The 144,179-nt window shown below is 34.3% G+C and overlaps 1 protein-coding gene across 1 annotated transcript; it reads left to right on the forward strand.

Annotated features, from left to right (window-relative positions):
• The first annotated feature begins 61,873 nt into the window (after positions 1-61,873).
• On the forward strand, positions 61,874-65,932 carry LOC128984219 (uncharacterized protein K02A2.6-like). Its single transcript, XM_054403519.1, has 2 exons — positions 61,874-64,402; positions 64,505-65,932. The coding sequence occupies exons 1-2, from the start codon at positions 61,874-61,876 to the stop codon at positions 65,930-65,932; spliced, it is 3,957 nt and encodes a 1,318-aa protein (XP_054259494.1).
• Positions 65,933-144,179: the final 78,247 nt, after the last annotated feature.

Below are 144,179 nucleotides of genomic sequence, written 5' to 3' on the forward strand. Positions count from 1 at the left end.
AGTGGGATTAATGTTATTGTGTATAGCTTGTTTAGTATAATTTGTGGTAACATTGGATTATTACCAAATTTTATATTAATATGCTATTACTTAAGCGGATATTGATTTTGTTATACGCAGTTTTTTTTTTTTACACTTTACTATTTAAAGTAAACTAAATAATTTTGTTTGTGGCATTTGTATTAACTCGCACGTTATATAACGTATATTTCCTAATGATGTTAATAATATTTTATGTTCATTTTATCTGAAAGTACAAACATACATAAAATAACACTTTTAATAATATATTTACACCTTTACTGTCTACTCACAAGACGGTAAAAACTGTACACATAAATGATGGTAAGTGGTGATCGATTTTGATTTGACACTAAAGTCGTCACCAGACAGAAATAGTCAAATTGCCTATTGGCGTTTAATTTACACATCCACATACAATAATGAACAAATTATCCAAATCCACAACAGTTAACATGGCATATCTTTGTTTAGAACATTTAGCAACTTCATTGACGGTTGCTGCATGCTAAGTAAAGAAGTGGAAGGAAACTTTCAGCTTTGACAAATGAACCCAATTTTCAACTCCATAAACCTGTGTTTGTGACCACAAAAGGGGGTGTCGGGAGTTGCTCTTTAAACTTGGGGAAGTTAGAAGGACATTTGTTTACTTTATTGTTCAATATTCTGTTCCCTTATTTATTTCCTTTTAAATTATGCTTAAACCATACTTTTTTTTATAACTTTTCCCCTTTTTTCTTAAGGTAACTGCTACGATTTTATTACGTCCTGAAAATGGCAATTAAATTACTAAGGACATAGAAGTATGCTAAAAACGATGGACTGTTTAATATAACGTAAATTTAATCCCTTCAAAAGTCCGTTAAGTATATAGAGTTTATTGCAATTGGAGATAATTGGTCACAAGTATTTTCAGTAGTATTCCGTCTCCTCGTTTATTTTCTTATGAAAATTACAAAAACCATACAGTTGGTCAAACATTTTACTTTGTGTTTCTTTTCGTAAGATAACTGCTACGATTTTATTTGGTCCTATACTATATGTAGTAATTAATCTACTGTTTATATGATAAGTAAAGTATGCTATGCTGTCAAGACCGTCCCATCGAGAGTCACATAAGATAACATTTTTCAAAAGTCGATCTTGTATAAAGAAATTTTTTTTGTTGCGATCAAAAATTTTTTTTTTTTCACAATAAGTTTTTGTGTTCAACTCGTAGAACTAGGTACCATAAAAAAGGATAACTAATAATTTGTGAGCTCTATTAAAGACAGTGAAATGTATTTATTTTCCAAAAAATGGTTATACTCGCTTAAACTGAAATTTCGGTAGATAAACATTTGAATAATCAATCTTAAATCATGAAGAATCTTGTTTTATTATTACACCAAAGTCGTACATATACATCCTTAGAATTGGGAGTACACAGTATGTCTATTTAGGTTAAATACAATACTTGAAGGAGGAAGATGAACACATTTGAGGTCTTAAGTAATGAATATTCAACAAGAATCTCGTTACAGAGGATTACACGGTGGCGCTCTTCAGGTTTTATTTCTTGGATGTTTCTATCCTAAGACGCCGTAATTTTAAATGAATAATAAAGTTAATCCTGTAGAGTTTGTCAACATTATTGTCTGTCTTTGCTGTCTTTACTCGCACATTTTTGAATTATCTTGTATAATTTTACAAAATAAATACTAAGCCGGGTTTAATCTATATCTGGAGGGTAATTCGTCGAAAAAAATTTACCGAAATGATTAATCACTGCAGCGGAAATAAGAAAGATCTCTTTAAAAAATTACAATAATTTCTATTCTAGTAATGGTGAAATAATTTACATGAACTGTCGTTTGACTTTAATTAATATAAAGATGCTAATACATCTGAATTTCCTTAAATCAATCAAAATACTCCTTTTTACAATTTTTTATGAAGCCTGAGTCTAAATGGCAAACAATATCCTAGTAAAAATGTTAAGGAATATAAATTTTGACTTACGATACACTAAACATGTAGATTCCTATTTTGCTCAGAGGTATTTATTGCTATTGTGGACAAAGATAAATAAAATACTAGCTGTTACCCACGGGCTTCACCCCGTTTGACTTCATAAGTATTAATAAAACTATTTGTTGGTTAAGTTAAGGTGAAATAACAAAACATAATAGAGTAATACAAACAAATAATCACACCTAATTTATATAAGGTAAGAAATTGTAAGAATAACATACATAATATATAAATAAAAATACTTTTTAAAAATTCCACGTTTTTAAACGCACTAAAAAGTATAAAATAATTTATACAATGTTGAGAGAATAAATACTTGTAAGATTTAAAACGAAAAACGTGGGGCGCATGCTGATTTACAATTAACTTCACCTATTGAACTACTGTATTATGATCTATTGCATGCGCCCCACGTTTTTCGTTTTAAATCTTACAAGTATTTATTCTCTCAACATTGTATAAATTATTTTATACTTTTTAGTGCGTTTAAAAACGTGGCATTTTTAAAAAGTATTTTTATTTATAAATTATTTTCTAGTTTTTATTTAGTCTTTAATGTGTAAATATGTTAAATCTGTTTTATATAGCCTCTTAATACACAACCAAAATCCAAAACCTCATTATCTGTAATCAGATGTTTTATCTTTCTTTGAAATGATTGTTTTATTACGACCTTAAAGGGCAATTATTGAAATAATGGATAGTTTTGCGCAATGTTTCTCGAATATGGTTTATGTGGGTGTGACTTGTAGTTTTCTCAAAAGTTCATGGATACTTTGGGATTTATATATGGATTTATATCAACATTACCAACATGATCTCGTAGATCAGAAGACAGTTGGCAAACCTACTTTACTGCTTGCATTGGGGCCAACATTGCCGGTCCAACACCTCATGAATATATAGTGCTTGTTTTAAATATATATGCTGAAACCTATTTTATTGCAAGATTTTCAATTTATATTGTTGATTATACAAAAATATGTTTAGAAATAATATTGAAAATTTAATAAAAGTTTGTATATCCATCAAACTTTATGGAACCGTTTTGTATATAAAATATTAAATTAAATTAAACTAAGGCTTATAGAGTTATTATATGTAAATTTCTTACATAACAGGATAAACACGGGTCAGAGCCGTGGCTTTTAAATGTTATTTGAATATACATTCTATGTTTGTGTTGAGACCTTAGTTTTTGTATCGACATCAATTTCCATTCAAACAATACTAAAACAGTGGAGTACCTTAAATTATATCTGGATCGGAGTATATAGATTTAAAGTTCCCTGTGATGTGTGTTAAGGGCTTATATGTGTAACGGACTTCCAATGGCATCAAGAGATTGAAATTCCTCAGCTAGCTGCCCAACACACTGTCAAAGTATGTAGGGTTCGCGGAAAGTTTTCCAATTACACCAAACTGCGTGCGTATTAATCTCATTTTTCATTATAATGTCAATGTTATTTATTTTTAAAAGCACATAGGTCCATTTGGATTGAAAGCAAAAATGTTTACAACAATTCAGTTTTAAAAGTCTTTAAACCTTAAACAAATCAAACTTTTTATTTTGATGTTATATATTATTTATACTTGGTTTTGGTTAAAAAAAATGTAAGGGTGTACGACATTTGATCATTAAAATCTTTAAGTAAATGTTTGACAATTGTTTTTTAAATGCATATTATATTGTTATTTTAAAATAAAGCTGGTATACTTTCAAACGATTTAAAAAATTAAGCACAATCTTGGAAAATTAAAAGGTGCCCGTGTAATTCCATTGTGTTCCTAATGGCTGATGTTTTATGCAGCTTCTTTTAACAAAGCCATTCTAGTTTGCCCTTGTCCATTAATTTATCAAGAATCCGAGTTGGTCGCCAGTCCTACTTTATTTATGACTAACATTTTTGGTAATATTCACGAGTCTAATCTTTTAAAATAAGGAAACAGTAAACAAAAATCTAAGAAATTATAGAAGGAAAAAGTTCTTAAAACATTTAATTCAAAAATTGGTTTATTTAAAATTACTACTATAGGCATATATACATATAATAGCATACTGTATATCCTTTAATAAATTTACAGTATAGATATTTTATGTATATAGTGATCATATAAATAGTTATGAAGGTGCTGCACTGGTCCAATTTATGCATAGGAGCTTTGGGATAACTCGTGCTACACCTTATCACGATAACTATACAAAAATACACACATAGTTTCTTTCCGCTAAGCAAAAATTGTGTAATAATAGCCACAATTCTTTATATGCTTATCACAGAAATACACAATACAGTGAACTTTCACATCGATGACCGCAAACCATTTACTGTAATGCAGATAAGTTTGGCTTTGTATGAGCAACTATTGTCCAGCTCAATAGCATTGCTGGAGATATGAAGAGAGTAGATCTCATGTGAGACGAGCCAGCTCAATATTGGACGGCCTGAGGCGCCTACGTGGCTGAGATACGCCATCTTCAACTACGTTTGGTACGCTTCGATATCATTGAAGTGTTTGATACCGTTAGAGAAATAACCTATTGATCACATATTGAGAAATTATGAACATTGATTTAAGTTTGGTAAATTCTATTGATAATTGCAACCTTTTGAGAGTGAAAAGAACTCTTTATAGTATAGATCTACAAAAATCACATTTAATCTTATGTTAATAAGTAGTTTTGTTAACCTAATAACTGTGTTAAACATACACAATCTTTTAAAGGTAAAAATCTATTGTATTATTGGTTTTGAGCGTAAACAAGTTTTAACCCCTAACTTAATGAGCAATATGTGTCCGGGTTTCATGGTATTCAAAATATCTAAGCTGTTATAATTCTAACTTTATAACGCAGGTGTTATGGGAGCAGCATACGCAAAAAATATATCTAACATCGACTTTAAATGTTTAAATACATGTTATAAATTATATAGTTTCATGTATCTTTGTTTTAATGTAAGATATTTTAAATGAATTATATAGGATTGTATTGTTAAAAGATGCGTTGGTAAAAATAATACACAAGCCTAAAAACCGATCTACAATTAATTTTTTAAATTTGATTTTAATTGGCACCAAAAACTCTTCAGAATTGTTCATATTGTATTTTACCTATACGAGAGTAGTTGCTTTATAGTGTACATAAATAATTAGTATTGACCCGTTCCGTTAGTAAGTGATTTTTATATATATTGACAAATTTAACTATTTTAATGTTATCTTACCGAGCAGTATTAATTTATTTTTTACAATTTTTAAATTGTAAAAAAAATCTTTATTTTCAGTATAAAGACAAACAAAATGTACATTTTGATTCATTAATATGTCAAACGATTTTCTTACAACGTTTAAAACAAAGAATATATTGTGCAGGAAGTAACTCAGACATGTTAGATCTGATTCATGAATCTTGTAAAGATTGACTAAGAGCCAATCTGATTAGTCCAATTCCACCAATCAGGTTAAGATGTCAGACTGGTATAAAAGACAATGTTTGCATGTTAGATCCGTCTTTTGTTCAAAATGTGTTGCACGGTGAAGTTGTTTAGCAAAGTTCAATTGTTCAATGTATTTTAGCGTAATTCGGTCCAGGAATTCTGGTATTTTAACTTATTTAATTTAAATTTTAGTTCATGTAATAGGTCTGTCCAAAAAGAACAAATTTTTACTTTGATTACAATTTAAAACTATTCAAAAAATTTGTTCGTTTTTAGGGCACATGATCGTTGGTAACAAAATCAAATTAAATTCAAGAATGATGATGAAAATGTTCAAGGAGATTATTTCCAATCATATAACATATTTAAAAAAATTAATTGTAATGAAGCTATATTTGAGAATATCAAGAAGAAATTAAATTAAAACTTAAGTTTCTATACATTTGAAATAATTCTTGTTTTTAAAATGTCGATCTCTTGAGGATTTTTTATACTTATTCCGGGTTTTATCCCTGATATCCAGCATTTTACATTTGATCGAAATAAAGATGCAAGCAGACGTGAGATAGAATGAGAATAGCCCGTCTCACTGAAACCTAATCCACTCCACTGATAATGGGATTTTATGATATCCCACTGCAACGTTGAGATCTTTACCAAATATGATGCTTTCTCTTTAAAAGTATGGTTACATTATTGTAATTGGTGCTTTACGGATTACAAGATATCTTTGAGCAATAGATTGTCAATGTGTTTATGATACGCACAATCAATATAGGTTTTTAATAAACATAACCTTTTTGTTGTATATTTACATTTACATACATCACTCCCCTCGGGCTATAAATACTTTAAAAATCCACAATGAGCATGACATTTTCTGAGAAATAAAAAAAATACAAAAAGATTTGAAAATTAAATTACTTTAGAACTACATTCAGACAAGAAAACGTCATTGATAACAATAGTGTTTAGCTATTTTTGTTAACTGTATTAATCATATGTTACGTAACATACTTTGATAAAAATAAACAAGGAACAGAGGGAAGTGTACTTTTAACGGTCATATGTTTGTGTGCTCCCAATGACGCTGTGTTTGTAGCATTCACGCTCCGACAACACCACGAGACGCAACCAATCATAACGTAACGCTATCTGTGCGTTCGTATGTTACCAGCTTCAGTAACCAAACACCACTAGGTATTTAGACTTTTTTCATACACACCTGTCGCATCCGAACCTGGATGCGAGCGAAGGAGGATCGGGTACTCGAAATAATTAACTAACACATTTTATGTTAAGAAAAACCGCATTGGTGTGCGGGAGCCGGTAAGGTAGGACGATGACTGTTGTACAGAGAGTGTCGGGTGATTGAGGTAGCAGTGGGAACGGAAGGTGGTGTGATGGAAACAACCAATGGGGTTAGTTTATTCGATCAGGCCATATGACGTCACATCGTACGATATCTAACGGTACATGGATCGAGCTAGCAAATTTAATACTTGTAATATTTGAATCTGAATTAGAAATATATAATTCATTTTATATATAATTCATTTTATAATTAAATTAATACACCACAACACCAAAACAAATTTGAGCATCTGTTTAAAATTAATCTTAACTCTTATATTTGATTACCAATTATAATTACTAACAATTATACTCGCAGTACTAAGTTAATTACTCGCAATTAGATGGTTACCCAATCTGATTGCGATTGGGATATGAGTAAAGTAATTATCAATTTTTTACTTTAACAGCCCAAAGAAATGCGAGTGAAATTAAGTATACGGATTCCGCTCATTACAAAACCTTTAGTATCGTCTCTGATCCCACTTGATGATAAGTTCACCCTGACAGCAGAGTAGCGCACAATGTCAATACAACCCTTGTCAAGTTTCAATTCAGATGTTTGGCTGAATCCAAACCATTCACAACCCGTCACTTTCAGTCGATCAGTTGATATCTTCATTCACATTCGTCTAGCTGCTTGAACATACATGTATTCACAAGTCTGAAGCCGTCGATCAAATATTGGTTCAATAAAATTGCATGTGGAATTAATTCCAGGAAATGAAAACAAACCTTTGTATCATGTTCGGTTTTCCCCTTAATAAAAGCAATTAAAAACATTTAATAACGACTATCTTCTTTACCCGTGCTTTGCAACGGGATCATGACATAGAAGATTATACCTTTTTGTGTTTTGTAAATCAACATTAAAAAATTGTAACATATCCACTTACTATTTAGGTATATGTTATATACTTCACTTAACGTATATGTTAAATAAAACAGCTCTCTAGAATGCGGGTCCTCTTAGCTGCGTGTCTACACACAAGGATTTCGCGAACGTTTTACTTGCGCAGGTAAAACGTTGCAGTCAAGTCGTTACGAGGAACTGCGTCCACACGGTACAGGCTTAGTGCCAATTTTAAGCAGAATTGCTGATAACTTTCAGTGTAGTGCACGTTTATAATAAAATGTAAAAAGGTAACAGCGGTCATTTTTTGCAATATGTATAACAAAAGTAACGTCTGTGTGACGAATAGCACCAATTCTTTGGTAGTCTAGGTAATAACTTTCAGTGTATTTGCACGTTTATATCACGGAAGAAGTTTTACTGTGGCCAATTTTTGCATTTTGAGTTGCAAGAAAGACAAGAACGTCTGAGAGATGACGACGGTCACTATCGTCAAGAAGTGGTTACTAAAAAGACAAACATTTTTCACATAAGATTAATTCGTGAATTGCTTGATGATCATAATATGATTGGCGGAATTACATGCGAATGGACATTGAAACATATAAGAATTTATTGAACCTTGTAACTCCACTTATCACAAAACAGAAATCTTGCACGAGAAAAGCAATTTCACCACACAAGATACTAGTTGCAACCTTGAGATTTCTAGAAACAGGCAGGAGCTATAAGGATTTGGAGTTTACAACTATTATGTCAAAACAGTCCCTGAGTCAAAAAATTCCTGAAACTTGTAAAGTTATCTACAAAGTCTTGAAAAATAATTATTTAAATGTGAGTTATTAAGTAGCGCTTAAAAATACAATTAACTTTATTTGAAATCATTACCACACATTTTTACATAGTTCTAATTTCCAATGTTCTCTGAAAACGATGTTAGGTTCGGATGCACGATTGGTATTTCCAGAAATGTCCTATAGGTGATGAACGCCTGGTAGAAAATTCCGTTGCTGGGGAACAACGGACACATTATATTGCTCGTGGACAGTTTGAGGTGGCATTAGTTGTTGCCACGGAGTTGGCTAACTGCAACTGCCTGCTCCAAAGTTAACTGTATTTTGGTTCCCCCAAATTGACAACTTTAAAATGTTTTTTGTTTTTTTTTTGTTTACATTTCAGCCTCATATAAAACATCATTGATAAGCTTCTGAGCAAAAATGTTGTGTTCTTTGTTTAACGGACGAAGTTTGTTTGTTTTTGGTCATTTAAAAAAGACATTAAATCAAAATACCAAAGCGTTGGTTTGTTTACGTCCTCTGCACCCACTCCAGAACGAAGCGACTTATTCACTTTCAATAACTCTTTGCGATACACTGAACGCATTGAATTAGTTTTCTTCTTGATTGTTTCTGTAGTCGCGTTTGCATCCAATGCCTAATATCTTTTGATAAGGACCTCGTAAGCCTGATTTTTTATCGCGGTGCCAATATTCTTTGCTTTTGACCTTCCACAAACAAGGATAACTTCTGTACAGTTCAACAAAGTCAACAATGAAAGTCACGAGAACATTAGCGAAGATCTGGCTTCGAAAAACACCATAAAACTCTGACAGAACAACCCACATTTCCATATTGACAAAACATCAACTAATCGACAAACAAAACAAGAAATAAACAAAATTAAGGCAGACACTAATTTACAACTACGGCATTTTCTTGATTGCCGACTCTGGGATATGACAATTATTAGGTGTCTCAAGCTTATTCGTTTGGATTAGAATCTTTTAATTTTACTTATAACTAAATAATTTTGTTCAACGTACATTCTTCCTATGGAGTTTAATGTTCACAGTTAATTTAAATAATCTGTTTAGATTAAATTATTATTTCTAATCCGAACTTTTTTGTGACCCGAGATCGACGTTGTAAGATATTTGAGCTTGAGAAGAAAGAGTTCGAATTTTGTGGCATAAATAAAAGCCTGTAATCAGTGAAACGACAAAGAGCTAATTACATTCAACGACCGCGACAAAAGGAGCAGAGGCATCAAAGAGCTTTTAACAATTACAACATTACAAGGATTACTGCCTCCGACGAGAAAGACATAACAGAAAATCGAGCAGACATTAGCGGCGTCTCGTGTAGTAATGAGGAAATGTAAGAGTATCTAGTATAACAGTGACTGAAAATTAGAACAGATTGTTCTGATACCCACGGTTAAAATGCTCAAGATTAGCCCCAAATGTATTGAAGTATAGAAAATAGAATATTTATGTGCGAACATACATTTTTATGAAGACTGTTCATTGTGATTCAATGGGAAGTTTCGACAACAATTGAAGATCTTAGTAATGGTGTACAAGCTAAGAATATACCTCGTACAAAAAAAGCGAATGTTGCGTACAGTTTTGTCATGTTCCTCATTAAGGATTTATGCATTTATTAGTAAAAAGATATCTGTTGCACAGTGTATAGGCCGCACCCAAACATGAGTTTGATGCCTTAAAAAGATACAGTTTTGATTTAATTTAAATATTTATCAAATTTATAAGTCCATAGGAGATTGTAATTTATAAATTATTTAGTTTATTTCTACTTACGAAAAAAATATTTAATCCAGTGTAAGAGAGAAGCCGGAAGAATCTTGTTTATTGCTTCTGAACAAGGAGCCCGAAACCATTGAATTCCTCTCATCTTATATATTAAAAAAATTTGGTTTTTCTTTTCCGAGTTCGTTTGGCTCTTCTACCCGACCGATTTTCATGATTGAGGTCTCAAATTGAAGGTATGCACGCTCAGATTTTCCATCAAGCGTCAGCATATATTTATCTATAATCCTACTCGGCTTATACGTAAAAGAAATTTGCTCCCCATGTTATTCTTATGGGAGTTAAATTTGGTTTATCTTTGCCGAGTTCGATTGGCTCTTCTACCCGACCGATTTTCATGATTGAGGTCTCAAATTGAAGGTATGCACGCACAGATTTGCCATCAAGCATTGGGATATATTTATCTATAATCCTACTCGGCTTATAAGTAAAAGAAATTTGCTCCCCATGTTATTCTTATGGGAGTTAAATTTGGTTTATCTTTGCCGAGTTCGATTGGCTCTTCTACCCGACCGATTTTCATGATTGAGGTCTCGAATTGAAGGTATGCACGTACAGATTTGCCATCAAGCATCGGCATCAATGTACCTATAATTCCACGCGATTTCTACGTAAACGAAATTTGCTCCCCATGTATTTCTTATGGGAGTTAAATTTTGTTTCTCTTTGCCGAGTTCGTTTGGCTCATCTACCCGACCGATTTTCATGATTGAGGTCTCGAATTGAAGGTATGCACGCACAGATTTTCCATCAAGCATCGGCAAATATTTATCTATAATCCTACTCGGCTTATACGTAAAAGAAATTTGCTCCCCATGTTATTCTTATGGGAGTTAAATTTGGTTTATCTTTGCCGAGTTCGATTGGCTCTTCTACCCGACCGATTTTCATGATTGAGGTCTCAAATTGAAGGTATGCACGCACAGATTTGCCATCAAGCATCGGAATATAGTTATCTATAATCCTACTCGGCTTATACGTAAAAGAAATTTGCTCCCCATGTTATTCCTATGGGAGTTAAATTTGGTTTATCTTTGCCGAGTTCGATTGGCTCTTCTACCCGACCGATTTTCATGATTGAGGTCTCAAATTGAAGGTATGCACGCACAAATTTGCCATCAAGCATCGGGATATATTTATCTATAATCCTACTCGGCTTATAAGTAAAAGAAATTTGCTCCCCATGTTATTCTTATGGGAGTTAAATTTGGTTTATCTTTGCCGAGTTCGATTGGCTCTTCTACCCGACCGATTTTCATGATTGAGGTCTCGAATTGAAGGTATGCACGTACAGATTTGCCATCAAGCATCGGCATCAATGTACCTATAATTCCACGCGATTTCTACGTAAACGAAATTTGCTCCCCATGTATTTCTTATGGGAGTTAAATTTTGTTTCTCTTTGCCGAGTTCGTTTGGCTCATCTACCCGACCGATTTTCATGATTGAGGTCTCGAATTGAAGGTATGCACGCACAGATTTTCCATCAAGCATCGGCTAATATTTATCTATAACCCCACTTGGTTTATACGTAAAAAAAATTTCCTCTCCATGTATTTCTTATAGAAGTTAAATTTTGTTTCTCTTTTCCAAGTTCGTTTGGCTCTTCTACACGACCGATTTACATGATTGAGGTCTCAAATTGAAGGTATGCACACAAAGATTTGCCAACAAGCATCGGCATATATTTACCTACTTTATTTCTCGACCAAAAAACATAATTTGATTCATTTTTGAATCTTACTTTAATTTAAGATGTATTTCACCAGTTATATAGTTATATAATACTATATATTTTGGTCTAAGAACCTCCAGTGAAATACCAGCTTTCATTTGAGCCATGTCACAAACAAATTCGTCTTATGGAGGTTTTTAACTTAATTACTACGTTGTATAGAGGTGTTTTTAGCATTGACCTATATGAAAGTGTCAAGGGGATTTAAAAAAATTCGTCTTATCGAGGAATTCGTTTTAACGAGGTTCGTACAAACGAGGTTCAACTGTATTAGTTTTTCAAATTCAAGGACGGGTTTCAAGCAAATGCAAGGTGAACAACAAACATTAAAATTATTTTTCATAAGGTATTTCTATGATTAAAAATCAATAGCTACAGTATTGTTAAGGTTTTTTACTCATACGTTTTAGACTCAAAATAATCAGTAAATTATAGGCTTTAATTTAAGCTATTGATCGTTTGAATCAATTAAGCTCAAGATACTGTTTTACTCAATGAAAAATCATGAATTTGATTATATCTCGGATATTTTATTTTATGGCTGCGGAGCAGCATGGGTCCTCTAGTTTTATTATTACTTTATTTTCTATTGTTAAGAATTCTTAAAAATTGGTACAAAATCTTAAAACTTTTAATTCAAAAATATATTGAAACCTAAAAAATTACTAACGTGTCAATTACTTCTAAATAAGACATTAAATTATTGTAAAATTCTTGAGGGTGGTTTATTTTTTATTCACAGTATCTACGTATATTAAAATAAACCTAAATAAGAACTGTTGGTCATGCAATAAAGTACCATAGTGATGACATCTTCGTTACAAGAAAATATATATTGGCGCCGCCGCCAATTTTATGTAAATAATAGCACACCACCATTAGTAGTTTTATCAAATATATTTTCGACCAGGCGATATGAATTAGACGAGTATTAGAACAATCTGTTAACGTATGGATGGACACAATTTTCAACCGCGCGCTTTATCTATATATGTCAGTTAGCAGAATTAATAAACAAGTTTTTTTTTTTTTTAATTCGTTGGTGTAAAAAATTGATGTACTGATCCGATTTGAAACGAACTTAAATCTTAAAATCACAAAATGCATTTATAATAACAGGATGACGTTAAAAATTATATGTCATCAATAAAACGACCACAAGAAATCAAGAGTTACATTATGCTTTCGCTCTTATGCGTATTCGTTGTAAGGATGATTCAAGTATTTCAAGAATTCCTCCGGTATATTCGTTTCTCTAAATACTTAACTCTCTTTGGGTAACTGAATATTAGAAAATGAGTAAAAGAAAAAAAATTTAAATTAGTATATTTAAGGAAATGAATGCAGCACCCAGCAACATATGGGCAAAGTTAAAATGTATTCCTGATGCACAACATATATCCTGCGGAATGAGTTATTGGGGACTGGGACCGCAACATTAAATTGCCTCATATCAGATCTCGTATATGACCACGGGGCTTTCATCTCTTCGGCTTATGATATTTGTTCTGTCTCATTGTTGTTTGCACGAGGGAGGGTTTATTCGTTGACATTTCCAATATTTACATTACATCCATCGATATAGTTTTAACAAAGGGTGTTTCGTAAAACTTAAATAACTATACAGTAATTCATTCCGGTATGTTATTTTCGTGATAGCTTTTTCAATGTTAATCTTAGTTTGTTGGCTACTCATCACTAAATTAAAATTATACACTATTTACCTAAAACTATACAGTATTATCCGTCTTACAAAATACAGTTTATTTTCATTAGGTATTTTAGATCGGCTTCTTACCGTGTCATGGTTAGGGTCATACTGGAGACCAAATCCAGCCACTAATATGTAAGCAATATATATATATATACACATCTACTAATGGATTGAAGCGTATTTGTACGTATAGGCTCATTCTTTAGGGAGAATTTTTTTTACGTGACCTGTACCTTTCAGAGAGAAAAGAATTTATCAATAAAAATAAAATACTTCCGCTTTGTAATAAGGTTGTCAATGTCACGGAAATTTATAAATATTGGATAATTATAAATTAGTTTTAAGACTGATTAATTTTTATGTTTGCCATTCACTTGTTGGTACAGCACCGACTGGTATGTGTATTCAACGAATCATTATTGTAATCGATTCAGTTAATTACCATGTGTTATGGCCCATAACATATAGGCTGGCTATTCTCCAGCCACAAAACAAAACAAGGGCTACAGCTCCAACCACCATGGAATAGTACAACCAAGTTATTCTCCCCTATCGTAATTAAACATTGACAAATAGAAAATGCTCATTAAACTTTTGTTTGTGGGATAGATATTTCATGCTGTTTGAGTGGATAGTTTTGTTAATGATCTATTTTACTTTTGTTCGTTTATATTTTTTCTGAAGTTTTTTCTTATTTATACCCAGCACTCTGTCATACTACCATTACTGTGAACACGGTTACCAATGTTTTACTTATGTATATTAGTATGGTAGGTTTATATTTGTGTACATTTGGGCAACTAAGTCTTTGATAGATTATGTATAACAAGAAAGCGGTTATTATATTATTATATATATCGGTAGCTCTTTGTCTTACGTATTTTTGTGAAGAACAAGTGGGTTGTTATGAATTTTAGCATTTAAAAACGTAATATTATTTCCAATTAAACTTAATCAATGAATGTATCGTTGACTGGATATTATGTGTAATGCGAAGTATTAGTAATTTGTTTTAATCAGATGATAATATTGAAATGATTAATCTTTGTTTGTTTTATTCACATATCCGGGATCTAATGTACGAAGCCTTACATACTTGTTTGATGGGTCCTTTTTTCTCAACGCAATATTTTTGCTCTGGTTGACCCTGATGGTAATCCTTTCAAAGAGTTATTCTGTTTTTCTCATTCTTATTAGAGTTCCACTGTAGACTTGAAATATATTAAATAAATTCTAAAAACTATAGTTACAATTAATTTGTTGCTTGTATATTTCTTACTGGTAATAGCTGTTGAACAGATCGTGTATTCATCGTTATTAGATCACATTTTGCACGAAAACTATCGGTGACATCGTGAAAGCCAAGGAATACGCAAAAATACTATTCGTGACGCAGGTTAGTAGAACCAAAATTGCAACGCTCTTGTCAAATGGTTAACTAAACTGACAAACTCAGATATTTAAAGTTTGTCGTAATATTCATCTAACTAACCTCAATAGACACATATCAGGAACTAGTTTTTAATCACAGTATAGTCCATTTTATGTTCATTGTTAAATCCAGGGTAATTGCATAAGTGTTGTATCGCTTCAAAGTTTACTTTATATTTTTTTAATTACGTACCGTAATTTTCTTATATGAATATTTTTGTCTCAAATGTTAAAACATAACTGAGCAGATTAAATTTCTCAGTTTAAATGGGATATTGTTTGTCTGGTGGTAGAAGGCAAACGGTTGTACTGTATGTGATACAATTGGCTCCATTATAACTTTGATGTTTGGCTTTGTAGGGACATTATTGGTCTGATTATCTCCAAAGTGGCTTCTATTACGTTCTACTATTATTACATTTTCATATTCCTAAACTAAAATATAGCTTCAATAATACATATTAAACTAATTATCTTTCTTTTTCAGGATCTCTGGAAATTTTGAAAAGTTACTTTAAAATACTTAAACGCCTTTGCATGAGAAACCTTTATATCATAAAAATACTTTTTGTATTATCATTATTCTGAGAATAAAGGGCATATTAGAATTTTTTCATGGGGATGAGGTAAAGATGCATTTACGCACACTGAGATGCTCAATGGCTCCCCAGTAGTGCCGGACTCCCGGCTAAAAATCCCTCATCTCCTAGGACACTAGCCTGGAACTGTTTAGCACATTACTTACTGTTCAGCACGTTACTTCGGGCTAGTGCTTTATTTCTAGTTTCCTCAGAAAACAAAGGCCGACCTTGTTTTCCCGAAGTATGGCCTCGATGAATTGCTTTACACATTTTCAGGTTCCCTCCCCCTGGAGCATAGCTCCAACGATGTAGTCGGGAGTATTGGTGTTTTGGTACAAAACCATATAAAATCCTATTTCTGTAAATAAATGCACTTTTTACGTCCAGCAACCCTAAAAGATGTTCCATGTTACTAATAGCTCATGTAGACAAACAGAGATAAAACATGTAAATATCCACAGTAACAAACATGATCTCGTAGATCAGAAGACAGTTGGCAAACCTACATCACTGCTTGCATTGGTGCCAACATTGCCGGTTCAACACCTCATGAATATATAGTGCTTGTTTTAAATATATATGGCGGAACTATTTTATTGCAATGCATAGCATTCATATGGTTAAATTATACGGTCAAATTAAGTTGAAAGGAATTATGACAATAATTTATAAACATATTTTATGTTTGTTAAACATTACGGAAGTTTTTGATACAGTAATTTCCAATTAATTTTGTTAAATGGCATATTTGCTTTTATTTACATTCGATATTTCAATGTTTAACTGGACTGGAAAATCACGGGTCAAAGCTATCCACTTTTATTTGTCAATTTGTTTCAAACTCTATACTTTCTTGTCTTAGTATCTGAGTTTTGGTCCAAGCTACAACATTAATGGTCAAGTCACGTATATCACTGAAGTATTTAGCTGAGCTGTGTAGCGTGACCAGATACATAGACTAAAGCGTATTCACGGCTAGACAGCTGAGGTATTCTAAGCTACAACATTAATGGTCAAGTCACGTATGTCAGTGAAGTATTTAGCTGAGCTGTGTAGCGTGACCGGATACATATACTTAAGCGTATTCACGGCTAGACAGCTGAGTTATTCTAAGCTACAACATTAATGGTCAAGTCACGTATGTCAGTGAAGTATTTAGCTGAGCTGTGTAGCGTGACCAGATACATAAACTAAAGCGTATTCACGGCTAGACAGCTGAGCTATTCTAAGCTACAACATTAATGGTAAAGTCACGTATGTCAGTGAAGTATTTAGCTGAGCTGTGTAGCGTGACCGGATACATATACTTAAGCGTATTCACGGCTAGACAGCTGAGTTATTCTAAGCTACAACATTAATGGCAAAGTCACGTATGTCAGTGAAGTACTTAGCTGAGCTGTGTAGCGTGACCGGATACATGGACTTAAAAGTGTTTGATAACGAAGTAGAAGAGTTTACTGCAATCTACGTTGACGATATATGCGTTATATCTCCTGATTTCCAATCACATCTCAGGCATTTAGAGTATATTTTTCAAAAGTTTTCAAGCGTATTCACGGCTAGACAGCTGATATATCTCAGCACGCTATTCTGCTAAACTGACATACACCCCTTATTATTGATATTAATTATTTTAATGTTTGATAACATTTGTTTAACTATATACGCTTATGGTTAGCCAATGTTTTGCCTAAGTAATATATAAATTTTAACTGATTACAACTATTTCAATATAATGGACTCGAGAAATAATTCTACAATAGTCAAAGTTAGATTCCTTGATAATAAACGTTCATTGCATAATGAATCAATTCTATACTAAATATGTTACACACGTATTTAGTAATGAATTCTTTATATAATTTATGTTTCAATATAAAATGTCACACTTATTTAACAGGTCGCAGTTTGCAAAGCACGTAAGGAAGTGTGAAATATTCCGAGCAACAACTCAGAACTGATGGAACTTGTACTTTTATGGCTTCTCAACCTCCAAACTATCCTCTATTGCAGTACCACTTGTACGGCTAACACAGTTAAAACTACTCTGTATTTTATTTTAGGTCAATCGTGAATACAAATATATAATTACCCACATAACACATCGATTACATGGAAATTTATAAGCTAAATTTATTAGTAAAGCCGGAATGATTAAGAAAATTAATTAAGAAATTCAATAGGGGTCACTTACAAAAAGTAAATGTCAGTGTGTAAATATCTAATGTAAGGAACTTTTGGCATTTAGTTTTAAATATTACAAAGCCTTACAACTTCCTCAATGTTAGCTTTTAATTGAATAATCAATAAAAGTATGTGTGAATATAAATGTATACGGATGAAAGTCATAGAGGCATAATAAGTTTGCAAGTGTTACAATATAGTCACTCATCTCCATTCATACTAAGCTTAAAATACCTACATTCGTACGGTCGACATTTCAAAATGATGTATTAAATTAAATTATTAAAGTATTTACAAAATCTGACAACATTTCCAAAACTTAAAATAAAAACTAACCGGTGGCAACCATTGAATGAGAAGAAATTAAATTTTGTATCGTAATTTTATATTAATTTAGGATGTTTTTCACAACTAAAACGAAATAGATAATCAAACTCATAATCTACATGATTGTGGAAGATTTGGTGAAATGGTACAGTTTTAATACAAGTTTAAACCGTGATATGAGTATTTACTGAAATAAACAGACAGAGGTAAAATGAGATAAGGTTTGACATCCCTTAATCACATATAGTCCCTTTACATGTCAACTTATCTCCCACTGTGTTGGCTTGCTTTTATCTAGTCTTCTTCAAAGAAATATTATATGGCTTTGACTAACAAGTAATTTGTTAATCTGCAGTTTATATTACAATAATAGAAACTATTTGAAAAGCGGTGTTAATTACTTTGTAACACACTTAAGTTAGAAGTTCTGAAAAGATGATATCTTGTTATTAATGTACCTTTTTTAAGAAGAAAAACTACAAAATATACTTCTTTTCAATACCTATAAGAACAAGCATTTTAACGAACAAATCTTAAACCATTTTAAAAGATGATGTAGTCTAGATGAATGTAACTAATATTTACATCAAAGCAATTTGGTTGCTACACACTATCAAATAATATTGCTAAACAGTAAGATTTTTCACTTAACTGTAAAATCCGTAAAATAAACATTTTAATAGAGAAAGCGTAAATTCGGATGATATTACTGAGAGCTTCGTATTTTGTAAAGATATCAACGTTCTAATGGGATATCATACAATCCTATTATCAGTGGATAAGGTTTCAGTGAGACTGGATATCCTCATTCTACCTTACTTCATTCTGGAACTTTTAGATTACATTTTTAATATATAATATCGGATATCTAGATCAAAATATGATTAACTAAGTAACATTATAATCTCACAAGATCGCTTCCTTGAACACAATAATGAATTATTCCATCGAAGGTAACAGAATAACATGATCTTCCTTTTGAAGATCTGAGTTGCATTATAGACAGGATAAATTTGAGCATATCAACTAGAACGAGATCTAGGATAACATTTATTTCTAGTCTATATTATCATTGAGTATAAACCTAACCTATGTCTATACTCAATGATATTATTCATTTCGTCTGCTTGCTGATACAGTGTATTTTTTTTGTTTTTCGCTGTAGAATTGAGAGGCTCTTTGCTGTAAATATATAACATATGTTTGCATCTAACCTCGCTTATTTTCTGTATCTGTTACTTTATGAATGTAGGCTACTAGTATTATTGTTCTCTTGAGATTTTTATATTTGCAAAACTGTGCTGAGTTGTTAACGTATTTTTATTTTAATATTTTTTTTTATTAAATCGTTTTATTGTCATGTTTAGCTATCGCAATTTTTTTTTGTCACAAATTATTAACTTTATTTAGGATGAAATGAGATAAAAATAAAATTTTGGATAAAATTAGTAAATGACAGTTTTAATGTAAGTATTTTTCAAGCCAAACCCTTAAAAAGAGTTGAAATGTCTGATGATACGAAAACGTGTAATCAGTGAGACGACAAGGAGCTAATTATACCAAACGACCGCAACAAAAGGAGCAAAGACATCAAAGAGCTTTTAACAATACAATTACAACAGAGCAAGGATTACTGCCTCCGACGAGAAAGACATAACAGGAAATCGAGCAGACATTAGCGGCGTCTCGTGTAGTAATGAGAGTACAGCTGAGAAACCAGAAGAGGCTAAAGTAAAACGCAGATTTTTTAACACTAACAACTTAAATGATCAATTATTTAAGATCTGTTTACAAAAAATATAAATGCTTTCTTTACACGTTTACATTTTTACAAAACGTAATTTTTTTGTTACATGATATTTTTTATATGTTGAAAATACGTGAATAATATAACCTAAATTTACGTTAGATCTTTTTGGTCAAACAGATTTAAGGAAATGACATGTCTACAAGTATTGCAAGTATAATTTAATATTTTATCAAATATAAGGTTCCTAAAATTGTTTATCGTACTCACAAATGTTTTTATTTTCAATTATTGTAAAACATCTTTGCAAAATGAAATAAATAATTTAAAATCCTTTTAAAAATCATGTGAATTTTACACATGAGGCTACTTGCCAAGTTATCAATTGTATTGAAATATCTTTCTACCTTGAGGTTTCTTTTGACCCCATCACATTCCTAAATAATTAAAATATGTTTCAACTCACTCGCCTTCTCACTTAGGCTTCTAATAAGGACTTACTTATAACAAAATGATTGCAATTTATTATTAGCTCGCTGATGATTTAACTGATACATTAGTAGTGGGAAACTAAGACCGCTGGGGAGTGACGTCACAAGAGCCATGTGGTGCTTAATTGACGGTTAAGCATATGGTGGTAATGGTGCGTGACCTAGCACGTGGTGTGGTGGGTTACGGCATGGTGACGTCATGATGACGACATGCTGACGTGTGAGAGCTAGGTGGATCGATATTTTCAAGGTCGTTGTTTGGTTTTAAAAAAAATCAGCATATCGGTAGTGGGATGAATACCGATATGCTGATTTTTTAAATTCTTTATTGAAAATTTAAAATACACACAATTGTAATTTGTAAACCCTTCACACCAATCGATACAATGGAAGTATCTCATAGTCCATTTATTGGTTCTTTTCGTTTTGCTGTTAAAGTCATTAAATTCGAAAGGAGGTTCAAATAGAAATGGAAAGACAATTCCTGTATTTAAATCCAGGAATACTAGTTCCTTTATGATATATTCATTTTTGTTTCCTAGAAAAGCTTGATATTCTACTACACAAGGTCTTTCTTGAATCTCTTCAACTTTGTCAGCGAAGGAAATCTTCCTCTCCATATCGGTTTAAGATAACAACTGGTTTCCACACCACGGTAGATCCCTTTTTATAGATCAGGCCGTACAGTTGTCAGCGCGTTGGTGTATATTTAACGTGGGCACCTTCCCCCAGTAGGCCTACCCCACGTGATGTTCACATATTTGCTGTCCTGTTTACATCAGCCATCAGCTACAACTTATCTGTTGTTTCTTTTTTATTCCTTCTATTTTTCTCCGTCTTGTAAATTCATTACACCTTGAACATCACTCGTCTGTTCTGCTTCTGTTGAAATTGTTTCGTGGTTTTCCTTTGTCACTTGTTCCTCCGTTACACTGACAGAACTAGAACCATCTATCTTTTCTTCGTCGATGTTTTCCCTCTGTTCCAATGCGTTAACTTGTCTCCACATTTCCACCTCCTCAGGTATCCGGTTGAAAATCGATGTATCTACAGGTCCATGCAATATCTGAACGTCTGGTTGTTTTTCCATCGTTTCTACTAAGTAATCTTTTACGACAGGGGAAGAAAAAACTAGCTGCCTCATGTATCTAGTTATCAATGATGTAGCACAACTCAATAAATAAAATTCAGAATTGGTAAGTAAAATTTTTACATCATGTTTGGTTAGCTCTCTAAATCTAACTTGCTGCTCGCCTCGTTGTTTAACAACATCTATCTCTATGTCGCAGTCTGAGAGCCTGATTGCAGTTTTTCTTCCAAACAGATTATTCTCCAAATAACATTCTATCAAATGCAAATGTCTAATAAACGATTCCCAAGCATTTTCTGAAAACAACAAAGTTTTATTTCCATGATTTAATAGGACAGTAGGAGAATAATCCAACGGTTTGTACATACCGATAGATATAATTTTTGTCATACATCTTGAAACTGGATATGATATACGAAGAAATACTTCTATCAACTTGTGTAGTGGCATTTCCTCTTCTTGTTTCCTCTTCCTTTTTCCGATTACCTTAGTTACGATGTTGGTGTTTTCATCATTTTCTGTACGTGATTCTTCTTCGTTAAAAGATAAAAATTCAGATACTGCTTCTTTACATTGGTTTTTGTTTTCTTTATCTTTTAATAACATTGCTGTTGTTGTTTCCGTTGCACACTGCGATGATCCCATCTGGGAAAGCGATGTTTCCTAGACTGAGAGTATGGATAAACTGAAGTTTTCCGTTTACTCTGAGTTCTATTTATACCCTCCCACAACGAGTGTTTACATCTACAACACTACTTTTACAATTCCTGTCAGAGGGGTGTATGTTACAATCTTATCATGCAGAATCAAACAATAAGCGGATGTTCCTTCGGGTATATTTTCATCAAATTCCAATTCCAACTTTATATCCACGCTTGAAGATTTTACAGATTCATTTTGTTTAGAACAATCTATAACCACAATTGGAGCTTTCGAGGCGAATTGTTCCGGTGATATTAGAGGAGTGTTTATTTTTCCATAATATGATGTTTGAAATCGAGCATACTTATCATAAAGTACGCTGTATCTTTTCATACCAAACGAAATATTCAAATTATCGTAAGGGAAAAACTGGGAGTTTAAAAATAATTTGCAATTTGTTAGTTTACAATGATCAAATGTGGCGGCGTTTCCAGTTATCACGTTTCTTTTTTTAGTCTGCAACCCGAATATCACGTACCTTGGTTTTTCTAAATGAGTTGAAGTCTTTACAGTCCAGGTGTGTCGATTTGTAACAGGAAACTCTGGATATTCATGTAGTTCCCAGCTTCTAAATGGTATGACTATGTCTCGATCAGATTTCAATTGTTTTAACAATGTTATTCTATGTTGATCGGCCAACCTTAAATGCGGTACTCTCCAAACAATCTTGTTTAAAGTCAACCGCCAATCTAAATTTGCTTCAGTCGTTCCGGCAGCAGCTTTAATGACATCTTTGTCAGTTGAAGATCGTAACAACACCAATTCTTGTTTTACATTGATTATGATTCTTCTATAATCTTCGGCGAATCCTAAAAACATTTTTAAAGGTATGTAAAAGTCAAAATTTCCCTTTGAGTCAGGCGTTATCGTATCACTTTCGGGTGCGACCCATCCAGCAGTTAGTAGAATATTCTTCTCGTTTGGAGTAAAAGACACTAACCCCTTCATTGTAGTAGCGATTCCCAGTTTTTTTGTAGAGTCCACTGTAACACCTGAAATTTCATATCTTATTTCCTCAAAGAGAAATGCTATTGCATTATTGATAAAAGGTACTGTCGTTCCTTCGGATCCATCCTTTTTTGTAACCTTTCCTTCTATATACAAATAGCTTTCGTTCGGCAGCGTGTAAACGTCTTGCTGTTGTATAGGAATCCGGATTTCATCATTATTATTTAATTTCGATGAAGCGTAAGGGTTGTGGGTGTGATATTCCTTTTCCCATAAGGTCTCGTCGAATGTCGGACTGTGAGTTATATCCAGTATGTCCATGGTTGACAACTTTAAATCCAAGCTTCTGCAGAAAGCGTAGGTTATCACTTGTTAACTCTTCTACTGCTCTTGAACTACTGATGTGTTCCTGGCGATGCGGATTCTTTTTAAAAGACAACCCCATTTTTAAGATGTAGATCTTATGTGTAACCTTACAGTTATAGGTTCCCCTCTAAAGTCTACGATATTTCCGTCTTGATCCAATATGTTCAGAACGATGTCTGATATATAACTGGTGTTTAACGGTAGGTACACCAGATTATTAGGCCTTTCAATTAACTTGAACCCTGGAGGAACAGACGGGTAGAACGTATGTAATATATGACTATTTTCTCCGTTTCTGTATGATCCCTGTATAATATTACAAGTAATATCTATTGTGGTCACTTTTAAGATATTTACAGTTGAATCTCCAGTATGTGGCTTGTTAGCTTCTAATATACCTCTTGATTTAGTAAACCCTAATAATTCACCTATTGTCTGCTCCTTACTGAAATCTAAAAAATATTTTGAAGTAATGTCCGTTTTCATTGTGTTGTTGTTTCCTAATATCTCAATATTATCTTTCCCCAAATTCTTCTGTATTAAGTCGTTTATATCATCGATTTCGTAGGATCCTGTAGGGAGGGAATACTCTTCAAGGTCGTAATATTCATTTTTACTGTCCTTCGTTTTGTAGTAATGCAATTTGTTGTTTATCCCCTCAACAATGTTAGGAATAGAGTTATACGTAGTAAGATCTAACAAAGCTGCTTCCCATATTTTATCCTTCTGCAATCGTAACGCAGGAAAAAGTATACTACGCATTGTAGATGAGTTACTCGTTATCGAGACGGTATAGGACGACATCTTAAGTGTTACTAACACTTTTTGCTAAAAACTCCAAACATAAATGCCCACAAATCGATGTATCATCAGGTTGTTCTCTTTCATAATTGTAAAATACATTCGTTGCCGTTCGAAAATATCGCTGCAATTCATTTGGTGGAGGTAAATTTCCAAAACTATCGAAATAATAGACGGATTTATTGAGTTTCTTGTAACAAACCCAATGTGTACCGGGTCCATCGCTATTATCCAAATTTACTATTCCGGTTTCATTTTTCCACATTCTATTAGGTAGCCCGTCCTTCATAAAAACTCCTCTGAAGAAAGGAATCTTTAAACAAGATGCATATTGAAATAAGTCTTTATTAGTCAACGCTTTATTAGGAATGATTAATTGGTTTTTTTTATTTAATACGCACGATACGGTCTTAGATACAGTCCTTGACCTTTTTTTAACATTGACCATAGTGATTGCTTAGATTTTCTCTTGCCAGTGTTAGATCTTCGCTTCCTTCTTATATTACCTCCACGTTTTTTTGTAGATGTTTTTCTTCTTCTTCTTCTTCTTCCACCTCCAATTGCTGTTTTTCCCCTCATTGCTGCTGCGACCGCTAACGCTGTTGCTCTTTCACCAACACTGGCATCACTCGATTTTACTCTTTGCCAAGCTTTTTCAGCAAGTACTCTATCAGCTATCGATCTGTTTGTGGAATCCGTAAACTTCGAATACGATATATCGTGCTGTTTACACGCTTGATCTAACTTGTTTATTCCAGGATCACCTCTTGCCAAGCGTTTCTTCAGTTTAGTACCCGGGCCGCAATATTGATAACCAGGAATGTGCAATTCAACAGGCAGTAAATCAATTGATTTATTAACTATTGATCCGAAAGGGATATGTCGTAAAGGCTTCGTCAGTAGAGATAGTGCTGAAGACACAACTCCTCCTCCTTCCTTATATAGCTCTGGATGATGACTGGTACGAGTAACCTCTATCATCGGTATTTATAGCACAATAGCGATATATCAAGTACAGTGTACTATACGGGTTCTTTGTAAGGAATGTTTAACTCTTGGTGATCTCTGGTTGTTTTATATTTAAAGAGAGGTTCGGAATTTCATCGTTTTATGATCAATAAAGTACTTTTGCACAATATACGTGTTGATCCACTCTTCTTTTTTGTTTTTTTCAATCTTCGGTTTGTTTACTACCAAAAGGTTATAAAAATCAAAGAATATTTCAGTTAAGACTCTTACAATATAGTTTACGTTAACAGCGTCATCAAAATGTTCCGGAGGACCGACTTCTGTTAATTTTCTACTTCCACAGTTGTAATCCTTACCATCGTTAAGTTTAAGACTGTTTGAGGTTTCCAGTAGTAATGTTTGTAGATTGACAGCATCTTTACTCTCAATAGGGTCGTTTACAAATTGTAAACGTTTATTACCGATATCGTAGTCACCATTCGGTGTTACAGGTAACCTGTCTCCTTTAGCATTAGACCTCGATCTTATGCCTTGATCGGAATATCGTCCAAACTTATCCACACTCATAATTAAACTGCTAATTATTTGCTTGACCAAATGTGTTTATACATTCCTTCTATACTATTATTTGTCTGTTTCGTAGTTCATCAATTAAAGCCACCCATTCGTTTTCTAGACCTGTGTGGCCTGCTTCTATTGCTTCATGTATTAATCTCATACGATCTACTAATTTATTTGCATCATTGTAATAGATTATGTTTGTGCTGTAAGTGTTTTTTAACAGTCCTTCGCCTGAAGGTGTTGGACTATTCACTTTTATTTTCTTGTGTTGTATGTTTAGTTCAGCTGAAGAAATAGCTCTTCTTTTTAATGGATTTTTTTTAGACGGAAACAGGTCAGATATTACGTTTCTATACTTTTCCGATCGATTTCTATATATCGGGTTGTCTGGTAAATATCCTTTTCTATGAGTGTTTGTATCGTGACAAATAGTTTTGAAATGTTTCAAGTCTCTTGCACTGTATCTACTCGGTTTGCTTCTAAATATTAATTCAAACAATCCCAGAGTACCTTTATACTTCTTATCACCAATTTAAATGTTATCATCCTCATCCACATCGAGTAGACTGTTACCGATCATCATTCCTTTTCTTTCTAGCCTCGCTCCGTAAACATGATAATTCCTGTTAGCTGGTGTTGAGTGTAACATTTTCAATACATACTTCCTTCCAAGTTCACCTTTGGAGGCTATTTCTGTGCCCAACTTGCTTATGTTTGATGGATTGGTTATTTCCTCCTCTTTTCTTTCGACCTCTGAGACTTCTTCGTCCTCTTCCGTTAAGTCTTTATCCCTAACATCTTCCATCGGTTCAGATGCGTCGGACTCTTCGGATAATTCAGTATCCTCATAACGATCTATTTCATGTTGTTCCTCTTCATATTTAGATAACGGAAGAATAATTTCTCCTTCTGTAGAAGGTCCAAGTTTTCTCAGCTTTTGCGTCATCTCTTTTATGGGTTCGATAACAGGTTTAAATGTTGATTCTAAAAATGCATCCCTTTCATTTATACCCAACCTCAATGCTCTATTTTTTCGCCTAATAGCATCACTGAGAGATTTAATCTCTTTTAACAAATTTTCTTGCTTAACCATGTTCGCACCTTGAACACAAGTATAATAATGTCCATCTCAATTTTTTTCAGTGTATTAAAACAAATTTATCAAATCCGAATCGATATCGACCGTTTTTCACAGGTTCGTCTTTGTCAATAACTAAAAACCCATATTTATCTGCCCAAGCCTTCCCACAAAGCTCTTTGAATTGTTCAAACCTCATATCTGCACCAACATGATCGTTATAAATGTGTTTTAGGTTTGTATCATCTTGCTTGAATATAACTATAAAGTTAGCGTTATCTCTGATCAATTGCTTTGGAATTTTACTATACGTCTGACCTATATATATACAGTCTATATTATTATGTCTACCCATAGCAAAGTAATTTCTAACTGCGTCCTGATTTTCGCAGGATACGTCATCAAATATAAAGATAGAGTATGGTTTAGCTTCGTTCGGGTGCATTATATTCTCGCTTGCATTAAATTTGAAAAATTTGACATCTGGTACTTCGGATAGGATTTTATCTAAAAGTTGATACTTTGGTTGTTGTAAAGACTTTGAAAATATATATATGTTATTGAACCTTAATCCTTTTGGATTGGTAATCATGTTAAACACCACATTTGTTTTTCCACAGTTTGATGGACCTGTCACAATGCAACGAACCGTATTAGGAAACAACAGGCCATGTCTACCCTCGTTGATATTAACATTATCAACAGTCAATCGGTCTACATTGTCTATGTCGAAATGCTCCTTATGATGTATTATCTCCATGTTCCTCTTTGATGGTTCAAGATTGACTGGTTGATTGGTCTAGATCAAGTCCTTTTTGGGTATCCATGAGTCTTCACATTTTTTTTAAAACCCAACCAACGCTTTAAGACTCTGTCTTTACTTCGTTTTAACACCTTCTCAACGAGATAAACATCCCCGACTGTGGACTTTAACATTTCATGACCGTAGAACCCACCTTGCAGTAATTGTCCTCTATTATCTTTCAAAATATATGTTTCGGGTAGAGTTGGCTGCACTTTATAGACAGTAAATACTTCATTCGTCCTATTCGGTAAGTATTTTTTGCTAAACACTCCTTTGTATTTACTTATTCGGACTTTGTCACCGACATAAAACTTTGCAGGCTTTCTTTTTTCTATCTTCGGTCTAGTATTGTGAGTAATGTTTTGTAAAACGAGTTTTTCATTGTCCTCGTTTACCTCATTCGGTGTCATACCAATCGTTCTATGATAATTGTTATTATAATCATTTATTAGCTTTGTTAAAACATCATACCAAATATGCGAACCTCTGTTTGAAAACATCTTGTACATCGCTCCTTTAAGGGTTCTATTAAATCTTTCAATATTCCCTTAACCACAGTATTTCTTCTTGGAAAGTTTATTCTTGCGGGTTTATGCAGCTCATTTACAATCTTGCTTTTTAGATCCATGTTCTATGTTTACTCCCTTAGGTCCAAAGTGCAACTGAAGATTACCTGTCGTCAAACTATTTATGTCATGTCTGCTTGATATTAATTATTAGGAAAACATTATCTGGTAATAGGCATAAGGGAATAGTGACCATATGGTAAAGTGTGAATACCGTCAGCGAGAATCACTCTTTTGTCGTCATTTGCAGACAATGCTCTCTTCACTTCTGTGACACTGTACAGATTATGGTTTAAGCTTCTGGTGGTGTTGAAGGTTGTAGTGACGCTTTTATTTTCAAACAAACATTTCTTGTACTGTTCAAAGCTCAATTTCTTCTTTAAATAAAGCTTATTGATTCCCTTTGCTTTCTTGACAATCCTATCGTCCTCAACAATGTTAGGATTAAATAGTTTAAATGCGTATAATTTTGACATGAGAGAAATATGTTCTTCCATAGGTATACCATTCGTTTCATCCTTAAACTTGCCTAATACTTTCTTATTTTTCTCGTCGTAGTTGGAATGATTCTTTGGGTAATCGGAAAAATCAAAGTCATTCTTGTGTGGAAAGGTTCTTAAATCTTCATACATATCCAGGGTTTTTATCCAATAGTTGAATGCGTCAGTATCCATGTATGTAATACCAATGTTGTCCCTTCCGTAGTAAGCAACCATTTTGTTGTAATGGAAGTCATACATATGCGTTTTAGAAATGTCAAGTATAGACATACCTACATACAGAGGACGATCCATCTTTACAGTTGTTTTATTCATACACACCGCAACAAGGCTTTCGTTTATAATAATTGACGTTTTAAAATTAGGTTGTTGAACTAGTTTTTGTAATTTCCGTGCATTTGTAACTAGTTTTACATTTTTATGTTTTCTTTTGTTTTCCAAGGTTTTGCCAAAAATTGCATTATTCATTAGTTTAAAAAAATCCTTTTGAAAGGTCGACGTGGCTGCTGTTCTTCGTGTTGTATTGGAATCAATATATGGTTTTAACCAACAGGATTGAGAAAACTGAATGGCTCGATGGACTTTTGTAAGATGAAGACCGAGTTCGATAGCTTGTTGAACCACCCAGAAGTGAGCAACATAACGTTGTTTGTTAAAAAGTGTCATCATTAATTTAGGAAATTTTCCATTTGAAGGTACCTCGGTCCTTGCTAGGAGCGGAAGGTCGTAATGAAGATCGTGCAGGACTTCTGGATATTCAAAGTCACAGTCCAAAATATATCCGGTATCGCCATACTTTGAAATGAGGGATATATTGCCGATGGAGTCTGGATCCACCCACTTGAAATCGCCATATGGTAACGGTTTGGACATAGCCCATCCATAAAGATTATTCGCGTCAAAGTACCCTAAGTATACTGAGTCTTTTTTTTTTCATCATAGTTAGGAAGATGTTTGTTGTTAGCTTTAACGTGTCTGGTTACGCTTTGAGTTAAACCACCTCTAACGCCGGATTCAATCATTAACAACATGTCAATGTCTGTAAGCAGTTCTAGATTGCATTGTGTCTCTTTTAACATGGCTTGCCAAGCTAAACCTGGAGACGTGTAAGAATGGAGTGGGTCTAACCCATATGCATTCAAACAAGTGTTTCGAAATTCTTCCATTACGTCGCATAGAAGGGTTACATCTAGTTTTACGTAGAAATCAGAGTACTCTCCAAGGGTCCTCATATTCAGTTCGTTCCATACCCTACAAGCGTGCTCATAATCCTCCGATGTAACTTCACATTCGTTGAGCTTATTGTAGAAATGATGACGAGCAGGAAGTGAAGTCTCATTGAATCTATGTAACCCATCAACATAATCGTACGGGAACACTCCTTTACGCAGCACTAAATTAATCTTCTCAGGAGGAACAATCTTAAGTGTTTCTACTAGATTATCTCTTTTTAGGTTTTCCGATAATTTCATAAGACTTGATGGCATAAACCTTGAAAGAATCAATAAAGCGAAGTTTTATTTTTCCAATCTTTTTAGAGAAACTAATGAATTTTTCCGTGCTGGTAGCTAAAACATCGATAGGCCCATCATCTCTTCCTAGTTCTGGAACTATGAAATGTGCATCGTACCCACTAAGATTGTGTAAAACTACAGGGATGAACCGTGGTATCTTATAGTTTAGATTGCAACTATTGCAAGCAGGTCCTCTATACTCGCCACTGAGATGATCGTGGTCATGGACTCTCACATTATCCTCAGTAAATTCTATCTTACAAAGGTAACATAATGCTGCTGATTCGTGTTGTACAAGCTGTTCTTCTTCAAGTACCTTCATTGGTATTATACCATTATACAACTTTTCGACTTTTTTAGCGATATCGTAGAGGGTATCCATAAACAACTTAGCGGCGTCTTCACCTCGATACAATTGCGGCTGCGATGTCAAACCAAAGCGTTGTAGATGTTCTTCATTCAATGTTGATTTTATAAGTAAGCAAAAACTATTTGGTTTATGTGCTTGGTACTTGGTTCGTCTATTAGCTTCACAATCTGAAAGCTCGATGGGAATCAATGTCGATTCAAAATCTGCGTAGATTACTAAAGGTATGCGATATTGTTGAACAGTATTGTTAAAGACAATGTTTGATTTACTAGGAGCTGGTAATTTGATTTTTACAGTATCTTTTTGAGTGCATAGAAGTTGATGTTCCAATAGCCATCGTGAACCTCCTCTTTCCAAAGATTTATTTACATAACAAAAACACCTTTTACATATTGTTTTTCTTCCTCTATATTTTGACAACTGATTAGATACAAGAGCTGCAAAGTCTTTGATGTATACATAATGGGTTATATCTCCTTTATTTATGAGGAGCAAGTCCGTGTGATCTACACGTTCAGACGCTGTAATTCGCAAAGGATACACGTTGTTAGACGAATCTAAAGCAAAAACATTTACAGATGCATTAGGGTTTTGTTTTTCAAACTGGGATATAGATGGTAAAGAAACGGGGTAGGTTACCCCTTGGAAGTTGTATTTATGCTGAACATTGTGATAGTGTCGGCTAGGATTTTTTGGAGTATTCTTAACATATTTTGCAAGCATCGCATATTTAAAACATTCGTTATCTTCGTTTTGCACGTTGATACAAGATTTGGTTGAGCTTATTTTCTTCGGTAGAGGGATGTAGCTGCTTCCTCGAATTCCATACCCATGTTTGTGTACTCTGATGTCTAGTCCTGTTATATCTAACAAACCCCATCCAGAACCTCTTCCTTCATGTTCTTGTAATTTAGTCAAGAGTTCCTCAAAACATTCAGATACAACTTGTTCAATGTCTGTTGAAAACATTGCGGTTCTATTTTTTGTAAGGAAGCCTCTTGGAGAGATTTCATTTTGCGTGTTTGTAAACGTAGCATCTAGTAACAGCCCAAACTTTATAAAATTTAATCTTTTTAATTCACTCTGCAAAGTATTTACTACCAACCTTTTTGCACTTTTCATAAATTCTTCAAGTTTCAATTTCGCATTATCAATCTTAAAGTGTGTTACAACACTACCAGGTAGTGCGTGGGCGTGTAATTCTACCTCAACTGGTGGAGCTGGTGCATAATGAATTACACTTGGTCTTGAAACTTGGTGGTGAGCTAACATTTGATCTATTGCTTCCAGTTGTTCTTCTTCATTTTGATCTATTTCAATTCCAACTCTATTATGTTCAATTTCTTCATGAATGTCCAAAAGCAACGCATCTTTAAATAATGCTGCACAAGTATTGCATCGAAACATGTTGTAGGTAGGATCTTCACCAATAGTTCTTGAAAATTCGTGTTGAGCTAATATATGATCTATTGCTTCCAGTTGTTCTTCATTCCTATCAATTTCTATTACGTCTATATTATGTTCGATTTCTTCATGAATGTTTAAAACAGCAGTTCATCTTTAAATAATGCTTCACAAGCATTGCAACGGAACATGGTATGGGTATTAACTCGACAATAGTTCATCCGTTAATAATGACACCCTACGAAATCGTCTCTCTTTTATACCAAATAAGGTGGAGGGAGGTAGGGGAGGGGGTATAATATCTCTAAGTGGAAGGGGATAAACTAGGATATTTTATGTTTTAAAGTGTGACTTTCAAAATCAAACCAATTATCTTCAATAGCTTGTAAGTAGGTCAAGGTCAAATGATAATTTTTTTTTTTTAACAAGAATACATCATTAAATGATTCACTATAATAACCATAAAATGAACTATTCTAATTTTTTTTGTATTTTTTAAGTCTAGTCTTTAATACAATTTATCAGTGGCGGCTCTAGGACCTGGTCAAGGGGGGGACTCCGGGGGGTTTGGGGGGTGTGGAACACCCCCCAAGAGAAGAGGGGGGTCCGGGGGTCCTCCCCCGGAGAAAATTTGACATTTTTAAAGCCGTTTGGTGACTTTCTAAAGCAATTTTTAACGCCTAAAACTGTGTCCAATAATAGCCCAAAAACTCCCATTTCACCTGTTGTTTGTCATGAGCAAGTATAGCCTACATAAGTAGGCCTAGAGTAGAGTAAAGTATATTTTTTAAATAGTTTTTACCAATTTATTTAATAGATCAGATTTATTATCCTAACAGAACTAGGCCTATATTAAATATGAATAGATATTGCAAAACATAACAATTAATCCTCTATTGTGGTTTCTATTTCATAATTTAACTTGCAATTTTTAAACCTAGTTTTAATTTTTACTGGTCAATTTCGGAATTTTGGTGGAGGATTTTGACCCTCTAAACTCTAAAATCAATTGGCATGTATAAACAAGAGAAATTGGCTCCCTCTTGTTTTGAATGGTTTTTGCCGCTGCGCGTGCGCAAGTCTGCAGTTGCGTCATTAGTAGTGGTGTGTTTACGTTGTTCTCAGAATGGCGCGCATTTTACCCCGCACTACACGTATATCTGTAGCTCTGGCGCTACCCGCCCGTCCATACAACCTTCAACCTTCTCCCCCCATACCCTCCAAAACGTAACTACCCTGCGGGCTGTGAACAATCTTAATAATTGGCGACTCATATTATTAAAACTAACACTAACTACTAACATTCTAAATACATAGGCCTACCTTAATTTAATTGTTTGAAACAGAAGTTCATCCGTCGGTCCTTCTGCTCCGAGAAATGTTGGATGACAAGCTCGTTGAAATTGTGTGTTTTTAAAAGTCCCTTCTCAATTGAGCACATTGCTAGTGCATTCAGCCGGTCTTCTCTCATGGTGTTTCTTGTAAATGTTTTTATGCGTTTAAGCGTTGAAAAACATCTCTCACTTTCAGCATTGGACATGGGAATTGTGCAAATAATTTTTAGAAGCTTAACAGACTCAGCAAGGACGCCAGTTAAATTGTTTTCATAAATGAAGTTTAATAACATCAGCGATCCTTTGGCACTTTTAAAGTCATCCCTGCTATAAATTACAGATAGCTCTTGTCTTAGCTCCAATTTATTAAGACCAAATATATTTACAGCAGCTTCCAGCTCATTTTCGGGAAATGTATCTTTATATTTGGAAAATAATGTAGGCTCAAAAAGAACACCGACTGACAGATGGTCTAGGAAGCTAAAACGGTCGTTAATTCCGGTAGTTATGACATCGCACACTTCCTTAGCAACAATGTCTTTTCTATCACTAAAGCGAGCGCGCTTTGTTTTGGGTTCGAGTTCGGTTTGTGATGACTCATCATGTAGTGATTCATTGTCTCGACTACATCCAGCTGCACTTGCAGTGTGTGTATCAGGATTGGGGGAATTCCTTATCTCTGAGATAGCCTTTTTAAAATCGTCTACGTATTTCCGTGCTTTTATGCAATCAATACTGCGATGCTGGATTTCATTGTAGAGAATATCTACATGAGGCATAATTTTGTTAAAAAATCTAAGCCAGTAAATAAAGTCCTCACTTTGGAGGATGTGTTGTAGGCCAATAGCTTGGTTTATGGTTTTGTAGTCATTACTGTTGTCGTCAACAATTTTCCCAAGACATTCATCAATTTCGTGGTTGTAATTTTGTATTGTAGAAACGATCCTTGATTTGTAGTTCCATCTAGTTGCTGGATTTTTCGGCATGCGTTTTTTAACGATGTCGTCAAGAACTTTGGTTCGTTTTGTTGACTGAGAAAAAAAAGCTGAAAATCCTTCAATATTGCTGAAAAATATCTTAATCTGTTTGTTTTGAGTAGAACACCTCTCTACAATTAAATTTAATTGATGTGCATAACAATGAACGTAGTGGGCGTTTTTATAAACTTTTTTCACCCTAGCCTGTACGCCAGTATGTTGCCCACTCATCGTAGCCGTGCCGTCATAGCTCTGGGCTATTACTTTGTCGGGGGTTTTATCCAGTCCTAGCTTCTGCAATTCACAAAATATAGCCTCACTAATTCCCTCAGCATTCAAACTCTTGGGGTTGACATAAGTGATAAATCTCTCTTTAATTTGACCACTCAATTCATACCTAACAATAAAAACCAATTGAGATAGTGTAGCTACGTCTGTGGTTTCATCTGCTTGAATTGCTACATAACTGCTTTGGCGAATTTCCTCGGAAATCAGTCGATGGCAAACTGAATAAATCGAGTCAAGCAAATCGTTTTGAATTGTTTTAGAAAGGCCAACAAATACTCGATTGTTTGTCTTTTCAATGTGCTGTTTCAGTGTAACATCTATGTCAGCCATTAGATTAATCAAACCTCGAAAAATTCCAGGATTGTCTGATGAATCACGTTCATCGTGACCCCTTAGAGCTAATTCAAATATACCACAAAATTTAACTGCATCGATAAGTTTGTTTAAAATATATCTGTTATTAGCAACTTCTTCATTGTGTTTTTGAATATTTAACCTGTAGGCATTGTCCAGCTGGCTTGCTATATTAACTTTACCTAAAACTGCATATTCGATACTAGCATTTATGTGTTTCTCACTAATTTTATGTTTTTTTACTTTTTCCGCCAAGTGTTTTAAATCTGTCACACCATTAACAGTCCAAACAGAGTCACTAGCATTCATAACCAAACAGTAATAACAGAAGAAAGCATTCTTTTCGTTACAGCCACACAACCACTCAGCATTGTTGTACATAGATTTGTTAAAATTTCTAGAAAATCCTTTTCTACTCTTGCAAGATTTTTGAGATTGCGTTATAACTAAATCAGGTTTTGGCGGGCCTAGCAGCTTTAACTCAACTCTCTGTTCAAAACTTACCACCTCGCAACTGGCATACTTCGTTGAAATGTTTTTCACCGAATTCATTGTTCATTAATTCGCACTACACACTACTACACTACACTTAAAACGAAAAGAAACAGAGGTACAGGTACAACTGTATATTAATTAATTAATTAACTACTATAGTATACCGGCGGCACGGCACGATAACATAACCTCACAAAACTAAAATTTGACTGATCTTTACATAATTGCGTTTGACAGATCGAGATCGCTCGCTGCACCCAGCGCTTGTTGTGGCAATAGTTTGAACTACTGTTTGGACGGAGTCCCAAACGCCCTATATCTGTTGCATTAGAGCCTGATGCAGCGCTGTGATTGGTCGAATATTTCCATGCAGTTTATATGGGAGTTTGGACTCATACCTACTGCGTCCCGGCGTACTACCTGTTGCAATAACATGTGGCGTCCTCTACTACCCGTCCCAAGAACATTGACCCTACTGACGTTTATGTACATTGAATGTAGGATTGTAAATTATTTTTAAGTATGTTATTATTTTTTTTTTTTTACTATTTTGTTGAAAAAGGGAGGACTCCGTCCCAGAGTCCTTATGGACCAGCCGCCACTGCAATTTATTCAGATTCATCATCAGAATCTGAAGGAAATAATCTACGGCAAACAGGATAAACCCCTCTCGCAGCATTCGAAATTAGTTCTTCTATATTGCTACATCTTGGAGTTTCTTGGTGGTTAAAACTTTCCATTTCTTCTAAGCATACATTTTTGGAAATGTCCAAAGAGTCTGGATTTCCATTCATTAGTTTAGAATTACTCAACTCAATTTCTTCCTCAAATGTGTTTTCTGCATTATTTTGTTCATTAGCATCTTCTTCATATGAAACATCCAATTCAAATTCGTCTTCAATTTCTTCATCTTCTTCACTATCGTTTTCTTGAGAAATATTATATAACATATTCAGTACGTTAGGAAAGATATTCTCTTTGGGTGCCATGGTCGAAGGTTAATAGTGACTGATGGTAAGAATGTGAATGACTTATAGTGTGACGGACCTCCTTATATATCCATTAAAAAGGGTGGGAGAAGGAAGGTTGGAGTAAGGGGCGAAAGTATAAAAGATTGATCATTTTGCTATGAGATATATTTATATACTACATTATTGTTCTCATTACAACTGTTTCACTCGGTTTTTAGTGTGGTAAGAAGTTAAAACACATTTTTTTATATTCCCATTATTGTAAGTGGAGTTTCAGACAATCCAAGTGATACAGCTTGCTCCAATTGCAATTCTAGGATTCTAATGTATTTTATGGTTAGTTGTAGAGTTTTAAATTTGGAATCACTTCTTTTTACAAAAGGTAGTTTACTTCGCAATTGTTCATATGCAATATTAAGTATTTCATTTCTTTTCCTCTCTCTAGCATTCCTTGCCTCTTTCCTCATCTTGGAACACTCGTTTCGAGTTGAAATGGAAGTGCGATTGACATACGTTGAAGAATCTCTCTCTTATATAGCCACTCTCCACTACTTTTTACTATTTATCATATAAAAAAAGTATGTTCAATGTAAGTAACTTCCCCCTCCCTTCCCCATCTCTCTTGGAGCTGGGATGTACGACAGGGTTAAACCAATAATAATAAAAATAAAAACTTAGAATGAGGAGGGTCTCTAATACGAATGAGAGTTTCCTCATCCAGGGTTGCATGTGTACTTACTCCTGATATCACTAAAGTAATAATGAACTATAGTTCGGCCGCTTAGAAAACGACCTGTGCGCTAATGATAAACCAATGCTAAAGGAGGTCGCTTTCTAAGCGGCCGAACGTGTACATGTTGCTCGAAATCGAACAATTGCAAAGAAGTAAAGTAGTTATTTAAAAACAAATAACTTATTTAAAAACGATTAAAAGTCATAATTTCCCATGAGTTTAAAAGACTCAACTCATAGATTACGTACCTAACAGTTACATATCATAAATATTTCTTGTAAATAGTTTATCATATTTCAAAGCTGATCTGGTTTTAAGTGTATTCTACAAATGTTTCCCACTTATGGCCACAGCTGTCTTATATATGATTCCCTCACTTCCCCCACCGACAACACAAAGTGTTTTTTATACAATGTAAGGATTAAAACTCACATTTTTCTGAAATCATTGTTTATCAAAACATTAGAGTTAACTTAACTTATTAACTTATGTAATAGTTTAGTTTAACATTATGTGTTTCTTTTGTCTATAAAACGAATCTAGGTCAAGGTCATAAGTAAATTAAAAAAAACCCCAAAGCCTAGTGCATAACTATTTTGTTTTACCATGCATGAAAAAACACGGAGTAAAGAAACAAACTACTAAAGCCAAGTACTAAAAAGCCAAGTGCACAACTGTATTCTTTTAACATGCGTGAAAGTAATAAAGGAAAAACAAACTATGATAGCCTACTACAAAAATCAATTGCTCTATCATGCAAAGAATAAGACAGGATGAGAGGTTGGTATGGTTGGTATATGGAATTTTAATTTATTTTAAATTGTCTTGCAACAATCCACTGGCCATTGAAAACGCTAAGGTTTCTAATCCTCTGAGATATATGTAAGAATGATCAAACATTATGATTTTTTAAAACAGAATTTGAAATTTTACTTATACCGGTAAATTAGTTTGAAACATTGCAAGAATTTTAATTTCAAAGATATGTTAGTATTTCTCCATGTTGATAAACCACTGGTCACTTAAAATCGCTAAGGATTTTTTTTAGATCCGCTGGGTTTTAGACAAGGATTAACACTGTTTTACTTTTTAATTTTGTTAAACAATTTCAAAGATATGTTAGTGTTTCTCAATGTTGACAAACCACTGGTCACTTAAAATCGCTAAGGATTTTTTTTTAGATCCGCTGGGTTTTAGACAAGGATTAACACTGTTTTACTTTTTAATTTTGTTAAACAATTTCAAAGATATGTTAGTATTTCTCCATGTTGATAAACCACTGGTCACTTAAAATCGCTAAGGATTTTTTTAGATCCGCTGGGTTTTAGACAAGGATTAACACTGTTTTACTTTCTAATTTTGTTAAACAATTTCAAAGATATGTTAGTGTTTCTCCATGTTGATAAACCACTGGTCACTTAAAATCGCTAAGGATTTTTTTAGATCCGCTGGGTTTTAGACAAGGATTAACACTGTTTTACTTTTAAATTTTGTTAAATAATTTCAAAGATATGTTAGTGTTTCTCCATGTTGATAAACCACTGGTCACTTAAAATCGCTAAAGATTTTTTTAGATCCGCTGGGTTTTAGACAAGGATTAACACTGTTTTACTTTTTAATTTTGTTAAACAATTTCAAAGATATGTTAGTATTTCTCCATGTTGATAAACCACTTGTCACTTAAAATCGCTAAGGATTTTTTTAGATCCGCTGGGTTTTAAACAAGGATTAACACTGTTTTACTTTTAAATTTTGTTAAATAATTATAAAGATATGTTAGTGTTTCTCCATGTTGATAAACCACTGGTCACTTAAAATCGCTAAAGATTTTTTTAGATCCGCTGGGTTTTAGACAAGGATTAACACTGTTTTACTTTTTAATTTTGTTAAACAATTTCAAAGATATGTTAGTGTTTCTCCATGTTGATAAACCACTGGTCACTTAAAATCGCTAAGGATTTTTTTAGATCCGCTGGGTTTTAGACAAGGATTAACACTGTTTTACTTTTAAATTTTGTTAAATAATTTCAAAGATATGTTAGTGTTTCTCCATGTTGATAAACCACTGGTCACTTAAAATCGCTAAAGATTTTTTTAGATCCGCTGGGTTTTAGACAAGGATTAACACTGTTTTACTTTTTAATTTTGTTAAACAATTTCAAAGATATGTTAGTATTTCTCCATGTTGATAAACCACTGGTCACTTAAGATCGTGAAGGATTTTTTTAGATCCGCTGGGTTTTAAACAAGGATTAACACTGTTTTACTTTTAAATTTTGTTAAACAATTTCAAAAATATGTTAGTGTTTCTCCATGTTGATAAACCACTGGTCACTTAAAATCGCTAAAAGGATTTTTTTAGATCCGCTGGGTTTTAGACAAAGATTAACACTGTTTTACTTTTTAATTTTGTTAAACAATTTCAAATATGTTAGTGTTTCTCCATGTTGATAAACCACTGGTCACTTAAAATCGTTAAGGATTTTTTAGATCCGCTGGGTTTTAGACAAGGATTAACACTGTTTCGTTCAAAAATAATTTAACTATTGATGTAAGTTGGAACTATTCATGTTTCAAAGATCGTAGGTCATGTACAAGCTGCTAGAGCTACGTTTCCGCAAAATCTTTTCCACATGAATTATAACAACCCTATGCTTCGAATTCTAAAGTTTACGTAAACTTTTAAGATAGAATGGTTGGTGTACAATTCCATTATTTAAATTTAGAACCTAGCCATAAATATTTTACGATTAAACTTAACAGTAAAATAGTAAGTAAGTATTACAATGTTGGTCAGACATTGCAATAATTCTTACATTTTACACAGTTCACCTTTTGATGTTCGACCTCAACTATCAAACGATGAAGTGTGTAAGGATGATGGCGTGCGCAGTCTCTTTTATAGACAGTAGGCGTGGTTTTACTAATTAATGCGAGGGGCACTTCAGTGCGCAGACGACACCCCATTGGTGTGGGCGTGGTCTACTCAACCAATGAAATGCGGGGGCAATACACATGGTAAAGCGAAATAGCGTGCATAACAAACCTACAGATTGCATAGAATAAATTATACCGGTCCAAAGATAACCCACCTTAATCTTACAGTGAAATTTAACTTTACTTGTGAGTTACCATGATAGCAACGATAAAATATATGATATGTTTGCATTTGAACCAGGAGGTTTAAATAATGACGGTCAAATGTTAAGTATATTATATAATACTAGTGTACCTATTGCTAGAATTCAAGAAATTGCAATGTATTCCAAACCTTAATTTAAAACGAATAACAGTCGTAGTTTCCAATTACTTAAAAGAACCAACTCAAAAATGATGTAATCAATCACTCGGATACAGTTGTTATCAAAAACTGAAAACTCACGTTTTTGTGTGTATCATGTGTTTACTACGAACAGCTGTAATTATTATATAATTAATACGCTACATGAAACTTTTGTCGGTTGAACTCCTCCACCATTTATAAACCGATTTTTATCCATTGACGTCTCATTGGAAAGAGCGTGTCGCGTAGATTTGCAAACTGGCCTTACATTTTTTGAAATATTCCCCCTTGGGCTCGGCCCCAGTAGCTTTTTTGAAAGTTCACATGTTATCCTTATGAAGAACATAATTGTTTAAATTTTTTGATCAGCTGTATAATTTAATTGCTGTTATTTATTTTCAATTCCACGAAACGCATTGGGTACATTAAAGAAATGATTGAATTAAAATATTTTACTACTTTGTAAAAAATGTTATCGCTATAAAAATTGACTGAAATTTGTAAACGTACTGACGACAACGGGTAGTACCACGGTAGGACTATTCAGACTACATTATTATTGACGAAGATCAACATGGACAACCTAATGTGGCTATAAGTGGGAAAGATTTGTAGAATACACTAAAAACCCTGATCAGCTTTTGAAAAATGATTAAATATTTACAAGAAATGTTGATTGTGTGGAACTGTTAGGTACGTAATCTATGAGTTGAGTCTTTTTAAACTCATCGGAAATTATGACTATTATTCGTTTTTAAATAAGTTATTTGTTTTTAAATACTGTAACTACTTTACTTTTTTGCAATTGCTCGATTTCGAGCAACATTTGCGCTAGTTATTACAAATTATTCGTCTGTTTAAGTAAACCTAATATTTTCTTCATAAGAAATACATTGAGATTTTGATAACCTGTGGGGGTTAAGCCTGAGAACTTTTATTACAGGAATTGGTGAAAGAGGGCGTCTACACAAAAAAATGCTTAATTTTGACACATCGTTTGTAAAAAAATCTTTCATTATTAACGGAGGAGTAGTGTTTCGTAGAAATCACCTTCACGCAGTAGGAGGGAATAGAGCTACAAAAAATAAACATGTGAAAAGCTTGTTACTCAAACATAAATTTGCATTGCAATAATAATAACATCTAGATTGTATAGAATAAATAATAACCAACCTTAATATTAAAGCTTCTAGCAAACAAAAATCGAACTATTAAGTTATTAAGTTTAAATACTTTTAACCATTGTGGGAAGTAACTTTCAACTGTAGGCTTACCTTAGGGCAATGCCTCATAGATCTAGGCCTATAAAGCTTTTTTAGTTTAATCATTGGATTTAACATATAGACCACGTATTTCCATGTTTTCACTATTTAACAATTAACTAATGAATGTTTGCAATGGTCAAATAGTTTTACCTTATAATGTTCCAGATAGAAACGTTGTGAATACAAAACTTTAAAGATCTAGCTTGCTGCGATGTTTGTTACTTCGACGTAAAAGAATCAAGTGAAGAGTGTTTTCTCAATGACAGTGGGGGGCCACCGGTTATTGAACGTTTCAGTTCTCTGGATTGGAACATCACAAAGAACGAACCGAAAAAACACATGCGGGCGTTACAAGGGTCTTCACTAACTGGAGGAGCTACCGTTGAAACAATGAAATTACCAGTACCCGCATTAGTTTTGGTCTACACGCTTTGTCAATTCATTTTGTTTTCATTTGAATTAAAAGGATATTTTTCCGGATTGGTTTTAAAATAACAAACAATTTGCAAGTCAACAATTTTGTTAGGGATTGTACATAACCACTTGATGACACGTTTTAGCTTACGTGATAGTGTTAATGTAAATATCTCGCAGTAAGTTTGTATAATGTAACAGATTGTTTGCTAAAAAACGCTAATTTGCTTTAAAATTAATTGTAGATAACAGTGTTGAAGGAAGGGATTTTATTTTTTTTCACCTTGGTTGTTTATACATGTAACAATACATCTATATTGTTTGATTGGTAAACTCGCATAGAGTGGTTACACTAGAAACAGACAAATGGAATCCAACAATTCAGAGTACAATAATAACAACATACAAGATAACACTATTTTATCAACTACAGATAATATTCCTCATCTGATCTACAACAGACCATTACATCAAGACACTCATATATTCAACAGATATATATACATATATATAATATCATCCAGTTTAAATGGATCCGACTTTAGCATGGAAGTGTTAGATGTATTAGAGATACTGGTTGTCGGTAAAAGAAACCGTTACATGTGAACATAGTTAATAGTGAAAATAGTTAAATTAAATAGCTTTCTGTACCACAGGTAGCAATACAAAAACACAACCACTTTCCACTAATTTTTATCGCATAAAGGACAAACATAGAACAAACAATAAACAGAACTGTACATTGAATTTTATAAATACAAACAAGGGTATTTGATAAGTGTTGGCATTTGTTTTATTAAATAGTAAATAACTGTGTAGATAGTGGGAAATTTGGTTTTTTATATAGCTTGATCGTTTTGTACATCTACCATTACATGTTTTACGATTTGATTGGTAAACTTGAATACCAATTGTGTCACAAACTGTTATAAGAATTATTCACAATTTTACTGGAACATTCGTTGCTATATATTACTGTTGATTTTGTATTGAAGCGATTTTTTTTTATGTATAAGAGTGGTTATTTGTTGTAGATTAAACAATGTGTAGTATACCAAGTGTTTGTTATTTGAAAAAACCATTCGAAACATATAGATTTGAATGAATGGGTGAGTCTTGTTGTAATAGAAATATCAAGGTACTATGTTTAAACTGCGGCACGTAGTTGTAATTAGTAGAGCAATGCTCTGCCCGCATACCGTCAACTGTTCATGGAGAACTTATAAACTATGTACGTCACTTTTGCATACAAGTTAAACAGCTGATACACCTTGCAGGATTAAAGTGTTGTTTTAGTTTGGATCTGAATTTTATGTTTGTAATGGTAACATAATAAAATAGTGGTTATATTAAGTTTTCTGTACGGAACATTGCAAACCAAAAATCAAAAACACTTTTTCGTAATATGTACATAAAAAACAAACTTTTCACTTAACGATCTTATAAAATGTAAAGGCAGAAGTGGTAATAGTTCAATTGCGACTGTTTGTTGTATATAAACAATGATTCTAGGTAGCCATTAGAAAAAGCATAAAAGAAGGTTTAAGATCGGTCTCTCACCAGTCTGTTGTGAAACTAGCTAAAGACAACATCTTATTAAAAAAGATTGTTTGCTAAAATCAGTAATTTGTATTAAAATTAATTGAAGATATCAGTATTGAGGAGGGTATTTTTAGCTTATACACCTTGATTATTTATACATGTACCAGTACATCTATATTATCTGATTGGTAAACTCGCATAAAGTGGTTTCACTAGAGACAGACAAATGGAATCCAACAGTTCAAAGTTAAATAATAACAACATACAAGATAACACTATTTCATCCACTACAGATAATATTCCTTATCTGAGCTACAATAGAGCATTACATCAAGACATTCCAGAACAAATAAATATAATATCATCCAGTGTAAAAAGATCCATATTTAGCAAGGAAGTGATGGATATATTAGAAAGACTGGTTGACGGTGAAAGAAACCGTACCTAACATGTGAACATATTTAACAGTGAAATTAGTTAAATTGAATAGTTTTCTGTACTACAACTAGCAATAAAAAACATTCAAACAGTTTTACAAAAGGACAAACGATAAACAGAAATACGTTGGATTACAATACAACCAAGAGTATTTAATGAGAGTTAACATTTGCTTTAAATAAATAGTAAATTATAGGGTAAAGAGTGGGAAATTTGTTTTTATATAGCTTGATCGTTTGTACGTCTAACATTAAGCAATGTGTAATATACCAAGTGTTTGTTATTTTAAAAATCATTCAAAAACATAACGATTTGAATGAATAAACAAGTCTTAGAAATATCAAGGTACTATGTTGCAAATGTGGCACATGGTTGTAATTAGTGGAACAATGCTCTGCCCGCATGTACCGCCAACTGTTCACGAAGAAGTAGAAACTCTGAACATTACTTTTCCATACCAGTTAAATAGCTGATACACCTTGCTGGATTAAAGTGATATTTTAGTTTAGATCTGAATTTATGTTTATAATGGCGACATAATAAAATAATGGTTTTTAATCAGTTTTCTGTACGAAACATTGCAAACCAAAATCCAAACACTTTTCGTAATATGTACATAATAACAAACTTTTCACTTAACGATCTTATAAAATGCAAAGACAAAAGTGGAAATATTTTAATTGCGACTGTTTGCTGTATGCCAGATAGCAATCATAAACAGCATAAAAAGAATGTGTAAGATCGGTCTCTCATCAGTCTGTAGTGGAACTAGCTAAAGACAACATCTCATTAACAACAAATTATATCGCAATCATTGCAAAGGTAACATGTACAAATAGTTATCTCGCACAGTTTTATATCATATATATAGCTAATTTATCAAATTTAACAAAATTCCTACTATGTTTCCAATAAAAGAAACAAACTTTGAGTGTATAATATGCATGGACAAAAAAATCTTAATTTACTCTTCTTACCAATGCAAACACTGTTTCGCTTGCGACATGTGTGGATGACAATTTGACAACTGTTGTTACTGTAGTAGACCTCCTATAACTTCTATGATCCAAATGTTTAGTTTAGCTTAGATCTGTATTAGGTTTAAGTTTTCAAAACAATTATATTCCTTGTATGTAAATTTTTGATTTTTCAATAAAGAATTAAAAATCAGCATATCGTCACCTATCCCTTTACCGATATGCTGTTTTTTTTTAACCACAACAATAACCTTGAAAATATCGATCCACCTAGCTCTCACACGTCAGCATGTCGTCATCATGACGTCACCATGCCGTAACCCACCACACCACGTGCTAGGTCACGCACCATTACCACCATATGCTTAACCGTCAATTAAGCACCACATGGCTCTTGTGACGTCACTCCCCAGCGGTCTTAGTTTCCCACTACTTACATTATATAAAACTTTCCTCTAACCGGAAAAAGCTTGTAACTTAATAGTGTATTGATTATAAATATTATTTTTTACTGTAATCTAGATAAAACAAATATTTTTATGGTGATGATAGTTTACCTATTCATTTTGAGATTAAAATTACAAATTATTAAATTAATAAAATATAAGACACGAGGAAGCAGAAGAATCTTGGTTATTGCTTTTGAACGAATATTAACTAACTCCTCCTATCCACTGGATGTATCTCAGTTTATTATTAGATTTTTTACTCTTGAGAAGCATTATTTAAATATCCTGCTTAAAAGTGTAGTTACAATTGATCTTGCTAATTTCAACCCATTAAACTGCACAACATGTGGTTTCGAATCACAAGCTTACCGTATCATGCTTTTGAACGTTGTGTTTGTTTTACAACAAAATAATATTTTATAACGCTGTAAAAATAATTGTAACGGCAGAAATGCATAATTAAGTAATTAAATGCAGCAACAAATGTCCAAAGTTAAAATGAATTCCTGATGCACACGTATATCCTGCGGAATGAGTTATTGGGGACTGGGACCGCAACAATAAATTGTCACATATCAGATCTCGTATATGACCACGGGGCTTTCATCTCTTCGGCTTATGATATTTGTTCTATCTCATTGTTGTTTGCACTAGGGGGGTTTTATTGGATGGAGTTTCTTGAGAATTTCCGTATAATCCTTACTAAAAAAACCTTTATTAAATTTCTGGTTGTTCGTTCTTCAAATACTAGCTAAAAATCTAAAAACAGTAAACAAATTTAAAATTGCGTTTAGCAAAATTGTTCTCTTAAACGAGCGGATCTCTCAACTATTAACAGTTTTACATCTACTGCGAAACATACTTTGTAGTTATCCAAGCAAAATTAAAAGTTGAGATTGCCATGTGCCGTTAGTTTAACACAATTACATTGGTATTTAATCGGAATTACTAGAATTTCCTTACTACACAAATTGATATGGATATTTTAGGATTGCATCGAAAAGTTAGTTGAATGAAGTTGTGTTTGGGGTCAATGGCATTAAATCTGGCCATTTTCCAGCCACCAACGCCAAAACAAGTGATACGGTCAATTGCTCTAGAACAGTAGTAATACTTTTTGTGATGCTATATTAATGACACATTTAAATTTTTTTTAGGTCAAAAGATTAATCAACATGTCTTTAATTGATTGGTATAATGTGTGTGAGTGATGCTGAGTAAGTAAACTAGTCACTTTGTTGGCATGTAATCTCGTAGTCTTGTAGATGTAATAATAAGGAATTCCTATTAAAGTGTCTAAATTGACACACTTGGATACTCGGTGTTCGAAAAAGTACCATTTTGACCTCTAGTTTCATGGATGATAATAGTCTTTAATTGATTTCACCCCCCTAACAATTTTTATAGCGAGTTCCTATTTTTGTAGTCGATAACGATTTGAGTAAAGTAGATCCTCCCGACAACTATGAATCGTGTATATGGATTGTATTTCTATATTTTAAAGATAAACCCATTTAAGGTGCATTGCCTATCGACAGAAATGAATAAAAATTGATTTAGATATGCAGCACGTGCGTAAAATGTGAAGGAAATTTGGAGATTGTCTGTAAAAAATCTATATTTAAAACAACAACACTATATTACAAGTTTGCAACTCCCATTTTAAATTAAATAGGATTCTACCCTGTACATTCAATATGGCGGCTAAACATGCTAATGTTTCAAGCTCTAGACACTTTTAGACAAATATTTTTCCAAAGATTGTATGCTTTTTGTGCTGTTAACGTATCAGAGTTTGCAATGGATGGGGATAAATTAATGTTTTCTACTATTATTTCGAAGCTAAATCATATGTGAAAAAGGCTAATTCAAGGATTTTTAAATAATTTAAACTTCAGTTCATCTAGGGCATAGTTGGGATATTTGTGAATATTTTACAGTTAATTTAAACTTGATAAACACTTTAATAATGTCATGAGGTTCTTTTTAGTAGGACCATGTTTACGTGGTAACCAGCCGGCGGGTGGAACCCTCTTAACTCAACGATGCATTAACTACATTTTTTACCGAAGTTAATCTATGTTTACGTAGCTAATGTTTAGAAATCCCAAGGTGGATGTTACTTGTTTCAACATTACAACCCCCTTGTCACTCGGGTAACTAAGCTATTCAAAGTTTGTCGTAACATTCATCTAAGTAACCTCAACCGACACATAGCTTGACCTAATTCCTAATCATGGTCCAGTTCATTTGTAGTACGTTGTTGAATTCAGCTTAATTTGGCGTCACGTTTCTTCCATTTCATATTTTATTTTTTGTTACAAACCTAATAATCGTGTAATATTTGAGCGGTTGGATGAAATCAGCACGACGGATCATTATAATTCTTATATAAGTGCAACAGAGCTTTTCATGCAGTTTTTTAAAATTATGACGATGTACTAATAAAAATTAAGGTTAACTTAAACTGTCAATGCATGCTCTGATATCGGGTTGGTTAATTAGCCTTTACTATTTTTTCACTGGTTCAATAAGCAATTATTCATTAGTTTAGATTTTTCCAAGATAACATGCAAAATTCTTTTGAAGGTTACGGTTACTTAGGTTAGGTTTCGTTGCAACCTAATTAATTTCCCTTTACGTATCATACAGAGGTCGACATTTGATAGCATGTGTTGCCACATCACATATCTTGTGTTTGTACTGACAGTGAAGTGCTTGAGGTATTAATTTGTAGCAAGTGCAGTGATCAAAGCCAGTAGAGAGCTTCTTCATGAAAGGGTTCTATTGACTTTGACATCAGAAATGCTAAACACACTCAAATGCCATATGTACAAATGTGACGAGGGTTGCTTTGACGTCACATTCTGACAACTTAATAAGCTTATATTCGTAAGTCGAGTTGCTTCAGAGGCTATATAAACAAGAAGGTTGCTTTACGTGTTGAAGTTTATTGGATACGTAATTTTATACTTATATAAGTTTACTGGAGAGAAATATGAGATTTTATAAGACATTTAACCTCTTAGAGAGTTTATAAAATAAATGCTCTTTACCTGAATTTATTAAAACTATCTATAGCTTATAAAATTATAATTTCAATTAACTATTTAATTACTTAAGGGTTTTAGTAAAATAAATGCACTCCATCGTAAACTTACTTTGCACATAAAAGAAGAATGAAAAATGAGATGGAATGAACACAGAAACTTGCAAGAAATTTCTATTATAATAGGTATAAATAGAGAACACACTTTATTGTACAGCAATATTCATAAGAATTATATCCTGCATGTACTATGTACAATTTAGTAGATTTTGTGTGTAGTTTACTCGCTATTTTTTTGTTTCAAGTGCAAAGACAAAGGAATGAACTAATTCTCAAACCTGATAAATTACTCGAGCAAAATGTTTCGTAGGGGACACCATTAAGGTGATAAACTGCATTTACTCCTTTCTCCCGTAGAGGAAACGTTTGACCCACAACGTGTTTTATAGGCTTCATTATTATTAAAAAAATAAGTATACAAATTATTTTCCAAAGCTCAATTTATAACGTATTCAACATTAAAGTATGTTATTATATTTTAGTTCTTACTATACGTTATGGCGGACTTTGATGACATTTGAAATCTTTGATTTGGAAATAAATTATAAACTGTAGGAAGGACACATTTGAAGTCTTTAGTAATAAATGTTTAACAAGAATCTCGTTACAGAATATTACACGATAGCGCACCTCAAGGTTTTTACTTCTCGGATATTTCAATAATAAAAACACGTAATTTTAAATTAATAATGAAACTAATCTTCTCGAGTTTGTTAACATTTTTATCCGTCTGTACTTGACCATTTTTGGTACGTCGTGTTTCATTATAACATTAAAGAGGATTTCATCTTAAGTCCGAAGGGAAATTCCTGGATAAAATGTCCTGTAAAAGATTGTAATCCCTGTTGTGGAAATAAGAAATCACTATTTAACGTTTAAGTCATATTCTAAAAACAAAAGTTTACTGCTTATGTTTTTTGCCCCTTGTAAGAAATATCAATGTAGTCGTGTACAGTTTTAATATGGTTTTGACTAAAATATATTGTTAGCTTGTTGAGCGAAGACCCTGTATGGTTATGTTGTAAAAATAAACACTATAAAGTATTCTCCACTAGTGAACCTGTGTGAACTTAAGCTTAACTTAGACGAAATAAAAATTTTGATATTCAACAATAAGAGTGACATTATATATTCCTCTAAAAATTGTACTTTTGCTAATCAAAGCATAATAAAAAATATAGCCTTTGTCCTAGATAAAAGAATGGATTGCGACCACAAAATTGGGTTAGTACTAAAATTGCATAGGTATCTAAAGAATTCTTGATCTGAATATTAAAATAACTATAACCAACCGAATGGTATTCAGGTACACGAAACTATATAAAACTCTTCTTTGTAAAATCAATAAAATTAAAACGTCGAGTATTTACCAACATTTTCCTATCGCACTAATTGTATCAATAGCTCTTATCGACAAACAGTAATGAAAATGCAAATATCTACCTTAACCAACATATCATCGTAGATTAGAAGACAGTTGGCAAACCTACATCACTGCATGCATTGGTGCCAACATTGCCGGTTTAACACCTCATGAATATAATCCTGGTTTTATTGTTTTACTGCAAGACGTGACATTACAATTTTTTAGTTATACAAAACAGTTTGTAGACATTTTGTCGATCACAAAATTAGTCTAGACTGTGTTTACATGCAATACTTATTTTGCATTATCGATGTTAAATAATTTTATATTTCTAAAATCATGGGGAAATATAAGCTTTAGAATTGCAGAAATAATGTTTAAAGTCTCGGCTAAGTCAAATTAAAGTTATTCACGTTAATATGCTTTGAATGTTTAAGGGTTACCGCAACAACTTTAGGAGTAATGTTAACTTTTAAGGGTAAACACGAAATTAAACCAAATCACACTAGTATCTCTGGCCACTAATAATTCTTATCAACAATGTGAGTTGGTCCCGAGTTATTCTTTATTTATATCTACCTTTTATAATTGTGATAGTAATCTTTGATTGATCAATAACAGCTAAGGATAAATATACATTACAATAGTTGAAATTAAAACTCTCTCAAAAATATATTAATAACTGTTAATTGAACTACGACCTTTAAAACTTTGTACTCGTCATTTTTCTTATATAGTTCTGTACATTTCTAAACATTTCAACATATGTGGGGGTCCTATTAATATGAATGAAGGTGCTGCGATAGCCAGTTTCATGCACACTTGCTTTGGGTTGGCTTGTCGAATAAATATGCAAACATTTAAATATCTGGTTTATGCAAATAACGCACTAATGGAACCAACAAGCCGGAAATATATTTTAACCCCTCAGTTGGTTTATTATTATCTTGATAAATATCAACGGTTCTTTAAAAAGCTACGCGTCTTTTCGTAATAATCTAAATAGTATTCAGAATTTGTTGCTAGCTATTGCAGCACAATTTCACTTGTATTGTATAGTAACGTCCTATATACTTAGAAAATATATTTTAATATTTATAATTAAAAGTGTGGTAATGATAAATCTTAATAATTACAACCGATTTTGCACGTGACAGACATAGTTGCATGCTTGCTTCGTAAGCTTCCCGTGATTAATTAATGACGGATCAGTCAATGACGAACTCATAACCCATCTATAATCCTTTAGTTATTTAATGTAGCTTGTTGAGATTTATATTTTGTAAAAGGGTGTCAAATTATTATATTTGATTACATTATACATTTTATTACAATTGCTACTTGTTGCAGTCATATTACGAGACAATAATAACACATTAGCTGGATACAATCAGTCAGTTTTAGTACATATAATGTACAGACATAAAGACGTGAGATGGAATGAGGCTAGCCTGTCTCGTCAAAGTCTAATCCACTGATAATGTGATTGTATGGTATCCCACTTAAACGTTGCGATCCCTACAAAATACGAAGCTCTCTGTAATATCATCATTTGTACAGAGATATGCTTTTACTATTGTAATACATACTTTACAGATTATTGCATACATCTTTTACAAAAACTTACTATTTGCTAATAAATAAATCGGTTTTAAAGCGTGTAATATTCAAAGCGATTTGATGTTAAATATCTTTAATTCCGCCCAACCAAGATGAACTGCTTAAATTTTTCAAGTTAACATTTTGTTAATCTGAAAGCCCTATCTTTAGTACTTGAAAAAAAGAAATTGTGCTATATAAAAATATTCTAAATAAGTCGCTTTTATCTTCTTAATATCTACAGGCACGAATGCACGGGATAAGTAGTAGATATACAATGAAAACAAGGAATACGTGTATTTTATCAGTTTTATCAACATGAATTACTACAAGAATTTATTAATTATTTTAAAAATTGCTTATTTTATTAGTAAAAATAGAAACATTTAATAAACTGTATGAAATCCTATCTTTGTGACTAGTTTTCTATCGTTCCTTATCCCGTTCAATGATAAGTTCACCGTGACAGTAGAGTGGCGCACAACGTCAATACAACCCTTGTCAAGTTTCAATTCAGATGTTTGGCTGAAAAGCCATTCACATGACGTCACTTGCAGTCGATCAGCTGATAGCTTCCCTCGCATTATAATACAGATGCATTCAAAATACTAGATATTCAAGATGTGTATGTTATAACCAAGAAATATTTCTATAAATCGACTTGTAAGTAAAATAATAAAAAATAAATTACACTATCTTTTGAATCAATACTTTTTATTCAATACTTTATCTTAGTAATTAAATGTGTATTTATATTTAAATCCAAACATTCATATAGGTACCCATGGCAACTATGGCAATAAAGCTTGTTTGGTGGTACAATCCAAAGACTCTAGCTTATGTTAGTACATTAAACGTTCTATAGTTATATGTGTAACTAGTGGGCGAAGTGGCACTTTGCTTCACACGAGAGAAATGTTTACGCGCAAGCCATAGGCGAGTGTGGAAAGTTTCTCCAGTGCAGCAAAGGCAGTTTGCACACGTGTTACACATTATATTTTTCGTACAGTTACTATACATCATATAAATAATTAGTCTTTCAAACACTGTTTTAAGTTAGGTTAAATCAAAACATATAATGTAATGAGATTCGCTGCACCAGATGATCGTAGTCGTAATATCTTTAAGTGTTGCCAACTTATTTTCAAGTGTACATGGATTACGTGCATAATGAAAGCACGCTTTTTTGTGTTGTTTGGTTGGAATACTAACTGGTGTGCGCCAATTTTAAAGCTGTGTGCCAAAGTAAGGCTTTCTGTACTATAATCTGCAAGGAAGCCCAATTTGTCGGGTGACTGTAGGAAAATAACATTTGATAGTCACAATTTTCCCGTAGGCCTACTAGTAACATTTGTCTTGTAAATAAATTGTCGTTTTAGTTTTTAAAAATATTACTTTTTATACAAGACATTTAATTTAAATCAAATGAAAAAAAAACTACATTCCTTGTTTTTATAGTAATTCCACTTTTAAACCCCAGCGTAAATTGGAATGTGTGATGGTACGAAAGACTGTAATCAGTGAGACGACAAGGAGCTAATTATACCAAACGACCGCGACAAAAGGAGCAGAGGCATAAGAGAGCTTTTAACAAGACAATTACAACATCACAATTATTACTGCCTCCGTCGTGATAGACATAACGGAAAATTGAGCAGACATTGGCGGTGTCTCATGTGCTTATAAGAAAATAGCACAGCATTCAGTGAAATAGCGGTTGAAAAAGTGTTCTTGACCACTTACAATTAAAATTATTAGATTAAGTTCCATTAACACTACATAAGATGTTTTACCAACTTTTTAACAAAGTTGATTATTATGACTTTCAATAACTTTTAATTATTTTGTATATACAATTTAAAGGAATGTAATATAATTAATATGTGATTATAATTTTATATTGTAAAAATGTGCCATTGGTTAAATTTGATAATAACATTCAAACATGGAACAAATAATTGTAAATCGTTTTAAAATAATTTAAGTTTTCACATGAGGCAACTTGCTACGCCATTAATAGTAGTAAAAAGCTCTTGTTCGTTGTTCTCCATTGCGCAAAATTGAATTATAACAAAAATCCTCGGCTTTGGTACAGTAACCTTTTAATTTGTTAAACTTTTTTTTACTTACTGACAATTATTCAATTATTTAAAGTGTGAGATATTTCAAAGTGTCTATGGTGAGTCGGGGCTACAGAATACAGGGGCTCACGTCGACTAGCAAAGTGGTCCCAGTGCCGTGTGGCTGTGACGTCACCGGGCTGACTCCACGGGTGTAGCTAGCGCGCGGCACATATACAAGCCACTCATTTCAACGCTTCCTTAAATTTATACAACTCAATTGTTCGTATGAAACTTATATCGTTGTAATCTGCATTAACTACCGAATCTGATGGTCCAAAAATATTTTAGTTGTGATCAATAATATGTTTTTTTAAAGGGGAAATATATAAGGATTAAAAATTTTTTAACTTCAAAAAGTCACTAAGCGGGGATTTTTTTTATTTTTGGGATAGGAAAAAACTTTGAGCGAGAAAAATATTCATTAATAGTTCTACTTCAGTAATTAGTCTGAAAATTCACGATAAAACCAACGGGTCGTTTATTGTTATCAGGAAGTAAGGCTTCATAAACTTGGCGATCACATTCCTTTGTTCCGCACATGTCTGCATCTTGCTGTTTATAACATGATATTAAAAAAATGTTATGATCGTGATAAAACAATTATTGCACTGTTTTTATTAGTGAAACAAGTAATTAGTGCTAAAACTGTATTTTAAAATTGTGTAGATTTAAGGCTTAGAAAATTATTTACCTTCTTTGATATTCCAGTACTCCTTGTGATATCTTCTTGTACACTTGGTTGGGTATCTTTTAGGAATGTGTAATGGTTTAGGTAATTTATTCGTACAAAATAAGTAAAAGAGCGTTTTAATGTGATAATATTTTCATTATAATAGTTTTATCCTATTTTGCTGATTTCAGCCACTTAGTCATCTTCTGATCACTTTTTCTTCTGTCTTCTTTGATTGTTCTGTTTAAATGCCGAATTCGGATGATTGTTCTTAGTTTTGAAAAGAGCCTATACGCTAGGCATATTAGGAATATAAGTGGCAGTTAGCGGAAAGTTTAGGTACAGTCTTAATCATCACTTTTCTTTATGTTTTTTGGGTCGCTGAACACGAATATGAGGTTTGCTGACAGATATTTTGCCCGGAACATTGGTTATTTTGTGAAAAACCTTAAAATTTGGGCACTTTTTTTGGTTTTCCGGGCAAATCTCGGTAAGTGTGGGTTTTTGAGAAAATCCTGCTTTGTAAAACTAAAGATGACAAAATTTACTACAAATTTCCTATATAATGTTTGTTTCTACGATGAACCGTTTCGCCACTAGAGCACACTAAAAAAGGCCAGAAGTACAACAAATTAAAAACATTGCTAAATGCTGCCGTTTTACATTAGGTTTCCATGGAAACAACCCATGTTACGATAATTTTAACTATTTATTCATGATAACAACCTGAAACACACTTAACAATACCCCCGCCACAGCAAACCTGCAGACTAAGCGAATTTCTATTTCCCTGATTGGATTTACACTAAAATGCCTCCTTAGAAATATCACATTAATTTATTCCCTATTTAAATAAAAGTTTAACGAGTACTTAGGTTTGCTGCAACAGGGAGGGTAAAAAGGTGTTTTTTTGTAAAATGTAATAATTTGGTATGAAATGAATACATTTTCCAAATTTGATCAAAATATGTTCATAAACAAGCAAACTACAACAGTTTACTTAGTCTCCATAAGAATAACATAAACATTTTAAATTTATAGATTTTTGGAATTTTCACCGTAACCATTAGGCGCATAACAATGCTTTAATATACTAAATTATTTGTTTTTTTTAAGCTCTACAAAATGGTATGGAAAGAAATCGCTAAATTTTAAGTTTATAGGGTCAAAAATTGGAAAACCCAATTTTTACCCCATAAATCCCTGTTCCCATAGTCCGATCATGCCGTGCAAAACCAAAAATGAAAATAAACCCTAACCGTTTTACAAAGGTTTTACATTGGGTTTTCATGGAAACTACCCATGTTACGATAATTAGAACTATTTATTCATGATAATGAACTGAAACACACTTGATAAATCTATGCCAAGATGTATGACTGACTGCTGGAACATTTCCCGTTCCCACAAAACCCCCATTTATTTTCTCAGCACAGAGATGTGTCTGGCCACAGGGTTGACTGCTATAGTGGTTGAGAAAAAAGGATGAAATACATTTAAAGAGTTGTAGATAACTTTTATCTTTGGTAACGTCAAATTCAGACGAGTAGACCGTGTCCAGCGCCTTGCCAATGCCATAGTGAATAACGCGATGAAAGTAGAGAATTCTTACCCGTATACCCCAACACATTGTTTCAACGTATCAGCATCGCTAAGAATTCTGATGAAGAACTAAAACACTTCTTGTCCTACGAACTGGGTCCATACTCTTTCTCGTTGTTTGATAATAACGGTTTGCACAAATAACCAAATCAAATCTTTAAAGGCCTAAAGCCCCTGTCCCCATTGAAAATAAGCACTTCCATGGTCAAGTGCAGTATGTTATTGATGGTGGGTTCATACTACACAAAAGTTATGGCCAGAGCATCAACCTTTCAACCATAAAAAAACCAAGCATCAACCAAGAAAAACTTAATCGACAACATACTCACCACTCCTTGCCTTGCTATAAAGAAGAAAACTGTAGGCAGCTAAGAATATTCAAAGATAAACTTGGTCCTCAGTTTCTTACCCTTGAGGAAGCCTTAGAAGCAAATGAGGATGTGAAAGATGTTTTTTCTCTCATCTTGGGCCCATAAAAAAAAATGGATGGAATGCCAACCTTTGACCCGAAGAGAGTGAGTTATATGATCCTACCAACCAACCTATTCATGAGGTTATTAACATTATAAAAAGAAAGATTGTCTCCATTTTTCACAATTTAATCCTAAAAGACGGGTATTTATTTCAGGTTGAGTTTTGTGGTCAGAAGACACACTAGTTAGTTTATTAGTGAATTTCCCCTATAGGGAATAAGCTATTACCGTATTACTTTTTCGTTTTGAGGTCCCTAGAGACCAAAAACACCATCCGTTCAAATTCATATATGTGTCCGTTAGGGCGAGAACTCGACAAAAATCATCCGATTTTGATGAAAATTGGGACAAACGTCTATTCGAACGAGTTCGGGAACCAGCATGATCAAACTATGGGAACAGGGATTTATGTGGGGTTTTATGGGGTAAAAATTGGGTTTTCCTATATTTGACCCTATAAACTTAAATTTAGCGATTTCTTTCCATACCATTTTGTAGAGCTTAAAAAAACAAATAAATTAGTATATTAAAGCGTTGTTATGCGCCTTTTGGTTACGGAGAAAATTCCAAAAATCTATAAATTTGAAATGCCCAAGTTATTCTTATCAAATTTGGAAAAAGCATTCATTTCATACCAAATTATTACATTTTACAAAAAACACCTTTTTACCCTCCCTGTGACAGCAAACCTAAGTACAAAAAAAATTTATTTTTTATTTAAATAGGGAATAAATGTGATATTTCTAAGGAGACATTTTATTGTAAATCCAATCAGGGAAATGAAAATTCGCTTAGTCTGCAGGTTTGCTGCGGCGGGGGTATTTTTAAGTGTGTTTCAGTTTGTTATCATGAATAAATAGTTAAAATTATCGTAACATGGGTTGTTTCCATGGAAACCTAATGTAAAACGGCAGCATTTAGCAATGTTTTTAATTTTTTATACTTCTGACATTTTTTAGTGTGCTCTAGTGGCGAAACGGTTCGTCGTAGAAACAAACATTATAAGGAAATTTGTAGTAATTTTTTTCATCTTTAATTTTACAAAGCAGGATTTTCTCAAAAACCCATACTTACCGATATTTGCCCGGAAAACCAAAAAAAGTGCCCAAATTTTAAGGTTTTTCACAAAATAACCAATGTTCCGGGCAAAATATCGGTCAGCAAACCTCATATTCGTGTTCAGCGACCCAAAAAACATAAAGAAAAGTGATGATTAGGACTGTACCTAAACTTTCTGCTAACTTTCCTAATATGCCTAGACTACTAATAGATTGTGGACATACACTGGGGAATTTGTGTTTTAAAATGTTTTCAAAACGTTTGACAACATTAATTTGTCTATCAAGGGAGTCGCCGTGAAGAATGTGAAATTCTCTGTCAAACATTTTAATAAGTAGTTTCCACTTGTCAGATGGCGTTGTTAGTTCTGGAAAATGTTTACTTTAGTCATTTAACAGCTATAACTATACAAATATCATCTAATCATTTAAATATTTTACAGAGTGGTTACAAAATTCAGTTTAATTTCATGTTCTGATCATTCTGTATGTATTGGTGATAAGTAGGTTGTTTTAACTTATTATATTACTTACTTACTTTTTTAACATTATAATGTTGTTAGTAATATTTATTATGATTATAAGTCAAATTATTGTAAAAAGGTCATTAAGCTATAATTTTTATTTTATGCACAATGACTTAAAAACGGAAGGGATATACAGACTATCGTCAACATGTTTAATTACATGTAATTTAAAAAGGATTTCGAGCATACTATTTTGCCATCCAGACAGTTAAAGATACGATTTTACGTTAACAACTATCATATAAAAAAATTAATTCGGCAAGCTGATTATGGGTGGAACGAAGTTAGTGTTAAAAAATTGTATGTGTTAAACTACTTAGTATTGGTGACAAAATGGCACCAATTTAAGTTTCCATAACCTCACAGGTAGGGAATAACGGACAATTTAAGATTTATTCAAAATATTTGTATTTGCTTACATAAAATGGCCATAAGTGCACTAAACATTGTTTTTAATCCGAATTCATTGTCATTTTTAGAATCCTCGTTAAATTTCCAATATTAATAGTACGAATTCACTGAGATGAAACATCTGCATAAGCCCTTATTTGGCATTAGAAGTTTGAATTTGTGATTTTTTAGAAAAAAGTAATAACTTTTTCCAAAGTTTTTCTATACTACACTGGACTCTAGAGAGTGTCAATTATCACTAAAAACTTCTGCAGTTAATAACCTTTAAAATGATGTACAAACATCTACTGTTCGTTTGATTTGTCGTTCTCAAATTTAAGAGTTTCTCTTGAAAAACACGGAACGGCTAATGTTTAATTTCCTGTAAGAAAACATGTATTGGCTTCAATGATATGGCAGCAGCTGCTTTAAAAATCATGTTTAAATGGGTATTATTGTAATTTTCAGAATCCTTGTAAAATGCCTAATATATTGAGGAATTGTTAGGATTAACATTTCATGAACCTATGTTTTGTGATGTATCTTCATTTAGGGTTTTTTTCTTATTTATTGGCATAGCTTAAATATCGTTTACGGTGTTAGTTCTACGTACATTCAACCGATGTGCGAGATTTACTTAATGCAAAATACACAACTTAAATGATAACAATGATAAAGATGAGTCATGTGGTGTGGTTTGCTGGCATGCTAGGTCGCCAGACCTTAAGTCCACTGGACTTGTTTTGTGTGGCTATGTGGAGTACTTGGTCTCCTCATCTTTAGTGGAAGATAATAAGGAAATTTACAACTAGATAATGAATGAAGATGTGCTAGTCAGAGGAACGTTGTATTTTAATGTTACTGTTGGTGCCACTTGTCAAAAAACTTGGCTGTATATCAGGGAAAATTAAGGAGATTTTGAAAAAAAAACTCAAGTAGGTGGCATCAAATAGAAGGCAACTATTAAAACGTTAAGGAAGTAAGGAACCGTTTTTCAAGTTTCGAATATTGTGTGTTTTAGAATTAACTTTAATTGTTTGTGTAAATAAGTTAAACTACGTATTTCTGAGGTTTTAACAATTATTTTAGTAAAGAAATATATCACTTGGCTGAGTTATTTCCATTAGCATGTGTCTAAGAACTACAATCAATTAATTGCTATACTTTACTTAGGCTAATTTTGGGGTTTCGGTGAACATATTGACAACATTGTAAAAAGTAGTATCTACATAATTTTAGAGGTTACTCCATTGTTTATTGAGGAAGTATTTGTTTATGCTTAGAAAAAAATCTTAAGTTAAATGTACCATGTGTAACTTTAAACAATATTAAATGTATTCAAAAAATAAAAATTAAACAAGTTTAACATGTTTTTACAAAACATACGTTTATATGGATGTTAATCCTAATAGATCTTTAATATTCTTATAATAAATCTCACAAGGATTTTAAAAATTACAATAAACCCTATTCAAATATAATTGTTATTGCAGCTATTGCCATATTATTTAAGCAAATACATGTTATTTTAAAGGGAGGCGATTTTGGCCATTCTGTGTTTTTCAAGAGAAACCCTTAAATTTGAGAACGACAAATCAAACGAACAGTAGATGTTTATACATCATTTTAAAGGTTATTAGCTGCTGAAGTTTTTAGTAATAATTGACACTCTCTAGAGTCTAGTGTAGTATAGAAAAACTTTGGAAAAAGTTATTACTTTTTTCTAAAAAATCACAAATTCAAACTTCTAATGCCAAATAAGGGCTTATGCAGATGTTTCATCTCAATGAATTTGTACTATTAATATTGCAAATTTAACGGGGATTCTAAAAATGACAATGAATTCGGAATAAAAACAATGTTTAGTGCACTTATGGCCATTTTATGTAACAAATACAAATATTAAAAAAAAAATCTTAAATTGTCCGTTATTCCCTACCTGTGAGGGTATGGAAACTTAAATTGGTGCCATTTTGTCACCAATACTTAGTAGTTTAACACATAAAATTTTTTAACACTAACTTCGTTCCACCCTGTATTACCTTAAATACTTTTAAATACTTTTGCAGCGCAATTGGCATTTGTTTCCAAGAAACGTTTTCACATTTTGAAACGTCATATCTTTTGTCTTACGGAATATTTACAAAAAAAGTTTAAACAACTTAATAATACCATTTACCTCCTCGTGATATAGTTGATATCCAGCTTGTGCCTTCCTCCTCAACGGATTTTGTCAGTATCCCAAGGCTTGGATCTACATTTCTGACTTTAAAAGCGATGAAACCAGCAATATACTTAATTGCTTCCTCTTCGGCCCAATGTTGCTCGGGGACCTCATTCACAAGCTGCTCTTCTTCAGTACAGGTAGTGAGGATCTCGGTGTCAAGGTTACCAGGAATGTCAATACTGAGAGGCTGATTTAAATCATTATGCTCAGGTTCTGTTGGATCCTCGTTGTTTTCTTTGTGATTAAATATAGAATCTAATAGATTGGCTGTTAAATATGTGTTCACTGACACTTCCTCACTTTCTTCTTGGGTATTTGATTTTGCAGATGGCTTTGGAAGTTTGTTAGAGAGCAACAGATGTCTTATCCTGTAAATGATTTCTGTTGGAGACGGGTGGTCATTGAATCTCCCTATACCTCGTAACTGACCAAATAGGTTTTCAAGAACATCTTGAGTCAGCCTTGCTGTTAGTATGTATTTTAGCCCAATCTTTTTAAGGTCTTCAAACATCATGTTTAGCGATGCTATTGACATTAAAATACTTTTTTGAAAAGGCAACAATGTATTTTTTAACAACTCTCATTGAAGAAACAACGTTTTGTACTTCTTCCAAAATATGTTGTTGTTCTTTGAGTATTTGGTCATCTATTCCAAAAGCGCAATTATAACGTTTGCTAACATAGGGGCACTTGCTATTCATGATGTCAAAAAAATTGTCCATCAGTTCAAAAAAGTCAGCAGCTTTCTTATTGTCTAATAACACCAGTATGGCTTTGGCAACCGTATTAGAAAATATGGCTTTTGCAGGTCCAACCTTCTGTCTCGCATTTCCAGTTAACGTTAGTGTTGTATTAAGTCTGTTCTTTTTATCATGTGTTTAAATATGTTTGTTGTCAGATGTTTTTGTAAACATTGGTTTAGTTTTGAAAATAGAGTTTGTTCAAGCAAGATGTGTGAATAATATTCTTGTATAAGAAATAGAACATGGTGGCAGCTTAGTGGATTTTTTATCGAACAAAGTCTAAAACCACGCATGATGTCAAGTAAGGGCAGAAAAAAACGAAATACTCGTAGGCAAAGGTATGAGGACAATGAGGAGGATGCCCAAAGTGAATTCAACTACATGTCAGAAAGGGATTCTAGAAAGACTGAAGGTGAGTCACTAGGTTTTGCATTGGGACAGACAAACCGAGAAAATAATGCAGTAATGTGTACTCCTACTCCTATGATAAATCTGACGTTACCAACTCCAGAAACCTTCTCTTTTACTCCGAATGAGTGGCATTCCTGGAGGAATCGCTTTCAAAGGTACAGACGGGGGTGCGGTCTAGATAGCACTTCCGACGCTCGGCAAATCGATGTACTTTTGTTTACAATGGGTAGTAGGAGTGAAGATATTTTCGATTCGTTTTCACCAAAGCCGAATACTTATGACGAGGCTCTTCGGGCCTTTGATGCATACTTTGTGCCAAGACGAAATATCATTTATGAGAGAACAAAATTTCTGAGACACAAGCAAGGGAGTGATCCATCTGAAAAATTCATAACAGATTTGCATGGTCTTGCAAAAACGTGTGCATGGGGTGAACTGAACGATGAGATGGTGCTTCTGGTCCTCATTATTGGTATGAAAGATGAGGCTCTAAGTGATAGACTCCAGCTGGACTCTCAATTGACTCTGGAGAAGGCGATTAATACCTTGCGCCAACACGAGGAGCTAGAACGCCAAAAACGTGAGCTCGGCAATACTAATGTTTTTATGGTGAATAAAACGTCAATACAAGTCGGTAAAACATATCTGTCTGAAAGAGCTGGTGAACAGAAATTCACCGAGGATGCTATGAGAAAAAAGTGCAGGAAATGTGGTTATAACTGGCACGGATCACTGGCCGAATGCCCTGCTAGGAAAGCCAAATGTGACAAATGTTCCGAGATTGGACATTTTTTTCGATGTTGTCCCTCCCGCGAAAAGTGGATGAGAAAAAACAAAAACGTTGTTAAGGAAATCGAACAGCAAGATTCAGACAGTGGTTATCAACAGGTTCCTGAGATTTTCATAGGGAATATAGACAGCAGTGACAAAGCCTGGGTCCAGGAGGTAAAAGCAAGCTGTGGAAACCAAGATTTAGGTCTTATAAAATTTAAACTTGACACAGCAGCTGATGTAACCATGATTCCAGTAGGAGTTCTTGGTGATTTTATTAAGACTCTGCCTCTAGGAAAGTGCAAATCCCCTGTGTTTAGCGCAAAGAAGAAAGAACGAATCAATATTTTGGGAACTTTAAGGCTAAAGCTTGAACATAAGGGTGTATCAGTTTATGATCTTGCGTATATTTCTGAGGAGATCACTGTTCCACTTCTTAGCAGACGTTCCTGTGAAGAGCTGAACCTGGTGAGGAGAATTTTTTCTGTAGATTCACATGATATTGACTGGGCTACTAAGTATCCTAATTTATTTCAAGGGTTGGGAAATATGAAAGGAGAGTACAAGATTGAAATGAAGGAGAATGCAGTTCCTTACGCTATATCCACCCCCAGGGTTGTACCAATACCTTTAAAAACCAAGGTGAAAGAGCAGTTAGACGATATGCTTGAGAAAGGAGTGATTGTTCCAGTTGAACACGCGACTGATTGGTGCGCACCAATGGTAGTTTGTGCAAAAAAGGGAGGTGGGGTTAGGATCTGCGTAGACCTATCCAAACTCAACAACAGTGTGAAACGTCGGTTTTATCCTATCCCAAAGATCGAACTTTCATTGGCCGAGATCGCGGGAGCCAAGTTCTTCAGCAAGATCGATGCGAATTCCGGGTTCTGGCAACTGAACCTTGCAGAGGAGTCACAAGATTACACAACATTTATCACCCCTTTTGGGAGGTATAAATTCCGTAAGTTACCTTTTGGAATTACGTCCGCTCCTGAAGAGTTTCAGCGCCGCATGTCAAAAGCTTTAGAAGGGGCAAAGAACTGTTTAGTGCACATTGACGACTGTCTGATATGGGGAAGAACGAAAGAAGAACACGACGTGTGTCTTAGGGCCGTTCTAGAGAGAGTGCAAGCTAATGGAATCACCTTGAATAAGCAGAAGTCGGAGTTCTGCAAGAAGACTGTGACATTTCTGGGGTTTGTGCTGTCTAAGGACGGAATCAAGCCTGATCCAAGCAAGGTACAAGCGATTGTGGACTTACCAGCTCCAAGAAACGCTAATGAAGTACAAAGATTCATGGGCATGATCACTTTTCTGGCAAAATTTATTCCGAACCGCAGTGAGATTTTGGAGCCAATTACGAGCTTGTTAAAGACTAAAAACGATTTCTTTTGGGGACCAGCTCAAGAAAACGCTTTTGTCACAGTAAAACAGATTTTATCATCAGAGCCATGTTTGACTGTTTACGATCCGCAAAAACCCTCGATTCTTTCTTGCGATGCTTCAAAAAAAGGTCTTGGAGCGGTTTTACTTCAAGTTGAAGGAGAAAACAAGAAACCTGTGGCATATATATCTCGGACTCTAACGCCTGCTGAAGAAAACTACAGTAACATTGAGAGAGAAGCGCTTGCGTGCACATGGGCAAGTGACCGTTTGAAATGTTTCCTGATGGGTAAAATGTACACAATTGAGACCGACCACAAACCGCTTGTCTCAATTTTCAAAACACAAAATTTGGACGAGCTCTCACCGAGGCTACAGCGGTTCCGAATGCGTATGATGAGATACGATTATCGCATGACCTGGACCCCAGGAAAAGACCTTGCCATAGCAGATCTACTATCAAGAAGTCCTATTCCGGCTGACGAAGATGGCGAATTGACCGAAGAAGTGGAAGCCTTCGTCCACGAAATCAGTCTGATTAGTATAAACACTACAGATGAAAATGTGACAAAGGTACTTCACTCACAAATGAGAGATCCAATCTGTGCACAACTTAAGTTACAAATTTTAGACGAATGGCCTGTAAAATCAAGTTTACCTAATGAGATTCAAGAGTACTTTAATGTGAAAGACGAGTTAAGTTGTATTGATGGGCTATTGCTTCGAGGAACTCGGATGATAATACCTCAAGAACTACGAGCGGAAATGCTCGAGAGGCTTCACAGTGGGCACTTGGGAATCACAAAAACAAGGAAACGTGCTTTGGGAACCATGTGGTGGCCTGGAATTTCTCAAGAAATAGAAAGGAAAATCAAATCGTGTCCAGTGTGTATTCAGAACTCAACTAATCACAGTGAACCATTGATTCCGAGAACTGTCCCGGATTACCCGTGGCAAAATGTGTCTGTTGACTTGTTCAAACACGAAGACAAGTGGTATATGGTTATCGTGGATCACTACTCAAGATACTTTGAAGTCGAGGAAATGCATCGAATGAGGGCTTCAGATGTGATTCGGGTTTGCAAAACCACATTTTCACGTTTTGGAATTCCTCAACGTGTTTATTCAAATAGTGGGACACAATTTCACCATATTGACTCAAGTGAATTTAAATTGTTTGCAAAGGAGTGGGGGTTCTCCACATTCAGAAGTAGTCCCCACCACCATCAGGGAAATGGGGCAGCTGAAGCAGCTGTGAAAGTAGCAAAAGGGCTAATGAAGAAAAACAAGGATAAATTTGAACTTGCCCTACTTTCTTACCGGACCTCACCTCTTGAAACCGGCTTTTCCCCATCTGAACTTATGTTTGGAAGGAAATTAAGAGACAATCTTCCATCTACTTTGGTTGGAAATCCTGTGGAAAATAAGAATTTTCTTGAGAGGGAGAATAAGTACCAGAATAAGTACAAGATACAATTTGATAAACGACATGGAGCGAGTGGTTTAAGTGAATTAGAAGTTGGAAGCATGGTATGGATCACAGATCTACGTCGACACGGTAAGGTAGTCAGGAAATTGAACGAACCACGTTCCTACCTTGTGGAAACTGACAAGAGAACTATTCGCCGAAACAGGAAGTTCTTAGTTCCTGCACCGTACTACGGAGGAGATGGAATTCTTTCAAACTGTTCATCCATGGTCCTTAATCGTCCATGCAACTCACGTGATCGTCCAGGAGCTGGCACAGTAACCCGTTACGGAAGGTCCATTAAGAAACCGAGGCGGTAGTGAGGTTCATAAAGATGTGGACATCTTGAAGCGGGATGTTGTATTAAGTCTGTTCTTTTTATCATGTGTTTAAATATGTTTGTTGTCAGATGTTTTTGTAAACATTGGTTTAGTTTTGAAAATAGAGTTTGTTCAAGCAAGATGTGTGAATAATATTCTTGTATAAGAAATAGAACAGTTAGAAACTCTGGTTTCAGTTTATGGCATAGTCTTACTTCACCATTGTCTTTTTGTATCAAGTCTACTAATATGTCACCGGTCAATTTCGTGCCGTCTTTGAGCAATAAACCACTATCTAAAAAGTGATTTCTCAAAAGTTTCAAATAGTGTGGTAAATCTGCAAATACATAAATATTTCTTTCATCACAATAGGGGTTGGTAAAAAAGTGTTTTTCACCTTTAATACCCAGTCCCTTGTACAATGTATTGCAACCTCCTAAATCAGACACAATTGCTACTATTCTTATTTGACAACGCTCAAGATGGTTGATTATATCAAACAAAATATCTTTTGTCATAGTTGTATCAAATGCATAGTAAACAGGTTGTTTCCAGGGTAACATCAAACCTCTGGCCAAAACCACTTGTACTCTATAAAATGGGCCTAAAGCTTGGTCGAGACCAGTATGATAGCTTATTTTACTGTCAAGGTGCATCTCGTCAAAACTCAAAACACAAGTCCTCTCGAGGTCACTCATGGTTTCTGCACTTTTTGCAATTAATTCCAAAACATTCGTTAAGATGCCAGGATAACACTGAAACTTTGCACACCACCTTTTAAGAGTAGCTGGGGAGGGAAGAGGGAAATGCATTTTGAGCCTGAGGAATTCATAGGATTTCTGGTTTAGCGCTCTTAATATTATAGCCCTTGAAATATCATCTGATTCCCACTGTTTAGTCTTTTTGTTGTTCAAGATGGCTTTTATTTGATTTTGGGTAAGTATTTTTTTAGAATTTTCAAAAAACAAATGGCATGAATGTTTGCAACTTTTTTTTAAGGAATCTTTTTGATGTTTCTTTAAGCGCACTTTTAAACTAGTTTTAGTGTTCAAATTCCTTTGAATTTTTTTTAAGTTTGATTTAACTTTCGCTTTAGCCAATTGAAGTTTCTTTTTTAAAGAGAGTAACTCAGTTTTAAGACATGATATTTGTTGTTCTTTATCAATGCAATTTTGACACACAATCTCCTTTTGAGGGCAGTTTTGGGGCACGTTATTTACATTAACATTGTTTACTGTTGCTTCTAAGTTCAGTTCTATTCTACGTTTTTTAGGGCTTAGTGCTTTTAAATGTTCAACAGCCTGATTCCTAATTTCTCTTTTAACATGTCTCTCATTTCTTACATCTATTTTAGGTTAACCTCGGCAGGTAATAGTTTAAGTGATGGCACTGCATCTTCCTTTAAAATCTTCTTCTGCGGCAAACCAAGAAGTCTATTTTTCATGTCATCTACATAGTCACACTCGTTAAAATGGTCACTACAAATTCTGGCGTAGTCCGAATTAAATGCGTCAGCTCGCTTACACTTGGCTACCCATATTGCACAAACAGATTTATCCCTCGGAAATTTATGATAAACAACACCTGTAGTTTTTTTGGAATGATTCTTACACACGGCAACAGAGCAAACACTCATAACTTATATTACTAAAAACTAACTTCAGAATGTAATACTGAACACATAGACAGAGCCAAACAGAAGACGCGAATAACAATGAAAGAGCGAAGTTGGTTTCCCGCGTATTTGATGCAGTGTTGCCATAACAACAACCTAAAAATTGCGAGGCGAGCGGGAAAATTACCCACCAGCGCTCAGTTGTGACAATCGTCTTTTGAGACGATTTATTAATGTACTGTTAGGGGTATATAAGAATTGTTAAGTAATTACTGTGGAAGAACTGATTGACTATAGTTTTCTCGCTGAAAGTGTGTGCCTAACTCAAAAATAAAAATATTCCTCACTCAGTGACTTTTTCAAGTTTCATTATTGTAGTTCCTCTACGTTTGTTGTTATAAAACCAATTTACTCGCAGTAAACTAAAATCTGTTTGGATATTTGGATTCTACAGTTAATGCAGAATAAAACGATATAAGTTTCATGTGAGAAATATGTTCGTACAACGGTAGGGGAGCGTGTAAAAGAGTGAGAATTTAGCTGGCCACGTAATGGAAACGGGCCCGACTGTCAGCCCGGTGACGTCACAGGAGGTGGGGGAGCGGGGCCGTGTCGGCAAGTGCTACTTCAAAGACGTGAGCTAGCCCCTGTATTCTGTAGCCCCGATGGTGAGTACTGTATAAATTTGTGCATCTATATATAAAGCTAATATAAGGATCACGAACTTTTGAGAAGCCGTAAGCCACACACCATATCCGCATGCTTGAATAAAAGGTGTTGATGTGAAACTTCCCTGGAAAATATTAGTTTTTCGATAAACCCTCTCCTAAGGTCTAAACCTGAATTAAAGTAATATATTCAAACCACTTTTAAAATATTAAAGATACATCAGTTATTCGATTTGTTTTATTTATAGTTTGTTTGTTTACATTTTCCCTGGGTTAATTCTCATTATAGAAGTTAACATTACGATACAGTTTTTAATTTTGACTCTGATCACACAGTTTATTTAACTGAAATGAGCAATACGAGTAAGTGCAATTAATTGTTACAAATTGTGTGCAACTGTTTTTTCTCTTTTTTATAGTAGATTAGAATATACATATTATTCACTTCAAGTATTTTTCCTTTGCGAATCACGGACCCAGAAACTAGTTTATCAATAAAATCAATACATTTTCATAACAAGCAATGTTTATAGAATATTTTTTTAAGATTAAAATAAGAGATTCCTTATTTAATTCATTATGAGAGAAAAGAAGCCGGGAGAATCTTGTTTGTTGCTTTTGAACGAAGAACCCCAAGAAGTTGAGCGCTACTTAGTAAATTATTAGATTATGTTCTGTTAAGCGTTCTATAAATGTCTTACCTAACGGGAAGGATATCGTAACTAACTTATTGTAACTCGTTAAATTTAACGTCAAACGTTACACCACACTTATATAGTGACAAATAAATGGATTTTAAAATAATTCTTAGCTTAAAAAAAAAATAACATTTGATAATTAATATTTGTTTATTTTATACAGCTGATATAAATTATAAAAATTGTACTAATAACGAAACATATAAAACATTTGTGTAGCTAAGTTGCAAGTATTGTGTGTCAGTTTCTGTCGCGTTGTTGTGGTGTAGTGATGATTGTGATCGTAGATAGTCTTCAACAAAATTTATATTCATATATACTGTTCATAGTTACGAGTTTGAAACACCAATGAATATAAATGATACTTTGCAACACCCTAGAAGAAACTCAATTCCCAACAGTGCATACTTATTTTACTTTATGAACAAAAAATCAATGTACACGTAGAAGTGTATTTTTATTACATAGTGGTTGTTATTTGCTACAACATAACAACACTATTTTCACTCGAGTAACTGAGCTGACAACCTCAACTACGCAAAGTTTGTCGTAGCATTCATCTAACTAACCATAAAGCTGGGTTTTCCTAGACGCGGAGTCGGCCAGCGGAGAGCGGACAACGGAGAGCGGACTCAGCTTGTCTTAGGTAATTTAATGTTACTGTTTTCCTAGCAGCGGAGCGGAATGCCATGTTAATTTCAATTCCGCTCTCCGTTGTCCGCTCTCCGCTGGCCGACTCCGCGTCTAGGAAAACCCAGCTTAACCGGCCAATTGCCCGACCTAGTTCCTAATCATGGTCCAGTCCACTCTAAATATGACGCTCGATTTAGTCTAATTAGGCGTTAAAAAATTTCTAACTATATTCATAAAAAAACTTTCCTGTCTCATATAATTATAATTTGTAATCTATTTTGTTTTGGATTAACCCGCCTACCATAGAAGGAACAACAATTCATTTAAATCTATTATTTTAAACGGGTAATCGGTTTGCTGGCAGCGGATGACGATTAAGTGTATGCGTTACAATTGGGTCTCTCTTATCTTTGATGTAACATCGGTTATCTTCTCAATGCAGCTTTATTTGTTTTCAGGTAAATATAAACGGATATTAAAACATACCACTCTTATCTTTCTGCTTCAGGATTTTCATTCCTCATAAAATAATAATTATGAATCAATAAATTAACTGTCTCCCTATCTCCTGTCTTTTAATTTTAAAATAAATACTTATTTTAAACTATATTTAAAATAATTTACATGTTCACTCAATTAATTCTTTTGTGATTTGAGATTTGTATCCTAATTTGTTAGGGAAGTTTAATACTTTTCTCGACTTGGTTGCCATTTTAAATACTAAACTCTCCTAGGTTTGTGATCGAAAGAAAGAACATTAATTATATTACTGGTGATATACTTAAGTGTTAATAATGAAGTCGGTCACATATTCTTTTTATGATACAATCTGTTTATGATCTTACTGAACATGAACTGCTGCATTTTTTTACTATAAGTCCTTTTCTGTTACATCTTACTGCTCCTATTAACACATTGTTGGTACCATATACAATTCTTATAGTATTATAAACGATATTCATAATGGAAAAGATAAAAAACAACCAATGTATGGTACAAAAAGTCTTAAAAATCAAATAGTTGGGACGTTGAGTCTAACAGAAAAAATAATGAACGATTGAGAAGGGAATAAAAGGCAGACGAAAAATGGTTACTAACTAAACTCCGATGACAGTGACATTGTGAAAAGTCGTTGCATTAAACATCAACCATTAGAATAACAATGAAGCAACTGAGTATTTAATATTCGCTTTGTTATACTTTATCGTCTTCTGCATGGATTTTTTTTCATACTTAAATAAATGTTATTAAAGTAATGAGATCACATGATACATGAGTGCAATTTATGTTTGTTAACCTAATAGAAAATATACCCACAATTAAGTTGCTATAGTTTTTCTATAAAGATGTAATATAAGTTAACCAACTGTAATCCATACAGGTAATACAGTTTTATTTATTACGTAAATTGCGGTTTCATAATTTCCCTATACATATCACACAGAGGTCGACATTTGACAGCCTCTGTTACTACATCACATATCTTGTGTTTGTACTGACAGTGAAGTGCTTGAGGTATTAATTTGTAGCAAGTGCAGTCATCAAAGCCAGTAGAGAGCTTCTTCATGAAAGGGTTGTATTGACTTTGACATCAGAAATGCTAAACACACTCAAATGCCATATGTACAAATATGACGAGGGTTGCTTTGACGTCACATTCTGACAACTTAATAAGCTTATATTAACAAGTCATGTTGTTTCTGAGGCCTTGATGTTGGGTACTTTACGTGAAATTTACTTAGAATATAATTAATTACCTTGAGAACAAATTGATTCGACTTTTGCATTGATTTATGAACTATTAACTATCGGCCTTTTGTTCAGTTCACACCTATAAAATCTAAGAATAGAGAGCAACTCAAAATACTAAAACCTAAGCTAAAATACCTTACAGTACGTAGGATTCAAATGTATTATGGATTAAGTTTTTTGTTTAGATAAATCACCTTTTAAGGGGAAAGGGAGGATGACTATTCTTCGTTGGAATTAACATAAATTATAATTGATCAGTTACTATACTATAATACGAGCTCTATAAATGTGAAAATTGCATTTTGTAATTACGGTAATTGATTTGAATTTGTAAAAAGTCTCTTGTGTTTTTGTCTCATTGTACCTTAAGTACCTATACACAAGAATGTGATTACGAGTGGGCTTGATAAATTACTCGAGCAAAATGTTTCGTAGTGGACACCATTAAGGTGATAAACTGCATTTATCCCCTTCTCCCGTATAAATGTCCGACCCGCAACGTGATTTATAGGCGTCCTTTAAATTGAAAACATTAAAGTATAAATCATTGTCTAAAGTTTATTTAACAAAGCTAACTAAGTTCAATGTATATTTTTACTTTTTGGATATTAAAAATAGTAACAGTGTACATTAATAATATTTGTAGTATTTATAAAAATTATAGTATTTTAAAAATGGGAGGATGAAAAATTTGAGGTCCTTAGTGTAATTGATTTCTAACAAGAATCTCGTTTTAGAGGATTACACGGTCTCACTCGAGGTTTTATTTCTTGTTACTATCTTACGATGCCGTTATTGCGACAAATGAATAATACAACTAATCATTTCGCTTTTGTCAACATTGTTATCTGTTTTACCAACCCGTCTTTGGAACAACGTTTTTAAGTTAAGGAGATAAATAAAAAAAATTAAAAGGCATTATCGAAATCTGAAGGCAAATCCTTGGAGAAAATGTCCTGTAACAGATTGTAATCACTGCGGCGGAAATAAGAAACACCCCTTTAACGTTTACGTCATTTTGCAGCAACAATGATTTACTGTCTTTTTTTCTGTCATATTGTTATTAAATTAAATGTTTATTTTGTTGCATATTAGGTTGTACCATTTTTTGATAGGTAAAAGGACTATAACATTGTCAAAAAAACCGTTTGGCAGTTTTTAGTAAAAATTATATTTATTTTTTATATTTTATATGATATTTATCATTAAAAATCAAAATTTCGAACATTCGTAATCGTAATTAGGCCTACAGATACCATGAATAAGTACACGCATGCCAAATTGCATCAAGCTCCGTACACGTACAGACACAAGTTTTATGGTTTCAGTCAGATGACAAAACACGTTAAACACGGGCGAATGCCACATACTATTAACTGTTAATGGGTTTTAAATATTAAGCTTGTGTAAAGGCGTATGTAGTTTTATTGACAATAAGTTCCTTTCAAACTTTAGAAACCACAATATAGTGGTTAAAACTTGTGGCTAGGACCTTAGCTTATAAATTTAATGTTTTCCAATTCCACGTAGTAAAGGTTAATAAATTTTGTAATATACCTACAAACACAACAAGAAATTTAGATTCCTCAGTTAGCAGCTCAAAACCGCGTAGAAGTATGTTTGGTTCGAGGAAAGTTTTGCAATTAAGCTCAACTCTATTTACATGTTTAGTCCAGGCAAATTAGATCAAATATTGGGTGTGCTCCCCAAAAAATCGTCTAAAGCTGGAAAGTGTTTTAATACCTTTTGGGGGTCCCAAATAAGACTCCTGTGAGTTTGCGACGGATTCTGACGTCTGCTTAAGTTTTGGGAGTCGAAAAACTATGAAAATTTTGCACTTTTTTCAGTTTTTCGCTTATAAGTTTAACTCCTAAATAACGAATCCTAAGGAAAATATTGTTCAAAGGTGTCTTTTAGTGCATTTAATTTCGCGTCGGTTGGTGTTAAATACGTCAAAACCGGCCGAGCCGTTTAGCCGCTGTAGCTTTTCAAAGTTGGGATATTTTCATCAACATGGCCAAAAGGTTGATTATTTGACCAGTTTTCGGCTTACAACTCCTAAACGACGCATGCTATACAAAAATGCACCTGTAGTTAGTTTGGAAAACACAAAATTCTGCATATAATGTTTTTTTTATTAATCAATAACGGTAATTGATTGTTACCTACTTTGTATAGTCGCCATTACATTAAAAAAAGTATTAAAGTTAATGTTGGGAAATTGTACTAAAATTGGTCACAACGTAGATCCTGTCCTTAAATGGATTGTGAATTATTAGATAGTGGTTTATTCCATGATGGTCATCCAGAGGCTTATCTAATAAGGTGTGAAGAGAGTAAGACCCCCTATGTAATTTTAAGTCTAATATTGATCTATCCCTGTATTCATCTTTCAGTTTTTGGCTTACATCTTCTAACGCATGCTATAGAAAAACTGTACCTGTAGTTAGTTTGAAGAGCATAAACGAATTTTTTCCAATTCATTAAGATCGGCTGTACCGTTTAACCGCTATTGATTGTTAACACTAGATCGGATGCTTGTCAAGTTCCGAAGCTTAAAATCTTACCTTTGAAATCTGGCAAACAACCAGCCTAATTACCAAAAACATAGGAGATATGGCAGTGAATCTATCAATGAATCTATCCACTAGTGTGACGTCATGGATCCTGCAGCATGGCCTATTTTTCTAGTGGGGCCTTGTCTGAACACTTCCTTAACTAATAGCATTGACTACTGGATTCAGAAGAAGACATCCCATCTATATGGATCAGCTGTCGCCAATTTTTTACTAAAAACTAATGTAGTTGTCTGAGCCATTTACAGATTGCTCTAGTGTCTAAAACTCTATTTTGTACCTTGTTTTTTGTTTCCGACATAGTTACTGGGTCATAACAGTTGCTATAGCTCATAATAAGTCATTCCATCAGTTTGACTTGGTAAAAACCAACGTGTAATCGGCAGAAATCAGTAATTTATATCAGAGCAATCTGTATGTGGCTCACATCAACTAAGACAATTTTGATTAAAACCCTGACGACAACTTTAACATGGGGATAGAATGTCTAAAATCCACAATCACAAAATAAATTTACTATTCATTTTTATTTTCAGAGCAACACAGGTTTAAATATCAAATTATAAAACTAAAATTTTTGACAATAGTAAACAATGAAATTTATTTTCTTGGAGCTGAATGGCAAACTGGCTAATGTTAAATATCCACGTATTATTGAACAAGGATATTTCACAATTAAAGCAAGACAAAAAGCATAGTTCCGGATTATGGTGTAATATGACCATTGAACAAGTAAGTGCTCATGAGAGCAACATCTTACTGTGGAGAGCTTTCCCGAGATAGAGGAATCAATGATGGGGATCTAGCCCGATGGTTCGCTGGCAGGCCCATCGCAGTGAATGCTACCATGCTACCCATCAAACTCAGGGATATTGTGGGATCACCTCTTCAACATATTATCAGCAAGTTGACAATATAAACTCCAGGGATACGGTGGGATCAATAAGAAATTCATCAAATGGTTCCAGTGTCACGACCCATTTACTGAAAATAGTTCACTCATGTCAATCAGCTCAGAAGTTATCCCATATGATAGCATCGACATAATAGCATATCGTGTACATGTAAAAAAAGGTTCACATTAACTTGCTACTTTTGAAATGCAGGGATATAATACACTACTGTCTGGAAGACTTGCAAGGGGTACGATTATCTCAATTCGATATCTGACGAAAAAGATGGTAGCGTAAACCGAATGTCACCATTTGTGGCAAGACAAAAGAGCAAGGAATGAATCCTTATTCTTAAGATTCCAATGATGAGAAGTAGAGAAGTTATATGGTGAAATCTACGAAAACTCACAATCGGTTTTTTATAGGCTAAATACATAATAAGACTATATAAATATGTCCCATTATCATATTTCGTTTATTAAGATAAAAAAAAAAACTTGACCTTGCAGGCAGCGGTTCTCCTCTGATTTAGACAGCGTTGGAGTTGGAGCTGTTGTCTGCGTAGTTCTATCGTCTGCCACTCAGGCGCACTGCATGCAAGATGCAAATGGTGGTATTTTCTGCTACTGTAGTAACCACTGAGCTATAATTCTAACTGGAGGTAGCACTGAATGTCAAAGATGCGTGTCACCAGCCGCCATGTTTGCGTGAGGTGTGAGTTATAAAGAAGCCATGTTATTGGATGAAAAAACTCACTGCTATACAGACCTAGTTATAGAAGCCATGTCATTGGTTAAAAAAACTCACTGCTATACCAACCTAACAAAATCAGCGACACGCTCTTGACAGACTTCTGCCATGGCAGTGCTACCTCCAGTTATAATTTTAGCTCAGTGGTAGTAACTCACTGAAGTTAGTTGAGGTTATGTTATTGGTATTGTTTATGTTGGCGAGGAATTGAATAACTTTCAGTCAGTTATTCCGATTTTTCCCGTACAAAAAGATTACCTAATACTGAAAAGGTATCAGTGAAATAAAATAATCAAATCTATTCACTTATTTGCGTTTTTGGCAAAACATACGATACATAAGTAATTTCTAGAACCAATTTAGGCTTAGGCCTTGCTAACTTGGTATTAACAAAACGATTAATTTTCTATAGTTAAAATATTTATTATATATTTGTTACATAAAACATTGGGTACAGTTTCTTAACTTTACTGGACTAGGCTAATATGGATTGAAACTATCAATTTGATTAGTAAACAAATCGAGTTTGGTTAGTTAGGTTAGATTATGACAGTTTCATTTTAAAATTGATACTTTATAGGTAGTTAAAAATTTGTATTACTAAGAGGTATTCTCAATCGATATTAAGTTAGCGTAGCCCAGTTAAGAAACTGTACCCATATTATTAAATAGCCTATATTTATATTTAGGGGTGTTTTGTTTAACTTACACGTTGTTTTCCTATTGATTTTAATAGGCAAAGGTTTCTTAACTGGGCTGGCTATGCTAATATTGATTGAAACTATCGAATTGGAAATATTGATTAATAATCAATATTTTTAAATATATCTATTATAAAATAAAACTATCATAACCTAACCGAACCAACCAAACTTGCTGATGGTTAAAAATCGCATGAAGGTTTACTAATCGAATCGATAGTTTCAATCAATATTAGCATAGCCCAGTTAAGAAACTGTACCCGGTACAGGGATGTATTTAATTGAAATATGTTAAGTTAAAAAAAATACCCCCGCCGCAGCAAACCTGCAGACTAAGCGAATTTCCATTTGCCTGATTGGATTTAGACTAAAATGTCTCCTTAAAAATATCACATTTATTCCCTATTTAAATAGAATCAGTTTAACACATACTTAGGTTTGCTGCAACAGGGAGGGTAAAAGTGTTTTTTTATGTAAAATGTTAATAGTTAGTAAGAAATAAAAACATTTTCCAAATTTGGGCAAAATATGTTAATAAACAAGCACACTACAACGGTTTACTTATTCTCCATAAGAATAACATGGGAATTTTAAATTAACAATTTTTTGGAATTTTCTCCGTAACCATTAGGCGCATTATAACGCTTCAATATACTAAATTATTTGTTTTTTTAAGCTCTACAAAATAGTTTGGAAAGAAATTTCAAAATTTTATGTTTTTTGTGTCAAAAATAGGAAAAACCCATTTTTACCCCATAAAAGCCCCCATAAACCCCTGTTCCCATGGTCCGATCATGCTGGTTCGCAAACTCGTTCGAATAAACGTAGGTTTACACGTTTGTAGCAAATTTCATCAAAATCGGATCATTTTTGCTCGAGTTATCGCGCTAACGGACACATATATATATATATATATATATATAAATATATATATAAATATATATATAAATATATATATATATATATGAATTTGAACGGATGGTGTTTTTGGCCTCTAGGGACCTCAAAACGAAAAAAAAATCGGTCCCGGGTCCAGGTCTTACCATGAGTACTACGGTAATAGCTTATTCCCTATATGGGAAATTCGCTAAAAACAGGAAAAATAATTAATCTTAGGTACACCAAGTTATTTAATTAGGTAGCCAAGTGAAACTGAAGTGTTTTACTAACTAAGTTAGTCTGTCCTATTCAAACGCAAGCTTTGGCTTGAAATATGATTGTGGATGAATGACCAATGGATAGGCCGCAACATTTTTGAACAACTATGATATACAAAATACACATAGAACACAGTACATAAGTTAAATATTAATCCGATAGTGATGAATTTAATTTTTAATTTCGAAAACTTACTTAATTTAAGGTCCTAATTTCTTTAACAAACAGGGCATGCAATATAGGGTTTTAAGTTAAGGTAACTTAGTTGTGTCTCTAAAACGTTAGTTATGTTAGGAGCAACTTAATGACTTTAAAAACTGTAGGCCTAACTTTCTTTTTACAACTAAACAATGGTTAGTTATAGAAATGCCGGTAATTTTCTGTTGAAGTGAACAGTAATTTTATCAATTGATATCTTTTTGAATATCGATATTTTACTTTTCTATCCGATATATTGATTAAATAACAAATCGAAACATATCAGCTGATGAGGATAAATAAATATTGTTTAGTATCAATAAACACCACTACCTACAAAACATCATACAACATAACAATAAAAAAAAAAAATTATACCGGTATTAAAATTAAACTGTTTTAAACCAACCTAACCAACCAAACTTGCTGTAACGTTTTAAAATTCCGTTTTATAAGCTTATCCTATTCCCCATATCCTTTTCTGATATCAAACAAAATTTTGAAATGGTAATTAAGCCTACTGCAAGTTTGGTTAGATATGGTAGGTTAGTTTAGAACAGTTTCATCTCAATATAATATTTTTTAATTTGTAATTTCAATGCGTTTGAAGATAGTAAAACAGAAGGAATACAGATCGTGAAGTAAAACAAAAGTCTCGATATATCGAAAATAAAACATTGATAATAATGAATGTTCCCTTTAACAGGAAAGTACCGAAATGAAGCTGCTCAAATGAACTGATTTTGTTAATGATATGTGAAAACTGACAACTGATTTCTTGTTTTGCACTTTCTAAATCTAAGGTTGTTTTTTACTTTTGCTGACAGCTGACACAATTACAGTCTTTTCATCATCGTTTACATGTGGATCAAGAGCAGGACCACTTCCTAAACGATTCTTTAGTGTTTGACAAACTAGATGAATGTGTTTGCACATGTTCCACTGTATACATGCATCTGAACATGTGCAACTGAACTTATGAATGCATACTTTGCAGTACACACATTTTAGAGAACAACTACATGATTTTACATTTTTTGTAACGGTGTACATATTAACAGAAGAAAATACTGCCCAGGAATCATTTGATGATTGCAGCACACATTCAGAACTTAAACTAAGACATTTCTTATGCCTGTCCCGGATGTTTCTCAACTTGCTAGTCAGTTTTCCTTTGTGGAGAACAACAATTCGGTCAAAAAGTGTTTGATTAATGAATCTCATCAATGCATGAACAGTTAAGTCGAGCCTTTTTGCCAATTTACCCCGTAAGTAAAAGTGTTTGAAAATCCCGTGGAGCCTTTCCAAATGCATGTTCGTATTGATCCCAGCATTCTTACGGTAACAATATGCCCATGACATATACGATTTCCTACATAATTGTCTGCAACATATTTTCCAAAGACAGCAGTGTCAGTATTTGCACCAAGATCATCTAGAAAAACAGGTAAAACACTTTCAAATGCCCTCTCATCAATCTCATACAAAAGAGTAAACATCATTTTGTTGACTTTCTTTCTTTTTTCTTCATTTTTGATCTGATTAACTTTTTTTGCCAAGCTCGTTGAACGTGCCATGTGCAAAAAATTCGTTTTTCAACTTCACCCATTACTGATTTCCATGAATTATAGAAGACAGCTGCCATATCTGTCATCAATGTCTTAGTGTTGATGTAGCCTATTCTATTTTTAATCGATTGCAGAAAAATTTCAATACCAACATGATCATTTCTAGGGGCACATGGGAATCCTTGCCGCATGTCATCTAAAACTAACAATGTGGTCATTTCATAATTGTAGGCATTAGTTCCGTGTGTTGAGTCCATACAAATTACATCACAACCGTACTTTTTTAGCATCTCTTCCTGTGCTTTCGTCATAATGCCTAGAATAAAATCCTCTGACTGTGATTGGGGGTATTCTATTGCTCTAGAAAAATGAAATCAAGTTAAAATAGGCCTAGCCTAACTTACTATGTTTGTATCAGAAAGAAGTGTCCCAAAAATGGAATGAAACAGTGAAAGTTGAACACACTGTAACACACAATTTTTATACAATTAGGCCTACATAGGCATAGGTAATTTTTTTTAAATGCAGTATCCAAAAATGAAATTAAGATAAAATAGGCCTAGTAGACATTCTACGTTTTTATCATAAAGGAGTTTCCCAAAAATGGAATGAAAAATTAAAGTAAGTTAACTTGAAATACCCTAGCCTCACTTAACAACTAAGTTAAGTCCGCACAAAATTAACAGTCCCTACCAGAACTTACCAATATTCACAACAACTACAATACTTACAACTTACAAAAATACTTGTATTTTTAATAAATAACGCTTGTTTATATGTTTTAACTTAACCTCAAAAAGAAATCAACCGGCTTCGGCGACTCCCGCTTGAGGTGAGGAGGAGCAGACAGACAGACACAGATGAGCGCGGCAACAAACGGCAGACAACGGTACTAACTAGCTTGTCTGTCATCCAGTGAAAAAAAACAGAGGAGAACTGCAAGGTCAAGTGATAAAAAATAACATTTTTGCTACATTTAATAAAATCTTTCTCGTTGTAATATCTTTTTATATATTAGAATCGCTTAACATCATTTTGGAGTGTCCAGAGGTGGGATCGTATAAATGGGAGCTTAGGACGAATCCTGGAATTTTTGTAACCTCAGATAACAATAGATTTAAAATTACATAGGGGACATAGGGGATTAAAACTTCTAAGGGGGTCTTGCTACACATTCCCTTCACACATTCTTGGATAAACCTCTGGATGATGATAACCATGAAATAAACTATCTAGTAATTCATAATCATAATTCTAAACCGAATTTTGTGTTTTCCAAACTAACTACAGGTGCATTTTTGTATAGCATGCGTCGTTTAGTTGTAAGCCGAAAGCTGGTCAAATAATCAACCTTTTGGCCATGTTGATGAAAATATCCCAACTTTGAAAAGCTACAGCGGCTAAACGGCTAGGCCGATTTTAACGTATTTAACACCAATCGACGCAAAATTAAATGCACTAAAAGACACAATTGAACGACATTTTCCTTAGGATTCGTTATTTAGGAGTTAAACTTATAAGCGAAAAACTGAAAAAAGTGCAAAATTTTCATAGTTTTTCGACTCCCAAAACTTAAGCAGACGTCAGAATCCGTCGCAAACTCACAGGAGTCTTATTTGGGACCCCCAAAATGTATTAAAACACTGTCCAGCTTTAGACGATTTTTTGGGGAGCATATGTCTAATTTGCCTGTGCTATTACCCTCATATTGAATTATTAATAATGTCGAAAAGTTGTTCATCTATAAAAGAATATAGAACTATTTGCATTTAAAGTTTAAACGTTCAATCACAATTTTAAAGCTCAAAATACTTTATAAGGCAAAACAAAAAATGCTTTATGATATACTTTTGTTATGTTTTGGCGTTAGCGAACAATGTTTGGGCAAAAGTGTAACAATTTAAATTGCCAAGTGATTTTTGCGGCCTTAATAAAATAATAGCCACTTTTTCTCAAATTAGCTTCAATTACGTTTGACTACATATACACGGTATTGCAGTCAAACGTAAATAGAGGTTTCTTTGAAAAACAAATTACATCGAAACTGCAACTAGAAGGCCAAAGAGACAACGAAGTTGTATTATGGCATATTGTATCACATTCAACCAAGGTCAATTTATGTGTAGGTTGAGGTTATTTTAAAGCATGTTAATACAAACTTTGAATAACCAAGAGTATCAGCTTGGTTAAAAGTTTGACTAGAGGAGTTGTTAGTTGCACTGAATCACGAACATTTTAAACTATTTGTTTAACATAAATATAGAGAATTAAAAAAAAAACATAAAGATGACAATTGTATTTATATTTCTGAAATACATGGTTTTAAAACAGCCTCAAACAATTTATTAGATACATATATAATTATATGCATTTATATATATTCTAGGTACGATTGTCAACAAAGGGTTGATAATTTTATATAAATAATGAAAGGTGTAGACTATGTCAGTTTAGCAGAATAGCGTGCCGAGATATCTCAGCTGTCTAGCCGTGAATACGCTTTAGTCTATGTATCCGGTCACGCTTCACAGCTCAGCTAAATACTTCACTGACATACGTAACTTGACCATTAATGTTGTAGCTTAGAATAACTCAGCTGTCTAGCCGTGAATACGATTTAGTCTATGTATCCGGTCACGCTACACAGCTCAGCTAAATACTTCACTGACATACGTGACTTGATCATTACTAATTGTAGTTTAGAATAACTCAGGTGTCTAGCCGTGAATACGCTTTAGTCTATGTATCCGGTCACGCTACACAGCTCAGCTAAATACTTCACTGACATACGTGACTTGACCATTAATGTTGTAGTTTAGAATAACTCAGCTGTCTAGCCGTGAATACGTGTTAGTCTTTGTATCCGGTCACGCGACACAGCTCAGCTAAATACTTCACTGACATACGTGGCTTGACCATTAATGTTGTAGTTTAGAATAACTCAGCTGTCTAGCCGTGAATACGCTTTAGTCTTTGTATCCGGTCACGCGACACAGCTCAGCTAAATACTTCACTGATATACGTGACTTGACCATTAATGTTGTAGCTTAGTTTAACTCAGCTGTCTAGCCGTGAATACGATTTAGTCTATGTATCCGGTCACGCGGCACAGCTCAGCTAAATACTTCACTGACATACGTGACTTGACCATTAATATTGTAGCTTAGTTTAACTCAGCTGTCTAGCCGTGAATACGATTTAGTCTAAGTATCCGGTCACGCGACACAGCTCAGCTAAATACTTCACTGACATACGTGACTTGACCATTAATGTTGTAGTTTAGAATAACTCAGCTGTCTAGCCGTGAATACGCTTTAGTCCATGTATCCGGTCACACGACACAGCTCAGCTAAATACTTCACTGACATACGTGACTTGACCATTACTAATTGTAGTTTACAATAACTCAGCTGTGTAGCCATCAATACGCTTTAGTCTATGTATCCGGTCACGCGACACAGCTCAGCTAAATACTTCACTGACATACGTGACTTGACCATTAATGTTGTAGCTTAGAATAACTCAGCTGTGTAGCCGCGAATACGATTTAGTCTAAGTATCCGGTCACGCTACACAGCTCAGCTAAATACTTCACTGACATACGTGACTTGACCATTACTAATTGTAGTTTACAATAACTCAGCTGTGTAGCCATCAATACGCTTTAGTCTATGTATCCGGTCACGCGACACAGCTCAGCTAAATACTTCACTGACATACGTGACTTGACCATTACTAATTGTAGTTTACAATAACTCAGCTGTGTAGCCATCAATACGCTTTAGTCTATGTATCCGGTCACGCGACACAGCTCAGCTAAATACTTCACTGACATACGTGACTTGACCATTACTAATTGTAGTTTACAATAACTCAGCTGTGTAGCCATCAATACGCTTTAGTCTATGTATCCGGTCACGCGACACAGCTCAGCTAAATACTTCACTGACATACGTGACTTGACCATTAATGTTGTAGCTTAGAATAACTCAGCTGTCTAGCCGTGAATACGATTTAGTCTAAGTATCCGGTCACGCTACACAGCTCAGCTAAATACTTCACTGACATACGTGACTTGACCATTACTAATTGTAGTTTACAATAACTCAGCTGTGTAGCCATCAATACGCTTTAGTCTATGTATCCGGTCACGCGACACAGCTCAGCTAAATACTTCACTGACATACGTGACTTGACCATTAATGTTGTAGCTTAGAATAACTCAGATGTATAGTTACAACAACTCTTTACATTCACATTATAGTTAGGAACTTTTGAAGTGGTCATTTGTATACTAAATAGCTATAAAATAATAAGCAAAAGGTTACACAATTAGTCACTTTAATGCTTTAATTTAATTTCCTCAACCTGTTTAAATTTGTTCAACATAACAGTTTATGAAAAACAAAAGGATTAAAAGTTTTAATAATCACATATGTAGTACGAAATAAAGTCATGGCCTAAACCATCTACTGTACTAACAAATTACAGAAAGAGATTAAAATATAATTTAATTTTTATTTACAAGCTTTTCATGGTTTAAGATCGAATACTGTAAACGAAAGCGTGTTTCTTGGTTGAGTTGTGAGCAAATTCCAATTAGGAACATATAATTTAAAATCTTTAAGAAATAATAATATATTTACAGATGAACAAACTTAACATGTAACCTCATTCGTAATCAACAAAATCTACTACTTAGTGGTTTCCATCGTCTTTATGAACATCTAAAATAACCCAAAGTACTCGAAAAAGTGCTGATAGTTACTTATTAGGACTAACTAAGTAAATTATGTGGTTTGATTTGTAAAGCTTATTTATGATTTATTTTACAATTAATGCTATGCAGTTTTCGTAAATCTATATGCAAGCTTACAAAGTTACTTGCATATGGTGTATTAAAATCTGTTACGTTCCACAAAAATTATAAAAATCTCGATTTTTGCAGCACGTGATTTTGTACGGTATTCATATTAAATTCAAATAAGGGATTATTCACTTTATCCAATGTAAGAAATAAGAAACCGGAAGAATCTTGTTTATTGCTTCTGAACGAGGAACTCTACGCCCGCCGTTTAACTCCGCTCAGATTATTATTAGCTTATTTTCTCTTAGCAAGCGTTATTTCTATTTCTTACCTAAAATTGTAGATTTAAGCTAACTTACTTATCATAGCCCTTTCAGATATCATTTTACAATTTGGAACAAATAGCTCACATCTTGTTTCTAAAAGCTGAGTTTGTTTTACTACAAAATGATCTTTGTATATGGTGTATAATGTATCATAAGGGTCAAAATGTAAAATTAAAATACATTTAAGAAAATAAATGCAGCAACATATGGGCAAAGTTAAAATGTATTCCTGATGCACACATATATCCTGTGGAATGAGTTATTGGGGACTGGGACCGCAACAATAAATTGCCACATATCAGATCTCGTATATGACCACGGGGCTTTCATCTCTTCGGCTTATGATATTTGTTCTGTCTCATTTTTGTTTGCACGAGGGAGGTTTATTGGATATTATTTCCGGGGAATCTTTGCCATATAAATGTACCTCAATTGGCTAAGGTAGGTGCCTAAAACAAGATTTATAATTAGAATGAGATTTTTTTCTCTTTGTAAGTAGGTCTAGTACTTTCATCCGGAAAATCACTGAACAAAATGTAAGTTATTCACAAGATTTAACATTGTCATGTGTCGACATCTTAACAAAATTACATTTAAATTTATTTGATATTAATCAAATGTTTGTAATATAGGTAGTCAGTGTATTTGATTGACAAGTTTGTTTCATAACGTGATTAGGGTCAATTGCATTGAATCTGGCTATTATTAGCCACCGACGCACAAAGACTATGATTCAACTACTTATATTATACTTATTTTAACTACTTAATTGAACTTATAATCTATTTAACGTTTAACTAAGTGAACCAGGTCAACCAATATCCTCAACAAATCTTCTTCCGTCCATTAACTACAGATGTGTTGTATATTACAAATTGTACAGTTTATTTCCTTATTATATTACTTGAAGGAACTATAATTTAACATCTATTATATAGACTGTCCCAAAAGTCCCGGACCGGTTTAATATTTTCTAAACGACAACAGATAAATCAACAAGATTTGGTACATCAACATCACACCTAAAAATATACTTTTTTATGGAAATATAAATTTTCTGTCACATCATGGGGACGTCCCGCAAGGAGTCAGAAGGAAATCTTAAATAGAAGCATAGGTTGACATGTACATCAGATTAAAGGTCTTTACTAGCAGAATATAATGCTGCAAATTTAAACTCAAACGGACAACCAAGTCAAGAGTAACAGTGGTTCAAAGATTCATTTAATTTGCATTTGGGGGCAGAGCCCTAGGAGTCAGAACATTTTTGTTAGCGTAAGCATAGGTCGATATGCACATCAAATTAAAGGTCTTCACTAGTAGATTACAATGCCGTAAATTCAAGCTCAAAAGAACGCCTGAGTAAAAAATGGCAGTCGTTCAAAGATTCAAAATGGCAGGTTCAAGAAATCTTTGAACGGCCGCCATTTTGTAACGGGTGATCCTTTCGAGGCGCGGTTTCCGGCAATTGAACTCTGCTAGCTAAGCCCTTTAAACTGATGTGCATATTGACCTATGCTCCTATTTAAGATTTCCTTCTGACTCCTTGTGGGACGTCCCCATGATATGACAGAAAACTGATAGTTCCTTAAAAAAGTAGATTTTTTAGTGTGGTGTTAATGTGCAAAATTTTATTGATTTATCTGTTGTCGTTTAGGAAATATTAAACCGGTCCGGGACTTTTGGGACAGTCTGTATATGGTATTTATTAAATATTTGTATTTATCCACTTAAGTATACAACAAGAATAGAAGCAATAGAACAGATAACGATGTTTAGTTTAGATGAGCTATCGTTTAGCTGGTAGTAGGAAGCGATTGGGTGTTTGTTCAGCAATTGGCTTATCGAAGCTTTGATGTTTTCTCGCTTTGTCGTCGTATTATTGGCCTGATAAGCTCATGAACGTTGCTCCTGCTTTACATTAACTATTGGTGAATGTCTTTCGGAGTAAATATGCATGCTTAAAAAAACGTATAACTTTATTTATCTTTCTTCTTCAGGTTCACTATTCCTTATATTGGTATATATAAGATACTTATTAGTGTCAATATATCAATTATCTATTTAGCTCCTGTCTTAACATTTTACATAAAAAACTTGTTTCAAATTATGTAGAAATCTTAAAGAAAGTAATTGATTTGTGATTTAAAGATTTATATCGTAATATTTTTACTATTTGTGGAAAGTCAAAGGATTTGGTAATAACATCTGTAATGAAGTCGAGTAATCTTCACCACTATTGTAACGACTTAATTGTATAGTTTATTTTGTATTGATCATTAAATGTAGGGTTTTAGCCACACCACACTGTTTATTCTCAAGATATTTTCCATAAACAATCTTGTATTTTACACACGTGTCAAATAATTAAATTTATTTATAATAAATTAACTAAACAATTACATTTGCATTTCGAATAAGTAAAAAAACTAATCTTCTATACGAAAAAAATAATTGAAAAAAAATTAAGCTCAGACAATATTCTGTGCGTATTTTCTCTCTTTTATGCACAAAAGAGGCCGTATTTTCCAAACGGACGGCAATATTTTTAATGGATTGTGAAAGATAAATAATTAATTACTGAAGTCTGATGACAGTGACGTTGTGAAAATTAATTGCATTAAACATCAGTCATTAGAACAACAATGGATCAACCGAGTATGCTGTATCCGTCTTCTACATAATTTCTCATGGTGACTTCCAAATGAATAAAATAAAAAAATAAAAACACTTACGAAAGAAATTAGCCGACATGACTCATGATTGATTACTTTCTATATTGGTTGCTTTATGCTAACTTATATAGAAAATACGAGTTGTGAATTAGTTATGAAATGCTCGTGTACCTAAAAAGTTCTTACACGGTTTTAGGTAATGCTTAATATATTCGGCAGATTGATTATTCCTACACTGGGTTTAAACCAACACTTTTCCTAAAATTCAAACAACTCATTGTTTACAACGAACCCCCTAAGTTCAAAACAAAACCCAAACGACCGTATAGTATTTTAATGGTTAGATAAAAGCAGGATACCCGGTCAGTTTAGTCGGTTGATAAGATATGAAATATTGCATTCCCTGTACGGGAAACTCTAGTTGACCTGCAATGAACCTTGGGGTATAAAATCATTGTTGGTCATCATATCCTTCTTGGTAATCAGTTTAATGTGTTGCCCAATGATAGTTTCAATAGAAAATTCATTTTTTTAGGTCTAAACAAGGTTTCACACTTTGTCCTCTTTGTTATTTTATTATTTACATTATATTTTGTTTCAGTTTTAAGTGGGACGGATTTTATGTAGAACTGATGTACCCGTGCTTTGCAACGGGAAGATGTACTACACCACCTAATCCAAACACTTGTTATGTGGTTTGGATTTATAAACAAAAAGCCACTGAACTTGTACAAATAAATATAGCCAACATTGTAATTTCCCTACTGTTTACATGAAAATATATCAATAGCATTATTTTCATAACTTTAACACTTGTTGATACGGCAACGGTTATAGAATCTTTTTTCAATAATCAATGACATAGTTTTAGAATAGTGACTTTTAGATTGTGGCATGAGCTCTCTCATCATTTTGCTACCCAGCTGTCTAAGTGACCTCCAGATTGTGGTGTGAGCTCTCTAATCATTTTGCTACCCAGCTGTTTAAGTGACTTCTAGATTGTGGCGTGAGCTCTCTAATCATTTTGCTACCCAGCTGTCTAAGTGACTTCTAGATTGTGGCGTGAGCTCTCTTATCATTTTGCTACCCAGCTGTCTAAGTGACTTCTAGATTGTGGCGTGAGCTCTCTAATCATTTTGCTACCCAGCTGTTTAAGTGACTTCTAGATTGTGGCGTGAGCTCTCTAATCATTTTGCTACCCAGCTGTTTAAGTGACTTCTAGATTGTGGCGTGAGCTCTCTAATCATTTTGCTACCCAGCTGTCTAAGTGACTTCTAGATTGTGGCGTGAGCTCTCTTATCATTTTGCTACCCAGCTGTCTAAGTGACTTCTAGATTGTGGCGTGAGCTCTCTAATCATTTTGCTACCCAGCTGTTTAAGTGACTTCTAGATTGTGGCGTGAGCTCTCTAATCATTTTGCTACCCAGCTGTTTAAGTGACTTCTAGATTGTGGCGTAAGCTCTCTAATAATTTTGCTACCCAGCTGTCTAAGTGACTTCTAGATTGTGGCGTGAGCTCTCTAATCATTTTGCTACCCAGCTGTCTAAGTGACTTCTAGATTGTGGCGTGAGCTCTCTAATCATTTTGCTACCCAGCTGTTTAAGTGACTTCTAGATTGTGGCGTAAGCTCTCTAATCATTTTGCTACCCAGCTGTCTAAGTGACTTCTAGATTGTGGCGTGAGCTCTCTAATCATTTTGCTACCCAGCTGTCTAAGTGACTTTTAGATTGTGGCGTGAGCTCTCCAATAATTTTGCTACCCAGCTGTCTAAGTGACTTACTTTTAACACTTTAATCATAATATTGTTCTAGGACATACCTATAAATACTCATATGGAATGCTAGTAAACGTAATATTGATATAGAGATTGTGTATAATATGATCAAAGTAAGTAATGAAAAAATGTTGAATAATAATGAATATTTTAAGGTAAAAAGAAATGTTGCTTTATTACCGTTAAGAGATAAGTATACTCTCTACTTGATGTATTTTTAGAACTATTTAACATCCTGAGGATGAATATTACTCACGATATATATCTATTCTAGGTACTATAACTTCGCAAGAATACAAACTCAGTGAGTATAAATTACAAAAAAGTATTATATTTAGACACTAATCTTAGAGATAACCTCTGTATTTTGCCAGAATCAGCAATGTTTGCATTTGCCCTACATTACGTAAAACATGCTGTACATGTGTACGTTACCCCACAACGTAGAATATTTATGCCATGTTCTATCACTTCAACCGACTATAATATTTATATTTTGACAAAAATAATGGATTAAAACAAAAAATAATTAAGTTAATTAACTCATTAAATCTTGTATAAAGTACTCGTAAAAAGGTTTATCTTTCAAGTACAGTAATTTCTTTTCCATTTTCAAACGTCTACTTTGCTCGCTTTAGTTTGGGCTTGAAGTACCTAGACACCAGAGTGTGCTTACGCGTGGACTTAGATAAATGACTCGAGCAAAATGTTTCGTAGTGGACACCATTGAGGTGATAAACTGCATTTATCCCCTTCTCCCGTATAAATGACCGACCCCTTACGCATTTTATAGGCTCTATTTAACATTAAAAAAAATCCTGTTTCAAAGTTTATTATGAGCGTTGCTAAGTTTAATTTGTGTTGTTACTTTCACTTGTTACGACAAGTGACGGTGGAAAATGGCCACTTCTTGAATGTATACGTAAAGAAAACACGGTATTTGTTATCTTGAAAAAAAAAAAAAAAAAAAAACATTTTAATTCAGTTTCAGCAGGATTATCTTTACAGAGGGTTACATTTTGGCACTTCTCGAGGTGTTATTTCTTGAATCTTTCTATTATAAGATGTCGTAATATGGAATTAATAATGAAGCTAATATAGACAAATTTGTCAAGATATCTCTTATTACTCGCCCATTTTTGGAAAATGTGGTTCAGATTGAACACATATTCCCTCAGCCTGTAGCTTTTAACGGATCAAAAATAGTTTTCCTTAATTATGTAAGTTAAACATACAAGTTAGTCTTCAGCTCGTATCCAAATACCAAGTCCTTTTGATACGTCACTTAATTCACAATGTAATAACATTTGATAAATAACCGTCGTGTTTGCTAGTTTTATAAAAACTAAGAGGCACAGCTCAACTTGGAAAAGAATTTTAAATGTGGAACTGTTACTTATATAAGATGACAGAAAACTTGTAATTTTCCTTTGTCTATTCATTCGGATGAGCATTACGAGTTGAGCATCAGTTTTGGGAAACAGATTACAATCAATATGTGTACTCCATCTGCTTAAATAACCACAAAAAATATTTAGCGATTTACAAAACTCTTTCTTTTAACGTATGACATAAAATACAGTGAAATACTTTATATGTATTTCGATTTTTACAAAACATTTTGTATCGCCTGTCATCCTACTTGATGATAAGTTTACCGTGACAGCAGAGTGGCGCACAATGTCAATACAACCCTTGTCAAGTTTCAATTCAAATGTTTGGCTGAATACAAACCATTCACATCACGTCACTTGCAGTTGATCACCTGACACATTTGTTCGCATTCAAATATAGTGTGTTTTAAATACTATAGAGGTTTGCGAGTTGGTTGTTAATTTGATCGATAGGCTTTTAGAAACCAGAAAATTTATAACATGGGAAAACATTATTCATTTTATGTTTAAGACAATATGCCTTCCCTTAGGCGGGGAAAAAATGTCGCATGTCTACCATGATTTAGCTGTAACAAACCATACATTTTCTGATAATAAATGTAATGCTATTTAAAAAGCCTTAAAATATAACTATGCTGGCTAAAAGTTAAGGAAAATTAAATTTTACTATTGTTGACATTTTGCAAATTCTAAAAACGTCTGTTGCCGGAACTAGGGGTGAGATAAAACTGTATCTACAGTTCCATGCAGATATAATACAGACATATCCGTATGTAGATTGTGTAATTTTTAACGCAATTTGCCTTAAAATCACTGACTGCCAAAAGTCCCGTATATAATTTAGGGAAACGTTGGCTAACCAGAACTAGATAAATAGCAAAAGTAAGAGAAAATCGGAATAACTGAGCAATAATGAGAGGGTGTATGTCAGTTTAGCATAATAGCGTGCCGAGATATATCAGCTGTCTAGCCGTGAATACGCTTTAGTCCATGTATCCGGTCACGCTACACAGCTCAGCTAAATACTTAACTGACATACGTGACTTGACCATTAATGTTGTAGTTTAGAATAACTCAGCTGTGTAGCCGCGAATACGCTTTAGTCTATGTATCCGGTCACGCTACACAGCTCAGCTAAATACTTCACTGACATACGTGACTTGACCATTAATGTTGTAGTTTAGAATAACTCAGCTGTCTAGCCGTGAATACGCTTGCCGTGAACATACGTGACTAGACCTTTAATGTTGTAGGTTCACTTATCGTAATACAACCAACACAAAATATGAATGAATGCAAACTAAGAAATAATCGAATTGGTTACCATCATATTTGAACCTATAGATCAGTACAGTTTGTAGAAGGGCTTAATTAAATATCGTTTAATATTTAATGTTTTTTCTTCCTTTTACCTATTATTTGTTTTTAAATATAACTACAACATTATATCATGTTGATTGACAAAACTAGAAGTAAATTAAACACCATCACAAAAATCAAATCATAATGTTTACATATACATAATGGTAAACTCTGTATAATAACATACGTAAAGTGTTCATTAAAGTAATTTTGTGCTGGCATTTAAATTCCTACAAATGAGGTTAATGCAGCCCTAGAAATTTTTCTTCTATCATAACCAGTGAAATTGCTGCTCATAGTTACTAAATCTAAAAGCTTATCCAATTTTGTAGACGCATTAGACATGGCAATACAATAAAAAATCGTTTATATATTGTAATCTTTTCACTGTAGTCAAACTATTATCCAAGCATTAAAAAAAATATATTTTTAAAGATAGATTAAGTGTACAAATAAACGGATGTTTTTTTTTCATTTCTTGTACGTAACATTCATCATAAAACAAGTTGAAATATCTGATGGTACGAAAGCGTGTAATCAGTGAGACGACAAGGAGCTAATTATACCAAACGACCGCGACAAAAGGAGCAGAGGCATCAAAGAGCTTTTAACCATACAATTACAACGGAACAAGGATTGAGAAAGACATAACAGGAAATCGAGCAGACATTAGCGGCGTCTCGTGTAGTAATGAGGAAATAGAAGAGCATCGAGCATTTGAGTGGCTAAAAATCAATATATTCTTCATCACAACTATTTGAATGCTTACATTCGCAGATTCCAATAATGAATAGTTGAATTAAAACACCATTTTGATGTCCCCATGAAATTATTAAATAATCCAAGATAGGTACTCCAAGAGTAAGCTTCTATAGATGACTGACTTATAACAAAGTTTTTGTAGTTATTTTCCTCTTACTGAGGATTTAACTTGCTCATGTTTCATGTAATATTCATATTTGATGTATGCTAAAAAAATTACCATGGTGTATTTATTTACAGTTACTGTCACTGTTGTCTGGATAAAACTAATATATTCATAACGAGGAGTGTTTGCCTATTTCCTTTGGGATTGAAATTAATTTACTCCAATATAAAAGACGATAAGCCGAAGAATCTTGTTTATTGCTTCTGAACGAGGAACCCCAAGCCATTGAACGCCGCTTAGTTTATTATTAGCCTTTTTTATCTTGTAAAGCATTATTTAACTTTAAAATTGTAGCTGTAATTAAAATTGTAAATTTTTACTCTTAAAAACATCGTTATATCGTTATGTGTTTGTTAGAATAAATAATAAGCTTACGGTACACTATATTTCTGAAATTAGTGTTCGCTTTAAAACAAAACAAGTTTGGGTTGTAAAATATTTGAAAAAATTCCAAAACTCCAATTAAAAATACAGCCAAGAAAATGAATGCAGCAACACATGGCCAAAAATAAAATGTATTCCTGATACACTAATATATCCTACGGAATGAGTTATTGGGGACTGGGACCGCAACAATAAATTGCCACATATCAGATCTCGTATATGACCACGGGTCTTTCATTTTCGCTTTATGATATTTGTTCTTTCTCATTGTTGTTTGCACGAGGGAGGTTTATTGGATGTATTTCCGGAGAATTCCTATCATATCTAGGTAGGTTATTTTTACCAAGATCTCTTTTATGATGTAAAGTATAACTTATATTTAAGGACTTAAAAATACATTCAATATTATATGGGTCTAGACTGATATACGGATTTAATTTAGTTACATATTTTATAAGACTATCCCTTATATTTTAAAATCTAACTAAACCTTTTAAAACTTCGTTCTAAAAGATAATTGCATAATCACTTAATTATTCACCCATTTGTATTTACTAAGAAACACAATTCATAGTTCTTCACATAGATAGTGGCTTAACACAATTAAAGTAACATTTACTTGAAATTACTCGAATGTACACAAAACAATGACAATAATTATGGATAGTTATTGGATTGGATCGAGAAGCTAGTAACAATAAACGGTTCATAGCTATTTTTACTGAGAGTTGACTGTCTACCATTTTTAAAAGTAATTATGATCTTAATGACTTAATTTTACTACCGCACTACTGTTATAGTAAGTTCCCATCTTTTTGTGAGGATTAGTAATGTGAAAGCAGAAGATAACTATTGAAAACCTGTCACTCCCTCTAACTATAAATTGTGTTTCGTTGTTATATTGCTATGGTCTAAAACTCTAGAGGGCCGACCCCTATTAAAATATATTGCACACTGACGGAAGAAAATTAAAACAGTTTCTTTATGTTTGTAAAATGTGCGTAAGAGGTGGAGAGAGTGTGGCTATCTTTTAACAAAATATATCTTTATACTACCATACGTATTTACGATATAAATAAGCCGAAAATAAATTCATTGACCCAAATCATTTTTCTTCAACGGAGCATATTAAAACTATTTGCCAATTACTAATTAATCAATATACATGTAGACAAGGGGGTTTTTAAATCAGGTTTTGTTTGTGACTCTTTAGGAAATAACAACCACAAACGATGTCATTTGGGTAACTGTGCTACCTACAGCTGAGGTTTGTCGTTAGCCTCATCTAACCAACCTCAACCGGCACATAGCTTGACCTAGTTCCTAATCACGGACCAGTTCACCTTAAGTACTTTGTTGAGTCTAGGCAATTTTTATATCAACGTTCATTAAAATTTGTTTAACAAATAATTGATGTTTTTTATAATCATGTTTTGTATGATATATTCAAATTCCTTGACCACATGCGGATTTATTGAACAGTTTAACATTTTATTTAAGTTATGCTAATACTAGAAAATTGATACAAAAACAAATTCTGGTATTATAAATTAATTAAGTAATGGAAACCAATTATACAGGGTGGTAAAAAAGTCCCAGGACAGTTAAATATTTTAAAAAATAATGTAGATAGAGCTACAATACTTGGTACAAAGTTACAGAACATAAAACTCTATTTTAACATATATTCAGTGATCCAATAACTCTTCAGGGGGACGGCCCACAAGGAGTCGGAAGAAAATCTTAAATGAAAGCATAGGTCAATATGCACATCAAATTAATGGTCCTTTTTAGTAGAATACAATGCCGCAAACCGCACTTCAAAAGGTTGATCCTGTGCAAAATGACAGTTGTTCAAAGATTCATTTAATTTACATTGCTATTATACGCTTACTCCTCAGGGGACACAGCCCTAGGAATCGGAAGAAAATTGTTAACGTTAGCATAGGTCGATATGCACATCAAATTAAAGGTCTTACTAGTAGATTACGATGCCGTAAATGCAAGCTCAAAAGAATGCCTGAGTAAAAAATGGCGGATTCAAGAAATCTTTGAACATCTGCCATTTTGCGCAGGATCAACCTTTTGAAGTGCAGTTTGCAGCATTGTATTCTAGTAAAAAACACCTTTAATTTGATGTGCATATTGACCTATGCTTCCATTTAAGATTTTCTTCCAACTCCTTGTGGGCCGTCCCCCTGAAGAGTTATTGGATCACTGAATCACTGGTGTTAAAATAGAGTTTTATGCCCTGTAACTTTGTTCCAAGTATTGTAGCTCTATCTACATTATTTTTTAAAATATTGAACCGTCCTGGGACTTTTTTACCACCCTGTATAATATCATGTACATAGTTAATTGGTAACCATTTAGCTGACAGTAGAAGGCAATTGGGCGTTTGTTCTGGAATTTGCTCTAAGATTATTCTTATGTTTTCTCGGCTCTCTTGTTCTAATATTGGACTGAACATATCTTCAACGTTGCTGCTGTTTAACAATCGTTATTAGATTTATTTGTTTCTACATAAATATGTACGCTCAGAGTAAAATACAAAACTTAATCTTTCTTCGTCTAGTTTTCCATTCTTCAAAAATTGTATTTACGTACCAATAGTGTAACTAACTCCCAAGCTCCTGTATTATAATTGTTATTTAAATAATTGTTTTCAATGATATGGAAATAATGTACCTGTTCCATCACCTATCTTTTTGTGGTTTAAAGACTTGTATTCCAATGTGTTGAAACATTGAGTACTTCCTTTCACCTTGTTGCAGTGAGAATGACATCTCCGGTACTACAGTAGTTTGTTGCAGACGTGTCAGAACGGCAGAATGCTTAAGTATACTTAAGCATACTGGTTCCACGGCGTCGTCCTGTATACACGAATTGTGTATATTTATAGGCATGCACTGGTGTGGATTAACGTCCGCAATAGTGAGTACTACGACTATCCGCAGTACTATCTTGATATTTAGACCAATCAGTAAATGACAAGGCAAAAATGTGGTTCGGATTCCACCATAAACTGTTGCTCCCTTAGTTTCCATTGGCTTATGGCCTGTCTAATAGTCCTAATGGTCCATTATTAATAGTCCTGTCTAAGGAACATGTCGGCCTTAGTCAGCAACAAGACTACAAGATCGTGCCACTCATCGTACACTCATTTCCATTCATACTTGGCTTAAAATACCTACCTTCACAATTCCGATCAAAGTATTAATGTAATGCCAATGTGTAAGTAATGAAGTCAAGCAATCTTCAGTACTCTTCATATCGTTTTTTGAAGATGTTCCGAACTAATACCATATTGCGTCGTTTATTAAACGTGGAGATTTTTCAACATAACACTGATTTTACGAAAGAGGTTATCCATATACAATTTTGTTTAGTCATAAGTCAAACTATTGGGAAGTATAAAAAAATGTTCATAGCAAAAAGAATCTAATTTAGTAGCTTAGAGCTTGAGACAAACAGACGAATTGGTAATTTTAATGAATTGCAAACGAGAAATTATTAATGAGTGAAGTCCGATGACAGGTGACATTGTGAAAAGTCGTTGCATTAAACATCAGTCATTAGAATAACTATGGCGCAACCAAGTTTTTAATATTCGGTTTTTATACTTTATCGTCTTATGCATGAATAAATTTATTAAAATTTAACTGGAATAATACTTATAAAGGTAGTAGAATTTAAAAACAGTGTAAAATAAAATAAACCTGTAAAACGATTTTAATATCTTTTTATCTTGGCTATAAGTTTTGCTAAAATAATACAAAAACGGATTAATTGATAATCAGAAAACTGCGGCCTTGACAAGTCACTAGAATTTTCTTTATAAATACGTGTAATAAAAATGATTATAGCTTAGTAATCAGTCAATCTTCTACAGTTAATAGGCTCTGATATTTATTATAACTTTAACAACACTCATTTAACACTTTTATGCCTCCTTAAAATATGCATCTATGTTGGTATCGTATAATATAGTTAAATATTGTCTTGTAAATATGATTGTAAGCTTCAAGGATGTTTTAAAGTTAGGCCTAGTTGAAGTTAGTGATAATTTCGTGAAATGTTTATCCAGCTTTTTTTCTTCACCGAATTGTATTTAAGTGTAATTTAGTACCTTATAAGAATTAATTACTACTATCAAACCTTTTAACCTTTAAACATATTTTGTAAATATTACGGGGTATAAGAATTGATCGTTTGCGACCGGAATAATTATTCTATTTATTTGTGAGAATATTGATTCCCATGTAAATAGTTATTGGAGTAGTATTCATGCATTGGCCCACCACAAAAACATTTTTTCCTAAGCTGCATAACTTTTACTCATAAAATATAAAGTAAATATAAAATAAAATATAAAATATAAAATATACTTTTTGTTGGTTAAAAACTGTATAGTAATTTTAAGATGATTCCTTAATATAAGTTCCTTAGCTTTTATTTAAAATTACTGTCGGCAGTTATAATAAAGTTTTTCGATGATTTTTGTTGTATTAGATAATTTTACTGTGTAAGAACTTAAACGTTCCTTATTTTTCTTTTCTACGATTAGTCAACAAGACATATTTTACAACAAATAAGAACACCTCACAAAAATTGATACCCTAAACATTTTGTAGTATTTGAGTGGTTGGAGTTTTGTACCTAATATAAATATAAATCAAACAATAGTACGTATAATATTTGTGAGGTTTGATGGAGGCAGGACGCGCCCCAGTCAGCCCAGTCGGTAGATAAGATATGAAATATTGTCCCTGTTCGGAGAACTCTAATTGACTAGCAATTATTTGAGAGACTACAGTAAATCATTGCTGCTTAAAATTCAGTTACTAATCCGTTTTAATTCTTTGCCTACTGATGGAGATCCGATAAATCTTTTTAAATGACTTTTAGGGTCGATGAAAACTAACAGAGGTTTAGGTTAAAAAATTTAAGTACTCTGTTTTTTTTTTTTAGGTGCTTGTCTACATCAATACAGTTTGTTTGAATAAAGCCGGTGCGGTTGTTAATATTTTTTACCATAATATATAAAACAGTACGAAGAGTAAGTGGTGAATCTTAAATGTGTAGGTCAGTATGGATAAAATGTAAAGGTCTAGATTATTTTTAAAATGACGCAATAAAACCTTACTAAATAAATGTTGACTCCATCCAAAATGGCGGCGTCTTAAAGTTACAAGAATTTTAAGATTGCTAAGTTTATACGCAAATCACTTTTGATTATCATATACATTTACTGTTTAATAATATCCCTTTACATATCATACAGAGGTCGACATTTGATAGCCTCTGTTACTACATCACATATCTTGTGTATGTACTGACATTGAAGTGCTTGAGGTATTAATTTGTAGCAAGCGCAGTCATCAAAGCCAGTAGAGTGTTTCTTGGTGAAAGGGTTGTATTGACTTTGACATCAGAAATGCTAAACACACTCAAATGCCATATGTACAAATATGACGAGGGTTGCTTTGACGTCACTTTCTGACAACTTAATAAGCTTATATTAACAAGTCATGTTGTTTGTGAGGTTACTTAACGCAAAGGTCATAAGCATTTACCTTGAAACAAATATGTTCTGCTTTCTTATTTGTATAACATTTTGTACTGTGCTACAAAGCTTGTAAAGAATTTTAACTTATGAAAATATGTACTTTTAAGTTACACTTTGTGTAATACTTTTAAATTAGTCAGTTTATCAGGAAAATGTACTACCATCATTATATACTAAACACAAACTATAACTCATCAAATTAAAAATTAATTGATGTAGTTTATTTTACTGTTAGAAAGTAAAATGAAACTAAAGTCATTAAGATATGTATAACCATGCGCTTCTTTTGCGAATTAAATTCAAAGATAACACTACACATTGCAGGTTAGAGACATCTGCAGTGTTCAACTCGTAACACTTTAGTCTCCAGGGAGCCTGATGTTGGACAGTTTGTCTATAGTGTTGTGTATCTTGCTGTGACTACACCTGAGTTGAATGTTCACGTGTAGTCACTCTGTATTACACATGGCAGGTTAGGGACATCTGCAGTGTTCAACTCGTAACACTTTAGTCTCCAGGGAGCCTGATGTTGGACAGTTTGTCTACAGTGTTGTGTATCTTGCTGTGACTACACCTGAGTTGAATGTTCACGTGTAGTCACTCTATATTACACATTGCAGCATCTGCAGTTTTCAACTCGTAACACTTTAGTCTCCAGGGAGCCTGATGTTGGACAGTTTGTCTACAGTGTTGTGTATCTTGCTGTGACTACACCTGAGTTGAATGTTCACGTGTAGTCACTCTATATTACACATGGCAGGTTAGGGACATCTGCAGTGTTCAACTCGTAACACTTAAGTCTCCAGGGAGCCTGATGTTGGACAGTTTGTCTACAATGTTGTGTATCTTGCTGTGACTACACCTGAGTTGAATGGTCACGTGTAGTCACTCTGTATTACACATTGCAGCATCTGCAGTGTTCAACTCGTAACACTTTACTCTCCAGGGAGCCTGATGTTGGACAGTTTGTCTACAGTGTTGTGTATCTTGCTGTGACTACACCTGAGTTGAATGTTCACGTGTAGTCACTCTGTATTACACATTGCAGGTTAGGGACATCTGCAGTGTTCAACTCGTAACACTTTAGTCTCCAGGGAGCCTGATGTTGGACAGTTTGTCTATAGTGTTGTGTATCTTGCTGTGACTACGCCTGAGTTGAATGTTCACGTGTAGTCACTCTGTATTACACATTGCAGGTTACGGACATATGCAGTGTTCAACTCGTAACACTTTAGTCTCCAGGGAGCCTGATGTTGGACAGTTTGTCTACAGTGTTGTGTATCTTGCTGTGACCACACCTGAGTTGAATGTTCACGTGTAGTCACTCTGTATTACACATGGCAGGTTAGGGACATCTGCAGTGTTCAACTCGTAACACTTTACTCTCCAGGGAGCCTGATGTTGGACAGTTTGTCTACAGTGTTGTGTATCTTGCTGTGACCACACCTGAGTTGAATGTTTACGTGTAGTCACTCTGTATTACACATTGCAGGATAGGGACATATGCAGTGTTCAACTTGTAACACTTTACTCTCCAGGGAGCCTGATGTTGGACAGTTTGTCTACAGTGTTGTGTATCTTGCTGTGACTACACCTGAGTTGAATGTTCACGTGTAGTCACTCTGTATTACACATTGCAGGTTAGGGACATCTGCAGTGTTCAACTCGTAACACTTTACTCTCCAGGGAGCCTGATGTTGGACAGTTTGTCTACAGTGTTGTGTATCTTGCTGTGACTACACCTGAGTTGAATGTTCACGTGTAGTCACTCTGTATTACACATTGCAGGTTAGGGACATCTGCAGTGTTCAACTTGTAACACTTTAGTCTCCAGGAAGCCTGATGTTGGACAGTTTGTCTACAGTGTTGTGTATCTTGCTGTGACTACACCTGAGTTGAATGTTCACGTGTAGTCACTCTGTATTACAACTGGCAGGTTAGGGACATCTGCAGTGTTCAACTCGTAACACTTTAGTCTCCAGGGAGCCTGATGTTGGACAGTTTGTCTACAGTGTTGTGTATCTTGCTGTGACTACACCTGAGTTGAATGTTCACGTGTAGTCACTCTGTATTACACATTGCAGGTTAGGGACATTTACAGTGTTCAACTCGTAACACTTTAGTCTCCAGGGAGCCTGATGTTGGACAGTTTGTCTACAGTGTTGTGTATCTTGCTGTGACTACACCTAAGTTGAATGTTCATGTGTAGTCACTCTGTACTACACATTGCAGGTTAGGGAAATCTACAGTGTTCAACTCGTAACACTTTAGTCTCCAGGAAGCCTGATGTTGGACAGTTTGTCTACAGTGTTGTGTATCTTGCTGTGACTACACCTGAGTTGAATGGTCACGTGTAGTCACTCTGTATTACACATTGCGGCATCTGCAGTGTTCAACTCGTAACACTTTAGTCTCCAGGGAGCCTGATGTTCGACAGTTTGTCTACAGTGTTGTGTATCTTGCTGTGACTACACCTGAGTTGAATGGTCACGTGTAGTCACTCTGTATTACACATTGCAGGTTAGGGACATTTACAGTGTTCAACTCGTAACACTTTAGTCTCCAGGGAGCCTGATGTTGGACAGTTTGTCTACAGTGTTGTGTATCTTGCTGTGACTACACCTAAGTTGAATGTTCATGTGTAGTCACTCTGTACTACACATTGCAGGTTAGGGAAATCTACAGTGTTCAACTCGTAACACTTTAGTCTCCAGGGAGCCTGATGTTGGACAGTTTGTCTACAGTGTTGTGTATCTTGCTGTGACTACACCTGAGTTGAATGGTCACGTGTAGTCACTCTGTATTACACATTGCGGCATCTGCAGTGTTCAACTCGTAACACTTTAGTCTCCAGGGAGCCTGATGTTCGACAGTTTGTCTACAGTGTTGTGTATCTTGCTGTGACTACACCTAACCGCAGGGGGCTCCCGCTTGCGTGGGTTCGTGGCCTGGGTGACCACGCGGACCCTAGCTCTCCCAGAGGGGAGGTAATTGCCCGGTGTTGGAACCGGCACTTCAGGTAGACCACAAGCTATGGACGACTGGACAAGCCAGCCTCTTTGGGTTTACCCAAAGTGAGAGTACCCAGTGACATTCCCTCCATTCAGGGTGGTGGGGGTGTTCAGCTCTGCTAGTGTTGATTAAGTTCATAGATCTTTCACCTGCCTGTAGCTTGTGGTTGTGACTGAGTCCTACCTGTCGTGTACGACTGGCATTTTGTGAGGCATATCCTCGACTTTGGAAGTAGCCTCGTCCTGGGAGGTGAAATACCTAGCCCCCAGAGGGGAGGTAATGCTCCGTGTTGGTATCGGCATTTTCAAGTTGGCCACAGACATGGACGACTGGGCATCGGGTCCCAGTGACATTCCTTTATCCAGGATGGAGGGGTGTTTAGCTCTAGGAGAGATGGAAGTACATCATAATCTCTAACCTACCTGTGTCTGTAGTTCTTTGGGCTTCGGCCTGCTTGTTGTGTGCGACCAGCATTCAGTGGGCAAATCCTCGACTTTGGAAGTAACCTTTCCTGGAGGTGAAAACGGGCAAGTACCCGCAGCTCACGGGGACACTCAAGGGCAACGTAACTTTCCGCAGTGTGAGGGTAACGGTTTGTAGGTACTTATGCAAACCAATCCCTTTCTCTGAGCAGGGACGGTATGGTTATCTTGAGTGTGGGGGGTTCTTCCCGGAACCTCAATTGAGTCAAGGGTATCGACACCTCTGGTGGATAGGTTCATCCGGGTGGGTCCCACTTCTATACCTGCCTCCTTTTGGGAAACCCTGATGGCCTGGCAGTGATGTTGGGTCTGACGGGCAAACGAAGTAGATCGGGTGCTGGGTCCGAGCCCGCCAGGGGTATCTGGGGATCTATCGCTCTGGTTATCTCTGGTTTCCCAGCAATGGGTAAGGCCTCGATCGGGCAGTGGTGTAAATGGGAGGTTGGGGTTCCCCCCGTCAGCGTGCTGATGGTCCCCTTCCTCCTGGCTATCGATGGCGGGTTCTGCCTGTCAGGGATTAGATAGGTCCCGAGTGTTGCTTGCACTAAATGCGTCGGGGCGCTCTACCATGGACCTCTAGGTCCCGACCTAGTGGAACCCAGGTGGAGTGACGCTTAAACAAGCAGCCGGAATCCCTGGTTAGGATTGAGGGGCAACCCACTTTCCGAAGGGTCTGCTTCGGCAGCCGGCGAGCCTGATGACCTTAAGTCATCCGCCCATGGTGTGCTAAAGGTTGATGCGTAAGCTTCGGCCTACATCATGGGGCCCGGGTATGTCCTAAAGGATAGGTACCGGGTATGCAGTCAGGGGGCTTCGGCTCTCATGACAACAATAAATGTAAATGTAAATGTAAATGTAAATGTGACTACACCTGAGTTGAATGGTCACGTGTAGTCACTCTGTATTACACATTGCAGCATCTGCAGTTTTCAACTCGTAACACTTTAGTCTCCAGGGAGCCTGATGTTGGACAGTTTGTCTACAGTGTTGTGTATCTTGCTGTGACTACACCTGAGTTGAATGGTCACGTGTAGTCACTCTGTATTACACATGGCAGGTTAGGGACATCTGCAGTGTTCAACTCGTAACACTTTAGTCTCCAGGGAGCCTGATGTTGGACAGTTTGTCTACAGTGTTGTGTATCTTGCTGTGACTACACCTGAGTTGAATGTTCACGTGTAGTCACTCTGTATTACACATGGCAGGTTAGGGACATCTGCAGTGTTCAACTCGTAACACTTTAGTCTCCAGGGAGCCTGATGTTGGACAGTTTGTCTACAGTGTTGTGTATCTTGCTGTGACTACACCTGAGTTGAATGTTCACGTGTAGTCACTCTGTATTACACATTGCAAATTAGGGACATTTACAGTGTTCAACTCGTAACACTTTAGTCTCCAGGGAGCCTGATGTTGGACAGTTTGTCTACAGTGTTGTGTATCTTGCTGTGACTACACCTAAGTTGAATGTTCATGTGTAGTCACTCTGTACTACACATTGCAGGTTAGGGAAATCTACAGTGTTCAACTCGTAACACTTTAGTCTCCAGGAAGCCTGATGTTGGACAGTTTGTCTACAGTGTTGTGTATCTTGCTGTGACTACACCTGAGTTGAATGGTCACGTGTAGTCACTCTGTATTACACATTGCAGCATCTGCAGTGTTCAACTCGTAACACTTTAGTCTCCAGGGAGCCTGATGTTGGACAGTTTGTCTACAGTGTTGTGTATCTTGCTGTGACTACACCTGAGTTGAATGGTCACGTGTAGTCACTCTGTATTACACATGGCAGGTTAGGTACATCTGCAGTGTTCAACTCGTAACACTTTAGTCTCCAGGGAGCCTGATGTTGGACAGTTTGTCTATAGTGTTGTGTATCTTGCTGTGACTACACCTGAGTTGAATGTTCACGTGTAGTCACTCTGTATTACACATGGCAGGTTAGGGACATCTGCAGTGTTCAACTCGTAACACTTTAGTCTCCAGGGAGCCTGATGTTGGACAGTTTGTCTACAGTGTTGTGTATCTTGCTGTGACTACACCTGAGTTGAATGTTCACGTGTAGTCACTCTGTATTACACATGGCAGGTTAGGGACATCTGCAGTGTTCAACTCGTAACACTTTAGTCTCCAGGGAGCCTGATGTTGGACAGTTTGTCTACAGTGTTGTGTATCTTGCTGTGACTACACCTGAGTTGAATGTTCACGTGTAGTCACTCTGTATTACACATGGCAGGTTAGGGACATCTGCAGTGTTCAACTCGTAACACTTTAGTCTCCAGGGAGCCTGATTTTGGACAGTTTGTCTACAGTGTTGTGTATCTTGCTGTGACTACACCTGAGTTGAATGTTCACGTGTAGGCACTCTGTATTACACATGGCAGGTTAGGGACATCTGCAGTGTTCAACTCGTAACACTTTAGTTTCCAGGGAGCCTGATGTTGGACAGTTTGTCTATAGTGTTGTGTATCTTGCTGTGACTACACCTGAGTTGAATGTTCACGTGTAGTCACTCTGTATTACACATGGCAGGTTAGGGACATCTGCAGTGTTCAACTCGTAACACTTTACTCTCCAGGGAGCCTGATGTTGGACAGTTTGTCTACAGTGTTGTGTATCTTGCTGTGACTACACCTGAGTTGAATGGTCACGTGTAGTCACTCTGTATTACACATTGCAGCATCTGCAGTTTTCAACTCGTAACACTTTAGTCTCCAGGGAGCCTGATGTTGGACAGTTTGTCTACAGTGTTGTGTATCTTGCTGTGACTACACCTGAGTTGAATGGTCACGTGTAGTCACTCTGTATTACACATGGCATGTTAAAGACATCTGCAGTGTTCAACTCGTAACACTTTAGTCTCCAGGGAGCCTGATGTTGGACAGTTTGTCTATAGTGTTGTGTATCTTGCTGTGACTACACCTGAGTTGAATGTTCACGTGTAGTCACTCTGTATTACACATGGCAGGTTAGGGACATCTGCAGTGTTCAACTCGTAACACTTTAGTCTCCAGGGAGCCTGATTTTGGACAGTTTGTCTACAGTGTTGTGTATCTTGCTGTGACTACACCTGAGTTAAATGTTCACGTGTAGGCACTCTGTATTACACATGGCAGGTTAGGGACATCTGCAGTGTTCAACTCGTAACACTTTAGTCTCCAGGGAGCCTGATGTTGGACAGTTTGTCTATAGTGTTGTGTATCTTGCTGTGACTACACCTGAGTTGAATGTTCACGTGTAGTCACTCTGTATTACACATGGCAGGTTAGGGACATCTGCAGTGTTCAACTCGTAACACTTTACTCTCCAGGGAGCCTGATGTTGGACAGTTTGTCTACAGTGTTGTGTATCTTGCTGTGACTACACCTGAGTTGAATGGTCACGTGTAGTCACTCTGTATTACACATTGCAGCATCTGCAGTTTTCAACTCGTAACACTTTAGTCTCCAGGGAGCCTGATGTTGGACAGTTTGTCTATAGTGTTGTGTATCTTGCTGTGACTACACCTGAGTTGAATGTTCACGTGTAGTCACTCTGTATTACACATGGCAGGTTAGGGACATCTGCAGTGTTCAACTCGTAACACTTTACTCTCCAGGGAGCCTGATGTTGGACAGTTTGTCTACAGTGTTGTGTATCTTGCTGTGACTACACCTGAGTTGAATGGTCACGTGTAGTCACTCTGTATTACACATTGCAGCATCTGCAGTTTTCAACTCGTAACACTTTAGTCTCCAGGGAGCCTGATGTTGGACAGTTTGTCTACAGTGTTGTGTATCTTGCTGTAACTACACCTAAGTTGAATGTTCACGTGTAGTCACTCTGTACTTCTACAGTGTTAAACTCGTAACACTTTACTCTCAAGGGATCCTGATGTTAGACGATACAAATAACGAAAAAATCTAAACGTGCAGAGATAATCATGAAACACACATTCATACATATTTATCATACCGTGCAGTTCACTTTATTTAAAAACATTACTTTTATTTTCTCCACTTTGACCTTCAAGTACAAAGTCATATGAATGAGCTTACGCGTCGACTAGATAAATTACTAGAGCAAACTGTTTCGTAGTGGACACCAATAAGGTGATTAACTGCGTTTTTACTCCCTCCTCCAGTATACATTTTCTTTCTCGTTACACGTTTTATAGACTTCATTAAAGTAGAAAATTGAAAATACAAATCATTGACAGTTGCCAAAAATAAAATTAGCTAAATTAAAATACACCTGTTACTAAATGTACAAATGTGCATATACGAAAATTATATTAAATCACTTTTATAAATGTAGTACATAATTTTGCATGGTTATTATGCATGCATTATTTGACTTATGTTAGATGTTATTGACATTTACTGTTTAAGTGTTAAGACTTTTATTTGTTTGTAGAGTTTTAGTTCAAACTAATAATGTAGTGTAGGTGTATATCTAGTGTGTAGTGTGTATTTTTGTATTTATGATTTGTTGGGTATATAACGTCAACGAACTTAAAATCTTCAGCCAGAAAACACAACTGGAAAATGAACGATGTCCTGAACGTAACTCCTTGAGACAAAGTTGTATTAAGCCATCCGTAGACTGCGGGAAATTGAAATTTCTCACAGTTCGCTTACAAAAGCAGAAATGTCAATTTGTATTTTGTCAGAAGAGCACTTCTCAGAAATTCCTACTGTATACCATTACATTGTATAGTAAAAGCCTGCTATACATTTTCTAATTTATAAATAGAAATAAAATACCTGCACCTTACGAAAAGTTGTATAGTTGAATATTTTTTTTAATAAGAGTCTGTGAGGGAGTTTGGCAAAGACATTTGGGAAAAGAGTTATATGTCGAAGGTCTCGATTAAATTTCAAGCAATGACAATTTCCTGTATAATAATGTCCTATATGACTTAATGTCGTGTTAACATGTTTTTGGCCTTTTTAGCTTTGGATTTAATTTAAATAGAAATCTTTCGATTTTCTGGACGAGAATAACAGTCTATTTATTAGAGATATCTCTATACAAAATACATATAATAGTTTGATCATGCTTTGGTGACATCCTACCCATTTTAATAAAGATATTACTCCCATGTTGTTGTTTAATCCTACGCTGCTCTTTTGGATTCTAAATTCGCAATAAATAGTGAGAATAAGTACAATGTATCTAAATAAACAAATCGACCTTACCAATAGTTATTGATATATGTGGTTGTACGAGGGTTGCGTCATAATAATAATCATTAAATACGTTTATCCTCTAACGTTTATCTATAAAACTATAAAATAAATCTAAAAAACTACGTTTATCTTATAAGAAAAATAGATATTTATGACCATCCGAATGAGTAAAATATAAGGAAGTGATCTTTGTGTTGTATGCCAGTTAATAACAGATACGTTGAGACCTCTAAACGCAATACACTGTAATTTCATGGCTGTTCTTAAAACCATAAATTGATCGGACTCCCTTTTTATTTAACTTGAATCACTAACTTTTAGATATTGAAGTATACATCAAACCTATGTTGACCAGGTGTATTTTTTTCTCATTCAGCAGATTTAAAAAGATGTGCTATAGTTTACATTTAGTTGTAATATGTCTTTGATTAGGTAAACAATTGTGTATGACTGAAACTAGCAACTGACAGCAGCGCAATCTGTCGATGGATCAATATAATACGTAACATTTTGAAAAAAAAAATTATACAGTCTTAACACGGACATGGAATTTCCACATCTATTTCAACCATTCTAAATTCAAAGGTTTAATTTACTAAATTATATTGTAGCCTAAAACAATTGTGTTGATCCACGTAATGAGCATATTTTACAACATTTTAAACTATGTTACTGTTCATTACCACGAGTTATATTGTACATTTGACAACAATGTGTAGAATGGGATGATATATGAACTACGGAGCGGGGTGGCATGTCAAAGAAATATAGTGTTTTATGTGAACAGACAATTCATTAGTCTTGGCGACATCTGCCACCTCTTGTTTTGCTCTCTCTATCTCTGTTGTTTGTACATACACCCGGTATTTAAATTTCCTTTTTTGTCACGTAACTTCGAAAATAGTTTACAAAATCAATAAACTATCAGTTAAAATATAAATGGGAAGACCATCATCATGTATCATGGATCATGCATGTAGAATGCTAAAAAATACTGGTTTTTATTACAACTTTACACCAGCTGTATCCTTTCAGTTTTTCACTCGGCACTCACAAAGGCCGTCAGAAAATGTTTCTAAATTTTAGTATTTGATATAGCTTGTTTTCTGTATACAATAATAACTAATTATTAGTTATTAATACAAATTTAAATGTGTGTCGTTTCTTCCTAACCAATGCAATCTACAAACTGTTAGCATAGGTCAATAATTGCAACAAGGTCCATGTTAGCAGGCAAAGTAAATAAATAAATAAAAAAAACTTACAATCCTTGCCCGTAGGAAATACCTAGAAAAAAAACTGAAGCTTAGTTCATATTAATTCATGTCAGACATTTATTTTAACCATGTAAATAGAACAAATTACTAATGCCCTTTAGGAAAATGAAAAGCGTATAGCTTAATAGAACTTCAGAAGTGAAGGGATAAACCTGGAAAAACTTTACAAGCTCACTGGCCAATTCGGAGAAAGAATTAAGAAACTTTTTAATTTCATCAGTAAATGAAAGGGGTTTGTTGTGCAAAGAACAAGTATAAAAAAATGTTCATAAAAGCCCTATTAATATATAAACAGAGATTTTCATGTTAAGTGAAATATTTAAATTAAAATCTATATAATTAACGGTCCTGTAAAATACTTTTTAAATAATCGGTGAAAACTATTTTCATGTAGGCTAGTAAAAGTATCACTTATAAATGTATAAATGATATGTATATATGTATGAAATACTTTCCTTGAAATTCTTTTAAAAAGATAACAATTGTTTCATTATAAATAGAAATGCGTTAAAACTTTTGCCAAAGAATTTTGCCACATCGAGGATAAAACCATTTGCGATGGATAAACAGTTCTAGGCAATTAAATTCCTCGTAAACCATGATGGTAGTTTATGTCTGTTAAAATATATTTGTTATGAAAGTGTAGTGAGAAAATGAGGTTTTTTTAGCCACAGTGGACATTGTTTGGCATCGCGATTGTAAAGTTGGGGTATTCTGGCAAAACATCTAAATTATAGTTCCCTAATTTCTGTGGAAATATAGGTCGTCATTTAATCTCATGTTTTTTTTCAGTCGTGCTTTTTCATTTGTTTCATTGTCTAAGAAGTTGCGCGTACTATGTGTGAGTGCACATCGATTAGAAATTAACGTCAAAAATAAGCACTTTTTGTTTGAAGTGCGAATTTGAGATTCGTCCGCTCGTTAGATGTGTGCAGCTTTTCCTGTCCACGCCACTGACAGAACACCTGAGATCACTCCGTGGTAAATACGGCATGTCCTTTTGTGGACGAAGATTTTGCAGATAATTCATGATCATTGATGAAATGTGAAGCTGGTATATAATTTTAAACTGAATTGAGTAACTGATCTATTTCGATATAGGTAAGCTGTTCTTCCGTCGGTGCGTTGTGGTTTTTATAAATCCTAGTTTTGAATTATCTATTTCACACCTCATAATTAAGTAGATCATCTGATCAAATAACCTAAATCAACATCTTAAGTTGATATTATGAAGGAAATGAATGGATTTTTTTTACATTTGAAATATGATGAGTTCGTTTATTTTTCTTTTGTAGAAGGAAAAGATAAGAGGTAAAAATTTATGGCGGTTTTGTGATAATGTGTAGTTTTTCTTAATTGTCTTAATTAGATAGATATTACGGACCATTTTGAGTAAACATGAGTTTTAGAAAATAATAAAAGTGACTACTTTGTTTTAATAGAATTTTTTAGGATAGAAGGGGTATTATTTAAGTTTGACGTAAAGGAGAAATCAATATTTTAGGGGATTTTAAGGGATGATGATAAATAGCGGGTGGATATTTATCACTAACAATTTATTAAAATTACGATTTTTACTAGCTGACTAATAGTTCTCGTCTCTTTTATAAAGTGCGCGCAGGTGTTGGGAGAGTGGAGTCTCCAATCTCAGCCGGGTAATGTAATAGCAAGGCGAAGACCATCGATCACATGCAGCTTAACATCGTCACCGTCGCCTCCCAGCTCTCCTGGTCTTTGTCTCAGACACTGCTTATAATCAACTATAAATTTTGTCATTCACAGTATATTATATGCTAAACACATTTAATTTGAAGAATTTACTTTTATTTGAGTTTTGAATTTGATCTAATTTTAGGTTTATTAAACTATATACCCTTATCATTGGCTCCTTTTTACAGTCCGTGACGGCTAGACACGGCGTAAGCCCCTCGGGCGTAAACAAACTCTGCCTAGTTCTGATGAAGTGCGACAAGTGTTCCCAGGCTAGTGTCCGAAGAGTAGAGGAGGTTTTTAGTGGGTAGTCTCTGGGCCTTAAGCCCGTTGGAGTCCCACACTACAGGCTAGCCACCTGTGTGCATAAATGCATTTTCCCACCTCTCCCTAGAAAGAAAAAAAAATCATTGGCTCCTTTTTACAGTCCACGAATGAAAAAAATCATATGAACAATGATACAATGGTTTATGGGATAATATCAAGCTTCAGTAGCTCCTGGTGGTGATATGAAGCTGTTTCGCAGAGTGAACAAGTACAACTAGTAAACGAGAAAATTAAGAATATGTCTAACCTTTTATATTTTAACACATTTATCTCATATGTACTAATATGAGATTATGGTTCTATACCGACTGGATCTTACCTTATATTAGCTTAAAGGATAGCTTAATTAAAAAAAACTTGACATTGTGGAAAATAATTGATCTAAAATGAAATTAGTTTTATCTCGTAACTGCGAATTTCGCTTTCATAAACTCCATTTTTTACAATCTTATGTATTTTGAAATAATTCGTTGGCTGCAACTTAACTATATTTGGACAAAAAGTAAGTAGCTACAGTATATGATTTACATTTGACTGCCTTGTACTTCAAAATTTCATAATCTAGCAATGAAATATGTTATTTAGAAAATTTACACTATGAAATGATTTAACATGTTAGCTTTTGACTAATTAATAACAGCATTTACACTGGGGTATAAGGTAGAGCCTAAATGTTATTTTATATTATTTATATTAACAAATTAGTTTTGTGTTGTAAACATTTTCCTCGACATAATCCTGCCCATACTTAATAACTCTCGTGGCGTATACGTTATTACAAGATTGATGATTTTGCAGAGTTTAAAAAAACCTATTTGTAATATATGGACAAAATACTATGTACTCTAAAATAAAAGTTGTGGAAAGCAATTGGTCGTTTTAAATTAGTTCGCCATTAATTTGTTTATTTTTCAGGTTAAAATCTCATAATTGTCTATAAATACAGTATAGCATTAGGTTGTTTTAGGTTGGGTTGGGTTAGGTTCTAGAGCGTTTCCAAAAATTTGCACCTCTTCTTGCATTGTAATAACTTAACAATGCTCTACTAATGACGACTAACATCTAGGGGGCCTAGCGAGCCAAAGGCGAGTAGTTTTAATATATTATGGCAGATTTAATAATAAATCACTCTTTTTACAACGATCTGAACGACTTCCAACTTTTTAATTTTCTAATCTAAAAGTCAAGATATTAAAGAATTCTCCTCGGAAAGTGAAGGTACACGTGAAGAGATTATATTAACTTGAGAAACACTAAACACACTCGAACGTCGTATGTACAAACATGACAATGGCTGATGTGACGTCACTCTCTGGCTACATAATATCTTCACCCACAGGTGTTGTTGTTGCTGAGGGTTTAGGAACGCTTAAATACCTTGAGATGAAGTTTGTAACAGTGACAATATAACGTTGCAATAACGTCAATTGCATCTAATATAGGTCAACAGACAACTTTTCTATCCTTCAGTATATCAGTCTTTAATAACAAAATTAAGTTACCTTTAACAAAATGGTGAGATATTGTTATGTTTACTTTTCAACCTAAAAAATTTACAACTTGATGAGTTCTAATTAGCCTTCTTCATTATAACTTGTCTAAATTGCCGATATATTCATTTATAGATAGGAAAAATTTGATTCTTGACCGTTTTAATGACATGTATTTTAGTTTGTAATGTAACTTTATAATATTTAATTTATTAAAATGTACTTGTGTAAGCAAAACATTTATTTTATGTACACGTTCTTTAATCAACGATGCTTCTAATTTGGGTAAGGGTTATTAATTCGAAAACGTGAAACACTTTAAGTATTATTTTAATAAATCAAGCAACGACATTGACTTTTCAGTATTTTACTTTAAGATCACACTCTTAAATACTGTATCACAGAACTTATTTGAAGGAACCTTAAACCACGTAGAACAATAATTGAACAAGTAAATAATAGTAACGAATACAAAATAGTAGTTTAAGCAACGTTTGCGTTAACAGTATTTACGCGAGTTGCGTAAACTACTTTAACTAAGACAATGTTTCGATGACTAAAAATCACTACTCATAACTTCTAAGAGAGGTTATGTTTTCGTTTATAACCTTTCATTGCAACTGACAGTTATGCAATGAAACATTGTACCAAACACTAATTGCACCACTCAACAATTAAATTGGCCTGAACATCTGATTAGTTGAAGTTCGAATCGTTCAAAATTTTACTTCTTCTCTCTCAATCCTTGAACCTCATTGGTCCGTTACCCGTGTTGTTATGGGTAAAACTATGTTTTTATGAAAGAAAACAATCCTGTTATGTGAAACTTTCCAATTCTAAGAACCGAACTGAAACGGCTTCTTTAAAAACGGTCGTAGGTAAATGTATGTAACGTATTAAACAGACACTGATCAAATATATTAAAGTCTGATTTGCATCATCTTTGGATGAACATGGTATTTTCATGAAACCCTAAATTTACCACGACATTTTCGGAACGCACCTACAATTTTAACGAAAGGTCACATGTTATTATAGGAAAATTTATCGCACACATTTAATGAAAGTTTGATGGCGGAAGCCGAGCAGATGGTGCTTAAGACTAATGAATTGTCTGTTGGCCTAATGCGATGTATCTTGTGAAGCTGGACGTTTATATGTTATTGACTTTACAGCATCCTGCCTCCAATATCTCAACACTTTAGAGCGATTGAATGGTTAAATTTACTTTTAATATCGCATAATACTTTAACAAATGAAACAGATGGATTGCATCATTAAGTTGTTAAGAGATTTATCTTGTGTATCAAATATATTAATGAGTCCCCTGCTTGAGAGGAATGAGATTGATTTACTATATTAAATGACCGTAAAAACGGTTATCAACTATAACAATTTTGAATGAATCCTAAACATCTGCTTTAAGTAAATCTAAAGATAAGCGGAAACTTGTGATATTTCGCTTCACATCTTGATAAGGGTTTTTATAAAATAAAACATAAATTAAACTAGAAGTTTTACTATTTTTTTAACCGTTGGCAATTATAATGAAAGTTGTCAATGCATTATTTGCAAAAATTAAATCACACACTACATGTGTTATTTGCATTTTTTGACAATTTAATAGAGTCTAAATAAAGAATGTGATCAGGCTAAAAAACACTTGCTTTAGAAATATTACAATTTCGGACCATCGTGAGTAAAATATTGTAGTTTGTATTGGACATAACTCGACGACCAAGGTAAACCAACAAAAGGACTTTGTTTTACTTGATATTTTATTAGCATTATTTTTATTGTTAAAATTTGCTCTTTACCTAGCCCTAGAAACAAATATAAATCATTATAAAAACTTTTCAAGCCATATATTTGTAGTGAATATTGTACATTTTAATTGGCAGAATACTTTGGCTAGAGTTTCAAAAATACTGTTTACATAGGAATTTTAATTAAATATTAATATTTGTAAATCGTTTTTCACTTACCTTTTGGATCATAATAACACATAATTGATGATTTATAAATATAGCCTATATTATAAATATCATACAAGATACAGGGGTGCTTACGTTATAACGTTACACGTTAGCACTCGTTTACGAAAAAAGTCAGATTAATTGTATTTAATATGTTAACTCGTCTGCTATTTAAAATGTGATGAAAATTGGGGAAAACCAATGTTACAAGCTATCAACATTTTGGATATTGTCGCGTACACTGATCACGTCAAATTGACGTTATCTTGGAACACAGGCTGCAACTGAAGGCTTGATGTGCTTGCCAAACATAAACATGTTGGCAGGAAATCTCGATTAGGCTTTTGACAGCGAATGTCCATAAGGATAACTTGCAGTTTATTCCAGTTTCTATCTACAAAGGCAAGCATGTTGAAAATGTTGACTAGAATATGTTCAACAGAACTTGAAGCATTATTTGTTGAAACGAGTTTTACAGGAATTACAATTATTCGACAACTTAGCAATATGTTTTCCCAACCTCTACCCTTTCCCAGCACTTTGCTTTCCCAACATAACTGTTTATAAATTAAAATGCCAAAATTATCCCACCTATACTCATATCATCTAGAAAGGTTTTCAGTCACACACAACATGATGATTTATAAACAGATAATGAGAAGTAATATCTTAGTAAAGTGATATCAGTCAATTGTTTTATTTATACATACATACATAAATATATAATGTATATTACACCATAAGTGGGAATATTAAATCAAAATATACAAATACCCCCGCCGCAGCAAACCTGCAGACTAAGTGAATTTCCATTTGACTGATTTGATTTACATTGAAATGTCTACTTAAAAATATAACATTTATTCCCGATTTAAATAGAATTAGTTTAACAAGTACTTAGGTTTGCTGCATCAGGGAGGTATAAAACTGTTTTTTTTATGTTAATAGTTAGTAAGAAATAAAAACATTTTCCAAATTTGATCAAAATATGTTCATAAACAAGCAAACTACAACAGTTTACTTATTCTCCATAAGAATAACATGGGAATTTTAAATTTACAATTTTTTGGAATTTTATCCGTAACCATTAGGCGCATAATAACGCTTCAATATACTAAATTATTTGTTTTTTAAGCTCTACAAAATGGTTTGGAAAGAAATTGCTAAATTTTATGTTTTTTGGGTCAAAAATGCGAAAACCCTATTTTTACCCCATAAAACCCCCCGTAAACCCCCGTTCCCATGGTCCGATCATGCTGGATCGCGAACTCGTTCGAATAAACGTAGGTTTACACGTTTGTAGCAAATTTCATCAAAATCGGATCATTTTTGCTCGAGTTATCGTGCTAACGGACACACACACACACACACACACATATATATATATATATATATATGAATTTGAACGGATGTTGTTTTTGGGCTCTAGGGACCTCGAAATGAAAAAAAAAATCCCGCGTCCAGGTCTTACCATGAGTACTACGGTAATAGCTTATTCCCTATATGGGAAGTTCGCTAAAAGATAAAAAAATGATAAAATAAACTTTTATCTAATGAATTAATATAAATTGGTTTTATATTATGATTGTTTCTAATTGTGACACGCTAATAAGTCATTTAAATCATATATGTGTTTATTGAACCAATAAAATATAGAACAATATAGTTAACGATAAAAATAAATAAAGTTTAATGGTTAAGCTCAGAAAGGCAAACTACAAAGACAAGTACTTGTTTTAAGTATCATTAAAAATTTAATAGAACTTAATACTTTCTAAGTTGTTTATAGAAAGGGTTAATTTTGTGCATTTGTCACTAAATATGCTTCGAAAATAAAAAAATATTCTGTCGTCTTCAGAATCCTCACTTTTACAGTAATAAGAGCTATATACTCACCAACCACAAGTTACATAAAGCGCATAGCAGAATTGCTCTAAAATATTCAGTGTAATCTCTTGACCTCTAGGCAAGTTTAAAATGCACAACTACAATACAGCTCCACTTCAAACTGATTAGTCAGAATTTATAAATTTCATTTAAACCAACCAGTTTGCACGAAATTTACTTTAATATAAGGAGTTATAATAAAATTTAATCAGTGTGATGGATTCTGCATCTTGATTAATTAAGCATTTAGTTTTATCTATTTACCTCATACTGATAAACGTGAACGCTAAATTGTCTTTCAACATATCTCTTCTGAGAGCTAGTTCGTACAAGTTGCGTGTGAGTTACTTACATTTTTAGCGACCCAAGTAGTTTCCTTTGGCATCGAGGATTTTAAAATGCATGCGTCACATGAATAAACATTGAGTTTTAAATAAAAAAAGAAACATATGAATCACTTGGTTTTCTAGAATATTACCAAATAATTTTAATTGTTGTTCTTTTTCAGGTATTTGGGCAAATATCGGACTCACTGTCTAGTTTGGAGTGTAAGTAAAATATTTAGTTACTAACGCTTGATAAAATTTAATAATGGTAAAAATGGTTAATGATGGAAATTGTATTGATGACATAGGTTTGTAATAATACTTAATTAAATGTTAAATTTTAAGTGTTAGAATGGCATGTTTAGATTCTAAGCGTTATAGCTTAAAAATCACATGTTCATCATATTCATGATTTTATAAAGATTAATTTTTCTTTTCTAATCATATTAAAAACGTATCCAATTCAAAATACCAAAATTCCGGTCGGTGATAATGATTAGATTTACAGACTAGATAGGCAACAGTTGCAATTGAAAACTTAATGAACAATTACCTGGTTGAACAACGCCCTTGATGTAAAATACTCAAGTGAAAGTTTCAACATTATGTTGGTATTGTGGAATTTTTAACGAAACTAGTGTGTATTGTTTGTTTAGTGACACAACGATTACTTAGTGTGATTAATAATATTGAAGTAACTAAAAATATGTATCCTATCGTTATTAATTGCTTTGAATATAAAGTTATTTTTATCCGCTCAAAGATTAATCGATTTGTCGATTGTAAGCATCACCTGTTGCCTCTTTTTCACGTTACCTTAGCCATGAGTGTCATCAGACTAAGATTGATCAGTATCAGACTTTAAGCCGACCGTCAGAGGTGTTCCACGACGTTTTTCAGGTCCTATCTTTTTCTTGGTATTCACTTCTGACTTTGGGAGAATTGAAGTATTGTGTCAATTATTTGTGGCATAATGGTGCCACATTTTGGTGACCTGGTCATGTGAATTAAATTCCAGACCAAATCGTTCTTGTTGGAAACGTTAACTGAACACATTTATTGATGCAGACGAGACAATTTACCGCAAATCACAGGCCCTAATAGCCAGCTTTGATGATTGTTTCATTAATTAATGCATTTATATCACAGAAATATGTACATTGTTCAACTTATGAAATAATTACTGTATGATTTGACTGGACACAACGTGAACTAATATTTTATTTAATGATGAATTACTAATAATGGAAAGAATGTTATAGTGAATTGATACCATGATCTGAAATTACATATTATCAATAATTAGTGCTACGACACAATACCTTAAGGGGGCGTCCCCCCATTTCCCAAGAACTTAGCCTTCCATGGTGTTTGCAGTCAGGAGCACGACACACGACAGACGTTTTTCACTCGTCTTACCCGCTTGCCTCCTTGCGCATGCGCGAGCAGCGGTAGGGGTTGAGATTAGCGGGACATTCAAACAGTGTTGTGGAGATTGACTCCACAAGATCTCCCCCCCTCCCCCGAGCAGCAAAAACGGAAGAAAGGGTGACCTCCATGGTTGGGGTGTCACGTTGGTCCATTAAAAAAAAAAAATATATATGCTGTTGAACACAAGTAAATTAATATAACATATAACAACAGTAAATATACAATAAATAGTAACAAATAACAAATAAATATATTACACAAATATCTGAAACATGAAATATAATATACGAATTCCGGTAACTGGTGTAATGTTGTGTGAGTGTATGTGTGAAAGTGTAAGAGCTCTTGCCTTCCTCCCTCCACAAGTCACAGTTTGCAGGTTCGAGCTGTTGAAATTAAAAAAATTAAAATAAAGGTTATGGCTCGACCGCAAATTTCAAAAAATATAAAAAATTAGCTAACCTGTGACTGTGTCAGGGGGTTGGCGTGTGGGTGTAAGTGTAAGTGTGAGGCTGTCGGGGCGAGCGACACACTGGCGACCGCTACTGTAGATGACACCTCAGAGAAGTGACACCCTAGACTCAGTGCGCTTCGCCAGTGTGGATGCCGGCGACAGGTGTTAAGTGTGGTGTGAGGGTGGTGGTCTTACAAACTAACTAACCTAATATCACTGGTGCCTGTGTGCGGTTTCATTTAGATACGTGTGCAATGCGGTTTTTGTTTTGGTCGTGTGTTTCAATTTTTTGGATGAAAAAAGGATTTCAATTGAGAGACATGAGCTCTCCTAACTGTTTTCCCTGACTTTGGGTCTACCAAAATTACAGTTACTGGTGAAGTGAAGGCTTGAATTATTAGGGGTTCGGACCAAACTGGTAAAAGTTTAGCATTCACTTTGTTCACTGCGCTACTTTGATGATTTAATCGATACATCACCCAATCACCTACTTTATATTCAACTGGTTGGCGTCCTTTGTTGTATTGATTTGTTCTGGTTTCTCTGGCTTTTCTGAGGTTGCTGTGTGCCTGTGCCCATGTGTGTCTGATATCTATTGGTTGGTCCGGAATGAGACGGTCTAAATTCCAATTTAGTTCAAGGGGGTGATTGATTTGATAGCCTAGGAACAATTCTGCTGGTGAGAAACCGGTGCTGTTGTGTTTGGCTGAGTTTAGAGCAATTTGGAAAAAGTGAAGGTTTGTGTCCCATTGTGCTTGATTTTGAGAGTGATAGATTCTGATGGCTATTTTTATGTTTTTGTTTACACGTTCGGCATGACTGGGATTTGGATAGTAAGGTGTTGTTGTGATGTGTTTAATTCCGAATTCTAGGCACATGTCAGAAAAATCTTTTGACTGAAAGGGGGATGCGTTGTCTGATACTAAAAATTTGGGGAAGGCAAAATAGGCAAAAACTCCTGTTTTTAATAGTGATATGGTGGTTTTGGCTGTTGAATTGCGGGCTGGTAAAAATATTGCAAATTTAGAGAATGCGTCAACAACTGTGAGAATGTATTTGTTTCCTTTTACTGATCTGGGTAGCGGGCCAATGTAATCGATGAAAATTTTCTCAAATGGTCTGGTAGGGATTTCTGACGACAACAAACCTACTTTGGTGTTTGTTGCCTGTTTGGCGCGTTGGCAATCTGTGCATGATCGTACCATGTCTGATATGGTTTGTTTTAATGTGGGAGACCAAAAGTGTGGTTCAATCCTGGACCATGTTTTGTTAATTCCTAAGTGTGCTGTACTAGGTGCTAAGTGGTAGTATTTGAATAATAGTGGGATTAAACGGTCTGGAATGACAATGCGGTGTTTGGTTTGATTCGGGGACTTGTGTGTGAGAATGTTGTCTTTAATGAAGTAATTTGGGGGTGGTTTGTTTGATCTGAGAGATTTTATAATTTTTTGAATTGCGGGATCTTCTTTTTGGTAAGTGGGGATGTCTGTGAACGCGTCAGGGAGTTTAAAAAGTAGGTTGACTTGTTGTGCTTGTGAGGGTGGTGTATTTGAGTTGTCAAGCTGTACTTCTTCAAACATTCGCGATAAGCAGTCGGCGACGACGTTATCGCGGCCTTTTACATGTCGTATGGTGAACTGGAAAGAGTTAATTAGTGTTACCCATCTAGCTATTTTTCCAACTTGCCTAGGGTGATTGAGAAGCCATGTTAATGCGTTGCTGTCTGTGTATAGATCAAAATGCCTATGTTCCAAATATGTACGAAATTTGTCGAAAAAGTGTGTAATTGCCAAGGCTTCTAGTTCGAAAGCGCTGTAGTTTTTCTCGTGTTCATTGGTCGCTCGGGAACCGTACGCTACAGGTAACAATGCGTCGTCATATTGTTGGGAGATGATTGCAGATATGCTGTTGCGACTGGCGTCTGTATGTAAAACGAAGGGCAGCTCGAAGTTTGGCATTTTAAGGATTGGGTCTCGAGTGAGTGCGGCTTTAAGTTGGTCAAATGCTTTTTGCTTTGCTTTTTGCTTTTTTCTAGAATAAAATATTTACTGCTAGCAATCGAGTATTATTCATTTTTTTGTCCTACACTGATCTATTAATATTTATTTATATTTTTTGCCTGAATACACAAACTGACAAACTACAAAAGTGACAAAATTAACTATGTGATATTACTATGTGATATTACAACTTACAATTGCGTAGTTACGGGAAAAAATTGAAAAATCACTGGGCCTACACAACTATTTTCCAACTTTGATCGGAGTAAAATATATTTAGTAAGAGCTTGAACTGCAATGGAAACTGCCTCACGTATTGCGTAATCTCGACCGGTCCGCGCATGAGTCATTGTTTCCTGTTGGCTCAGGCTATCACACCGACACGAGACCGCACAACACGTGTAGGCAAATTTTATTTAAAAACATTTTTTGTGACTTCGGACCTGCTGAAATTGCGGTTTGTCTATAAAATTGGATCGAACGCTTTTGCTCTGCTACCACTTGTGGCATAATGGTGCCACATTTTGGTGACCTGGTCATGTGAATTAAATTCCAGACCAAATCGTTCTTGTTGGAAACGTTAACTGAACACATTTATTGATGCAGACGAGACAATTTACCGCAAATCACAGGCCCTAATAGCCAGCTTTGATGATTGTTTCATTAATTAATGCATTTATATCACAGAAATATGTACATTGTTCAACTTATGAAATAATTACTGTATGATTTGACTGGACACAACGTGAACTAATATTTTATTTAATGATGAATTACTAATAATGGAAAGAATGTTATAGTGAATTGATACCATGATCTGAAATTACATATTATCAATAATTAGTGCTACGACACAATACCTTAAGGGGGCGTCCCCCCATTTCCCAAGAACTTAGCCTTCCATGGTGTTTGCAGTCAGGAGCACGACACACGACAGACGTTTTTCACTCGTCTTACCCGCTTGCCTCCTTGCGCATGCGCGAGCAGCGGTAGGGGTTGAGATTAGCGGGACATTCAAACAGTGTTGTGGAGATTGACTCCACATATTCATATAAGTTACAGATGACAAACGTAGTATGATCACTTTCATAATAACTTTAAATTTCCTGGATCCGATTAGTAAGCCGATGCCACTAGTTCTGATTCGATAACCATTTTGAGGCTTTCAGCTTCACCACCGGAGATCTCTATAATTGTGCATCAGCTGCTATGCTTAGGTCATGATGGTTTTAATGGGTCAGCATTAAAAAAAGTCAGAAATAACATGTTTTCCTGTAAGGCCTCGTTAATGAGACTTCCACCATTTTGTATTATGTATTTCAAAAGCTATATCAAGCTCGTTAAAATACCCTAATACAATTGTATATACACTTTTATCCAGAAGAAATCTTCATAAAAATAATCATTGATAAACATTTTCTTTGTTTCAAAAAGGTGGCCATTTAAAGTTTTATAATTTAAACTACTAAAATAAGGCTGAATTTATGAAAAATTTCAAGTACACTTTTATTTATTTCGTAAAAGTATTCCTGATATTTTTTTATCAGATATATTTTCTTGTAATTTAAGTTGGAAAAATAAAATGGTTGCCATGTAGAAACCAACATACTTTTTCAGTCATATTTTTTTCAGAAGTACTTTTAACTTAATAAATTTTTTTTTAGATTCAAATTAAAACCTACATGATCCAAAGATTGATGTAGCTAAAAAATGAAAAAAAATACAATAATTAAAGCTGCTGATTGATGAGGTTGAGCCTAAATTAGTCAATCAATTGCGACGCCGCCAAGCCTTGCTTCAGTGTCTGAGGGAAGAAGAATGAAAGATGTGTTTACAGTGATTGATGTGAACGATTTTTTATTCTCCTTACCTTTCCAGCTTAAGGGATTATTCATTTATTTAATTGAACTGGTAAGTTTTCGGTTTTTATCCGTCTGAACTAAAAACAAACTTAATACACTCAATAATTGAAATTTTGTAAAAACTAGAATCGGTAACAACAACATAATTAGGATTAGTAGAAACCAGCAAAACCAACGACATTTTTTGTATTCATAACTCACGCGGAAGAATTACATATCTTTTCTGCATGACGAGAAAGCTTTTTTACTGACACAAGACAAACCCATTCTTCAGACAAAATTTACGTAGGCCTACTAGATCCCAATAATCGAGGAAAATTTGTACACCCCTTTTTAGTTTTGAAAAGGTCGAACCTTTGTTTTTTAGAGTTCGTCCTAAATGTATTTTTAAACATACTCTCTTTCATATTATTATTCTTTCCCATTATATACGCAAATCCTACATTGAGATGAGATACATCTAGCTGGAACGAGAAGCCATCAACCTCTAAGCTCCATCAATTCCAAGTTATTGCTATGAATATTTCACACAGTTCCGTACGTGTTTCACCTGATGCCTTTGGGAATTTGCATTTTCATTTTATAATAACTGATACTAGAAGCTATCACATAAACTATCATAAGCTATATAAAAGCTAAAAATATACATATATGCATATAAATTTATGAAATTAATAAATCATACAGGGTGAATAAAAAGTCAAGACCCCCCCTCTAATATTTTTCCAAGTAAATATACAGAGATATCTTTTTAGTGGTCGTGCAATCTTGGCAGAAAGTTTCATATTATGATTTTGAAATTTTTGAGTGTCCCCCCAAAAGGGGGGATTTGGGGGGCAACTCAAATATTTTATATGTAAACCCCCTGCAAGTGACACCTCATTTTGAAGGGTTTACAAAAACTTAAAATTCTTCTCTATCCAAAATAGTAGCCCATCAAATGTTTACAAAAACTTAAAGAATGGTGAAAACCAGCGCTCGCTATCTCTTCTCTATCCAAAATGGCAGCCAATATTAACAATTTTACCATTGATTTTCCACAACATTTGACGGGCTACCATTTTGGATAGAGAAGAAATAGCGACCTCTAGTTTTCACCATTCTTTACGTTTTTGTAAACCCTTCAAAATGAGGTGTCACTTGCTGGGGGTTTACATTTAAAATATTTTAGTTGCCCCCCAAATCCCCCCTTTTCAACACTCAAAAATTTCAAAATCATGAAATGAAACTTCCTGCTAAGATTGCACGACTACCAAAAGGATATCACTGTATATTTACCTGGGAAAATATTAGATGGGGGGGGTCTTGACTTTTTATTCACTATATTAGTATATAAGTAAAAACTAATTTTCCTCTATCTAATGGATGTTATTTGGGTTTAACATTAAATTAAATGAAGCCATTAGTGCTAAACCGAAATAACCTGCATTGGATGTAGGAAAATAAAGTTTTTTGTTAAGTAAGTGTAAATTACAAAGTTGTTAAGAAAAAAAACCTATAAAATGATGTGCCACTTGGCTATTTGAACATTTTGAACAATGGGCATTTGCAAATGTTAAAAAATAATTTTATTTTTATTTTTATTATTTCAAAAACCCGTTACTTGTAGCATATCACAATAAAGCTAATTTCATAACGAGTAAGAAAATTCTACTGGAGAAGAGCATTGGTATAGGATACACAGAATATAAAAAACATAAAGATTTTTTCCAAAACACCGCCACCATATTGAAACGGAAAAAGAAAATTAATTTATGTTTTCACCAAAATGTTTGTCCAATAATACATTTAAAATTATGTATAACATGATATCCGAAAATTCCGAGACTCGAACTAGTGACCCTCAATTTTTGGCACACCCTGTATCGGAAAAAATATTTTTAGGTCATTCCTTGTCGATTTAGCGGGAAATAATGTTATTTCATTCTTGTACGTTAAACAGTTTTTCCGTAATCAATTTGAGACGTGGGACACCCTGTATAAATAAATATTTTTTGTTACAACAAAGTGACACTGAGGGTCGCTCTTCAGGTCGATTGACGTGTGTCGTGTTTCAATGTAGATTTTTGTGTGTTGTAAAGCCATATATGTTACGTCACATCTCAAATGTAATGTCACTACAGTTGATTGGCACATTCTGCTCAATGCAGTCGTTTATAACTGAGAGAAAATTAAATTAAACGTCATATTGCTAAGAGAGGAATATAGAATCCCAAAGGCTATGCCTGTTTTGGGATTCCATCATAATTTTATAACTGAATAAAACATAGAATTCCTTTGTGGTGGCAGAAAATATATCAAATAAATATGATTTCAAATAAAACAAACAGAAACAATACTTCTTGTGGGCTTTATGTGACAAAACAATTATTGTAAAAAAAAAACATATCCTTAGTGTTAGTGTTTGGAAGGAGGGGGGGGGGAATGATGTTTGTCTAGCTAGTTTTGAGTGTCGCTATTAAACGTATTAGAAGAGTGATTTTTAACTTTAATAACAAAACCATTACTACGATAATTACACGTATGATTTTTTTTAGCTCTATCACAATGGAACCTACATTTTATCATCAAGAGGCCAGGTTGGCTAGTATAAGCTACAAATTAATCTTTGTAACCCATTAAAAAGTTCTGCGTATCTTGTATATTTCAGTTTCCAGTTCGTCAGAACATGTTTACCCTGTGTTAACGCTGACAAGAAAAATACCGACATAGTCAGAGATAAGTCGACGTGTAAAGGGTGTAGACGGGATTAGGTCATGTCAAACCTTATCTCAGTCTACCTCTTCGTTTTGATTCATGGAATTCAAGCCGTTACACCTTTAAGAATTACAAATAAGTTCTTTATGGTAATAAGGTTATACTTGTTTCTAACTAATGATAGCTTCATTATTATTTGACGACCGTTCTTCATTAAGTAACAGAGGGCCAGGCTTTTGGGTCAACACACATAACGCGTTTTACTGTAGAATAAATCGATTATCGTGCACTTCCAAGGCTCTGCTTGACAGCTTAACCGTGTATTCAAAAACATATTATAGAAAAACCATACATAACTGGTTAGAGCCACGAGTGCGAAGGCCCAGGGCAAACAGTGCCCAGTGTAGGGCAGACAGCACCGAGTGCAGGGTAGAAAGCGCCAAATGCAGGGCAAAAATCGCAGAGTGCGCTGCACCAGCTATTTTCACCGGGAGTTAACAGGTTTGGCTGGTGAACAGTGGGTAAACCAGTCAACTGTATTAATAGGATTATTAAAGACTTATGTTCTTAACAAAATTAACTTTCAGCGTAAATTGGATGCCTGCAAAGTTACCTCATTTACGGGTTTACTGTTAAGAGCAACCCATAAAAAAAAATAATTTTCCTTATTAAAGTTTTTAATCCAAACGCTGCGTGGTCACTACACTCATCGATACCTAAACTATGTAAGAAACCACACGTTTGCCCCATTTTATTATTGTTATGAAAGTTCCACAAATTCTTTTTTTCTTGTATTGTAAGTACCAAGGTAATTGAATTTTTACACATCCGTCAAGAAAGTGCTAACTCTTGATTGTAGTATCCATGTTTGTTTAAGGAATATGTTATTGGTTCAGTGTATCGGTTGTCAATACGCTACCGCACAAGGTTGTTTCTCATCTCATTTATAATATTAATTTGAAACATAACGAAGTATTATGCTGGTTAGACAGCAGAAAAAAACCAAAAAGAAAAAAAACTTAATATAGATACTGTTCTTACAATTATTTCGACGCATGTGACTATATTAAAATTTTAGATTTGGTAAAAGAATTACTCAGAAAGAGCTGAAATCAGTAAAAGTTATTATCACCATTGTACGTGAGTATCCTTAGTAATTTTCTGTTGTCTTTGGCGTCGGAGGCAGTAAGCCTTGTGATGTTGTAATTGTCTTGTTAAGGCTCTTTGATGCCTCTGATCCTTTGTCGAGGTCGTATTGGCCTAATTAGATCCTTATCCTGCTCTGATTGTCTGGTCCTTGATTAAAAATATTCATTACGTATAAAACTTACTTATATGTATTTTTTCCTGGGTGACTTAAAATGCTGTGTAAGTAACGAAGAGACTACGTTGTACTGCTTTTTATTTTATATATTATATATATACATATATATATATATATATATATGTATATATACATATATGCGTTTAATAAATTACTTTTCTTAACATTTAAAGGCATTTAAATTACTATTATTCACGTAATAAACGATACGATCAGCACGATTTATCAATCAATTAAGCCCCACTATTACTTTTTTTCTTCTCATACGTAATACGGAGTATTATGTATGAGTATAATGTACAGGGTGAACAAAAAGTCAAGACCCCCCCTTCTAATATTTTCTCCAAGTAAATATACAGAGATATCCTTTTGGTGGTCGAGCAATCTTAGCAGGAAGTTTTATTTTATCATTTTGAATTTTTGAGTGTCCCCCCAAAAAGGGGGATTTGGGGAGCAACTCAAATATTTTAAATGTAAACCCCCTTCAAGTGACACCTCATTTTGAAGTGTTTACAAAAACTTACAGAATGGTGAAAACTAGAGGTCGCTATCTCTTCTCTATCCAAAATGGTAGCCCGTCAAATGCTGTGGAAAATCAATGGTAAAATTGTTAATATTGGCTGTCATTTTGGATAGAGAAGGGATAGCGAGCTCTGGTTTTCACCATTCTTTAAGTTTGTTTAAACACTTCAAAATGAGGTGTCACTTGATGGGGGTCTCTACTGAAACATTTTTAGTTGTCCCCCGAATCCCCCCTTTTGGGGGACACTCAAAAATTTTAAATGTAAACCCCCTTCAAATGACACCTCATTTTGAAGTGTTTACAAAAACTTAAAGAATGGTGAAAACTAGAGGTCGCTATCTCTTCTCTATCCAAAATGGCAGCCAATATCAACAATTTTACCATTGATTTTCCACAACATTTGACGGGCTACCATTTTGAATAGAGAAGAGATAGCGACCTCTAGTTTTCACCATTCTTTAAGTTTTTGTAAACACTTTAAAATGAGGTGTCACTTGAAGGGGGTTTACATTTAAAATATTTGAGTTGCCCCCCAAATCCCCCCTTTTGGGGGGACACTCAAAAATTTCAAAATGATAAAATGAAACTTCCTGCTAAGATTGCTCGACCACCAAAAGGATATCTCTGTATATTTACTTGGAAAAATATTAGAGGGGGGGTCTTGACTTTTTATTCACCCTGTATATTGGATTTACAGTTCCTCAGAACATGCCACCGTTGTGTTATCGCAGACATGAAAGGTACTTACATAATCAGGAATAAGTTGACGTGCAAAGGGTCTAGACGGGATTAGTGACGTCATACCTTGCCTTATTTTAGTTTTATTCTAAGTCATGGATTCATGTCGTAAGACCTGTTTTAAAGGGATTTAAAACTGGTTTTATATTTTAAAGATAAGTTTAAATTATTCGGCCTCTACCCCAAAAGTTGTCGAATCCCCAAAATAAAAAATCTACATCGCAGAACCCTCCACTTAGAAATGGGGAAAAGAAGTTAACATTAATTTTTTGTTTCATTGCTAATCCCATAAAAGGATACCTTCATGCAATCAGCTATGAAAACTTTAACTGACTTTGATTAATATGAATCATTTTATTTTTCAAACGTATGTATATTTTTTTTAATTGGTTTTGTAATCAGGTTGTAATATTTGGTTTGAATAAGCCTTTTGGAACATTACTTTGTAGTCTTTTGATTTTTCCCAACTGTACTCGGATCGGTCATCAGTGTTTGGATCGCATCCACTGGTAACCTTGCAAGACATAAACTTATACATACAGGTGTGACATCTTATAAGTGTGAAATTTGTGGAAAAGGTTAATAACTCTCTCATGGCAATAACCCTTGTTAAAAGAGAATAAGTTAAAATAAATTAATTCTCTTTTTAGTAAGTTATGTTTAGAGCTATCATGTTTATGTGTGCATGTACCTGTTTAAAAGTGGTTATCCTTTTAACCCAATCAGTGTATTGCTAACTATGCCAATGGAATCCTTAACACATTTTAACTATACAAAAATAAATAATTAATAATAGTATTTATATTTTCTTACATACATATTACGAGGTCAGTATTAAAAAGTTAGTTTAATAAACTAAATTTTTAGTGCATGATTTAAAACGTAAGGTTTACCAGTTACATTTAAAGATTTTGTGATAGGATTGGGGAGGGTATTCTCTTGTGAAAACTGCAGTTAAAATCCTGCCAAACGTCGACCACAATTTAACATGTCATTGTCCCAGATGGTTCTGAACCTACCTTAAATAAAGTTCTGCATATCAACGATTAAACTGAAACTGCATTTTTATCTGTTCATACCAAAAACTATGTGCTCATATACTTTAAATAGCTAGAATCTGGTATTGAAATTTATTAACTTAAATTCATCGTAATTTGGATTGATGATTGTAGTCGATAAACAATATTCACACTAAACAATTAAAGCAGTTTAAAAAAAAATATTGCCAGGATTAAGAGCAGCAACCGATTTGAGCTATGAAAATGGTAAATCTATATAAATAAAATTAGAGTTTTGTCTGTACATTGCTTAGAATAATGAACTTTTTGGTTATTTTTACATTTCATAGGTCAGAGAAACCGAATCAAACCTTATCTCAATTTCTGTCTGTCTGTCTGTCTGTCTGTCTGTCTGTCTATCTGTCATTCTCTTGGTAACGCTAAAATACGCACTTTATTACAACTACTCCTCAATAACTATAGCACTGTCCCGCCTGAAACTTATTTTCCAAATACTATACATATATGAGATGGTTTTAGACGTATTTCATCGAATATGAGACAGTTAGATATTTAACAGTAAACCCTTGAAAATCAAGTTTTTGTCGATTTTTGACGTGGAATTTCTGGAAGCCCATGTTAACCTTATGAGAAATGAAATTATTGAATCTTAACAGCTGTTTCAATTAAACAAGTTGGTTCTGTTCTGTGATGTTCAATAGCATTAAAGTTACAAGGATTACCAACAGGGTGCAGCACTAGCACTATTATTTCTTTTACATTTATGACAACAGCTAATTTGCAACCTGGAGGCGAGTGAGCGTAGCGAACGAGCTAACCTGAAGGCAAGTGAGCGTAGCGAACGAGCTAACCTGAAGGAAAGTGAGCGCAGCGAACGAGCTCCAACATACAGGTGAGTGAGCGTAGCGAACGAACTTCAACCAGGACGTGATTGAGCCATGCAAACGAGATCAGATAGTAAAAATAAAAGTAAGCCTACCGTTATAGGATCGACCGGCAGACACAGAGGTAATTTAACCTTTTATTGATTGTCATACCGATCCGGAACAACAAAAAACAACATAAAATGAAGCTATGTATAATAGTTTGGCCAGCATATCTTAAAATATGCAAACCAACTGCTGTTCTTTATATAAGAAGGTTTCAACTGAATATTATAAGATCCCCGTGCGTAGAACGGGTACACAGCTAGTCTAAAAATAAAATATTATAATTAACTAACCATAACATAATTAACTAAACATACCTACCTGTTCAATAGCTCATTCGCTAATGTAAACAAACAGGTCTTCAAGGGCTCTTCAAACACTCTACGTTATTCAACTTCGGTAGTTTTAATCATCCAGGCTTGTGTGTTTACCTTTTACATTATATTGTTCAGCGCAAACCAAATTTGCATTTACCTGAAAGTTTAACGTTATCTGTGCATTGTGTTGAAAATGGTGTAAGATTATTATACTAGTACAGGATTAACAGGAACGCTGTAAAATAATTATTTAAATAACCTGTTATACTAAGGTGTTGTTGTGTAATTACATTTTTTCAAACATGCAATGTGTGATAACATTGTATTTAAATTTGAAACAATATCAACAAAGTTCAGTAGCACTTAGAGGCAACCGAAGTGTCTGGAGAGATGTATTTTAGCTATACGGTATCATATGTTCATTTAATTTATATTTTAATCTGCATGAACTTATATGTTTCGTTTGAATCTTTTTGTCTTCTACCACTAACTTGTCTCTAACACCCTAAGGCACCAAGCCCGAAGCTGCGATTCATACATGTATATTACCATACTAAACCATTCCCTGTGTTTAAGCTGGCTATTCATATGTATGTTCCCCTAGGCCAGCTTCGAGCTCTGATGACCCTCATATCCTGTTAATGAGATGTTAAATTGTAGTTGTTATCAATTTAAAATATATATCAATATTGTATATTGGCTAAAACTGATATTTAATATTAGTAAAAACTGCTAATTTAAAGATGGAATACTAACATTTAATGTGTAGTAATATACGTTAACTATCATAAAAATTTGTATGAAGAATGTGAGAACATGTTTTGTTTTAATACATCCGACATTAAATTGCTGCAGCAATAACTTTTGCTGTTAAAAAGTTCGATTACGATAAAATCAAGTAGAATAATTATTTAAACTTTGTTTTTACTGCTACTCGATATGTTAAAGATTATATTAATTCAAATATTAATATTTCATACAACTTAATTATGAGTTTTAAATTTTTAAAAATAAATTTGTCTCTTCATTATTAGTTTAGTTCAAATTTGATTTTATATTTTATTGAATTCAAAGGAAATAAGCATATGTTAATCGCTTATTAATATCCCACATCATCGCGAAAAACTAATCAATATTACAATATCAACTTAAATGCTATCCAACCATGGTGCTATCCAACCAACAGAAGCTACGTAAGAGACAGCAAAAGCACAAGAAGGGGTCGTGTTAACTTATCTCCGTTTGCGTTTCATCACAATGTAATTAGCTGCTGTAGTGTAACTCTTTACAGTTCGAATGATTTATATTTATGAATAACAAAGTGTAAAACAAAGTTAGCGTGATGTTCGAGTTTATTTTACTCTTGTTCTCCATTAATTTAATAAAGAACATTGATTTATACAAACGGAGAAGATCAGCATTTTGTCACGATAAAAACAAAGTTTGTTTCATCAGTAAAAGGTATTATAAAGTTACAAAACGTGAACAATGTTTTATAACTCGTTAATGCTTAGTTAAGGTATTTTTAGCGTTGCAATGTATTTGTAACGGTAATACAATTGTATAATACTTGGTTTGTCCTTATTGAAAACTATGTTTGAAACTATCGCTATCAAATATAACTAAACATATTGATCTTGATTGAATTTAATAGGATATAGTGAATCTACTAAACTAAAACAACAATCACATTGTCTTGTATACAATTTAATGCTTGTCCTAAATGGCATGAAAGGATTTGTTATATCGCAGATAATTACATCCTCAAACATTATCAATATAAATGAATTTAGCTACCAGCTGAAGGTAAAATACGTGTTAATTTCCTTCGAATCACCCACAAATATTAACATGACAGTCATGACCTTCACCTGTAACTGTGCGGTCGGACATTGTAAGTTTTCGTCGGTAGGCCTACTCGTTTTTATTCGTAAAACATCCACGTTTGTACATAATATGTTTCTGTGTTTTGTATGTAAACTCTTGACGACCTTTTCGAAGTGACAGTGTTTTAATGTTCTTGTACAAGATCTGATGATGAAGACTTAGTCTTCGAAACGTGTTATCCGTAAGGAACAAACAGGATCACTCTGGCAGTACTGAGGTAATTTTATACCTTTTATACAAATATTAATATTATTATGATAGCGGAAAAGTGTTTCGCGTTTGATAACTGTATACTTTCTACAGTTAAATTTCTCCATGTATAATGAAATATAAACTCGATAGTAAATAGTGAACTAATTGAAGAATCAAATCTATATCAACACAAAGTGAAATCAGATGGAATTCTTGATCCTCTTTTGTAGACGGAAAACGAAACGCGCCTAATCATGTTGTCTGTTGTAAACTAATAGTGTACAATGAAATATTATTGTTAACCATTATCTTTAAAATAACGTACTGTGTCAGTATATGAAAGTTTGGATTAGTGAAGCTTACATTTTAAATCTGATAACGTTGCGATATTGTTTAATCTTATATTGTAATTGGCTCGATGATTTGCTTTGAGGTCTGCGAGCCTTTGACAATGTAACGCCTTATTGAGCTGATTACCTCCTCAACACTTGGCCTGGAATGATCTTACTCCGAGGTACAGTAGCTCTCACCGTTGCTTTATTTAAATTTAGCCTTATCTTTTCAGTGTATCCTCGTTTATAATTCGTACGAGTAACAGCTCATACGATACAACTAAAAATGTAACATCAAGGACAACGTATATATTAGTCAAATAAATCCTCATTCGGTTCCTTAGTTTTAACATAAGGCCTCGGGTAAACTATGCGATAACCTCAATCACATTCTCCACACGATGGTGCAGTACGATGCAGGGAGCGTAACAACAGTTTGTGACGGTGATTTCAAGTTGGCGCAATATTCTTTGATGTTGCTGTGTCGCAGTTGAAAACAGAGATATTCAAAGGTGCTCTGACATTTAGTGGTCTTTACTTTTATTTCTTTCTGTTATTTACTGCCTATGTTATATACAGAAACTTTGGTTCATGTATTTTTTGATTTTCTTCTTTGTCTTCGCGGTCACATAGTTATAAGGAATTAAACAAGTTTTAATATCAATGCTTGTTCCATGTTAAGAGCACCTAAATTGACCTGAAAAGTTTTTTTGTACAAACAATTTGAATATTGTGTCCAATTAATATAAAATACTGTATGAAAATTATATTATTCTTCATCGTTAATGTTATACCACTTCTCATGACTGTAGAGTTCTTTAATTGCTAAATGCTATCCTATTAGAAATAAATAAATCATGTTGATTTCATAGGCCTTTTGAATAGTGTCAGTCAAATTGGTTCATTAATTTTTTTTTTTAATTCTTTTGAGGGCTTCATTTAAATTTGTATTTTCTAGCTCCGCAGTATTGTTGCAGACTGTTAACTGTATTTTCATCATGACTATGGTCGTTTGCGTCAAGTGAGTTAGCTGACAAAAGTGTCGACAAAACCTAGATGAGTAAAAAAGTACAATCGGTGATTTCACGGTTATTATGTAAGGAACAAGATCAAACTTATGAGAAGAATACACTTTATTGTGTTTGTCCTGATCAGATATGATTATCCTAACATAACAGTGGAAATAAGCATAATCAATAAACCAATCAAAGAGATGCTGATGATGAACTTCACCTTTCTTACGCTATCTGATCTGAGACTCACTTGGCCACCCTAAAAACGAATCCATTCCTTCGAATTTTGCAGAGCACATTGTACATGCAAACTTAAAAAAAGATGTAACTTCTACAGAAGATGTACCAGTGACGTATCCAAAGTTTATTAATGCTATGTAGTATAAAATCATTTAAATATACTTAAATTTAATTCAGAGTAATTAAATTAAATTTAATAAATTAAATTTAATATACTTATTTAAATATTACTTGAAATTAGCACTTTCATAGCCACCTTTGCTGCTATAGTTAACTTTAACCGCTGGAAAAGGCTTCATGTCTGCAGTTCTGGTAAATATACCAGACAAAATACATGTTGTGTAGAGTTTCTTCAGTAACAGTCGCCACAACGACACCTGCTAGACAATTGTGTCAGATGCCTGGACCAATATTAATCACTGTCCTGAGCCAATACAATACTGAACATTGGTGGTATTGATAGGCATGCTGAGACGCTGTCCAATACAATCAACCGCATAGTACATGACACGTATAGCGTAGTAATTCAATGTATAGAACACATACAATATAATTGGACTTGACATCGGCATTTGAATCAGCGTAAATTTTTATTTTGCTATTTGTATGAGCCATAAGCTAAGGCTACAAAAAACTAGACAGCTGAAAAGAGGGTAAAATAATATACAGCGTCTCCAGCCTGAAGTGTTCCATGCCAATTTTTTTAAATTTTATGTCTGTCAGTAAACTTCTTAAGGGGGTTCATTTTATTTTATTTTACTTAGTTTTTGGTATGTATTTCAATTTTCAAACTTTCCCGCCATTATTTCAATATAGCCACCAACATTCATTCTTCATATGGAAGAATTGTTTTACATCACTTATTTTAAGTGATCACTTTTGGGCGTAAGTGACTTTTTCGACCCGTGCTAAAGCTTAAAAATGAGCGAGGGTTAAAAAGACACTTATTGCCAATGTGATGAACTGTATTTTCGTCATATTGCATCATTTTTAAAACGAAAATATTTTTCAAGTAAATATAACCTCTGATAGGACTTTCAACTTGCTTTTTATTTCCCTAATGCCAACAACATCTGTTAAACAATTAATGCAATCAGTTGGTCTATTACGATTATTATATTGTACATTTATGCCATTGATATGTCGACCATCGACAAGAATGAAACAATAAGCTAGAACTGATTATATCGATCGATGCTTATTTTCAGTACATGCGATTGCTTACAATCAAAGTTTAGAAATAAGTTAACAATAGCTGACTTTTACTCCTTAGCTTAACACTTTTTACTCTCTAGGGAGCCTACAAAAAAAAGGGAAAGGAGCTACATTAGACCCGCAACGCATGTCTTGAAAACGGCTGTGTTTGCTGCCATACCTATGTCGAACAAGTATATTGAATGCTTGAGTTGAAGATAGTTAGGACGATTTTTGTTGTAAATATTTTTACAAATTTGATGAAATTGTTTAAGGTAAACGAGTAATAAGCATTTAAAACAAACATCGTATTCACAAAATGCTTGAAATTGTAACACATCCGAATTATGATATTCTTAAATTTAGTATAGAATAAAATAATTTATAGTTTAGGTGCTAAACGAAGAAAAATACTATTCAAGTAGAGCCTCTAATAAATAAGTTTCGTATTTATTTGGCTGTAGTATTAAAATTAATTCAGTAAAATCTAAAAGTTATAATAAAAAGTGAGTAAAAGAGTGGATTTAATTATCAGTGATTTGCAATAAAATACATGTCGATGAGATACTGTCATCATCATATTGATTAGCATAACTAATTGGTTCATTTGTCTAATTATATTTCAAATTTATAGAATAAACTAATGTTTTCCATTTTTAGGTATTAAAATATTGTCACGACTTTCAACAATACTCTGCAATTCAAAAATTTAGCTTACAAATTACAGTAAGGCCACAATAATGTTATATCTTACATAATTGATTAATCCTATGCATATAGAATATATGCCATCACACATCTCCTAATAGAATTAACATTGATAGCTTTTATTTCTGCATAAGTTTAGAAACCTTGATTGAATTAAAAGCACATAAATTAATGCTACCATAAATTAATGCTGCCATAAATGCAAATTTTATTTGCAATAAACCAGTGGTTTGAGGTGTTTTGTCAGTTAGCTTTGATGCTGAGGATTAATTGTAGCTCTTAATTTAGTATTGCCTTAGTTTCCTATTAAACCAAATGCACTTCAATGCTTTTTAACACGGTTCCAGGGCATATTGTGGATACGGTTGAAATTGAAACCACAATTTTACTTTAACAGTTAAATTTCTTAGGTTGTAAGATAAAATGCAAATACAAACTAGGAGGAGTCTTTATAAATGTACACTTTAATTGTTGGATTTGACCTTAGTTTATAATATTATAATTTCAAATTACTAATAATCTTAATTTCACACGTTACAAAGTAATCGATGCTCAACCTTTGACCCCTGATTACTACGAATGCTAAGTGAATATTTGCGGTTCAGTTACCATGAGCGAGCGTATTATCTTCTACAAAATTGAAAACAAAAAGAATGATGGTTCCGCCACAAGATAAATAGAGCACATAGCAGGATTGCTCTGAAATATTCAATGTGATCTCGTGACCTCTGGCAACTTATAATGCATGACTACTCACCCACAGAGTAAAATTCTGTGTAAAATGTGTAAGTAGTGCTAGTTCACAGTAGAATAGGAAATCTGTATATTTAATACACACTTGTAAGTCCGTTTTCTCAGTCATTACTACAAATTTTCTCAGGACCTACCTACAAGAGTTGTGTCTCAAATTAAATAGGATAATGCGTAGATTTGCCTAACTTCCTTTGAATTTACATTTTTCTCTAAGGGCTACGACCTACAGCCCTTCAAAGGTCGAGTCAATACGATTCTTATTGAAGAATATAATACACAGGTTATAATTTATTCGTCAGCTATTTAATGTTTGTCAGATATGTGTTATTATTTTTATAGCCTCACTTTCAGTATATAATTATTAATCTAGTTCTTGCAAAAAAAAAAAAAAAAAAAAAACACGATTTAAAACAAGGAAATGTTATACCAAAATGAATGATTTATAAATGTATTTGAACATTATTTGGAGCCTATGTTTTGGAGTAAATTTTCTACTTTCGAATAATCCCCATAGCAGGGTACGGTATATAGTATAGTACTATAGTAGAGTACGGAAATCGTTTGTTGTGATCAAAATCATTTATTCTCTACAGCCACCAGAACAATAATAGGGAAATTCGCTTGCAAGTTGTACAGATAATTGCTAATGGGTGGGAAACATACAAACATTTTATCGTAGGTGATGAATCTTACTCAAGTTCAGTGTTAGACGTTCAGCAGTACCAAACTTTGCCTTTCGAGATGGTGAGTACTCTGGACGTGAAACTACAATTTATCAGTGAACTATACCCAAACTATTCGAGTAAACAGGGAAGTTGGTCGAGAAACTGTTACAAATTTGGTTCTGGCTAAGAAGTGCCAGTTTGAAAAAAACACGTAGAGAACCATCGAACAAAAAAAGCAAAGTGCAGTTAAATGTGCTCTGGAAGACCCTACAAAAAGCACTGACTCTTTTGTATTGGGGTCGTTAAATATTAGATTTGTCACTACTGCAAATCTATGAATTTCGAGTCAGAACAGACTAACGAGCACACAAATATATGCTCCTTATGTTGTCACAATGGGAAGGTAAAATTAGCTCCTTATCAACATTATGAGATTTATCAATGGGGCACCATCGACTATAAAGAAAGTATTAAGTATCAAAAGAAAAAGAAAAAAAAACAATTTGAATACATTTGCAATGGCGAGTTTTAAGTCTCACTTAGATGAATCGACATCATTCTGGTAGTCTGATAATTTTAAGATCCTTACCATCGGATTGGACCGTTAATATTCTTTGCTCTCTGTTTAATACCATCTAACAATAAATCAAAGTATTGTACCGTGTGTACGTGCTCAACGCTCAACGGCACAGGTTATAGTTATCTGGTGACTTGTGTATCACCCGTTTTCGAAGTTTCTTAGTTCGAAAGTTTTCTTTCTCACCCGGCGGAGTTTTCCTTTTGAGAACCTTGTCCATTTTCATCTAAGGTTGTAGATTCACCATCTTTTCGCCATCACAATTTCTAGCTAGAAATTTATCATCCACGGGTAAGTAGGATTCGCCAGGCCTAGTCCTGGCTTATTTCAATTTTATTTCATTTTTCCTGATTCACTATTGTTCAGAAATGTTTTCAGAGTTAAATTAATATTTATTTAACAGTTTTCTGAGAGTTTCGAGTCCACTGGATAACACAATGTGCATGCCTCTTTGAGTAAACTTTGTCAGTACAAACTATAATTCAAGTAGAGTACATTTTTATGTTCTAGGTTAAAATACCAAGTCAGTAAAGAGTTAATATTTATTGCAGTGTCATTTTGAGTCATTTGTGTAAATTGTTGTGTATAATTGTGAGCTAGGCTGGACCCAAACTAGGTTAACTGTTTCTTAGCTAGCACTAACTCTGTATGTGCTTGTAAGTATTTTGCTAGCCTAAATATTTACTGGCCAAACCTTTAAGCCAAAAGAAACAACTTTTTAAAAATCCATTTTGTTTTTCCTTTAACTTGTGAACAGTAAGAGAGCACATTCATGCACTTAGGCTCATGTAATATCATCTTGCTTATCTCCTAAAAACCTTTTTTATTGAGCTAGCCTATGTCAGAACAACTTTTGTAAAATGTGGTCGCTGACTGCAGTTAAAGTGAATGTTTTACACTCTTTTGATTTCTTCAGGCCTAGTGCAACTTAAATAAATGGACTCTAAAACATGTTAGCCTTAATTAGGCCAGGTCAGTGATCTATACTTTGTGTCAGGGTCGGCGACTCCATCTGAGGCCTGCCATCATTAGATTGCTACTACCCTTCACCATGTTCTCCTGAACTGGGACTGCTCCATACTGACGGCCTGTGCACCACCAACTGATGGCGATGCCAACACGGCTAGGCCTACCGTCTACCCCGGCCTAATACCATGCTGCGATTTCTGGGGAGCGGCCATCATGCACTCGGCCCAACACCTACTTCCTGCTGCCTTGACTTCAGCAAGATCATCACGGTCAGGTTATTCCAGTCCATTTGGAAGATTTCATCGTCCGTCATCCATTATGAAGAAATTTCCATTACCATCAACACATAAAATTATATAAGAAAACCCCTGTAATCTTTTTACCTGCAATTTAATTAATTAGGCTTCCACTTCAAAATTTTAAATTTTAAATTTTTTTGGCCGGTTACAATTAATTGCTTGATGTTTATGTAAGGCAACCACATTTGTTAAATAACCTGTGATATTTGTAATTTACGTGTCTGTTAATGTATGTACATGTATGTATGTGTATCTGTGTCATTTCAATGAATAAACTATTCAACTATTTTAAAGAATTATTACAAGGAATTCACCTAACCTAATCTAACTTATCTTGTTTGCGAATTTGTTGAATAAATGTTTTTTTTTTTTTTTTTTTTCTTAATAGCAACTTAAGGCCAAATTAAATAGATGAGAATTTCAAATTTTAAATTAAATATTTTATAATTTTAGACAAATTTTCAATAGTTTAAAAGGTTAGTTATACTTTTGGCTAGGGCATAGCCTTGTTAGTTTTTTTTTTTTTTTTTTTTTTTTTTTTTTTTTTTTTTTTTTTTTTTTTAGAGTATGCTTGTTATTGTGCTTTTTATATATAAGTTTTAAAAAATTATTTCTATTTTGTGTCCAGCCAGCTCTTGTGTTGTTATTGCTCGGTCCTCCACTTCAGCAAAATTGTGCCGGAATCCCACCATTGATTTTGCGCTTCCAAGGGCTTACCCCTTTGATCGATGGAGTTGGGACTTCGGTTACAAATGGTATCAGAGCGTGGTTCAAGCAATCCATCATACGCTTCACGGATGTGCAAGTTAAGTACTTGAACTGAATCTTTCTTTCCGTCTTGTTTTTTAAGTCAAAGAGTGGGACTGTTCTACAATCAATAAGGTATTTTATTTTAGCAGTAGGGCTTATTTCAAAGAGAGTTAATTGCAGGACTATGGCTGAGCCATCCTCTGCCAAGTACGTACGCTGAAGTTGCGAGAATGTGTAAGTGGCAAATCTTTGAAATATTCCAAAACTGATAGAGCTGTCGGTTAGATGGCTCCCGGGGCCAAACAGTGTATAGATCTTGCCAGAACCCTGGGGGCCGACAGCAACATAAGACACGCCATTAGTTCCTTAAAAAAAAAACTATTACTAATTGGCCCTGCTCCATATTCAAAAACAGAGTCTTGGCCGTTTGTCGGTTCAAACATCTTTTTAGCATTGCATGGTACGTGAACTTGGCCCATACGCAGGTAACTGTACGGGGGTGCCACATCCGTAAAATATTTTCCACTAAAAGCAGCCGGGCAAATTCGTATCGCCGTGGAAAGCATCTAAGCCTTATTCTTCTCTGAAGCAAAAAGAGTAAAATACTAGTTCTTTGACTTAAAAAAAAAACAAGACGGAAAGAAAGATTCATTTAAAGTACTTAACTTGCACATGCGCGAAGAGTATGGATTGCTTGAACCACACAGTTGTATCAGCTCAACGACAGGTATATCAGGCCCCCAGGGTTCTGGCAAGATCTATACACTGTTTGGCCCCGGGAGCCATCTAACCGACAGCTCTATCAGTTTTGGAATATTTCAAAGATTTGCCACTTACACATTCTCGCAACTTCAGCGTACGTACTTGGCAGAGGATGGCTCAGCCATAGTCCTGCAATTAACTCTCTTTGAAATAAGCCCTACTGCTAAAATAAAATACCTTATTGATTGTAGAACAGTCCCACTCTTTGACTTAAAAAACAAGACGGAAAGAAAGATTCAGTTCAAGTACTTAACTTGCACATCCGTGAAGCGTATGATGGATTGCTTGAACCACGCTCTGATACCATTTGTAACCGAAGTCCCAACTCCATCGATCAAAGGGGTAAGCCCTTGGAAGCGCAAAATCAATGGTGGGATTCCGGCACAATTTTGCTGAAGTGGAGGACCAAGCAATAACAACACAAGAGCTGGCTGGACACAAAATAGAAATAATTTTTTAAAACTTATATATAAAAAGCACAATAACAAGCATACTCTAAAAAAAAAAAAAAAAAAAAAAAAAAAAAAAAAAAAAAAAAAAAAAAACTAACAAGGCTATGCCCTAGCCAAAAGTATAACTAACCTTTTAAACTATTGAAAATTTGTCCAAATACATAAAATATTTAATTTAAAATTTGAAATTTTCATTTATTTAATTCGGCATTAAGTTGCCATTAAGACAAAAAAAAAACATTTATTCAACAAATTCGCAAACAAGATAAGTTAGATTAGGTTAGGTGAATTCCTTTTAATAATTTTTTAAAATAGTTGAATAGTTTATTCATTGAAATGACACAGATACACATACATACATGTACATACATTAACAGACACGTAAATTACAAATATCACAGGTTATTTAACAAATGTGGTTGCCTTACATAAACATCAAGCAATTAATTGTAACCGGCCAAAAAAATTTAAAATTTAAAATTTTGAAGTGGAAGCCTAATTAATTAAATTGTAGGTAAAATGATTACAGGGGTTTTCTTATATAATTTTATGTGTTGATGGTAATGGAAATTTCTTCATAATGGATGACGGACGATGAAATCCTCCAAATGGACTGGAATGACCTGACCGTGATGACCTTGCTGAAGTCAAGGCAGCAGGAAGTAGGTGTTGGGCCGAGTGCATGATGGCCGCTCCCCAGAAATCGCAGCATGGTATTAGGCCGGGGTAGACGGTAGGCCTAGCCGTGTTGGCATCGCCATCAGTTGGTGGTGCACAGGCCGTCAGTATGGAGCAGTCCAAGTTCAGGAGATCATGGTGAAGGGTAGTAGCAATCTAATGATGGCAGGCCTCAGATGGAGTCGCCGAGCCTGACACAAAGTATAGATCACTGACCTGGCCTAATTAAGGCTAACATGTCTCAGAGTCCATTTGTTTAAGTTGCACTAGGCCTGAAGAAATCAAAAGAGTGTAAAACATTCTTTTTATCCGCAGTCTGAACCGCAGGGGGCTCACGCTTGCGTGGGTTCGTGGCCTGGGCGACCACGCGGACCCTAGCTCTCCCAGAGGGGAGGTAACTGCCCGGTGTCAGACCCGGCACTTCAGGTAGACCACAGTTATGGACGACTGGTAAGCGCCAGCCCCTTAGGGGGAGCCTCCAGTGACATTCCCTCCATTCAGGGTGGGGGGGGTGTTTAGCTCTCAGTGATGCCGTTAACTCCGCCTCTCCTCATCTACCTGTAACTGTGGTTGTGACTGAGTCCTACCTGCTGTGTTCGACTGACATTTTGTGAGGCATATCCTCGACTTTGGAAGTAGCCTCGTCCTGGGAGGTGAAATACCTAGCCCCCAGAGGGGAGGTAAATGCTCCGTGTTGGTATCGGCATTTTCAAGTTGGCCACAGACATGGTCGACTGGGCATCGGGTCCCAGTGACATTCCTTTATCCAGGATGGAGGGGTGTTTAGCTCTAGGAGAGATGGAAGTACATCATAATCTCTAACCTACCTGTGTCTGTGGTTCTTTGGGCTTCGGCCTGCTTGTTGTGTGCGACCAGCATTCAGTGGGCAGATCCTCGACTTTGGAAGTAACCTTTCCTGGAGGTGAAAACGGGCAAGTACCCGCAGCTCACGGGGACACTCAAGGGCAACGTAACTTTCCGCAGTGTGAGGGCAACGGTTTGTAGGTACTTATGCAAACCTATCCCTGTCTCTGAGCACGGACGGTATGGTTATCTTGAGTGTGGGGGGTTCTTCCCGGAACCTCAATTGAGTCAAGGGTGTCGCCACCTCTGGTGGATAGGTTCATCCGGGTGGGTCCCACTTCTATACCTGCCTCCTTTTGGGAAACCCTGATGGCCTGGCAGTGATGTTGGGTCTGACGGGCAAACGAAGTAGATCGGGTGCTGGGTCCGAGCCCGCCAGGGGTATCTGGGGATCTATCGCTCTGGATATCTCTGGTTCCCAGCAATGGGTCAGGCCTCGATCGGGCAGCGGTGTAAATGGGAGGTTGGGGTTCCCCCCGTCAGCGTGCTGATGGTCCCCTTCCTCCTGGCTATTGATGGCGGGTTCTGCCTGTCAGGGATGAGATAGGTCCCGAGTGTTGCTTGCACTAAATGCGTCGGGGCGCTCTACTATGGACCTCTAGGTTCCGACCTAGTGGAACCCAGGTGGAGTGACGCTTAAACAAGCAGCCGGAATCCCTGGTTAGGATTGAGGGGCAACCCTCCTTCCGAAGGGTCTGCTTCGGCAGCCGGCGAGCCTGATGACCTTAAGTCATCCGCCCATGATGTGCTAAAGGTTGATGCGTAAGCTTCGGCCTACATCATGGGGCCCGGGTATGTCCTGAAGGATAGGTACCGGGTAAGCAGTCAGGGGGCTTCGGCTCTCATGACAACAAATCTAAATCTAAATCTAAATCTAAAATCTAAATCTATCCGCAGTCTGCGATCACATTTTCACAAAGATTGTTCTGACATAGGCTAGCTCAATAAACATGGTTTTTAGGAGATAAGCAACATGATATTACATGAACCAAAATGCACGAATGTGCTTGCTTAGTGTTCACAAGTTAAAGGAAAAACAAAATGGATTTTTAAAAAGGTTGGTTATTTTTTGGCTAGGGCATAGCCTTGTTAGTTATTTTAAAAGAGTTTGCTTTGCATTGTGCTTGTTATATATATTTTAATAAATAAATTTATACTTTATGCCCAGCCAGCTTTTGTGTTCTTATTGTTTAAAATTGTTTGGTCATCCACCTTAGCAATATTGTGCCGGAATCCCACCATTGATTTTACGCTTCCAAAGGCCTCATTCTCTGATCAATGGAGTTGGGATTTCGCTTACAGTATGTCAAACTTTATACATACGCCGCCATTCTTTAACAGAATGGGTCAAATTAATTTAATGGAGGTACTAAAATAATCCTTAACAATAAGTCTTCAGTGTCCCACTATCAATGTTGGGGGTTGATTAGTTGATCTTACAAATATTGTAATTAGCTCGATAGTGAGCTTTGAAGTCTGCGAGCCTTTGACAAAGTAACCCCTAATTGGACTGATTACCTCCTCAACACGTGGCTTGTAATGATCTCACTCCAAGGCGGTTATCACCATTCCTTTGTTTAAATAAACAATTTTACATTTTATTACAACTTTCACTATAGTATATACTTTCCTGCTCGTTAATATATATTATCTGCTATTACTATACAACTACTACAACACCATCTATTTGCACGAAAAAGATAAAAACTTAAAAGAAAATGTATTCGAAAAATAAATATTTTGAAAACTTGTGTCACTAGTGGCGAGTGTAAAAAATTTCTACAGTGCAGCAAAGGCAGTTTTCACTCGTGTTACACATTCTATTTTTCCTACACTTTCTATAAAACATATAAATAATTAGTCTTTCAAACACTGTACAACACGTTTTTAGGTTAGGTTAAATCAAAACATTGAACGAAATGGGAAAAGCTGCACCAGCTAATCGTTGTCGTAATATCTTTAAATGTTGCCAACTTATTTTCAAGCGTACACGGATTACGTGCATAATAAAAGCACGCTGCTTTGTGTTGTTTGGTTGGAATACTGGTGTGCGACAAAGTTAGGCTTTCTGTACTATAATCTGTGCAAGGAAGCCCATTTTGTCGGGGGACTGTAGGAACAATTTTTCAGTTTAAGTTCATGAGTTTAGATTTAGACTTAAGTTTTCCATTTTTACAGCAATGTATCATTACGTTTAAATATGTATCTGGCCATCACCAATTACACATATAAATACAACTTTCCACAACGTTGCAGATGGGTAAATTTATTGGAAAATGAAAGGGTTCCCAAGCAAAACGTTTCAAACCCAGTTTTTCTTGTTGAAGCCACCAGATGAAAACTAAAATAGTACTCACATACAGCTTTAATAAATAATTTTAATAAATTTTTTCCCTCACAATATTTATTAACTGCACATAACTATTAGGCAAATATCATACCTTACGCTTTTAAATCATTAAATGGGATCTTTCATCAAAACTCTGATTTTGTGCCCTACTCGACACAAATTGATCGACTGATTCGCAACTTGT

The sequence above is a fragment of the Macrosteles quadrilineatus genome, unplaced genomic scaffold (genome assembly GCF_028750875.1).
Source record: "Macrosteles quadrilineatus isolate MER2022 unplaced genomic scaffold, UCM_ALF_1.0 Scaffold_2__2_contigs__length_208266976, whole genome shotgun sequence".
NCBI lineage: Eukaryota > Metazoa > Arthropoda > Insecta > Hemiptera > Cicadellidae > Macrosteles > Macrosteles quadrilineatus.

What these genes read in the sequence shown, in the direction of transcription:
- LOC128984219 (XM_054403519.1), top strand. Translation starts at nt 61,874, where the DNA reads ATGTCAAGTAAGGGCAGAAAAAAACGAAATACTCGTAGGCAAAGGTAT. An exon ending in AAGCGCTTGCGTGCACATGG is followed by an intron (nt 64,403 to 64,504) that starts GCAAGTGACCGT and finishes AATTTGGACGAG; the next exon opens with CTCTCACCGAGGCTACAGCG.